Source organism: Zeus faber, assembly GCF_960531495.2.
Source record: "Zeus faber genome assembly, chromosome: 1".
Classification (NCBI taxonomy): Eukaryota; Metazoa; Chordata; class Actinopteri; order Zeiformes; family Zeidae; genus Zeus; species Zeus faber.
The window spans coordinates 29110053-29251906 of NC_137193.1; the positions used below are offsets into that span (position 1 = coordinate 29110053).

At 46.2% G+C, this 141854-nt stretch overlaps 8 protein-coding genes across 12 annotated transcripts in view; 4 read left to right on the forward strand and 4 right to left on the reverse strand.

The window, feature by feature from the left end:
- Positions 1-19851, forward strand: part of trit1 (tRNA isopentenyltransferase 1) — a gene marked incomplete at its 5' end in the record, with an annotated part of 38174 nt that extends 18323 nt beyond the window's left edge. The window contains 10 exons of one of the 3 annotated variants that reach the window (XM_080004642.1): positions 53-192; positions 1830-1929; positions 2471-2628; positions 5597-5739; positions 5873-5984; positions 12518-12630; positions 12773-12856; positions 18025-18128; positions 18882-18999; positions 19264-19851. In XM_080004642.1, coding sequence (XP_079860768.1) covers positions 53-192; positions 1830-1929; positions 2471-2628; positions 5597-5739; positions 5873-5984; positions 12518-12630; positions 12773-12856; positions 18025-18128; positions 18882-18999; positions 19264-19445 — 1254 coding nt within the window. In that variant the 3' untranslated portion in view covers positions 19446-19851. The remainder of the gene's footprint in view (positions 1-52; positions 193-1829; positions 1930-2470; positions 2629-5596; positions 5740-5872; positions 5985-12517; positions 12631-12772; positions 12857-18024; positions 18129-18881; positions 19000-19263) is intronic. The other 2 variants (XM_080004644.1, XM_080004643.1) reach the window with 2 other exon arrangements.
- A 9515-nt stretch (positions 19852-29366) lies between these two features.
- Positions 29367-41198, reverse strand: fam49al (family with sequence similarity 49 member A, like; the record flags this gene model as incomplete). Of its 3 annotated transcripts, none has more annotated exons than XM_080001643.1 (11): positions 41089-41198; positions 37456-37535; positions 35138-35259; positions 33756-33861; positions 31814-31950; positions 31507-31584; positions 31065-31181; positions 30586-30665; positions 30097-30223; positions 29693-29763; positions 29367-29430 (listed from the first exon to the last, which is right to left on the reverse strand). In XM_080001643.1, exons 2-11 carry the CDS (start codon positions 37526-37528, stop codon positions 29367-29369), a joined length of 975 nt encoding a protein of 324 aa, XP_079857769.1. In that variant the 5' UTR covers positions 37529-37535; positions 41089-41198. The 3 variants fall into 3 exon arrangements, with proteins under 3 accessions (XP_079857769.1, XP_079857770.1, XP_079857771.1); XM_080001644.1 differs by lacking the exon at positions 41089-41198 and adding an exon at positions 38440-38462; XM_080001645.1 differs by lacking the exons at positions 37456-37535; positions 41089-41198 and adding an exon at positions 38440-38515.
- Positions 41199-63908: 22710 nt separating this feature from the next.
- Positions 63909-68681, reverse strand: txnl4a (thioredoxin-like 4A). Its single transcript, XM_080017364.1, has 4 exons — positions 68558-68681; positions 67780-67957; positions 64897-65000; positions 63909-64272 (listed from the first exon to the last, which is right to left on the reverse strand). Exons 2-4 carry the CDS (start codon positions 67930-67932, stop codon positions 64101-64103), a joined length of 429 nt encoding a protein of 142 aa, XP_079873490.1. The 5' UTR covers positions 67933-67957; positions 68558-68681; the 3' UTR covers positions 63909-64100.
- Positions 68682-70948: 2267 nt separating this feature from the next.
- On the reverse strand, positions 70949-76405 carry LOC307243472 (E3 ubiquitin-protein ligase znrf2-like). Its single transcript, XM_080018297.1, has 4 exons — positions 75808-76405; positions 72786-72881; positions 72187-72292; positions 70949-72070 (listed from the first exon to the last, which is right to left on the reverse strand). The coding sequence occupies exons 1-4, from the start codon at positions 76121-76123 to the stop codon at positions 72013-72015; spliced, it is 576 nt and encodes a 191-aa protein (XP_079874423.1). The 5' UTR covers positions 76124-76405; the 3' UTR covers positions 70949-72012.
- Positions 76406-80984: 4579 nt separating this feature from the next.
- Positions 80985-84188, reverse strand: mturn (maturin, neural progenitor differentiation regulator homolog (Xenopus)). Its single transcript, XM_080013493.1, has 4 exons — positions 84136-84188; positions 83547-83885; positions 81329-81451; positions 80985-81235 (listed from the first exon to the last, which is right to left on the reverse strand). Exons 2-4 carry the CDS (start codon positions 83715-83717, stop codon positions 81128-81130), a joined length of 402 nt encoding a protein of 133 aa, XP_079869619.1. The 5' UTR covers positions 83718-83885; positions 84136-84188; the 3' UTR covers positions 80985-81127.
- Positions 84189-87219: 3031 nt separating this feature from the next.
- On the forward strand, positions 87220-99921 carry LOC307237499 (SH3 domain-binding protein 5-like). The gene is made up of 9 exons (XM_080010221.1): positions 87220-87437; positions 88360-88422; positions 90010-90138; positions 93473-93637; positions 93863-93993; positions 94381-94423; positions 95250-95469; positions 95630-95998; positions 96740-99921. Exons 1-9 carry the CDS (start codon positions 87357-87359, stop codon positions 96910-96912), a joined length of 1374 nt encoding a protein of 457 aa, XP_079866347.1. The 5' UTR covers positions 87220-87356; the 3' UTR covers positions 96913-99921.
- Positions 99922-102960: 3039 nt separating this feature from the next.
- Positions 102961-113330, forward strand: LOC307233877 (digestive cysteine proteinase 1). Its single transcript, XM_080005335.1, has 11 exons — positions 102961-103204; positions 103567-103626; positions 103706-103798; positions 103964-104136; positions 104656-104914; positions 107921-108116; positions 108379-108572; positions 108668-108759; positions 110936-111097; positions 111981-112170; positions 112277-113330. Exons 1-11 carry the CDS (start codon positions 103159-103161, stop codon positions 112462-112464), a joined length of 1653 nt encoding a protein of 550 aa, XP_079861461.1. The 5' UTR covers positions 102961-103158; the 3' UTR covers positions 112465-113330.
- Positions 113331-137329: 23999 nt separating this feature from the next.
- On the forward strand, positions 137330-141027 carry fndc5b (fibronectin type III domain containing 5b; the record flags this gene model as incomplete). The annotated part of the gene is made up of 3 exons (XM_080023799.1): positions 137330-137513; positions 139467-139556; positions 140842-141027. 3 exons carry the CDS (start codon positions 137330-137332, stop codon positions 140979-140981), a joined length of 414 nt encoding a protein of 137 aa, XP_079879925.1. The 3' UTR covers positions 140982-141027.
- Between the last annotated feature and the right edge of the window lie 827 nt (positions 141028-141854).

Consider the following 141854-nt stretch of genomic DNA (forward strand, 5'->3'; position numbering starts at 1 on the left):
TCGCTACGGTTGCCCGGGTCTTTTATCATTTCTTTCCCTCCCCCACTCACAGGTCTACCACGGCTTAGACATCATCACTAACAAGGTGACGGCCGAGGAGCGCACCCAGTGCAGACATCACATGATCAGCTTCGTGGACCCGCTGGTCAGCAGCTACACGGTGGTGGACTTCAGGAACAAAGCCCTTTCCCTCATATCCTTGTCCTACGGCAGAAGTGGACGCACAGGAACTGAACGAGACACCTCGGCCCTGGCAACGGCTATCTCGCTGTAACACCTTTTCCACAAGATAATAACATGCTAACGAGCAAAGGAATGAGCTGTTTGATTTTGACCTTTAGAGTGTCCTGGTTCTGCCGGCATGTTGGCCGCTGCAGATGTTTCACTGAAATGAGGAGAGATCACCAGAGAGGATGGATAGAGAGACTGTCTGCAGTGCGCCTATGTGCACGCGCATGCACGCGGCAATCGCAGCTTCCCACAGACCCAGGCCGATACATGTGGAAAGGGGAGGCGATAACCAGAGATGGTAAAAATAGATCCGACATGAAGACACGCGCACACGCACGCACGCGCGCGCGCGCACACACACACACACACACACACACACACACACACACACACACACACACACACACACACACCAGTTGGCAGTGCAGTGAAGGGCTGCGGTAGCGCTAAGAATAGGCTAAGCGCACCGCAAGGCTGCTGGAAGGAGAGAAAAGAGAGATTAGGAGAGGGAGAGAAGTGGCGTCTAGGGCTTGTGTTTGTGTGTGTGTGTGTGCGCGTGCGCGCTTGTGTGTGTGCGTGTGTGGACGGGGTGGGGTAGGGATGGGCGGGGTGGGGGTGGCGGGCAGTGTGAGAATTCGCGACAAGGCTGAGAGGTTTTAAGAGGCAGCCGGCAGACATAACGCACATCATCAGCTATCAGTCTCTCTCTCCTCCTCCCCATTCCTCTGTCTCTTTCTGTCTCTTTTCTCTCCTCTTGTGCTCTCTTTCTCTCCATTTCTCTGACTCTCGTTCTCTCCGCTTTCGCGCCCTGGCTGACTATGGTGTGTGGGTGTGGGGGTGGGGGTGTGTGTGTTGTCTGGTCGGTTATTTAATTATTCAGGGTGGACTGGTAGCAGAAAACTGGTGGTGGGGGGGGTGAGAGCGGGAAGTAGGGAGCGAAAGATGAGGAAAAGGTCAGGGGGGGGGGGGGGGGAGTGAGACTGGGAGATGGAAAAGGAGGAATGGGACGGATGGATAAAAACTAGGCGTGGCCGGGACTTGGTCGCCTGTCTGTGCTACCGGAACAAAGGCGTTGTGGTATTGTTGAGGCACTGTTTAGCAGTGTGAAATGAATTAGTCATCAAAATGTAGATGTTGCTACAAAGATTCTCAAGGTTTTGGCTCTGGCATTTTTGGCAAAATATTTTTGGCCTGACTTGAAATGATCATACATTCAATCTATAATTACACATTAAGAATGCCCATATAAGAATACATAGGCATATACTGTATATTGTGAAATAACCTGAAATGATAGATATTATTCAAATTCTGCCGTATCATCCAGCCATAGGTGTGGCACATACAAGCTTTCCATTGCCGCACTCGGGGACACTGAGCGTCTAGAAGCAGGGGAGGAAGGGAGGGTCCGCACAAGAGAAACTGCTGAGCGCTTACCTCGCATGGGCTTGTTTTGTGTGAATTATTACAGAGGAGTGTATCATTTCACTGACTCGAGCACCCAGGCAGATCATGCTCAAGCTCGATCGCACTTCTTTGATAATGTCTTGATAACGTGTGTTTTCTCTCGAAGAATTTTCTTCCCTAACCAACGCCAACATAGAGGACATGCACAGCAGGGACAAGCTGCCCATCATAGTGGGGGGGACCAACTACTACATTGAGTCACTGCTGTGGAAAGTCCTTTTGGATGCTGGGGTGCGTATACCTCCTCATTTTTACTTTTATACAGATATACAGACGGAGGGAGTCGTATCACTGGGATTGGTACAGCTTTCGGCCGCAGCCACTTTGTTGTGTTGCTTAGTCGAAGGGATTCTGATTGTGTTCGCTACCATTAAAGCTACAGCCAGTTATGTTTCATTTGTTTGTTGCACCAATTGGCCATGATCTAGCAGCGGGATTCACAAAACAAACGTTTTAGTTGGCTCAAGCGCGGAGGAACATTTCATCTACTATCTTTTAACTGGTGATCGCCTTGCAATATCATTCAAAAGTTGAAACCTTTTCATTGCCACTGTGAAACGACCTCGGTCAGCCTGCATAGCGCACTCTCAGTGCAGACACCCAGCGATAAGTTGTTAACTTTAATAATGCAACGTTGATGTTGCTTCCTCGGCTGATTTGGAGGTTAGTGATTCTATTCACCAATATGCCTAATACAGTTCAAAAACGAAAGCACTAATGTGTTATCTTCCAAATAATTGGTTCTGATCAACGGCCCATATTCGCTTTGAAGCAGGAAAGCGAGTCGGCGAAGGGAGGAGATGACGGAGCTTCTGCGAGGAAGGTGGAGCTAGAGAGACTGGGCGGGGCCGAGCTGCATAAGCGGCTGGCAGAGGTTGACCCCAAGATGGCCGCCATGCTGCACCCTAATGATGTGCGCAAGATTGCCAGGTGAGAAAGGGGGTCTGTTTGGGGCCATTTTGGATGTTTTTTCACAAAAACAACCAGTTTTTCCTAAATTTAGTCCCATAGCAATGGAAAGCAACAGGGAGACGTGCATCCCGAAAGTGGGGACGCACAGGTTTTCTTGGAACAGTATGGAGTAAGGACTTGGACAGTGCCTTAACTCAGTTGTGTTTAAAAATGTGGTTTCATACATGTAGGAAAATAAGTAGAACTAAAATAAAAAGACAGGCACGGGAGTTGTCTGGAGGAGAAACAAAAAAACTGCTCTAATTCTCTGAGTTAGGTTTACGTTTTTCATTTTCCCATAAAAGTGAGAAACTCAAGAAATAAAAGAAATCTCAATCTTTCTCGATGAGATTATATTATATATTGTTGTTATATTATCGCAAAATTTGCATATTGAGCAACAGGTACGTGCAGGGGAGCAGGGGGGACCACCGGCCCCATGGACCCCATGGTGCCCCTCTTATCAGGTGCGCTTTTGTTTTTTGTTCATCTTTTTCCTCTTAATTAATGGGTATCAAGGTAGCGGACTAGCGGGTAGCGGATATATTGATGAGGAATTCCTCATGAACCTCGAACCTCGGTGCACCTGCGATGTGCGCACAGCGGAGTGCGGATCACGGGCGTCTCCTCCCAGTGATCTGCACTCCGCTGTGCTGCTCCCTTGCCCAGGGCGGCAAAACGCTTAGAACCGGAGCTGGGGGTCCATGCGCCTTTTTCTTTGAGCACCTGCCCCTTACAAAGCTTCTGTACGCATTTGTAGAGGGGAAGTGAGATCCAATCACCAGTGGTTACTGGACAGCTCTGAGCGGAGAGGGGGAGAGCCTCTGCCTCCGCCCCCTCTCTCTCTCTCTCTCTCTCTCTCTCTCTCTCTCTCTCTCTCTCTCTCTCTCTCTCTCTCTCTCTCTCTCTCTCTCTCTCTCTCTCTCTCTCTCTCTCTCTCTCTCTCTCTCTCTCTCTCTCTCTCTCTCCCCCTCTCTCCGCTCCAGTTTCAGAACACTGTAAACACACTCACTTACACAGTTTCAATTCCCAGAATTTTCCTGTCGGATAAAAAAAAAACAAAAAAAAAACAAAAAAAAAAAAAGTCTGTCATCAATGTCAATCGTGATCAATGGAGTCGATTGAGGATTTAATCGTAAATCGGCCCAAGCCTAACTGAAACTAAAGAGAACCGTGTTGTGTTTAAAAAAAATTGTTTCACACGAGTTTGGAAACACAAAAATAAATAGATCTGAAATAAAAAGACAGGAAAATGGCCACGGGATTGCAGGCACGGCGCAGCGCTGTCTGGAGGACAAAAGAAAATCTCCACTCGATTTCTCTGAGTTAGGTTTACGTTTTGCCTCAAATGCAAAGTATTTCTAAACAGCACTCCTGCTGTTTACTTTCAAAACCGGTCGTGGAGGCTCTGCACTTGCCATCTCTAATGAGCTAACGCCATAACAAATGAATGCAGACAGTGAAGACGGAGTGAGTGGGAGGAGGCAGGGCTATGTTGACGCTGCATGCCGTGTGTGTGTGTGTGTGTGTGTGTGTGTGTGTGTGTGTGTGTGTGTGTGTGTGTGTGTGTGTGTGTGTGTGTGTGTGTGTGTGTGTGTGTGTGTGTGTGTGTGTGTGATGCTGTCAGAGAGAAGAGAGCGAGGAAGCGTTGCTGCTACTAGTATATCAATAGTGCGGAAAATGAGCATTGGAACTGTTTCAAATATTCAGAATCTATTTGTATAGAAAAATTGATATTTTGCCAACACCAGTCTGCAGACATTTCTTTTTATCGGCCTCGTGAACGCACGCATCGGCCGATGGCGATTATCTCAAAATGCGCAAATATCGGCCCAATTATTCAGCTGACCGATCAATTGGTCAACCACTACCAGAGACCTAGAGCTGCTGTCGATTTGCTTGTTGATCCAGACCTGTTTTAAATACAAAGGACTAACTAATATGAAGTAATATTATACAGTACAAACATTTCCCACTGACCAATTTCAACAATCCCAGTTGAAGCTCACATTTCAATTATATTAAAAGTTATTTATGACGGACTATTATAAAAACATGTTTTATACATTTTCACTGGATAACTGCAAGACCTTGTTTAACTTAGTGTCTGCAGAGATCGTAGGACATATTGTGAGACTGTCTAAACAAGAACAACATTTTTAAACAAGTAATAAGCAGAGTTCACGAGGATCATAATTCAGACATAAAACTTATTATTAAACTGTGTTAAAAAACATCTCAAATGCTGTTTCCAATATTCCTCCTCTCTCTACGGCAACATCAACGCGTCCGGGACACTTCACCACGTAGCCGTTGTAGCAGGTAAAAAACCAGGCCCCACCCCGCGCCCGTACGCTGCGCCAGCGCGCCTGGTGTGTTTGGGGTGCTCCTCTGCTCAGGCCACAGACGCAGATGAAGTGTTGAAGTCAGTGCACTCTGCTCCCCTTGTGGAGCGGGTTAGGTTACCCTGCCCTGCAGTCAACAGGAAGCGCCGGCAATCTCCCTCTCGCCGCTGAGCCCTGTGTGCAGCCACGCATGGCTGAGAGGTCCAGCCTGGATGCACCGTCTCATTGTTTTGTTTTTTCCATTGTGACTCAAATGCAGAAAATCTTGCTTCTGAGGCTTTAGTAGAAACACATACAACAAAGTATAATTCGATACTAGACTTCGTCTTTTCAACTTCCTCCATGGTTTATTTCTAGGCATATCCTGTTCCTGTTGAACAGTTTCTTGTTTTTTTTTTTTGTTTTTGTTTTTTTTGTTTTTTGGTTTTTTTTTTTAGTTTTTTTTTTTACCTTACCTCACAGATGTCATCTTCCTATTATGATTTTCCATTTCTTGCTTAATCTACATTTGATGTTAAAAATCCACTTCCCTCATCCAGCTATGAAATGTGAACTCTGGCTGTGGGACCCTTGACAGCGTATGGTGTGACTGGTGTCCACAGGAGCCTTCAGGTGCACGAGGAGACGGGCGTGCCCCACAGCCGCTGGCTGGAGGAGCAGAGGGGGCAGGAGGGGGCCAACGAACTGGGCGGGCCCCTGAGGTACCCAGACCCCTGTGTCTTCTGGCTGCATGCCGACATGGACGGTACGGGGACAAGTGTTGTCTTGGTTTGATACTTATACGATTTACTCGAGTCGTATAAGTATTATGGGAGAGTCTCCTAGTTTTCTGTCTTTGTTTTCATAAGGTCCTCTTCCTTGACCTTCTCTATTCCCAGTTCTCGACAAGCGTCTGGACGCCCGTGTGGACCAGATGCTGTCAACGGGGCTCATCCAGGAGCTCAGGGACTTCCACAAGCGCTACAACCAGCAGAGGGTTCAGGAGAACAGGTACCGTGCGACTTCTTGCCGCTCAGAAAGTACCGTGGTTAGGGTTGGACGGGAATGGCCGAGGGCCCAAGAATATCCAGATTCAGATCTGATCTTTATTTGTTGGGTGGATGGGCAAGCTAAAAGCTGCCGTGCGTGCTCCGCTAATGGCTGAAGAGGTGGATGGACAATGGATAGTGCTGTGTCGGCCTCTGTTTGAAGAGAGAGCGAGTGTGTGTGTGTGTGTGTGTGTGTGTGTGTGTGTGTGTGTGTGTGTGTGTGTGTGTGTGTGTGTGTGTGTGTGTGTGTGTGTGTGTGTGTGTGTCTTTCTTGGCATGCATATGTGAAATTGATTGATGGGGTGTGGCTGCAGGAAATTGATGCACTGGTGGCCCATTGCCCAAGATGCCCATTGCCTCCCTCCTGCCTTTCTCCCCCCCCCCCTTCCTTTCCTTTCATCACTTCATTCCACCTCACCAGCTTCTCCTCCAACCGCTGTCCCTCAGTCTTATCACCCAAGCTCTTTAACCCCCCCCCCTCCGTGCCCCACCCCCTTTCAGTCCCTGGCTGCTGTGGCGAGACCACAAGGTCAACGAGTCGCTCTCCCTCCCCTTATTCACTTTTGCTCACTGTTACTGTTCCTCCATCGACTCACTGCATTTCCTGTGCTGTGTTCTCCGATTTCTCCCTCTCTCCTTCCTCTGTATCTCTCCCTCCACACCCCCTGTGTCTGTCTGTGTCAGCATGCGCTGTTTATTTCAGTGTACCCTGGCATGTCTCTCTCTCTCTCTCTCTCTCTCTCTCTCTCTCTCTCTCTCTCTCTCTCTCTCTCTCATTATTAATGTATCTGTTTATTTCCTTCATTCATTTATTGTTATTATTATTATTAAAGTCCCTGTTAAATGAATTCAGTGATTTGTTTCTGAATACAATGTACATGTTGGAAAGTAATTGCTCAAAACATGTGATATGGGCATGGCCGGGCCGACTCGGCTCTTCTTTGGGGCGCGGAGAGGGAGCAATTGGGGCGCATTTTGCTCACCTGTCTCTCTCTCCGACGGTACCGACGATGACACCTGCCAGCGATGGGGTGCCAGCGATCGGCGTGGCAAAACATTGTGTTTTATTTTAGACGGTTATTTTATTTTACGTCTGCCTATGGAACGAAACTCTGTGTAATGGCGACACTTTGTCTGCGACTCTCTCCCCGATCACCCCCTCTTGATGCCTAAAGCGCTAAAAATATTTTTTACGAGTCGTGACCGGTTCCTCTTGCGTCCTGTCCCCGCACTGTTTTTAGTTGTTTTATTTAGAAGGATGAGGCATGACGATCAGGGAGCATTGAGAGCCGTGTTCGATTCACACACATAAAGACATATTTATGATTCCCCTTATTTATCATCTGATTGAAATGTTATCCCTGTGCATTTTGTAAGCTTCTATCTATTTCATTAAATTATGTCTTTTGGCATTACAAGAACAGGTTATTGTAATGCAAAAAAAAAAATCTCAGTCGATTGACGGGTTTCCGACTGATTCGACTCATCGAATTTCGGGGGCAGCCCTAGTCGGGGGTTAGTGAGGTCTTCCGGCTTTCCGAGTCAAAAATCGGGAACTGGGAAATTACAACTTCCCAGTCAAAATGGAATGTAGCATTGCATCCTGGAGTTTGGGATAAAATGCTGTTTTGGGAATAAACACCTGGAGTAAAAGGCATCTTCAGGGATTTTGTGAACTCATGCCACAAACGGCCGTAACAAAAAAGAACCGCCATTGGTTTGACCGCACAGGGTTTGGTCTCGTTAGCGTTCGTTGCATGCTACCGCACTGCAGAGCCCTAACCTGGCCTTTTCGAAGGGAGCGAGCAGGGAGCACCAGAGAGCGGGGAGTCCTACAGCCAGGCGGCGCGCGTCTAGGGACACAAGACTGTGTTCAGCAGAACGTTTAAACATACTTCAGCCTAAACCGCCCTCAGCGGAGCGTCTCAGAACAGAGGGTACTGCCCCACGATCTTGAAAAGCAAATTTTATATAATTGCCAATTTCTTTTTATCAGTCAAATTTGGCTGGGTGGTTAATAACATTTTTCTGTGGTGTGACAAACTCCATATTTATTGTTGCTTTACAGGGAGTTCAATAACTATGTTAATGGGCTGCCCCCTAATAATAATAATACTAAATATAGCTGCAGGCAGCAATACACGGGATCCAGTTTATTCGTGTTAGGCCTGTTACATTTCTTGGTTTTTGTGTAATGCAGCAAAATCCACTGAACTTATGAACATAATGTAATTACGTCCATGTAATTCCAGGAATCAAACTTTCATGGCATTAGGTATGAAGCATTTCCAGTTCAACCAGATAACAGGACATAAATTATGGCATAGACACAATGTTTTAGAAGACAAGTACTCAACCAACGTCAAAGAACACACTACATAACGCCACTTTGGACACCTGTCTATGAAGTCACACTAAATTCAAAGGACAAAACAAAAAAAAAAAAGGTAGAAGTGAAGAAATTATACAAGAAAAGCTGAAGACATGATGAGAACATATAAAAGCTATTTTGTTAAAAATAAAAAAAGATAAAGGCCAATAAGCAGCACATACCAGAAAGTGGACACTAAAAGCACAAGTTGTATTAAGCGACTTTTTCAGTTTCCAGGGCCCTCCAGCATAGAGACAGCGATGATTGGTTGTAGACACCAATTTATTGTGGAGAAGAGGCCAGGTGGAATTAGCCAGGAGCAGATCAAACATGTCATGACAGGGCTCCTCTCCTGAGTGTGTGTGAGGATGGGGGTTTTTAACCTGACGCTTGTTAGACCAACCAATGAGCAACAGGTATGCAGCAACTCTGACCCAATCACCTAGATCCAGGTCAGGTGTGGTTGCTCAAACCACAACAACCCCACAGTTATGCAAAAAGGTAAAACCGCATACATTATTTGGAATGTTGTGTTAAACATAATTTGTCTCGTTGCCAGTTTTGTTATTGCCATATAATCTCTTCCTGGAACATTATCATTTATTCTCCCACACTTTTTTGCATCCTGATGAAGATTATTTCCTTTGATCAAAACGTCATCTAGGTCATTTTGTGTCCATGTGCAAACGTTCTGAATCTTGTTTTTAAGAACTGCTGTTAAACTTATAGCTGCACACTGTTTATTTGTGGAGTCTCCAAATTGTAAACCATTCTGGTGAAATGAGCCTCTGAAAAAAACGATACATATGGGGAATCAACACTTACATTGAAAGTTTTTCCATTCGCGTTTTTCTCCACAGTATTTTTCTTAAGTACTTTTTTTTTTTTTTTTATATATATATTTTGACTGGCCTTGACAACTGGATATTTGCACCGTGGCTTCTTTATTGTCTTAGATTTTTGGCTATTTTTCGGCATCAAAACAACATTTGTAATTACTTAACAACAATAAATCATTTGATTTAAGAAAAATATAAATACATGTAAGTTGTAATAACTACTACTGTATTATTTCTGTTAATGTTAAATTGGAAAATTCTGTTTAATACGTTACTTGTCTATATTGTAATGCCGACAACATTCATGGAACTTCAACATTAATTTGGCATCAGAATTATTATGGAAGAATTTGTCAATACCACAAACACTTTTTGCCTTTTCATGAAAGTGTTTTGATTTTACGTGTCGGAGAGTGTTTATACATGAGGTTTATAAAAACAAGTATTTTATTTTTTACATTAAACTAAACTTTGTCATTGTTATAACTTAACTTGTTGTATTGAAGTGCATCCGGAGTCTCAGTGACTGTAGGTGACGTGTCTTGTATACGTCATAATTGACGTATACGACAAATACGTAGATTTACCATAACAGTTGAATTTGCATAATTTATTTGTTGACTTTTTTGCATTGGATAATGTTTCAGTGAATTACGTTTCCATGAAATGCCAAAAACATTGTGTTATATCTGTGAGTCACTACTATTGATCGGCTTAAATTTTTTCGATGTCTGGCTGGATCTTGAACGCATCACTCTGTTGCACATTCCAGTGTATTGTCCTTGATGTGGTGACAAGTTTTTGTGGAATACTTTTTATTGTATTTTTCATTAATCCGTCAAAGAATGGGGACCACTGAGTTAAAATATCAATCAAATAGATCTACTGACATCTACCAGTTAAGAAGCTATATAAATACAGACATAAATCAATAGGCTGTAACGTTGAACCACCACAGTGTGACAAGAGTCTACGCTGCACAATGGACACTGTCCGACTGGACATTCTCATTCATAAAATGGACACAATTCGGACCCGTTGCTCTGGAGCTCTGTGGAGACAAACAGGTAATATGTTTTGGACTGTTTTGGACTCCGACAGTTTGTATGTTACGACTGGCCCGAATGCCACAAAATAAGGAAGGACATGGCACCGGGTTATATGCGAACAGAATGTGTTTATATTTACAAAAAGGGGAAAAGACATAAAATATCAAATGAAGCGCCCCAACGTCAAGTAAGTAAGACAATACACAAACACACGTGCGCAGTTCGCGACCACTAAATAGCAATGGAGTCTTTACCACGTAGCTCACACGGTGTAAATGGACTTTCGTAGCCACAACCTGCACATATATAGCAAATTGGATGATGATGTCACAACGCGTCTTTCTCTACAAACTCATCTTGCTTCACCACCCAACCGGACGTTTTCGAACGTTCGGCTACTTCCAGGCAAATTTTGTTTGTTTTTTCATTAATTCCTGCTCCATATGTGGATCAATTTGGATGAAACTTTAACTACGAGATGTTTGCGACGTCCTGGTTCTAACGAGACCTCAACGGTGTCCGTAGTTGCAGCGGTTGTTTTGTTCCGGACACTTTTAGTCCGAAAAAGTGCCAAGGAGAATAAAAACTATAGTAATCCGACAACAGGAGACTGTCCTTACGGAATGGACCCCTAAATATTGCTGCAGGCAGCAATACACTGGGTCCAGTTTAGTCGTGTAAGGTACGTATTATAGTTTTCCAGGTTCTCTGACACACAAGCACGAGTTACAATTTTCAGAGTTTACATTGAATGCCGCATCGGCTCTACGCAGCTCAACTCTCTGAATGCGAATGACCACCCAGAGACGTAAACCAGCCTTGTATAACATCGGTTCATGAAGTGGAAGTGGAAGTTCCCACAACACGGTTCCATTCAAAAGGGGAACGGGCAAAAGTAGCGATGGGTGTGGTTACGATTTTAATGTTACTACCACTCTTACTGATACTGCTTATCGATCCGATACTTGATACCCTTATCGGTCTTATCTCTCTTTTTTTTTTTTTTTTTTTTAGCAGAAAAAGTAAAACTAGCTAAGAGCATTATTAACACTGGTTTATTCTCTGCACATTACGCATAGAGAGGGGGCGATCAGGGCACAATCTGCTGGGTTCCTCATGCGTGTGTGAGAGCCAGGCAGAGGGGGGAGGCCTTGCCCCCCTTGCGCATATCTCCCGTGATGGAGTGAGGAGAGAGAGATGTCTCTACTCTTTTCTGATAATAGAAAAAGTGCTTCTTCGACAAATGAAAATAATAATAAAATACATATTTTGTTGATAGGAAGTTTGTTACCCCTGCTGGAAAGCAGGGGTACTTGCACCTGTAGTTGTGTTATTTAGTCCCTTGTTTTATAATATTTAGAGTTAAATCATGTTTGTTTCTGTTATTTCTTTCACACCTCTTGTGTCTCTGGTTTGGCCATGTCCCTATATATGTTCCCTCCTGTTTTATTTGGTCAGGTCTGTTTGATTATATTTTTAAGTCAATTTCAATTTCAGGTGCCCCAGAGGGCAAATATTTCAATCGACAGCTCGGGCATCTAAGTGGCACGAAAATCTGCGTTGTGTTTCGGTCCTATAGATACCGATCATATAACCCTAGTTACGACAAAATAAGGCTTATGTGCGAACAGAATGTGTTTAATTACAAAAAGGGCAAAAGAGATTCATTATCAAATGAAAATAAGGGTGTTGTGGCAGGTTGTCTTGACCCAGCGTAGATACTCCTGGAGCAACCACTACAGACCGCTGGAGTCTACGCCGCGCACATTGCACAATGTGAATGCCCCCCCAGAGCCACAAATTGCACTTGAAACAAATTGAATGATGATGTCACAAAGTGCCCCGCTCCACAAACTCATCTCACTCCCACCACCTGACCGGAAGTTGTAGAACTTTGGCGTATCCGCAATGTGGGAACGTTCTGCTACTTCCGGTAAAATTGAATCAGTTTTTCACTAATTCCTGCTCCAAATGTAGATCTACATGGATCAATCTTGAACCACGAGACGTCTGAGACATCCCGGTTCTAACGAGACCTCAACCAATGTCCATGGGTTCAGCGACGTCCATGGGCCAGACACTTTTAGCCAGAAAAATGCTATATCATATAAGGAGGAGAGATTGAAATGAGTGGCCGTTGGGTGTGTGGAAACGTCAAGCCAGAGACAGACAGAAAGACTATTATTATTATATTTCCGTCATTTTATTCCCCTGCCCTCCCCTCCCCTCCTGCCAGCCAGAACTACCAGCATGGGATTTTCCAGTCCATCGGCTTTAAGGAGTTCCACCAGTACCTGACCATGCCGGAGGGCAGCACCCAGCAGGAGAAAGACGCCCTCAGAGACAAAGGTCAGACATTTTTTTTTAAACTGTAATCCAAATAATTGATCAGTGGACCGGTTCATTCATCACCCACAGAAAATGTAACGAGTGTTGTGCTTTGGTCTATTTATTGAGCCGTCACTACCTCCTTTTCTCTCATTGTACTCAGGTGTAGAGGCTTTGAAGATTGCCACAAAGCGCTACGCCCGCAAACAGAATAAATGGGTCCGCAACCGGTTCCTCAAACGTGAGTGTGTGTGTGTGTGTGTGTGTGTGTGTGTGTGTGTGTGTGTGTGTGTGTGTGTGTGTGTGTGTGTGTGTGTGTGTGTGTGTGTGTGTGTGTGTGTGTGTGTGTGTGTGTGTGTGTGTGGCTGAAGTTTGGAGATACCCTCCTCAACACTTTACCGCTTAACTAATCAGTGCTTACTTTAACAAGATGAGGCTTTCACACTCTATTAAACACCCAGTGAACCGCCTCCGCCGCTGTACGGTGTTGTCGCTCCAGCTAGATGGGATAGCGTGTGTGTGTGTGTGTGTTGTGCGTTCATTAGTTTATTCGACCGCAGGAATTGAGAGTCGCTTAGCATCCCTCTGTAGATTTGTCTTGCTCGGTGTTTCCATTGAAGGCCATTTTTGAGCTGTTAAATGCTTCTTTTTCTATGGCAGGCCCTGCTGCAATCCATTGATTCCACACTCACCGCCATAGATATTTAATGGGAAAACAGATTTTTAGCGCCAATGGTTGGAACTGAGTCTACTGTTGACAAATGGATATTTGGCAGTGGTACTTGGCAGAAAGGGACTTTATATTACCCAATGCTGGTATCTTACTTAACCTCTACCTCAAAACTGCAGTTTAAGTGGTCCCTACATTACCATTTGCTCTCCATTATTTATGCCTACTTGTAGCCTACTTGTTGGTGAGGATCTGCTCCATTTATAAATAGTTGCCATGGCCCCGAAAAGCAACACAAACATATTGATATAGGGATGAGACCGATCAAACAAGGAGAGTAAAAGAAAAAAAATATGTATGTAAGTATGTATTCATTACCTTAGAAATTAAATTACTTTTTTAAAAGTCTGTTGTCTAAGGCAAAATGTATAAGCAACAGTCAACAAACTATTGGTGCAAATACTCTAGTTTTCATGTTATATCATCATTTGGAATCTCAGGAACCAAATTTTGAATTCAGAATTTAAACCAATACCAGATTTATGCTTAGTGTGTAAAATTCCCTCTGGTTATCATGGTAATTAGATCTGCCATTACAACCCAGCTCCACTTCCTGCCACAGAGTGTGCACCCCCACTCTGCCTGTCCCAAACAATACCCCATCCTGCCTCTCCAAATCAGCAGTGTGCCCTGGAGTAACCCAGCAGCCTCCTAATCCTGTTAGTCCTAAATGGCTTATTCCACTCCAGGCTGTAAACCTCAATACCTGTCTGTCTGTCCGTCTCCCTGCCCTCCTATGGGTGCCACGCACCATATGCCCCCCCCCCCCCCCACCTCACAATATGCACACTTTTGGTAATGCACGCTTTCTCGCACATTCTTACACAGTGTTGAGTCTATGGATGCCCACGACCTCTTATACCCAGAGTTGGCTCGTTTGTAGTGGTTTCACAAAGGCACGTGAAGGTCTGAATGTGGGAGTTTTGGGGCATTTTTTTCTGTTTTGTCTGCATTCCCTAAGACAGTATGTCACATAGGCCTGAGATTAAAGTGATGTTGCCAACATCAGGCTTGCTGAAGAGTCTGAACGCTAAGCTCCCACGCTCCCAAGTCTATTAGCACATGCTCGATAGCCAAAACCCCTGGTCTCTCACAACTCACAATTGTGTTAAGCGATGACTAGCGATGGTAATTCTCTAGTTGAGATCTGGCTATCTTACTCATCCCAGAAAATCCCAGAAATGTCCCTTAATTAGGTTTTGGAGCATAGAATAGTGAATATTGTGTTAAGTCGAGAACATATTGTACAAAGTCACCGGGTGCCTTGCATTGACATTTCACTGCATATATGTGTGGAAGTATGTATATGTATGTGACGAATAAACCTCTTGAATCTGAACCATGAATCTTGAATTGGGGTGCCAACCCGCCCCAATGAACCGCTGTTTCCATACTGAGAGTAAAATATGGCTTTTGTTAACCACTAATATGAGAGCCATATTCACGCTTGCAAATATAGATGTCGATATGTTGTGCTGACCCATGGACACCTCGGCCCCATAAGGTTCTTCTTAGGTAGGGTTACCTTGGTTATATCAGAGGATTTACCCTCCACCACTGAGGCTAAATCCTCACCTATCCCCACTCCCCATCCCACGGCTTCACCACCCTGCCATCTCCCTCCTCGTTGCCTCAAGTGCTGACCTCCTTTCTTTCACTTCTGAGCTCCAGCTCACTACGCATACTTACATAGGCTCGCACACACACACACGCAAGAACGTAAATGCCACAAGGCCTCAGCTGAGCAGGCAAATCTGTTGAGGCATCTCAGAGCTGCGAGGAATTCTGACCTCAACCAGCCAGGCTGGTTGAGGGGCGTCGCCGGGAAGGCCAGACACCCGATGCAACTAACTAGGCTGACTGACAAGGACACAGCGCAGCTCTGTCAGCTATACTGATGGAGTCGGGGTCTGAGAGACCAACATTAAAACTGTGTGTGCGAGTGTGTGTGTGTGTTGGGGGGGGCAGGCGCAAATTGATTTTCCTAGTGAGCGCCCAGTTTGGAAAGAGCCAGACGGAGGAAAACACGACTGTACGCCACCAACTGCATCACTCCTGTTGCATTGAATACAAATTTAAATCAACTGGCAATCCTCCAACTTCCTCCTCCAACTGGATGTGTTCGTTTATGTTTGTCCTTGATACATTTTCTCTATATATGACTGGTGGTTTATTCATTCTCCAATTTATGTGGGAATAAACAAAGCGGGGGTCTGATGAATTAGCTTTGTGCTTTATTGACAGCGAAGTTTTATTTATAGCAAAACCCTGGTCCCTCTGGAGCGTCTGTTTTTCCTGAAATACATACAGGCACACACATTCTTGTACTGGTATCAAAGCGAGGTCCGAGTAAATTCACCGGGTAAGCGAGGACCCGAGCAAACAAAGACAAGTTGACTGAGGGAAACGGAGTGACGAGAAAGGGAGGGCGAGGGGAAGGTTGTGTCGAGTGAATGGTGGTATCAGGCCAGCGCCAGGGTGAACGCACGGTGCTGCCAGCGCTGCTTTAACGTTTACACACATTGTTGCACGGACATCAAAGCGAGGTCCGAGTAAACACACCTGGTAAGTGAGGACCCTGGTGCACTTCTACGCCAAAGAAATAGTCAATTCCAGTCCTCACAAGTATAGTCAAACAAACAAACACACACGCACGCGCGCGCACACCGTTTGCCACGACAGGTGGGCCGCTGTGTCAACACACCCTTCTCGCTGACAGCAGCAGCTGTGGGGCAGGAATGGCTCCTTCTTTTCAGCAAAGTGATCTCCCCTCTGCGACCCAGGCAGTAGTGACCGGTGTGTGTGTGTGTGTGTGTGTGTGTGTGTGTGTGTGTGTGTGTGTGTGTGTGTGGATCTGCTGAGGCCGTGCGCCCTGTTCTTTGTCTCTCACCCGCTCTCCTTATCGTCCTCTATTCACCGTGGAGTAGATTAGCCAGAGTAAGATTTCACCAGACCCTTAACATGAAGGCAAGTGTGTGTGTGGTGGGGCTGGGTGGGGGGGGTCTTCCAGCTAGCAGATGCTGGAAGACACCTCTCCACCCCTCTGTTTACCTTCACTCCACACTCTGCTTTGCCACAGTGGGAGGTATACGGCAAGGCAAACGCTAGCAACAAAGTAAGAGGGCGGGTGAAGGAGGTGAAGAAGCGAGGTACAGAAACTGACAGACCGAAAGAGAGAGAGGGAGAGATAAGAGCGAGCCAGTGGACAGCAGCTGTTGCGCTGGAGTGTTTACCAGTGAGGTAAAGGTATGCCAGGTGGCGCTTGCTGCCTCCGCCACCTGCTGGCTATTGTACCGTGAACACAAAAAGTACCCCCCCCCCCCCCCACGTGCGTACACACGCACAGGCACACACACGCACACCAACTGCCTCGATGAAGCCTGAAGCTTAAATGAACGGTTACCGCCGTTTGTAAAAACAACAAAAGCATAACAAACACACACACAGTCAAACTGAGCTACTCTAACGCTAACACGTAGGGGGCTTGGCCGCTGCGGATAAAGAGCTTTTGAGGAGGTCGCAGCAGTCAGCAGCCCGCCACTTAAAACAGGCTTTTGTGTTTGTGTTAGCTGCCGCCGCCGCCGCCGCCACCGCCGCCGACGGGACACGACCGAGTCGAGCATGTGGATCTTTCAAGGCCTGATAGTGAAAAATAGAAATCGCACAATGTAAAATTGGACCTGACAGGGACTGCGCCCGGAGGCCGGAGCCCACATATAACTCTGTGTAGCTCTGGGACGGTGTGTCCGTCGAAACACACAACGCATCACTCGGTACCCTGACAGAAAACCACGCCCGTTTCTTTGACAAAGGCAGCAGGACCACAAAGTTGTTTTATTTGTAACGGGCCGCAGACACTTCAGCTTAGCCCTCTAAGTGTGTGTGTGTGTGGGTGTGCATGTATGTGTGTGTGTGTGTGTGTGTGTGTGTGTGTGTGTGTGCACAATGATTAGGATATAATTGAGTTGGCCAACAGTGCTTTTAGGGGTTAAGCTTTTAGGTGACTGATCTAGGTAGAGGAACATGTTTATTATGGTAATTATGAACAAAAAATATCTGTGTGCATATATACACACACCATATGTCAGAGAGGGGGAGGGGGAGGGGGAGTCTGCCAATAGCTCCACTCCCTGGCACAAAAACCCCACCCAACCCCTCCGTTCTCCAACTCCGTGCTGTATTGACACTCAGACCTGTGTGTACATCTCTAGCAGAAACTGCTGCAGTGGCATGTGGCCTTGGACCATTCAGAGCTGTTCACAAAAGCAGAAAGCCCATTTCAGTGTGCGTGTGTGGGGGGGGTGTGCTTGTGTAACACAAGGCAATATAAAACATTCTAATCTATTCCTATTGAATCTAGTTCTATTCACATCTATCTGTCTTTCATCTACTTATAATGACAGAAATATCATTTAGAAATAATTTTGTTATATATGGCATAGTCATAATTCCTATTTATAATTTATACCTATTCATCATTATATAATATATAATTATATATAATAATTTATCCTGTGTAGTACGTTGTATTGCATTTTGTATATTCAGAATTTTTTTATATATCTGACTATTTCTGTTTTGAACTTTTTTGGCTATTTGTATATAATTGAGAATATTTGGTTTATTTTTTGTATTTTTTACTTCACTTTTTATTCTATTGTGCGTGCGTGTGCGGGCATGGCCAGGGGACGGCGTGCCCGCGGTGTACGGTCTGGATGTGACGGACGTGATGCAGTGGGAGCCCAGGGTCCTGGAGCCGGCACTAGGGGTCCTCAGCAGCCTCAGCAAGGTGGGACCCTCTTCATCCCTCACTCCTTCCTTGCTTCCTTCCCCCTGTTCTCACCTTTATTACTTCCTTCCTTCCTCTGTCCTTAGCATCCTTCTTTCCCTCCTTCCTCTGATCCGGCTTCCTTCCCCTGTCTTAGTTTCCTTCCGTCTTCTGATCTAACTTCCTGTCTTCCCTCCTTCCCCTGTCCTTCTTTCCACCCTTTGTCCGTTTGTTTGTTTGTTTGTTTGTTCCCTCCTTCCTCTGTCCTGGTTTCCTTTCTTCCTCTGATTTACCTTCCTTCCCTCCTTCCTCTGTCCTGAGCCTCCTTCCTTTCTCTGATCTGCCTTCCTTCCCTCCTTCCTCTTTCCTTTCTTCCTTCCCTCTTTATGTCATTCCTTCCTCCCCATGACACACCCCTTGACACGGAGAAGGGGTGTGTCATGATGCCAGTGTGATTCGGGACAAAACCGTAGAAGACAGAGCAACTTCAACAGTCAACGACATAAAACTGTCAAACTAAGACGTCTCATCACCCAGCGAGACTCTGTACCCATCGTTCCTACAAAAGAGCCGTTCAAAAGAATCGAATCGTTTCATAAACCGCCCGACACTGGGAGTGTTAGGGGGCTTTGGAGACCCCACGGAGCGATCCTCACAGCTCTAACGTGGGATGACAAGAGACCACCAGAAAAATGAAAGCATCTTTTTTTTTTTTTGTAAGGGTTTGTTTCAAACCTAACTTCCTGTAAATTGTCTGCCTCTCTCCACCGTCAGGGGGAGCAGCCGGCCTCAGAGCCAATCAGAGCGAAGGGAGCGGAGCACGGGAACAAGCGTAGCCGCCATGCTTGCGAGCTTTGCGACAAGGTGATCATCGGCGACCTGGAGTGGACAGGTGAGGGCCCCTTCAGCAAAATGGAATTTTAACGTTCAATGCGCCAAATGACGTTTGTTACCTGCTAAAAGGAAAAGAAAATGTACGCCCAGGAGCTGTGAATGAAGTCAGTTTGTTCTGCCTGGGGGCAGGACTTGAGTTAAGAACCACATCCTTGCTCCACCAAATTACTGTATGTAGTGTCAATAATGGTGACCTCCATAATGGTGATCTCTCCATCCTCCCAAAAAAATCCCTTTCCACCTTGTCTTTCCACCTCTGTAGCCCATTTGAAGTCCAAGAAGCACCACTTTCATGTGAGGAAGAAGAGGAAGCTCGATTCAGACCCAGACCCGTCCCAGGGTCTCCCGGGTACGTCACCGCCTGTCCCCGACTCGGAACATGCCGGCGAGGTCCCAGGCTCCGGGGAGGCCTCCACCTCCGGCGGGTCTCCTCTCCTGACCTAAATGGCTCCAGACACCACAGGCGCACCTCCGGCACCGACAGACCTTTGGACCTCACACAAGGAGGTTGGAAGTTAACGAGTAACTTTATTAAGGTCCACGGGCATCCAGACTCGGGTGAATAACCTCTCATGTAAACAGGAAGCGCTTCTTTTTTTATTTACCGGCAAACCCGCCACAACGCCCTCGACGATCCACATTCCGTGTCTGGGGGGGAAAAAACCTACTTGTTACTCTTAAGAACCTTTGAGGATACCGCCACCGGTGTCCACAAAGTCACAAACCCTCCCACTCTGGAGTGTCAAACGCTTCGTTTGTTGTTCCAAAGCTTTTTAAAGGGGATTTTTCTCCAAAGGATGTTTTTTTTTGTTGTTTTTTTTCATATTTTTTTATCTATTGTTTAATTTATTCTGTGCAGCAATAATTAAAAAGTAGAAGAAAAATCGTACCACATCCCTTGTTCCTATTAATTCTGTCCCGGTTGTTATTTGTGCAAAGCTTCCCCTCATATCTTTTATTGTTCTGTTTACTCTCTCTCTCTCTCTTTCTCTCTCTCTCTCTCGCTCTCTCTCTCTCTCTCTCTCTCTCTCTCCTTTGTCTGGGTTCTTCCTTGTAGGCCCATCGGACACCATGCTAAATGTGCTCCTTTGGTGTGAGATTAAATCACTAAATTCACTGTCTCTGACCTCATCCGCACAGCTAAATATACAGTATATCCCAACTATAGAATAGGTGTCTGTGTCTGTGTCTGTGTCTGTGTCTGTGTGTGTGTCTGTGTGTGTGTGTGTGTGTGTGTGTGTCCGTCCGTCCCACATTTCCTCGCAGCGATCTGGGTCAGGCCCCCAGCTCTACTGCAGGTGCCGTACAGTACGGGAGAGGTGCTGGAGAACAAAGGTCAACTCCGTCAAACTGTTGTTTCTTTTTGTTCAAGATTTGTTTTGCTGTTTATTTTTTCTCTCTAATGGACCTTGAACCTCATTCCAAAGGGTCCCGGAGGTCCCCGGCTCTCCCTCCCGGGTCACCCCAGGTAACCTCGGCTGGTGAGCCGCTGTCTGAGGCAACCTAAGTCTCGGTTGCTCGTTATGTGCTAATTCCAGTACGCTTATCCAAAATGCCTGGGCTCGTCAGCCCTGGCACGGCCCGGCACCAGCCTGCTGAATCACAGCGTATACGAACGGGTAAAACCTTTCGCAACTCAATGACATAAGACTCGGGCTCCCTCTAAATACACACACAGACACATAAATATACACACACACACACACACACACACACACACGCGGGGAGGTGGAGAAGTGGGTCAGCTTACACGGTCACAAGGCTAATTAGTGATTTAAGCGGCACGATGCAGTGGATCATCATTTGCAGGCACACACACACACACACACACACACACACACACACAGACTTGCATACATTCACAAACTGACAGAGTGAACTCATTAGCCTCGAAAAAGGACTGCGGTTAGGACCAACAAATCAGACCAGCTCCCTTTGAAACGGGAGGCCCACAGCATTGACTTTACAAAGGCGCGCCACATTCTCTCACACACACACACACACACACACACACACACACACACACACACACACACACACATAAACACACACACCAGTGAACTCAAAGCCCACTTTTATATCTGCTGCATGCTCCAGCGTTCATAAGTGCATGAATTGATGACTACAGCGATTTGGAAGATCATAGAGGTGTGTATGTGTGTGTGTGTGGGTGTGTGGGTGTGTGGGTGGGTGGGTGGGTGGAACTATACTTGTGAGGACCACTCTCCGAAATTTACTATTTTTTGGTCTAGAAGTGCACCGGAAACATGGGTCCTCACTAACCAGGTGTATTTACTCAGAACTCACATTGATACGTGTGTGTGTGTGTGTCTCTAAATTGAACTGTGCCATACTAACATCTAATTGCATACCTGAATCTTATATCTGCATGTGTGAGCAAACAATGCAACACTTTCCTCAGTTTCACCTCTCTCTCTCTCTCTCTCTCTCTCTCTCTCTCTCTCTCTCCTTCCTCTGTCCTGCTTCCTCTCTATCACTCTCACTCTAAATCATATACTGTCCTATAGCGGCTGCAGCTCTGGCAGTAGCGAGCACACACTGTCCTATACGTGAGGCCCGGCAGGGTGAACACCAGGCTGCGTTACATAACACATTCTGTAGCATATGTCATGGATTTTCTTGTTTTTCCCCTGCTTCGCTGTATGATAAAAGCAATTTTGGGTGAAATATCCGATTGATAGACTTTTTATGACAGGATGTATTGAGCTTTTTTTTTTTTTTTTTTTTTTTGCCTGTTTTATTTCAGTGAGGCTCACAAAAATAGTTGTGTGTGTGCCGTAGTAGTGTGTTATCTAGTGACTGCGCGACTAGTGTTGAAGGTAATTAAAAATCCACTTAATCCTAATCTCCAATCCCATTTGACGAAACACTCCCTGCCATCTGGCCCTGGCTAGAGCACACACACATGCAAACAAACAAATACACATATTTATAATACAGCAGATAGACCGCACAAATAATAAAGCGCACACACACACAAGCACCAACGAAAAATAACAGACATTATTTTCCAAGGGACCAAGGTCTTTTATTTAAAACTGAAAATGTTAGCAAACAGAAAGCGTATTCCATTTGTCTGCATGAATTTGTTTTTAAATACCAAAGAATACACAACCACAAGGTCCACATTATTCGGAGCAGTAGATATTGACCATGAAGGATTAAGTGTGTCTTAAATAAGCGGAAAATTCTTAGTTTGCATAATGTGTGTGTGTGTGTGTGTGTGTGTGTGTGTGTGTGTGTGTGTGTGTGGTCACTCCTAGCGTCTCAAGTTATGAATGTTTACCTGCCAACCTTGTACGTTCACTTCGCCTCCGAGTGTGTTTTGATGGTTATGACATTGTGCTTGTATCAAAATGCTTCAGAGATTAACTTCCAGCGCACGCACACACACGCCCGAGGCATGTACGTTAGATATGATGCTTTATATTTACATACGTTTCTTATAGGTTTTCTTATAGAAGTTCAGCTTTGCCCGGTAAAGACCATCATTTATTGATGCCCGCCTTCATCTGTGTATTTACAGGCAGGGGCCTGGGTGAGAGGGTTTATCTCTCCACCAAGGGTGTTCTCTCTCTCTCTCTCTCTCTCCCTGATACAGACCCCATCCCTCACTTTTTCACGCTGTGTGTGTGTGTGTGTGTGTGTGTGTGTGTGTGTGTGTGTGTGTTCACCTTCTGAGAGCTGGGAAGATGTGGGAAAAGTTGATTTGATGTGAAAAGCCTTTAGGGTGCTGCGTACACAGGGGTCCCTGTATATAGACCTCTCTCTCTCTCTCTCTCTCTCTCCCCTACTGCATACTTCCTGCCTTGTTATGTAATGCGGGGGCCGCTCTGTGTGCTCTCGCTCTCCATCACCCTCTCTCTCTCTCTCTCTCTCTCTCTCTCTCTCTCTCTCTCTTTCCCCTCCCCAATTCAGAGCATGACATATCTTCCTGTTTTTCCAGCAACCCAGTGAACCCGTTCTCCCAGGACACCGCTTCAGAGGGCACAATCACACACACACCACTTATTGTAAAACTAAGACTATTGTGCTGTGTACATTTGACAGGGGCAAAATATTTGTATTGTTCACACTCTACATATTGTGTCTGGCTCCAGTCTCCGGTCACTATTCACACACATTGGTTTTTCCTGTTTGTGTTCGCAGTTGGATAACAGTCGAGATAGCGCCACTCCTCTTTTTTTTTTTTTTTGCTCACATTTCCTATTTCCTCTCTCCCCTTCCCTTTCGTTCTCCTACAATACTGCCTCCTCTCTTCAACTCTAGCTCTCTGCTCACGCGTCTGTCTCCACATTTGCGCCCACCTCGTCCTCAGAGTGGTGGAAACACTCATCTGCCTGGTGTGTGTCCTCACTTTCTCTGCCCCTTGTGTGTGTGTGTGTGTGTGTGTGTGTGTGTGTGTGTGTGTGTGTGTGTGTGTGTGTGTGTGTGTGTGTGTGTGTGTGTGTGTGTGTGTGTGTGTGTGTGTCCCCACTTTTCTTCAGTAAACGGGTGTGCCATCAATAAAAGAGAAGGAAGCAGCTAACTTACGCTGGTGTGTGTGTGTGTGTGTGTGTGTGTGTGTGTGTGTGTGTGTGTGTGTGTGTGTGTGTGTGTGTGTGTGTGTGTGTGTGTGTGTGTGTGTGTGTGTGTGTGTGTGTGTGTGTGTGTGTGTGTGTGTGTGTGTCTTTGCGCTGAGGCCGGCTTTTTTCCCGCCAGTGCAGTCCTTTTCATGGGAGGAGCTTTGCCAGGGTGTAGCGGCAACAAAGGGCCAGAGCTTCCCGCCCAATATGCACATTAGTTTGTGGTGGGCGGGTCACAGAGCCTCCCCTTCTGCAGCGATTAACTATTTCAGCGCCGCTGCTGAACCTGTGTGTGTGTGTGTGTGTGTGTGTGTGTGTGTGTGTGTGTGTGTGTGTGTGTGTGTGTGTGTGTGTGTGTGTGTGTGTGTGTGTGTGTGTGTGTGTGTGTGTGTGTGTGTGTGTGTGTGTGTGTGTGTGTGTGCGCGCGCGCGCAGGCACATGTTTCTCTCATGTTTTCGGTTTGTTATGCAAGGCGCCGTAACTCTAGATGTAGAGCTGAAAGAACATGTAGGCCCAAAGCAGCTGTTATTATAAACCCCCAAACCCTGCACGTGTGTACACACACTTACCCATACACCCCCCACCCCCCCCCCCCCCCCCCCCACACACACACACACACACACACACACACACACACATACATCCTCTCAACCCATTTCAAACAAAGAGCCCCGTTATATAGAAAGTCATTATGCTCCGTTAAAGTGGAGGAGATGTGACCTCGGCACACACCTCGTCCATTGTGAAATAGGGGGGTTGTACGTTTTGTAAGGTGTCTGAATGTGACATGTTTTTTCTGTAATGAACTGCAAATGGCTAATCAATATGTCTCGATGCATTCGAAGCCGGCCCAATGTATTAACTCTGGGAATGAGAGGTGTCAGCTCCACAGATGAAGCTGTAAGATATACAGTAAGTACCGTAATATATGAGTCATAGACATTGTTACACACAGGTAATGGACTCTATTGATTCTCGTCATGCTATAGGCCTTTAGTTTCTGCCGAAAGTAGTAGTTAAACACCCGGCAGATAATTTGAACGCTTTCAATCATTTATCATACAGTGTGCACGGCAATTCTCTTTTTAAAATTCGCCTCTCGACGGCAACGCAGCAGCTCTTTCAATTTCCCAGGTGGAGTTTATTAGCCACAACAGGACTAGACGTTGAGTCATCGAGACGATGAACCTCGGTCCAACAAGGAGACCCGGAAACCTTGTTTAGGTCCTTTGGAAAGCGATACAATTTGGGATTTTTCTTCGAGGTGTGGCCAATTCATGGAACGGATTTCAAATGGATATTGAAAACAGGAGACACACGGGCCTCCGGGACCCCAATCTGAGAAGGTTTTTATTATTAGAAATGATTTTGTCCACACTTCCACACCTGTCTATACAACAGTTAGGGAGACGAGAGTGAAACTAGGATCAAAACTCATTATTCTACCTGCTCTCATGGTAGAACTTTAACCATTCACAATATTGCTGGGCATCCCCTGGAACCTCTCGAAGGACCCCTGGCGGTCCCCGGACGCTGTGTCGAGGATGGCCACCGCTTTCACTACGTTTAACCCTTGCCGCATACAACCCCCTTATCTTTGAAGATAAAAAAAAGAAAAACAGATTAAAAAAAAAAAAAAACCCTCACTTTCCCCTCTCTAAGGGGTTTCCACAGAAGCGTGAACGTTCCATCCTAGGGAAGTGTCAACCCTGGACAGGCAAATGGAGCCGGAGTCATAGATTTGTTTTTTTTAAAAGGTGTCCGGACGGATTTGCATTGTGACCGGCCGTTATAAAGTCTGCTGATACGGCGGTTGGTTTGAGTAGGAGCGGCCTTTATCTCTGTGTGTGTGTGTGTGTGTGTGCGTGTGCGCGCGCGCCAACCCGCTGACTCACTTCTTGCGAAAGGCGGGAGAATGTTTGGCAGAAGGAGGGGGAAACCACTTGTGAATGAGTGCCACACAGCTCGTTCCTGATAAGGTGTTCCCACCGTTGGGGGGCGGTTAACGGTTAATCCCACTAGTTCCGCTCGGCTGGGCCCTGTGGTGGGGGCGGGGACGGGCTAAACCAACAAAGCCTTCGGGGGGGTAATTTGCTAAACATTCCGTTGGTACTTTGGGATAATCCGAGCTACCTTGACGGTTGTAGGTCATTCCCAATGCAAACTGACCCGTTGCAGATATTCCAACCTCCTCCTTCCTCCCGGTGGCCTTGTTTTACCCTCTCTAGACTTTCTGGTTTGGTCCAATGCGGCCCTGACTCCCGTCGCGGACCGTTGGGGGAGGCGGGAACGGGGAACTTATTTCTGAGAACCAGTTTGCTGTTACAGTTGGAATGAAAACTCCACCCAGACCACTAGCCCGTGCACGGTTCCGCCTCCCTTGCCCACAAACACTTTCTTCCCCTCTCTCTAAGCTCCTACTTCCCTCTTTCTGTGACGTATTTTGCCCCCTATCTGAGGGGTTTGCCCATCCTTGTCACAGTTATTGCCCCCTCTCGTGCGCTACGGATCAATCTGTGGTACACGATGAGGCTGGGCCAGGTTACCCTTATAAGATGGTGCATGCGAGCCCCCCTGCACTGCTCTCTTTTCCAAATATAACTTCTCATGCCCTCTCCTGTGTCCCCCTGCCCTACTTTACAGCACCCCACCCCACACACACTCCCGTACTGTACAAGATTTAGCCAGATTTACCTTGCATTGTATGGGCATCACCGCGTGGCTTCACCGCTTAATCTGCCGGAGACGCCTTCAAGGTCGTGCGATTTGTTTGACCGTGGTCTCCAAGGAGCGGTTGGCTTTTTAAACATTTGGTGCAGCATATCTCCAACATCCACGCTTCAATTGTTCCTTCGTTGCGGCATCCTTTTTTTTTTAAATAGCGCACATCAGGAGAGTAATCAATGGCTTAATAAGGCCACATACGTTTTGTTTAAGTGTCAAATATCACCAAGAGGAACTGTGACCTGAATATACTCGGGGAAAAAAATGTTTTTATTTATAGGTGTTGTCAATGAGAGGATGCCAAATTGTTTTTAATGCAGTCTGTTACCGCCCCCTTGTGGCGAGTAGGAGTATTGTGACAGCCCACCTACAAACCTGTGATGGACAGAGGGCAGAGAGTTCACAGCCGCTGGAATGCACACTCCCAATATAGAGTCCACTGGGACCGACATACACATGGTGATGGACAGAACAGCGTGAAAGACCTTAACCATCGCCTCGATGTCTTGATAGGATGGATACTGAGAGACTTAAAAAGACATAGATATGATACCGTTAGAATATTTATATCCTTGGAGAAATGGGTGATTGTAAAGGGTCGGCACTGCTAAGCCTTGACCCTTAAATTGGATAAGCAGTGAATGTGACAAGGGAAGGAGAAGCAAAGAACCCCTGGCAAGGACGGGGTGGTTATATTTCATGTTCATTCCACTTAAAAGTCAGTTGACACTCACATTGACCATAGTTTTGGGTGTAACCTGAAAAGATAAATGGCTGCCTAGCCCATTCACGAGAGACAATGAACAGCATTGGTTGAATGTAATAAATGACAAGTTTATTGTTGCACAAAATGTACAAAATAACAAGCAAATGGACAGCCCCCCACCCCCCCACCCCAAACCCCCCCGTCACCCCACCCTCTGTGCCATTGATCAATATTAAGTTGGAGTTCTGAAACCTATGACTACGGCAAGTCCGATGGTCCAAGCCAAACGCATGGGAATTCTGAGAGACAACACGTACCCAATTTCGGCATCACTGAACAATTAAAAATGAATAAAAACACCTTATTTACACATTTTCGTCAGAACTTTTACAACATGCCATCTATATATTTATACAGAATATGCTTGTGGACATACCCTTGTATAGAAAATATATCTCAAGATCAAATCAAGTCAGACTAAGGGGCTATAGACATCCAAAGTACAGCACTTTTTCAAAATCTCCTTTATGAATCTTTTATTTATTTATTTAATCTGCAATTTTTAATAGCCATTTCTTCGTCACTTAACTCCAGAGCAGTCTCGTACGGAAAGAAATAATCCTAGTTTACGCCGGTGATAGTTCTCTTGCCTGTCGCGTTCCTCCTCGGGGACCGCGACGTCGAGATGGATAAAACAAACAACAAAAAAAACCCAAAAAACAACAACAACCCAAAACGCTTCAATCGCTCATGGCAACACTGACCTTGTCCCTGTGCTCCCCGTGCACTGTAGATGACCAGTGTTGGACGCCTCCTGTTCTCGTAGCCTTCTGAAAAGTGTCGCGGCCCCATCTTAACTTCCTACTGAGCGGCCATGCTACGGGATCACCCGATCGACCGCCGGTCCCCTCCCCTCCCTTCTCTCCCCACCCGGGCGATCATGTCATAGGCGTGTGAACCAGTGGGCATTGGCACGGACTAAAGACGTTTTGTGTGCCGTGGATTTCCAAGGTTGCCTTTTTTCGGTGTTTCTTCCGTGGAGCCTTGCAGTGCATGTGACGGCTACTCATCCCCCGCTAATGAGTTACGATGAAATCGCAGGATGGACGGACGTTAACAGACCCCAAGACACCGTGAAGGACTGAAGGCCCGGACCGTCGACGTTCGCGTGGGCACGGATGGGCCAAATGCTGCTGCAGGTGCTGAGGCCCTGCGTCGGTCAAAATCAAACTTTGACGATTTTGTACGAGAGCTGTTGTTATCATTACGACGGGAAAAGCACGCTAGCACCGTGAAGGGATGAGAGAGAGGCCACGTTGTTCAAGTAAAAGCCAAACTACTTTGGGGGGAAAAAACAGCCGAGGGGGCACTCCCAATGGGCACTTGTTATGTGCCAAGGGACCAGAGAGAGAGAGAGAGAGTGACGATGAGGAGGAAGGGGCATTGGTAGGCGGAAAAAAACCCCAGATGCATCCTAAAAAGTATACGTGTCCTCACCCCCCCCCCACCCCCCTTCGCCGCCCCTTACGGACCGGTGGAAGCAAATCTCCGGAAGGGCATCCATCACATTGCTTCCACTCCCACCCGCCAGACGAGATCAGTGCGGCCGAGGGATGGAGAGAGAGCAAGACTGAGGGATGGGGGGGGGGGTCTGTTCCAACACTGAAGTCTCCACCACCCTCAACCAACCAACCACTCCCCCGAGGGATACAGCTTGGAATCTCTTTTGATTATTTCCTTGTTTCTTGCCCGCGCCAACCTCACAATTTTTCCAAAGTGGAGCGTCGGCGTCTTTCCTTTTTTTTTCTTTTCTTCTTCTTCTTCTTCTTCTTCTTCTTCTGTTGTTTTAAACTGTGTGCAAAAATACTCAACAGACCGCCGTTGGAATATGACCCCCTTTATTTTATTTTTTCCAACCTTTTTTAAAAAATATTTAAAGTGTACATTTTGTCTTTGATTCTGACCTTAGATTTTTGCAGTATAGCTTCCTCTTATTCCACCTTAAGTCCTACCTATTTTTCATCTGGTCTTAATTTTTAGCTTTATTTTGTCGCAATATATATTTATAATTTTATTTTCTGGCTTTTTTTACTTTTTACTTTACAAAATGAGAGAGACAGAATGATGGACAGCTGACAATAAATATATATAATTATTTTCCTCTTCTCCGTTATCAGGTCTGCTTTTTGTTTTCCCTCCACCTGGGTATTTGCTTTTTTTTTTCTCCACGTTTTTATCTTTTTTTGTTCACTGTAAACAAACAGGGTGTCAGCCTCTGGTACTTGTTCCCCTTTGCCCCCCACCAGCCCCACCCCACCCCACCCCACCCCTCCTCTCCCTCCCCGCCTCTCATTGGAGGAGGGCCCTGATTTGTTTGGAGGTGCTGTCGTCGTTTAGATGTCGTGTCGTGTACCTGGAGCGGAAGAGGAATGAAGATAGGCGGTGAGGGCAAAAAAAAAAAAAACCTTTCCAAATTCCACAAAAAAAATAAAATGATGCAAGTAAGCTTTTGTGTTTGAAGATCAAAATTGCGAGGCTGCGCTAATTCCCCCAACTGATCGCTTCCGGTTAGAAGACCCAGTAAAGCACCAGCAGAACAGAAAAAAAGACGGGAAACACTGATCGCAAACTCTTCACAACACACACGCACACACCGCCCGCCCGCCCGCACCCACCTCAGGGCGTTGAGGAGTCCCTCCACGCTGTTGGACGGTTGCTCTTTCAGCACCTTGATGCAGCCCTTCATCTGCCGTCGCACAAAGACAACACATAGCGTCAAGGAAAGGTCGACAACCTCAGATCTCCGTCAACCCCCTCCCCACCACCGACCCCACCGATGACCCACCACTGACGCAACGAAACCCAACCGCCGGCCCAAACACATTTACGGAACCCCAACCCAGAAACACACATTGTGGTAGACTACACCGTCACACACGACTCCACTCGAGGACCATCCTATTCGGCCGTGGACAAAGTCATTGCCCCCGATTGACAGGAATTTCCCTTTCACGCTTGATTTGCGCGGTGCTTAGATTGGATGTCTTTCTCCTGTGTACTTTGTGTCCGTGGCGCTTACGTCGATTTTGGAGGTCTTGGCGAAGGCTCCCACGGGGTGAACGTGGTCGTAGAGGATGATGACGCCCACCATCACCCTCATGCAGAACAGCATGGTGTCTGTGTTGGTGAATCGACAGCGGTACTCTCTGGGGGCGGACAGAGGGGGCGAGGGACAAAAGAAGATTATGGAAATGAAAAAGCACGGCAGAGTGATATTGTCAAGCGGCAGGCCAACAGCCCTTGTAATGATTTTCGTAATTCACGTGGCAACGGGGCACAAGAAAGATTTGTGAAAAGCTTAAAGCCCGGCATGAAGGTCAGAGGCTCGGGCGCTTTTTTTTTTTTTTTTTTTTTGTTCAATCCATGATCCCCGGTGGTGTCCCGAAAAAAAAAATCCCCTTTTGTCTTTACTTCTCGTTGGCTTGTTAATTGGACTTCTTCGTTCAAGGCTTCTGACCTTGAAACAAGGCCAGAAGAGAGGAAGTGTAAAAGTGAAGTCAAGACTCACGGAGTCTCCAGCATCACGCGGCAGACGCAGGCCATGGTGCTCAGGCAGTCCGTAGTGTCCTCTATGGGCAAGGTCTTATTCTGGAACAAGAGATACAGAAGCAGGCACGATCAATACGGAGATGGCCTGTACGTGTGCATGTGTGCGTGTGTGTGTGTGTGTGTGTGTGTGTGACCTAATCCAAATGCACTGATTGAATAATCAGCATTTTGTACCACATGGTGGAGACAGAGTACAGCACAGGTATGAGCACAGTGCGATAGTGATACAGCATTATGACACTGTTCAAGAAAACCATCCAGGGACAGTCAAAGGTTTTAATCATCTTTCACAAATTATTTCCATTCTTATGTATTAACATTGTTTGAGAAAACCTACGTCAAGATCTTGGGGAATGAAAGGGGCAGATTCATGGGATGGGGCCAGTGACCCCGAAGGGAGCAGATGTTTTTTTTTTTTTAAGAGGACCGTGAACACACCTCTGAAACAAACTTGGTGGTGGCGTTACTCAGGGTCTTCAGCATGGGCGTGGCTTCGGCGTAGAACAGGGACATCCGATTGGCCATCTCGTTGTTCACCTCGTTCTCAGCTTCCAGCTGTCCAACGTAACACAGTTCAGCTTGATGTCACATAACGGGGCAACATGGACATCGTATCTAAACATGACACAAATCATTAAAGACTTTCGCTGTACTCCAATCACACTCTTTCTTGCATCGGGTCGGTATGAGGGAAGCGGATCTTATCTCTGTGACTCAGTAAATTAAATATTAACTGTCTCCAAACTCCCTGCGGGAGGGTGAGGAGGGAGAACAGGCCGTGATTATATGATTTGTTTCTTGAAGCCTTGGGTTGGTTGGCTGAACAGGACTAGAGTCCTTTAACATGAGCCCTTCAACCTGAACTTCAACCTGGCCTTACCTGCTGGTTGTTGAGCCTGTTCCTACTTATAGTCCTCCTGTAGTAGCTGAAATCGTTCTGAATCGCTGGATTTGTCATCTAAATGGATACAGAAATGAGGAGAGAGATGATTAAACCCCTTTGCATTGTTCATTTAAGGACAACGTTTCAATAGACAATGCGAAAGGCATATTTGTCCTACAATAACGACTCCGTTACTCGAAGGAGGGACCTCAATGTTTCTCCAAATGATTATCGTTAGTAGGCTAGTGTAGCTTTAAGGACGACCAAAACTTGAAAAACCAACCAAACTGCACATCTTCCTCACCTTCAGCTCATCAAAGCTGAGCGTGAAGTGAAGGATCTCTGCAAACTGTTTGGCCAGGGCCTGCTCTCTCTCCAGGTGCTGCATGGGTGCGTACGGCGGACTCGTGAGCGCCTCCAGCAGGCTGCGCAGGGCATTCTCTGTATATATTTATATACACAAACACCGACACAGGTTGACAGTTGATCAAATAAATGTTTCTTGTTCTGTTTCTGCTTCGTTTTCAAATCAGTCACTTAAACTGCACCGCAACCAAGGCCCGCAATCTGGTGGTGTTGCCCTTCCAGTGGACATGTTCATTGGTCGACACACAATACATACATGGTTTGTATTTCCAGAAAGTTGTGTACAATGGGTACCAGCTCTTAGCATGAACCAGTTTGCAGTTACATGTATATAGGTTCTCGCAGTTAATCTACTCATTAGCCTTTAAACTGATTGCTGCAGACAGCCTGATGTGTGCAGCGCATCAGGCTCTTCCAGCCGTTACATAAACGCACATTCCTCATTCTCTGGACCGTTACACTTTATACTGAACATTTGCACATTCCTTCACAACTGTACAGCTTAATTAAACCCCCCCCCCCCCCAAAAAAACAGCCTTATTTTACATATGCTTATATATTTCACTGATATTTTACTTATTGTTTTACGTTTATGTTTCATGTATGCACCGTACACCAAGACAAATTCCGTGTTTGTGTAAACTTGCTTGGCAATAAAGACTTTTCTGATTCTGATTCTGATGCTTCCTTGTCAGTGACCATAGACGCAATCGTCTCATTGTCAGTTCTGCAGCTAAACGGAGGTCTGCTCGCGGCCGTGCTGCAGACAGCAAAGTAGACCACAAGCCCGGACCATGCAGGCCTTACGTGGTAGTAATGCCTCAGCATCAGATTCCCTCGAGGCCCCATCCCTTCCTCTCCATTAAAAATGCATGGGGGCCCTTCTATAAATACAGCGCTGATGCGTTTCATCTAAAGGGCCCAGGCAGGAGCCCGGCTCTCCACACCCCTCCCCTCTCGTCCTGCTGTCACCGCTCAGCTAAACACACAGCCATGGCTCCCAGAAGAGCGGGTGTTCCTTATAGAAGAGCAGCCATTCCTGCTGGGGACTGACGCACTGGATGGTAAAGGCTCGCAAACAAGTGGAGCAACATCAGATGTGGACGCCAAGCGCGCCAGTCATTCTAAGGGTTGTGCTCCAGTGGTGAGAACAGCAGCGGAACCTCAGCTCACACGAAGACGGGAGGAAATGTCCTCGTATTTTTTAGGCTCTTCCAGCCATGGCATAAATGAGCCCTGACCGTGTCCTGATCCTTTTCTTCTCACTCTCTGGTGAGATAAAAGTCTCACTGATCTCACTGTCTCACTTAATGAGAGGCTTGAGTATCTGTCAGAAGTACGTTTAAAGGGCAAACGTGAATCACAGTGTTGGTCCAGGAGACATCAACATTAATTATTAGCAAGGGCCCTTATTAGACTATGTTGCGTTGAGAGGACGAGCTCAAGCCATCTGCGAAATCAATGTCCTATCAGGTGGCAGCGCAGAGGCGGTGGCCACAGAACTGGGATTGCTTTGCCCATTAGCTCTCCCTCACTCGCCACTCCACGACCATGTTTCACTGTTTCCATAGCAACGGCTGCCTGCTTGCTAGGTCAGGCTGCTGCAGGGGAGTCGGGAGAGGACGAGAAATATATGTGTGTGTGTGTGTGTGAGAGAGATAGTGACAGAGGCATAATACGTGCAAGCAGTAGATGATGATGGTGGTGATGGTCACGACTGACTCAGGCTGTACAAGGTCGCCATGGCGGCCATTGTCAAGTCAGTCTCCTCTCTTGTTTGATTTTCTTCTTCCATCTCCGCTCTTCTTCTTGCCGCCTTCCTTTCCTCTTTATCTATCATTCCTAACCTGACGGAATGGACGTGTGTCTCGCTCACTCACCCAGCCGGAGGGAGAACTCGTAGAAGCGCTTGAGCTTGGCCACTAGGGGGCAGACTGCGTTCCAGGCCTTCTCCTGAAGAGCCAGGTCGCCTGGGTTCTGGATGGCCTACAGAGACAGAGAAAACAGATGCATAGATGTTAGTCTCCCATTCCTTTCTATTCTCATTTCCACTACATCAGAACCTTTCAGTCCAGCGCAAACACCTATTTCAGTTGTCGAACATTCACTATTTTCAGTCATACAATCAGTTCATACAATGGTGGGAATGTAGACCTTTAGGGTGTTTAATGCCATGGACACACGACACGACTTTCAAAGTCCTCAGATCGCACTGTTCACACTACACAACTTTCTGTCTTGCGATGGGGAATCCTGCAGTCTTGTGGTTTCACACTGTCATGACTGACATTACAGGATCTTTCAGCGGTGAGGAATCCCAGACGAGTCTTGTCGGGTTTCCAAATCGTGTTTTGTCATCAAAACGCACCCGAGAAGCGACGCCTGAATCGACGCGATACCATGCGCGAATAAAAGCGTCATTTAAATAAGAAATATGTTAAAAACCTAGAGAAGAAAAGTAAAATGGGCATGCGGTGCCTTTCTGGTTGCTGCTCCATGCGCTGCCTCGCACTGCCGTCCCCTTCTCGAACCCCGCTCGAAAACCTGTCGGTGAGTGGAAAGTCAGGCCAGGATCAGGTAGTCTGAACTCGGCATTCGGGGTTCAGGGCCAGGTTTGCATTTAAAGACCCAGAATTCTTTTCTCTGTTTAGAGAGGAAAGTTTTTAATGTCTCTCGTTGACAACTGAAGCAAAGCCAACAGCAGAGCAATGGCCATTGATCCTTGAGACTGCGGCGGTAATTAAAGTGCCAGTTCTGGGTAAACTGCAGGTGTAGAAGTAAACATAGAAGCGAGGGGTTTTATGTCCGGCATGCGTCTCCCCGCCTGTTCAGGTAAACAGGAACCGGGAACAGGAACACATCTCCGGCACGACACCGGCCAACAGAAGTGAATGTGTGATCAACAAACTGGAAGTGGTGTTTGAAACCCCCGACAGTTTACTACAGGGGCTGTTCGTGCCAAGGTGTGAAACGAAAAGGAATTTGCATTACATACTGCACTGGATTCACAAGGGTTCATAACACCTTGCACGGCTTTTCAGTTCCTCAACAGTAAAGTGTTTAACAAGGTTGTGTTTTGATGGGAACCAACATTTGAATACGGCCGGGGTTGGAAAAACAGCCAACCTATACTTTAAGTGCCACTCATCCGAAGAGATGAATTGAGGGCGTCCCATTCGAAGTGCTCCCCGCACACCATTTAAACGCACGACGTCGCTGCCCGCGCGGTTCATTGTGGGCAGGCTGTTTAAATGGCGCTCACTTCTCGTATCTCCTGGCCCGCGCCGTTATAGGACTGCAACTCGGCAAGTATCCCATGAGCCTCCTCCAACACGGCGCTGACCTGGTTCCACACGGCCGTCTCCGCCTCCGTGGGCTGGGCATCTGGGAGGGGAGGAGAAGGAGGCAATAGAAAGGCAAAAGAGCGAGGAAACAGAGAGGGAGAGAGAGAAGGGGGATGTTCAGAGGGAGGGGGAAAAGCAGAGAGGAGACCGCAGGGGGTAAAATTAAGAGTGAAGTAAAAGCAAAGGGGATGTAGAGGTGTGTTTTGGGACAGCGGGGAGGGATCAGAGAGCAAGAGAGAGAGAGAGATTAGCAACAAAGCTACCGCAAGGTCTTCAAGTACAAGTACAGTATGCTAAGTGCTAAAAATCCTAAAAGCCCAGATGAAGACCTCTGACATGGGGCCGATCAAACCTCCGTAGAGGACGACTGCGTCAACAAAGATGTTGCCGCGACCCAATATTGCAATGCATTTAGCGGAATTGAATTTCGGATTACGCGGCCGCACACGTCGGAGGTCCGGATCGGGCCTGCGAGCTGTAGATCAGATTCAAGGATTAGTCAGGTCAAAAGAGATTGTAGAGACGCACGAGCCACGCTCTGTCGCCCTGATGTTTGGTCACCGGGCGGTGTTGCCCCCAGATAAGAGCAGAAGAAGCGTCTAGAGGAGGATACGTTTCCTCCTGGGAGGTGTGGGCCTTAAGATTGGGTTTTCCTGATAAATAATTTGCTTGGAATAGTGTCTGGCTCATGATTTGGGGACACGGGGGGGAGGGTTGGACATCAATTGGCGTTTCGACGGACCTACCCATTCCGAACATTAACTTCGTTCCCCATGAGCTGGTTCTCACAGGGCTTCGTTTTGAGAACGGCCAAACGAAGGGACAGTTCTACTCTGTTAGTCAACTCACTGTGAAGCGTGCACGCATGTCGACGCCTTTTGCACTTGCGGAGAGGAGATGTGAGTCATCCTTCTTTATCTATGTCTATATCGTCCTCCCCCTCTTTCTTTGTTTATTTGTGTCCTTTCATGTGGCGGCAATTCTCCCACATGGCATCGCTGCCTCCTGGTGAATTAACTATCGCAAAGTCCCCCCCCCCCCCTCTTTGTACATGCATTCGACCGTGATGAATGGACTCGGCATCACCACTATTATTAGAAGGACAAGCGTTCGCAGATGTTCTTAGAATGCTCGTGCGTCCGGGGCCTAGTGGGGAACCCGCTAAACCGCATCTTGCGCTGATGAAAGCAAAAATGCTTTGGATGTTCAGGTGGACCTTTCCTTTAGATCATCAAAACCCCCGACGCGATTTTGGGGCCCGGGTTCTGACATTCCGTGCGACAGAGGTGACTATTGCGTCACGGGTGAAGCGGGAGAGCTTGCAGATGGCGCGGGAGCCACCGCTCCCGGGGAGGTTGTGCGACCGAACGGAAGGCCCGGTTCACCCCAGTGACCCGAGCCCTCCCACTTCACCCTCTCACAAACAGCCAGTCAGACGGCGGGAAAAGTAGATAAGCTGTTGAGGGAGGGGTTAGGGTTACGGGAGAGGAAGGGTGTGTTTGGAGTAGAGTTAGGGTTAAAAATTCACTGATAGGGCAGATGGATCCGAGTGGACAACCTCTGACTTTCAAAAGGTCGCACGCACACACACACACACACACACACACACACACACACACACACACACACACACACACACACACACACACACACACACACACACACACACTCATACACACGTACACTGCTTGTTCAGGCTTTGAAGCTGGAACAACAGAAAAGTTAAAAGGGTTAAAAGGAGTTGAAAGGGTGACAGGAGGCGTCTTCTATTTGTATTTTTGTGAGAACATCCGCACCGTCACCCTAAAGCAACTACAACAGAATAAAGCCCCACGAAGGCCTGGCATTCGTTCTTACTTCTATGGGGGAGGGTTTTTTTGGTTTGTTTTTTTTTCCCGTGTGGAGAAATAAAATTCAATGCAAATATTGTTCTTATCTCATGACTGTTTGGAGTCTGAGAAAGGAGGTGATGCACATGAGCGAAGAGAGAAAAAGACACAAAATAAAGGATTCAAATGACTTTCAAATGCCAGTCCCCTCAGGCGGGAAATCAAAACGGGAGATAAAGGAGGAGGGCAGGGAAGGGGGTTTTGGGGGGGGGGGGGACGGGCAAAGGAAGAAAAGGATGACACGGTGGTAAAGTAAAATGGAGGCCGTGGAGGGATGGAGGAACGAAAAGGCAAACGCAGAGAAAGGGAGAACTCAAAAACGAAAAATAAGAAGCGGATGGTCTCACGTTCAAAGTCAAGGAAAACAATTGGGCCATGCTCAAGTTCGGCGCAAGCCAGCACTTTCAGGAGGTTTCCCATGTGCCCCCTGGAACAGAGAGAGGGGAGAAATCTGTGGGTGATGAGGGGGCTGGGTGTCGAGGGGCCTGTGGGTGTTTGTGTGTCTCTTTCTGTATGTGTGTGTGTGTGTGTGTGTGTGCGTGCGTGCGTGCGTGCGTGCGTGTGCGTGTGTGTGTGTGTGTGTGTGTGTGTGCATGTGCCTTTGAGCCATACGTATCTATGCGTGGTAGTGTGTGTGTGCGTGGATGCGGGTACTGAAGGTGTTGGACTGGGGATTCGGATGAGAGGGCGTGTGGGGAGGGGCCGGGGTGGGTGTTGGGATGAAATGGCGTGGTCGAAGTATGTTCTGGGTGAAGTTGGCATGGCAACGTGGGCGCAGACATTCTCTAATCCCACCCTTGTCATGGGGCTTCATTTTAATGATGAGACATCCACGGGAGCCTTGATGACGACAAATAATGAAACGGAGGTGGTTTGAGGGCGGGCGGCCATCTTGCAGTGTCAGGGGCTAAATGTCACAAAGGCTGCGTCGGCAGCCCTACAGGTGTGTAGAGTGGGAATAGAGAATGTCTGAAAAGTGGCAAACCAGGCCCACAGCAACACTCCCTCCTCACGCCTTCACCCACTCGACAACCCGCATCCAAACACACCTCCCTCCCTCACAACCCGCCACTCCTTCAGCCTCCCCACATTCCCATCCCTGCCTCCCACACACACACACACACACACACACACGTACAAACATAGAGGTATGTGCACGCACGCACATATTCCTAAAAAGAACGTTGGCACACACACACACACACACACACACACACACACACACACACACATACACACACACACACACACACACACACACACACACACAGACACCTACACACACCTAGACACACATGCACGCACAGGCACACACCCCGGCGCTCACTTACTTTCAAAGTCCAGGAAAAAATGCGGACAGTTCTCTAAGTCCTTGCCAAGGACCTTAATGAGGTTCCCCATGGCTGGCAACCTGGATTGGAGGAAACAACAAAGCGCATACAGTACACAGAACCAGGCGAAATTAAACTAAAAAACAAACAAACATGGAGGACGCAGCGGCCGAGCGGCTTTCTTAACCATCTGCCCCTGTCTCAATTATCTCCGTCTACTCTTCCACCTCCGCCTTGCCTGCCGTCCGAGGGCACAGCATTCCGCTCAAAAATGAATGACACCGACTCTAGTTTAGATTAATTTAGGATTAGATTAGGGTGGGGGGGTTGGGGGGCGGCTGTAAATCCAGTAGTGAATCACTTAGCCGGCTCGGCGGGAGTCGCCGCGGAGCAGAGTGGCGGATTTGATCCATTTACATCTCTATCGTAACCCAATAAAGTAGGGGTTCACTGGTAATGTTCTTCGTCGAAACACAGTCTTCATGGGAGCGACAGACGCAGGGCTTTATGAACCTCATCTCCGAGGCCTTGTGCGACCGCGCAGCGCTAGAGCAGCAAGCAAAAGCTTTATTAGATCACGGCCTTAAGAGACCGTTATTGGGTAGACACGGGGACTGAACGCCTGCTTTGGTGTGTCTCTCACTATATACGAGTACCGCATTGTCCAGGCCGGAGAGGAAGAAATGGCTCACAATATTGTTGACCTAATTCCAGTCGGGAGGGCCAGAACTGGGATTTGTGGCTTTAGGCAGAGGGGGAAAAAAACGGAGAACAGGCATATGCAGATGAAATTAAAAGGTTCCCGCAAAGCACTCTGTGCAGCATTAAGGCTCCAGTATACCGCGCTTCATCCGCGATCCAAAAAACCATCGACAGCGCGGCTTCAGGGGTACGAAGCGTTTGGATCGAAGGCCGGCGTGCTCGGTGCGACCGGCCCCGCGCCAGAAGGAGGAGCAGGAGAGTAAGGTTCCAGTCGAGGTGGGAGGAGACAGGAGAAAAATGGACGCCGTCTCAGCGGGACTCAAGGTGTTTTCGCAAGCTCTCGAGAGAAATGGAGCATAGAAGAAGAATTGAGCAGCGCAGGTCACGGCTATTTATTAGCTGACAGAAAGCGGACGCACCGGAAGTACGCGATGAATGTAAACGGTAAAGGTGCGATTGTTGACCGACCGTAGCCGATGGTGCATTGGGGGCGGTGTGGAAGAATTTTGACTAGTTCTGACAGAGGGCCAGCCCCAGATACAGCAATCGAAGGCTATTCTCTGCCATTTTTAGGTTGCAATGCCACCATATTGCCTCTGCGAGACCTCCCAATTTTGTCCTCGCATATACAGGCGCCTACAATAAGCCATACTGGGGGGAGACAGGTACGGTGGGAGACTGGTCCCGTAGACAGGTACGGTATAGGACCGCCGAACGCCACCCCTTTCCAGCGCCAAAAGAGCTCAAATTTCTCTCAAAGTTCTCTCCTTTCCTAATCTCCTCCAGTTCACGGACACGGCGAGCGAGGCGGGACGACTTCAAGAGCAGGCAGAGTAGGAAGCGGGTACCAGGTTTCACAGCCCCCCCCCCCCCCCCCCCGCCTTATCCTTTACATTTATGTGCTACGCTCGCTACCTTCCACCCCCCTCCGCCCCCCGGTGAGTGATTAATGGCCCGCATTTGCATGTTTATGAGATGCCATCGTCCTGCAAAAAAAAATAAAAATGCTGTTACTCAGCAAGAATGCGTGTTGCAATGCAGCACCCAGTTCCCCATAGAGCGACAGAGGGAGAGAGAGCTGGGATTTCTTCTAACCAGCTTGTTTAAATTTCATAATAGTGCGTTGTTCCGCAGACGCCATCTAGTCCATAACAAAAAAAAAAGCCTTTTCTGTTTTTACTTTATTTTGTCGTGAGTAGAATGGAAGAAAGGGAGAAAGAGAAAGCTGCATGCTGAGTCACCGCTGTGACATAAGAGCCCCGAAACGGTCTTTAAAAAACGCACCCCGCACACCTCTCTCTCGCTCTCTCGCTCTCTCCCTCTCTCTCTCTCTCTCTCTCTCTCTCTCTCTCTCTCTCTCTCTCTCTCTCTCTCTCTCTCTCGAGACATCCAGACTGCCCGGTCAGCGGGCGATTCAGGGGCTGAAATGATCCCATGAATATATGAATAGCAGATCCGCGCCTTTCGGCGTGACAAGGTGATCGCAAAGGCAACACATTGGAGATCTGCAGGGCCAAGCATTCCACCAGCGTGTAGCCGACATATGAGTAACTCGTACACACACACACACACACACACACATACATACACACACACACACACACACACACACACACACACACACACACACACACACACACACAGGCTTCACACACACGCAGGTCTGAAGTACCATGTGGTCCAACTCTAGAGCAGCGCTCAGCTGACGGTTGCCAGGATACTGTCGGCCCGGCAATAGCATCCGCTCCCTCTCAGAGCGAAGAGAGGGTGGAGAGAAAAATAAATTCCAGCCACCATTTAATATGTTCCAACACAAACGCACACACACTGACCGTCGAGAACGCTTCTGACGCTCAAACCGTGCAGGGACCTGGAGACGGAGGCAGAGTTCTCCGGTTCCCCTTTTCCTCTCCAAAATGAAAAAAGGCACCTCTCTAATCTCCTTACCCTGCTTTGGGTCCCTTCGCTTATCTTTCGTCCTTGCTCTTCCTCTTTTCGCGCCCCTTCCTCTTCCTCTCCTTCCTACTTTTTCGCCTCGACGACGTGCAGCGACTTCAATCCCAGCGTGGCTTGACTTTCGGCGCCAACAAACATGGAGTCCCCAGGCTCGACCGACACTGGTCGTCACTTTCTCCCTGGGCTGTTTTTCAGCTCAGTTTCTCTCTCTCTCTCTCTCTCTCTGTCTCTCTCTCTCTCTCTCTGTCTCGCTCTCGCTCTCTTTCTGTCTGTCTCGCTCTATCGCCGTCCTCTCCGCTTCGCGATTCACACTTCTCTTTTTCAGACGGCTATTAAAAGATACTCAGCTCAGGGTTTTTTTTTTTTTTTTCCTTTTTGTTTGTTCTTCTATTCAGTCGGCGCTTCTGCCGCGTTTCTCTTTTTACGTTTCTCTGTGGTTTTGTTTCGTAGCCGGGCCACAGCGCTCAGTCGGGAAGCTTATACCTGCTATTAGCGTGGATTACACACGCACGAGCTACCGCCTGTCTCCTATTTTTCCCCATCTATTTCTCCGTGCTACATGCTTGCTCACAGACCCGAGGCAGGACCCGTTCTACTCTCGCCCTCCTGCCGTCTCAGTCGAGCCACGACGCAGTCTCCGACGCGAGGCTTAGTTCCTCAGACGGGAAACCCAAAAAAAAAAGCGAAGCGTCCCCATCGGCCGTCATCTCGTTCTCACTTCTCTCTTTCGCCGCCCTCCTCCCGGGGCCTCGTCTTGCCCCGGCTCATCTCGCATCACGCCGCCCTTGACTTTTCACTGGTGGCGGGAGTTTCGGGTTGCGTTAGAGAGGAAGTGCATTCGCATCTTTGAGATGATCCACTATGATGTTGCGTAAACACAGGTTACGTTTTACTTTAGCAACGGACACGGTATTTGCATCAGTGCCCCTTGAGAGCGGGAACAGGGGGGAAAAAAGTGCTCAAAGTGCTTCTCTTATGCAACTGGGAGCAAACGGCGCTCCTCAAACTTGAGCCGGTCCTTCAGCCTCCATCAACTGGACCAGGTGGAAAATCCGGGTTCAGGAGGTGAGATCCCACTCCGGGATTTTGAGCCAACCGTGTGGATTTGGCCAATTAGACTCAACACAGAGGTCCAACCAGTGGCTCAGCACAGGGCTGGAGCAAAAACACGGCCAGACTTTTACTGTCTGGACCTCCAGTAGAAAGACCTCCGGTGCTCCATCGTTCTTTCTCCTTTTTGTGGGAGATTACCGCATGTTTCACCTTGTTGTCTCATCTGTCGCCAATAAAACTGCCCCTACTTCTTCTCTCTGTCTCACTCACCCCCCCCCCCCCCCCTCCTCCCTCTTTTCTCTCTCTCTCTCTCGCTCTGTCCCTCTCTCCGTCGACTGGAAACCCAGTGGCCTGTGAATCAAACCCATTCAGCAGATGCGCCGTATGGCCGGGGATGCTGGGTTTGCACTCTCGACTCCCTCTCCTCTTCCTCTCTCTCCCCCCATCTCTCCCTCCCTCTCTCCCTCCCTCCCTCCATTCCTCTCTCTTGTTTTACCAATCAGTTTCCAACTCCTCGTACACCCCGCGTTCTTTCGCTCGAGCCTGCCGCTCGCTCTTGCTGTGACACGCCTCATACGGCGCATACTGCGTTCCTCCGCGCTCTCCCTCTTTGCAGATGTCGTGGTGTTTATTTCCAGTTACTTCCTTTATTAGCGCTCTCGGCCCCAGCGGTTTCGTCGTTCCTACCTTTGTTTACGTACTATCCCGCCGGAACACTTCACTGCATCAACCAGGGGATCTGACACCTCCACACGCTGGTTACAGCATCAGCACTCGGCCACCTGGAGGAAGGGAGAGAGAGAGAGAGAGAAAGAGAGAGAGAGAGAGAGAGAGAGAGAGAGAGAGAGAGAGAGAGAGAGAGAGAGAGAGAGAGAGAGAGAGAGAGAGAGAGATTAAGGTGAGCGTGGTGGGGCGGGAACACGTCAACCTGTCCCTGGAGTGGCACTGTGCGCCAGCGAGCGTGGGGAGAAAGGAACGTAACCAAGGACGGGAAAGGCGGAACTACAAGCGCGTGAGATCCCTGAACTAAAAAAAGGAAAACAAAGTCCCACGCGCGGGAACTATGGCGCTCCAGGGAGTAGGCGTTTCATAAATGTACATTGTTGTATGAGTCGTCTTCTCATTTTGATTTGATTTGTGTGCACAGGATACATTTTTTCCCCGTTTTTGATTGATTTTGTGCTCTTTGTTTTGCTCCTTTACACATCCGCCTTTGTTCCCTCCTTGGCGTACACTGTACATACTGTATATATAAAAAGCCGACCAATTTGAGAGATTTCCCAAAGTAACACCCGTCCAGTCGTCTTGTTTGATATTTGGTGAACAGGATTCCACTTCCCTGTCATCCTGTGCCAACCAATTGACGCAGCTCTGCAACCTCCAAACCAAGATACGTTTATCTTGGTTTATCTGCAGTTGCAAAATGTGGAAACCAATGAATCAAAAAGAGGAAATTGCTATTTTGCGCACACAAAAAAATTAACAAATCGAGCCAGTGAAATAGTGTTATGAGAGGTCATTGTAGTCAATCATGGATTCCAGATGAACACAATGCAGCTCCTTGGATCCATCAGAACTAGCACTTCCCTTATTATAACGATTTCTTTTCACATTGGTACGATAACAAAATGAGCCTGCTTGCTTGGCTGTCTCCGGCAGAACCCCCTGCAGTGTTACCGACCAACTGGTGCAAAGATTAACACTACTCCTCCTGGCCTTGCATCATTGTTTCCCATCGAGGGAGATTGCGTGGCAGCCGAGCGACCGGGAGGGGGCGGGCCCGGGTCAGCGTCGAAATCCAGTTGCCAGGGAAACCAAGCATCTCATTCTCACGGTAAAATACGTGGACGCTCCGCCGCCGAGAGTTGGACCGATTCACAGATAAATGGACAGAAAGGAGGAGGCAGGCGACGTACAGGCACAGGTCAAAGTACAAAGTGATGGATGGGTGGATGGGTGGATGGATGGGCTGAGAGACAGGGGCACAACGCAATTCCATTAATCTCCTTAATGCACAGCTATACCAGAGAGAGATATCCACGATCCCCAATAACTCTCCCATTAGCCCTGGGGAAGGGGGTGTAAACCACGCCGGTCGCTCCTTGGAGTTACACGCTGGCTCGCTTCACCAGCAAGTCTTTTTTTTTTTTACTGGGATTCTCCCGTACGTGATCATACCGACGTTCATTGATCGCCCCTCGGCGGGAGTCAAAGGTCGAGAAAGAGCGAGGTCAGCGGAGGTCAAGGCATGGACCAGGATATGGAAGGCCGCCACCTGAGGACCCTGTCTGGACAGGCCCTGCCTCCTGCTCAAAAAAAACACAATTTGACCAGGGGGAGCGGAAGGGGGAAGACAGTCACACACAGAGGGAGGGGGAAGTGAGTGAGGGAGAGAACGAGAGAGAGAGATCCAGGAGCCATTGTTTGAGACATCTATCTGTTTGGTTGAGTGGCACTCAGCTCATGTTACTTCCGCACTCTGAACAAGTCAGGGCCAAAATGGTGATTACTCATCTACTTGTTCTCTCTCTCTCTCTCTCTCTCTCTCTCTCTCTCTCTCTCTCTCTCTCTCCTTTCCTCCTCTCTATACAGCTATTGCTCAGGCCATCACCACCTCTCTCCTATCCACCCCGTCCGACCCCAAGAGAGGTCCGCCTTCCATTATTACACTCTTGTGGTGCTTCGTGGTGGCTCAATGGCTACTAGCAGTGTTGCCTCACAGCAAGGAGGTCCTGGGTTCACACCCGACCGGGGCCTTTCTGTGTGGCTCTTGCATGTTCTCCCCGTGTTCCGTCGGGTTTCCTCCGGGTTCTTCATTTCCCCCCAAACCTCATGCAACTTGCATATCCGGTTAAGACACTCAGGCCTGTTCCCTTGACCAAAGCACCGGCTGGAGTCGGTTCCCGGTTGGCATGCAATGGCTGCCCACTGATGTGAGGATGGATAAAATGTAGAGCCCAATTGTTTTTGCAAAGGGATTGACAAACCCTAACCCTAATCCTAACCCGTCCTCGCGCCGTGTTCTGGTCCGACCTCATCGTCTCCCTGCGCCTCATCGATTTCACACCGTACCTCTCTCCCTCGTTGTTCTCTGTTTACTTTCCCGAAGGTTGGGGTCGTGTGTCATGCTCGTGCTTTTTGCATCGCCAGCTTGCACGTTCCTAGCTATTAGGGAAAAAGATAAAGGGGGGGGGGGGGGGGATGGATGAGGGACAGAGAAGGGGATGACTCACGGGAGAAGAGAGGAGAGGACGGAGGAGAGGAGATGTGCGCTGACAACGGGGGCCAGGCGCCGGGTCTAAATGCGAGGTGGCAGTGTCATAGCCAGCCAATGCTTCCGCGCAAGATGGACCGCTACGGCTGAAGCGCACGCACGCGCACGCCCGCGCACGCGCACACACACACACACACACACACACACACACACACACACACACCCCTCCTCACTCATTTGCGTGCAGGAATGTCCATGAGATGCAGTCCTGATAGCAGGTTTATTTGTTTGTTTGTTTGTTTGTTTTTTGACCACGGGATGTGGCTGTTATTCCCCTTCTTGGTGTGAGGACGGGAGGGCAGGTAGAAGGATGAGGGGGAGGGGAGGGAGGGAGGGGTTGGAGATGTGGCGGAGCGCAAGAGAGGAAATAGGGATGCTTTCTCTCGCTTCACCCCCGCCCGCTCAGCTCTCTCTCCTCTCTCTCTCTCTCTCTCTCACACACACACGCACGCACACACACACACACACACACACACACACACACACACACACACGCACGCACACACACACACACACACACAGACTGAGTCTGTTTCCCGAGCGGAGCTGCACGGCGCCTCATGAAAAGGCGATTGCAAATGAGCATTGTGATTCTGCAGCCGTGTGCTCGACAAAGAGGGGGGTAAGAAAGGGGTCGAACGAACGCACGGACCAGCCGAGAGAGAGAGAGAGAGAAAGAGAGAGAGAGAGAAGAGAGAGAGAGAGAGAGAGAGAGAGAGAGAGAGAGAGAGAGAGAGAGAGAGAGAGAGAGAGAGAGAGAGAGAGAGAGAGAGAGAGAGAGAGAGGCAGAAGGAGACGGGGGGGGGGGATTTCAGACTCATTTGAATCCATTTGGGGCTGTGCCAAATGACATTTCGGGATGATAAGGGGGGGGGGGGTGTTATTAATTGCGTCCGCGGTGCGAGGGATTTCACGGCGTAAACGCTCAGAAGCAGATGAAAGACGAGCGCTCATGTTCCTTCATTTGCGCTGTTTTGGTTTTTTTCGTTGTTTTTTTTTTCCCAGAGGTGTGCAACGTCAAGAACAAGGATCTTTTAATCAACGTGTGTTCAATCGGCGGGGATGCGTGTGACTGTGTATGTGTTTAACGTGCCGTAGCGTGAGGGTGGTGGTTGTGTACTAGTTCGGTCTTTGGCTTCGGCTTTTTTTTTCCAGCTTTCTGTCGCGTCTGAATAATACGGCGCCTTTAATTGAGCGCAGGCATTAATATTAAAATAAGGGCTTTAACTGGGGGGCTTTTAAAACCTCGAAATGAGAGAGTTATTAAAAGGCCGGTGGTGTAGAGGGTGGAGGTGGTGGGGGTTGTAGGACTGGATTATTTTTTTTTTCCCCTGGAGTCGCTATTTCCCTTCTGGGCTATGGCTGTCAGGAGAACGTACGTGTGATGGAAGTTCCGAGGGAGAACTGTGTGAAAGTTTCATTTTTGTGGGTATCATTTCCGCCGCGTCCTTCCTTGACTCCCCCCTATCAGTAAACAAAGAGGCAAGACGCGTCCGTACAGAAAGGCTTCCTTTGTGTGCGATGACTGGTTACATACTGGTGTATGTGGGTCAGGGCTGTGTTTTTTTAATGGTGTGTGTGTGTGTGTGTGTGTGTGTGTGTGTGTGTGTGTGTGTGTGTGTGTGTGTGTGTGTGTGTGTGTGTGTGTGTGTGTGTGCGTGCGTGCGTGCGTCCCCTTGAGAAAACATCCCCTGATGGTCGTGTGGCCGCAACATTCAGTGAACCTCTATCCTCCCCCCTCCCTCTCTCTCTCTCTCTCTCTCTCGTTGTGGTTTTTCTTTTTTCTTTTTTTTCGTGGCTGGTATTGACTGTGGAGAGCAAGCGCCTATATTCTATCTATTCTACCGATCTATATTCTATCTATTCTACTGATCTATATTCTATCTAGAGTCTATATTCGGCCCGGGTGAGTGGAGGTTGTCGGTCCACCATGGCCGTCCAAAGGGGGTCCTCGTGTCCTTGATGAGCGGGGCGCTGGAGTGGCGCCGCTCGGAGACACGGTGGAGTTGGCCGCGTTTAAAGATTTTGGCTCGAGGCAGCCTGAAGGGAACGAAAAAACATTGGAAGTCCAATCACCCGGCTTTGGGGGTGGTCCCACAGTGCATATGTGTTTTTTATTTTCTTTTTCTTTTTGTTGGGGTATTTATTTCTAGTGTGTATTTCACTACAGGTTTTGGGATGCCAACGACCGCTGATGCTACTCCTTTGTACAGACATCTATGAAAACACACTCCACATGGATGCGTGGAGATCCACAGGGTTGGGCATAAGTGTGTGTGTGTGTGTGTGTGTGTGTGTGTGTGTGTGTGTGTGTGTGTGTGTGTGTGTGTGTGTGTGTGTGTGTGTGTGTGTGTGTGTGTGTGTGTGTGTGTATGTGTGTGTACATGCGTGTGCGTTCTTGAACAAATATATTTGCGTGTGCCTATGTATGTTCTAGCGGCCAGATTGATTGATCAAACACTGTACACCGGCGTAACTGCCAGCCTCATAGTGCACACGCACACACACGCACAAACACACACACACACACCCACACACACACACACACACACACACAGACGGCAGTCGTGCATGCCGGGACGTTGCAGTGAAGTCCAGCGAGGTCCCTTGGCCCCATCCCGCCCCATCCTGCAGGCTAAACTTACCTCCAGGTCCAGTAAAAACAAACACCCGCCGTGGGCAAGTGTGGAGCAGATCATCTGACTCATTACGATAACCAGAGCGAACCAGATACTCCCGCTAAGTACATCGTTTGCCCCCATGTTTCTTCCCTCTCTAATTGGAGTTACTCTCGTCCCCCTTTCCCCATCTCGCTCTGATCCTTTCCGATCACCTAAATTGGCCGGAACTGCTCTCAGGATTCCAAATTGGCGGTATTGATTTTGAATAAGGCTGTTTCAGCCGTGGGTCAACATCAGGGGTTGGTTGATTCGATTGACAGGGTTGCAGGGGGTATATCTCCAACAGGGAACACCCCCCCCCCCCCCCCCCCCCCAGAAATCGGATGAGCTATAATAATCCAAATATAACTCAAATATGAAGGCCTTGAGTCAAATAGAAAGCGGGAAAGAGAGAGAGAGAGAGAGCGTGAGAGCGCTGGCGGGACGTCCCAATGTCCTGTCTGGACGGAGCATCCCAGCCCTCCTGTGCCGAGACGATAACATCGCTTAATTGGACCGTCGGAAGCCTCCACCGCTGCCACCAAGCATCGGAGGTGAAGCGACGGGACCTTGTCCCTGAGAATTAAGTCCGTCCGAAAATTTCCTGTCCGACCCTCCACCGCTTCGGCGAAATCACGCCGGTCGTCTCGGCTAAGCAATTAATTGCGCTGGACGGATCTTCGTGTTCTAGATGAGACAAATGATATGATTGTAATTTTGTGGGCGGGGACAAAACGTAACGTGCAAAATGGATTCCATGTGTTCATAATACTGCTTTTTATTTTCTGTGGGTACAACAGAACATCCTAATTCCACTGACCGCCCCCCTACTTATTAGCTATTAACGCCTCCGCTCCCCCCAGTGACCCTTTAATGGGATCATCTCTGTTTTCAATGGGTAAATCCTAGATTTCCAACGCTATCGGATTATAAACGTTAGGATTAGTAGGTGGAGAAGGATCACATTCACGTTCCGATTTTTTTTTCCACTTTCTCCTCCCAGTCCAGAGCACACACCTTTAAATTTCCATTGAAACAATAAGAAACCATACAACCATCCAACCATAGGCATAAAACAGGATATCGTTATAATGTCGATATCATGATCTGGGACTAGTTATTGTCTGTTTGGCTATCGTAGTATTGCAATAGTGAAATGTCATCTTTAAGACTGCATTACAATAAAGGGAAGCAATTTTTGTAAACTTTCTTTTTTTTGTTTCTGAATTTCTGAATCAATGTCTGTTTCCCCAATATGTGGTGACATTATTAATATCGAGATCAAAAAATATTATATTTGATTTTGTCAGTATCGCCCAGCCCTGGACTAGACCTGTTGGGATAACCTATGGATTAAATTGACCAAAGAATGTGGGGAAAAAAAAGCCTCTTATTTCACCTTAGAACCCTTTGGGCCTCATTCCCAAAAAGAGCGTATACGAAACACGTGGTTCACAGTAAAACATGCAGAGTCCTTCGATTTGGGTGCGTGCCCCAGGTGACAGACGATGAACGACCATTGTTCCCGAACCGCGTGCGCGTGCCACTTCACGTCGGCGTGCAGCGGCGGACGAGCTGTCAACGCCATTACAAGTCACGCCGACTTAAGGGGTCGTCTGCAAATACACCACGGTGAAAAGAAGATCACTCACACTCTCCACACAGCCCCCGAAGACGGACTCTCTCCCCATGGCGTGTTTTGCAAAGTGCTCCAATAAAAGCAAGTATGCCATTGCTCTGGGGCTCGATGGTGCACTTCTTTATACAGTATATCATCATGACTCACTTTGTTAATTTGGTTATGATTGGCAGCGGTACAAACGCACCAAAGCATTTTGTTGTTAATGTGAGGTTTAGCATTACTGTAGTTCACTTTGCATATAGAATGAGGTATTCTAGTTAGAAACCGGGTCAACGTCTTCCCGCATGTTGCCAAACACAAAAAAGTAACACTCATAAAATATTTCCTATCCTACGTTTTCTTTTTAAGTCAATAAGTCACCCCCCTCAATCAAGTGCCGAAAAACAAGATTTCCCATCGGGGGAAGCACTTCTTCTTCTCCGCCTTTCAACCCCCCCCCCCCCCGACTACTCGATGGATGGGGGAGTAACGTGGGGTGATGTGGAGAACGTAGACGTTGCATTAAGGCCGACGTTAAAAGCCCCCCGCGAACCCCTCCCCCCGGCCCCCCCGTACCCGAAAACCCCCCTTGGCGACCCCCCTCTCCGCCTTCCGCCTCGTCAAATCTGAGAACCCTCACAAGGTGCTGCACCCTCAGCATGGATAGTGGCGTAGTAAAACAGGACGTTGCGGGACACGGTGTACTTTAACAAGGAGACGCTGATAGATCGGTTTCTATGGCGATACGGCTTTTCTATTGTGATATACGGCCGCTGTGGTGACCCCTCTGCCGGGAAAGAAGGGATAGGAATACATGGATCGGAGGAAGGACTGCCGAGCAATTTGAGAGTTTGAATAAACTAATTGGGAGGGCGGAATAAATAGAGGGAGAGAGAGAGAAATGGTTTGTGTGTGTCAGTGCAAGCTGCTCTGCAAACAGCCCACGAGAGAGAGAGAGAGAGAGAGAGAGAGAGAGAGAGAGAGAGAGAGAGAGAGAGACATGCAGGCGGCATGTTTCTATGGGTGCTCGGGAAAGATTTGGGGTGAAGGAGCCTTGCATCATCGCAGCCGGCCAATCAGGAGGCTCGGTTAAAATGTTCAAAGGGAGTGTCCTAGCAACAGCAGAGTAAATACCGGAGCAACCATAGTTCCTGTCTTGTACGTGAAAACACACACACACACATACACACACGCGCGCGCGCGCGCTCTTATTGGCGAGCGCATCTCGGACTCACGTGCGACAGACACACGCACACACACGCACACACATGCACGTCAGTGCTTTCAGCGCACGTTGCTACTTGTACGTGTCAAATGAATTGAAACCTTCAGAAACACGTCTACTGTACAGCATATTGTGCAAGGAAGACAATGAGACCCAATCTTTCACAATCTGGATATAAACAAACACGAGAGTAAAATAGATAAGGTTGGATTGGATTGCAATATGTTACATTAGATTAAAGTAGATGGTATTGGATTAGATAGGGTTCGATTATATTGGATTAAACCTGCTCGGTACAGCACCAAAGAGAAATTGAGCTCGTATGGAGAAGTATAAACAAGGCAGACCACTGGACAGGCCAGATAAGACAATAGACATATCGATAAACATGGCTCTTGGTGAGCATCGGTCATCGAGGAACATTTCCAACAGGAACGATATGTGACTCAACGGACGACATGACGACAGATCTCCAAGGAGAATGGATCTACATGTGTATCATATGTAACATGTTTCATATGTACCTAATGGAGGGCAGTAAATTAGGAAGACTTAATTGATTATGAGGCCATTGGAGACATGACACCATGACACGGCACCACGGCTGCATGTGAGACGGTGTAGATTCAACCATCATAGTGTGTGTGTGTGTGTGTGTGTGTGTGTGTGTGTGTGGCGTCACTGCGCGTCGCGAAGTCACCGTGACAGTTAATCATCAGTCTGATCTACTCGGGTGGATTACAGCCAGAGAGAGTCAGTCGGGAGACTGCGGGCACATCCTCCCTTCCCGTTCCGCACCTCCACTCTACCCCTTTTCGCCTGCTCGCCCCCCTTGTTAATGACACACTTCTACATCTCTCTTCCTCCCTCGTTCCATCCCCTCCTCATCCTCCCGCACACAAAGGGGAGCGGTGGACCTGCAGAGTCACATGGCGGCGTGATGGTCTCGCCCTCTGCTGCTGCTGCTGCTGATGCTGCACCCTGAGCGCCAGACAACACACACACACACGCACGCACGCACACACACACCTTCCACTCCTCTCTCCTGCTCCCCTCTGAAAGATGGGTTCAGTCTTCATGGATTTATTCATTCATTCATCCATCCATCCCTCACTCCATTCAGTTTTCTCTCTCTCGCTCTCTCTCTCCCTCCTTCTGTCCCTCCCTCTGTTTTTGCTGCTCTAGCTGCATGGACCTACCCTCACCCCCATTCCCGCACAACCCGCTGTTTCCCCACCTTTACAGATCAGCGGTGCAATCTCGGAGCTATTGTATTTTCGTGGGCTTGCAGGCACACACACACACGCACACACGCACACACGCACACACGCACACACACACACACACGCACGCACGCGCGCACCATTGCGCTCTCTCTCTCTCTCTCTCTCTCTCTCTCGCCAACACACATACCACGGAAACACCTCTGACCTCACATCCACCTCCTGTGCCGTAAAGATGCTGCCAGTCATGGATATGGACGCTAAACCCGAAGGTAGACTTAGATATGGTTGAATCTAATGACGGACATTGGAGGTAAAAAGACCATCCGTCTTTCACGGGCGATCCGCACAGTGTGTCCAGGCAAACAAACACTGTTCTCTCCACCGGGGCTGCTGGGAAGATCGGCTTCCATTAAGGGGCAAACTGCTCCTGTGTGGCTCATGATGCCTCATGGCTGTATGTGTGACCGTGGCTCCGGGGCTCGTGCACCGCAGCGAAAGAGGACGAGTCCTGAGTTGACCAACCCCCACGGGAGTTAGTAGCGCTCTGGCTACACCACCACACACACACACGCAAAAACAAACACGCACACTCACACCGCCTTAGATTGGGAATCGGAACTGACTCCATCCTCAGCCACCAGCCCCGTCTCTCAGCGTCGCCTGGCCGCTGGTATCCCTCTCACCCCGCTGAGCCACCAAACACCCCCCCCCCCCCCCTCCCTGCTCTATCTAGAATGTAACCCACATTCATCCATCCCTCCAACCCCCCCCTCCATCCTCCAGCCTGGCCCCGGTCCCAGTCCGAGCCCCCTCTGACACCCTGCTGCAGGGTGGGTCTGCACCCAGCCGAGGGACAGAGCTATCCACCGCCAATTCTCTCTTCCAAGGTGGGGAAAGGAGCTGGAGAGGGATGTAGGCTAGGAGGGGAGGATGAATGAACGAATAGACGTCTCTGCTTACCGGCTGCTGATCTCCGCCGATTCCGCTCCCTGCCTTCCTTCTACCGCTTCTCGCTGCCTTCCTTCCTGCCTTTCCTTCCTTTTGGTTTGAAGCCGAGAGGATGGGTGGAAAAGGGAACAAAGGGAAGCACAATGAGGGGATGAAAGGAGGAGAGAGGGATCTAGAAGATGCAGAACTGGGTTGTGGTGCTGGTGGGTGGTAGTCGGTGGTGGTTTTGTCCACGGCCAGAGATGGAGACGCTCTTTCCGTCGCTGCCTTTCAGGAGCTGCTTTATCCCTGTGAGCCAGAGGGCTGTGGATTCACCTAAACACTGAGCGCACGCGCTGCCTCACGCCACACAGCCAGCCCCCCCTCCCTCCCTCCCCCCCTCCCTCTCTCTCTCTCTCTCTCCCTCACTCTCTCTCTGCCTCTCTTTCTCAGCACAGCAGCTGTTTCTCTATGAGAAATAGAACACCATGTCCCCCGTTCTCTCTCACCCCCTCCCCTCCCCTCCTCCCGCATCTCATCTCTCTTCTACTCACAAAGACCCCCGACACACACAGACACACACAGACACACACACACACACACACACACGCAGCATGTCCTTACACCCCCTCCCCCCAGGACTGACATCTCCTACTAGCCTGCTGGCTAAAAGAGGAGGGGGTGTTCTGTGGCCGGTGTGTGTGTGTGTGTGTGTGTGTGTGTGTGTGTGTGTGTGTGTGTGTGTGTGTGTGTGTGTGTGCGTGTGTGTGCGTGTGTGCGTGTGTCTTCTGCAAGTGCACTGTGCACGGAGTCCTATTGTGTTTGACATTGTTTCGGCGAGAGAGTGACTTTTTCTGTCCACACAGTGTGAGGTGAATCATGGGCGAGCAGGGGGTGTGCGGCTTGATTTTCTGGAAGCTGCGTGGGTGAGTGCGAGCGCTGCAAAGGGGGGAAATGGAGAGGAAATTCAGTTCTTATTTTTCCGCGGTGGCAGGCTGTGTGACAGTGTGACGTGACGCTGTTGTTTCTTCTTCTTCATCATTGGACAAAATAGACATGCGGCGATGAGTTGAAACGCACACATGCACACGCGCACGCACACACACACGCATGCGCGCGCGCGACGTCTTTGTTTTCGCTGCCAACTGTTTGAACGGCCGCTGCGTGATATTTTACAGTGTGTGTTGTACAGTAGATTAATGTTTAACCCTTCCCGCTGCGGTCGGACTAACCCTTCGGGGGAGAGAGAGACTCCCAGCAGGAGGTGGAGGCCTTTACAGGGTCATAGCCTTGACGACGCGGGCAGGGGTGAAATGAGCCGTGGCCTAATTCCCACTGTGTGTGTGTGTGTGTGTGTGTGTGTGTGTGTGTGTGTGTGTGTGTGTGTGTGTGTGTGTGTGTGTGTGTGTGTTTGTTTATGGAGAGCAGAATGTCTATTGTCTGAGGCACTTTCACCCAAGCCATCGCTTGACAGACTGTCTGTGAATTTGGGGATTTTATATGACTACACAGTATGCGACACTTTTATTGGTTGGAACGTTAGTGACGCAGGTGCTCTGCTCCGGTCACCCGAGAGACGGATTTGTCTGATATACCTTCTCCCTTTGCGACCCCCTATCAATAATTAATATTTAAACAGCCTGTTGTGGTAATTTGTGTACAAGTGGTTGCTTGTTATAATGGTACGGCTGCAGAGAACCGGCGATGCTAACCGACCAACAAGTGAAGCTTAAAACGCAATAGGCCCTCTCTTTTTTCTTTCTTTCTTTCTTTCTTTCTTTCTTTCTTTCTTTCCATTACATCAATGAATCAAGAATCTCTAACTAACTGACACTAACAGTTATGTCAACCACTTTTGATACCTATTTGACGATAGCCAACTTTTGCGTCATACATTCAACGATCTTTTGGAGTCTGGATTCAGACTACACTTCCCAGAATGCACCGGCCATCACACGCAGGAGAAGCGCGTGTTCAGAAACATGGAAGTGATTCAGCCGGGATTGACGCGCTCCCGTTGCCTGGCAACAGGGTGCCTCAAAGTGGTGGGAGGGGGGTAAGAAAGCAGTCGAGAGCCAAAGGCACGACAAATAACACCCAGATAACACAGGAAGGTATCCTGTCTGGCGGCCAGTTATATTTACTTCGGTTATTTTAAATGGCGGGGAGAGCCGTTGCTTTTCAGACATGCCGGGTTATTCCCACTTGTTTCCAGATCTGAAGCCTGACAACAACAAGACACTGGGAGAGGACGGGGGAGTTTGTGACTCACTGAAACTCAACGTTTCGCCCACGGCGTGGGGCACTTGCAGCAGGGCACTTATTAATGGCAGTAAATGGTACACCCCGAGACGGCGTGATGTGGTGTGTGTGGCACAACCCAGGAACAATCTGCAATTTCTCTCTACGTCACATTTACTCGCGTCTAATGTCGCCACAGTGATTCCGTTTCTCCCACTCATCTCCTGGTTCAGATGGGACACCTATATTTTTAGATCTTCCTGGAGATTACTGATACGTCCATCTGGAAGCTGAACTATCTTGTGCGTGTCGCAGGCCACTCTCGAAGGACTGGGAAAAAGTGATTGGGAAAAACAAAACGAGGTGACCTAAAAAAATAACAAGATTGAGTTTGCAGCCAAAGTTTGCAGTTGATCACATGAGTGTGGAGTGCGCTCCCTCAGGACACGTCGAGAAAGTCGAAGACCCAAGAACCAAGTTTTTTCGAGGAAACCGCTTTGGTGGAGGTGGGGGGCTGGGGCCACATGACTGTTTGACCCCTGGGGCGCAGTGGTTTGTCTTAGCGAAAAGCAGTCAATGTCGCTATTCTGCTCCCTCCTCTCGCACGATGCCACTATTTAGACAAGAGTTCATTTATTAAACTGGTTCGACGGGGGCCTCGGAAAATGTTTCCCAACAAAGAAACGCCCCCGATTTCACAGCTATCCCTTTTGATATGACCCCAGTATACCGCCGAGCAGATGTTCCCTTTGGAACCAAAGAGGGGTGGGGAGCGAGAGCGAAATGTGGGATTTTGACCCGTAAAGACCGACTGGGAGACTAATGGACTTGAGAAAAAACACCCACATCAAGCCTCCGCGCACGAAACCACTCACACTGGTGTCAGTACGCCACACACTGTACCGTGTGCGTGTGTGTTCCTCTCGTGTGTTTGTGTCGTATCAAAGAGAAGGGTCATGTGATCGGCTCTCGGTTTGAGCGTCATCGCTTTGCAAGACTGTTGCCTGGCAGTGGCTGTTGCTGTATCCAGGGATACGGGGAGGGAGACAGGGAGGATGAATAAGGACAATTTGCATACGATTCTGAGGAAAGTTATCCACTTCCTCTGCCCGTGCATTCCTTCGGCACCAAAATAGTAGGTTGTTACAATGTTGGTCAGATTTCCAAAAAATCTCGGACGCGTTTCGGCAGCCTCAGTGTTTTCTATCAATAACACAGATAAGGCGATGACAGGCTACCCTTTCGAAAAACCAGCGGGATGCAGTTTGTGAAAATGCTAGCAAAGGTATGGTTGTGGAGGGTAGGTTTGCTGAAATATTTCTACCTGAGCATTATTGCAATACTGATGGGATGCATCTACGCTTTCTCTAGGCCGATTGTCCCGTCCAGCTCTCTGCTGCAGGAGCCGCTGAGAGCGCCTGTGGCGACTGCCTGTCCCCAGATCAGTTCAGTCTCCATCAAGATGCAGCAAGGTATTTTATGGGGACGTCAACTGTGTTATAGGCGGGCGGTAAGTGTTACAAAAGTGGGAAGTGGTCAGACTGATATTTGCATGATCTCCTTTTCTCGTCAGTCTTCTGAAGCTCACAGCACTCATGTTCCAGTGACTCGCCTAGCCCCCCCCCCCCCCCCCCCTCCCCACGGTGTCAACACCTCTCCTGGAGCACAACATTTTAGACTTCTATATCGATGGCTGCGTGGGCAGCCGATGAGCTGGCGTCACAATGACACTATTTTCAGCCCCCTGAAGGAACACACAGAGCAATGGAGATAAACACACACACACACACACACACACACACACACAGACACAAACACACACACACACACACACACACACACACAAACACACACACCATTGCAGAATGTCCTTCTGTGTGTGTGTATACTAGTGTTGCACTGTCCTCCGTAACACACTGTAGCATCCCTATGTGTAGACCTTGTGAGACACATGCTCACCCGCCTCACCTCAGTATCCCCCTCTCTCTCTCTCTCTCTCTCTCTCTCTCTCCCTCTCTCTCTCTCTCTCTCTCTCTCATGCTTTCTTGCCCTCCCTCTCTCCTCCCCCTGTGCCAATTTATGTAATCTTATTCATGGCCATTGACAGAGGTGCCTACCCCCCTCTCCCTCCTACCTCCATTCGGGCCACACCTCCACCCAGGCCCTGCTCTCGGTCGGTGGTGGCCCCCCGCACACCCCTGCAGAGCTTGCACTGTTAGTACGGTCGGGCCGAGCTTGCGCTCCCTCTCTCCTTATAAGGGCAAAACACATTGGCAGAGGCAGGGAGAGGAGACTGTACCAGTGCAGTCAGGCAGGTAGGGAGAGGGAGAGAGGGAGAGGGAAAGAGGAAGAGAGGGAAAGAGGAAGAGAGGGAGAGAGAGAGAGAGAGAGAGAAAGAGAGAAAGAGAGAGAGAAATTGGAGAGATTGATGGAGAGGCGGGGGGGGGGCGATTAGGAAATGGAGAATGAGGAGCAGGGGAGGAGGGGAGGGAGCGACCGGTGAAGATGGGAGTGGTGTGATAAGAAAGCATTAAAGATGGGGTTGTGGTGATGTGAAGGGGAAACAGACATTTGCAGGTTGACTAGGGAGGAAGGAAGAGAGGAAAGAAGGAATGAAGGAAGGAAGGAAGGAAGGGGAATACACAAGGATGGAGGGTGGGACAGAGAGAGGGAGAGGGAAGGAGAGGATTGTGTGGTTCTGAAAGGACAGCACCCTTCTTGTGCAATATGGCAGCACTGAGGGAGAGAGAGAGGGAGAGAGAGAGGGAGAAAGAAGGCAGGTAGATTTCAAATGTCCGTGTTTCTGTGAAGCACAATCTTCAAACCCTGTCCTACAGTCTATTACATGTGGCAAAAGCAGCATCAAGGCATCAATTTTTCCAGGCATGACATACACCCACGCAGTCTCACACCGGGAGTGTGCCACGGTGCCAAGTCTGTTATCCCTGAGCCTTTGTGTGTGTGTGTGTGTGTGTGTGTGCGCGTGTGTGTGTGTGTTTGTGCGTGTGTGTGTGTGTGTGTGTGTGTGTGTGTGTGTGTGCCTAAAATGGGTGAGAGCGAAAGAGAGACGGATTAAAAGGGTAAACAAATATGTCGTTGAAAAGTAGAAGTAGAAACATAATTACTGTGATTCCATTGTAAATTTCCTCCATGCTTTCTCTCTTCCACTATCATGCGCAAGTGTGTGTGTGTGTGTCTGTGTGTGTGTCTGTGTGTGTGTGTGTGTGTGTGTGTGTGTGTGTATGTGTGTGTGTCCACTGGTTCCGTTAGCTCAGCTGGCTGCAGCTCTTTTCGGAGTCCCACCCCCCCTGTGCAGCAGGCAGGTTGAGTCTGGTTGCAGAGCAAAGGGCATTGAAGGTGCTAATTGGCTTCTGATCTTAGTGAATGGGGGATGACACTTGCTATGAATGGAGGTAAACAGTGGGCGCCGCGGCTTGTCCTTTCTTGTCCCCATTATGTGTGTGTTGGTTAAATTTAGTGTGTGTGTGCCTGAGGACGCACAAACACACACTCCCCCTCCTGTTTGCACCCGTTATCTATCTTGCAGAGATAAGTCTTTAGTCCTTTAGAGTGCCCCGCGTTGTTGTTTACAAATGAGGAAGAGGCGGGTGGATCCAGTTGGGAATGGTGTGCGAGATGGCGGTGCCGAAGTGGGTGGGTGGGTGGTTAGGATGTGGGTGGTGCCAATCCACTTAGTCACATGTCCCTGGGAGAAGCAGAAGGCAGATGTCGAGATGGTGAGGGAGAAGAAATTAAACAAACACAACACAGCCAAACTTTAGAGACATCAAATGCCAGCGTCTCGGAAGAGGAGCAGGCAGGGGAGGGAGGATGTGTGTGAGTGTGCTTTGGGCTGCAAGAACATTCCGAGCCCAAAGCACCGCAGCAACAGAAGAAGCGGGAAACATCTCTTTTTAGTCTTTACCAACTTGTACTCCCCTCCCCACACCATGGACCCTCAGCCCCCAAGCCCACGCAGTGCCGATCTTCCAGAAGACTCTGAAACTCTGCAACTGGATTGTGATATAAGCTTTTTCAATCCATAAACCCATAACCCCCACACCCTCCATCCCCTCTCTCCATCTCCACCTATCTCTGTCTGTCTCTCCAGCGTTTCCCCTCCATATCTGTCTCTGTGTACGGTTGGTGATCTCTTTATATCTCTCCATCATGTTTCCTGTCATCCCCCATTCTCTTTGAATGAATTAGGAGAAGTGGAAAAAAGACTTTTAGAGAGTTGAGCCTCGCCAGTCCTCTTTCTCTCTCTCTCTCTGTTTTTCCCGCCTCTTTGGGTCGCTTTTTCTCGTGTGGTTTATAGTGTTTCGATTTTTTTACTTTGCATTTAAATTTTTTTATTTTTTATGAGGGGTCCATTCCGTAAGGATTTTTATTCTGCTTGGCATTTTTCAGGATAAAAGTTTCCGGAACAGAACAACCGCTGCACCGACAGACACGGTTGAGGTCTTGTTGGAACCGGGACGTCGTAGAGATCTCGTGGTTGAAGTTTCATTTAAATCGATTATGCCGAGCAGGAATTGCTGAAAAACGGACTACATTTGACCGGAAGTAGCCGAACATTCATGCGTCACCAATAAGCCAACGTTCTAAAAATCCCGGTTGGGTTGTGAAGCAAAAGGAGTTTGTGGAGTAAGACGCTTTGTAACGTCATCTTCCAATTTGCAATATATGTGCAGGTTTTCGGTACGAATGTCCATTTGCAACGTGCAAGGTGCGTAGTGCGGACCCCATCACTCTGTAGTGGTTACAAATGGCACGTGTGCGTGTGTGTGCATCACCTGCTTGATGTCGGGGCGTTTCGTTGCCGTTTTTGTAAATATAAAGGCATCCTGTTTGCATCTAACCCGGTGCCGTGTCCCTCCTTCATTTGCGGCATTCGAGCCAGTCACGACATACAAACTGTCCGAAATAGCCCAAAACATATTCCCTGTTTTGTTTCCACACACATGGAGTTTGCGCGCAGCTCCAGAGCAATGGGTCCGAATCGTGTCGTTTCGTTTATTTTCATCCAAAAAGTTTATTAGATATCTCTGTTGGGAACTTCCACAGAGGCCCTGTGAGGCAGGACTCTGTGGGCTACAGGTAGCAAACAGCCACCTTCTAATTTTTAGGATGAAGTCATAACACGCAACAAGTGTCTCAGCTTGTGGTAGTAATTCTGCCTGTCACCCGGACCCTGAAAATTTGTGTCACCGCGTCATTATGTGAGTCGATGCTGCGTTCAATGGAAGCTCGGAAAATATAACTCATTTTAGACGTAATGCTGACGTAAAGAGGAGCAACAGCACCGACTGATGCTACGTTCCGTGGAACTGGAAAATTTGTAATTGGTGTCGATAATGGACCCCTTGTATTGCTGCCTGCAGCTCTATTTAGTGTTATAATTGCTATATCATTATTACATTTATTACATATGTATTTATTTCTCTCTTAATTCATTGCTTTTTTCGATGAATTGTCTGCCATTTTTTTGTGCTTGTGCCACTGGAATAAGTAGATGCCGCATGCATTAAATAAATAAATAAAATCTCTCCCTCTCCATCTCTCGCTGTGTGGACCAGTTATGTAAAGGTCCTATGATATAACCCCTGAGGAGGAAGGAGGGAGTTTGCGAGACAAGTAAGTTGAAGTTACAGGACATGCGAATTGAAATCTGACATTTTTTTCAACTTTCAATTTACCCTAGTATGGGGTCATAGCGTGACAATTCACAATAACTCGAACGTAATCTCTATTTCTAATAATTTTGTTTGGATACATGATATAGCCGCTAATGGGTCAAAGGTCGCTACATACATTCACAATGCCCAGTTATGTATCATTTTCTTTACGAGTGTAATTTATAATTCATTTTGATATTCATTTGGTATTTGTAGCTAGAGACATTTTAATGTATTTTTACCCCTCCTCCCACTACATGGGATCAAAGGAAACCTTGCATTGGTAGCCTTGCTGAGTGTGCCCACGTACTAATCATGTATCATGTGTCTGGTGTGTGTTTAACATGAGGCAAATCCCATTTGATCCCAATTTATTGTGTATCATGGTGATGAGGAAGAGTCCGGATTAACTTTAAGACTCTTTTTTTTCATAAACCAGTGGCCTAAGAGAGAGAATGAAATACAAGAAATACACTTTGTTCAGATACAGTGTGCGTATGTGTGTTAAGTGTAGCAATGCCAACAGCGGGATGAGTGTGTGTGTGTGTGTGGGGTGTGTGTGTGTGTGTGTGTGTCAGGTGGGGTGGGGTGTCCCAGGCTTTGGCTAGGGCAACTGTATGGGAGGGTAGAGGGGGTGGGGGTGCCGCCAGTGTGTTGTGTCCCCCCGTGGCACCAAGATGATCCTGACAGTCTGCCTTACGTCTCTTTGTGGCGATGTATTTAAGCGCTATCAGTGCAAAACAGATCCTGGATTACCGCGCCATTGTGCATGTGCGGCACACACTATATCCACTGTATCCGCTCTCGCGTTCTCAAGGGTCCATATGGGGCACAGTGTCTAGACTGGAGTTCTAACCTCCTCTAGTCGTCTCAGACCCACCCCCTCTTTCCCCTCTTCTTCCTCCTCCTTGGCCCTAGGGCTGAGCTGATTAACAGTAATAGGAAACAACAATGCATGATAATGTGCATTAGACTGGACCAATGGCAGCGGCCTTTGGCCCCCGATGGCACAAGAATGGCGGGCACTGGGGGGCCCCCGTGGGGGGACGGGCAAAAGACAAAGACAAAAGGCATGGCAGGCTGCGGAGTGATTTAATGTAAGTGGAAGGGACATGGCATGCTTTGAGGGGGTTGCACATACTGTATGCACACACACACACCCCGGGGTAGGGTGACATTAGGATTTAAATGCAACCGTAGCTGCACAATGTGAATTTTTTTTGAAAGATCTTGTAGATATCTAAAAATATCTCGTAACTTCAGAGTGGTGTAAAAAAACAAAGACATCATGGACAATGAGATCTGCCCTCTGGACCTGGCCAGTGCAGTCGGTGTGTGTTCGGTTTACTGCACCCTCTGCCCCCTTCGCTTTCGGTGGCCAGCTGTTTTGCCCATCCACTCATCCCTACATCCCTCCCCTTTGCCACCGCCCAGGGAGCATTTACAGAAATAAGCCTACATGTACAGAAAGAGTATTTTTAAAACCAGACAGATCCCAAGGTGTAAGGCAGCAGCAGTTGCCACTGTTCCGCAATCCCACACGCGACTCCACCCGGTCTCTATTAAGGTCAAGAGGTCCCTCCCCCTTTCTCACACCTACACACTCAGACGTAGACGGGCGACGCTAAATTGTGCAAAATATCATACATACATACATTGTCCTGATACATCACTCGTGATGCAGTGCATGTGCTTATGGGGAGCTGTGATAAATAACACTGGAAGCTGTGTAGAGTGGCGCAGCTCTTGAAGCGAACTAACTTGATGTCACGAGGACACTAAATACAAGTCCTGTTATCATCTCTTTTTTCAACTTAATCCATTCCCCTACTTTACCAAGTTCCTCTCTTCTTTGAGTCAAATTCTGAATTGATGCTGAACGAGCTACGAGGAGGGCAGTGGGGAGTGGGGACTTCAGTGGTCTGAAGCGTTTTCAGTAGTCGGAAGTCAAGGAAGACAGTGGATTATGGCTCAGTTACCTACTGCAACAGCATGACTGCATTTGGGTTTACCCAAAAAAGCTTACTTCAATAAATGTCTTGTTACTGTGTGTGTGTGTCTTGACTTGCACAACTTTTGTTCCTCATAGCACTGGGGAAATGGCAAGCTGCAGGTGAGAGTACCAACTCTGTAATATCTGGCTCCATCTAGGGGCTGACAGGAGGTGAATGCAGTGGCCGTCTCCTGGCAGCGGAGCGATTGCAACAACACTGTGCAGGCAACGGAAAGCACATTTTAATGCTAAACGACTTGTGACCAATATCAAACTGGGCAAGCGTACATATTAAGCTTAAATCTTAAAAGGCTGTTAAAAGTTCAAGTTTTGGATCCTATCTTCACACACAACATAGAAAGTTGTCCATCTGGTGGCTTGGGTTTACAATTAAAATGTCAATCTCGAGATTGACATTGAAGACAAGGCGAATTTTTTTTTTTTTATTATCCGCCAGGAAAAACCCGAGCATTGCAACAGAGCGGTTGACTAACCACTTACTCGCTTCTCACTCAAGCTTGTGATTATAACATAATGTATAATCTACTCTCAGAGAAAGATTTAGATGTATTCCTTACTTGTTTGGAAAATAAAAAGTTTTTTTTTTAAATTTCTCCCCCAGACAGCGGTGCACCGTGCATGCGCCAGTTCCTGACACCCGTGCCTGTGTTTTTATTGTAGGTCTATTTATTTGTTTGTTTATTATGTGTGAAACTATGGGACTTAATTTAGTAAAAACTGGATGTTTTTGTGTAAAAACTTAACTTGTAAATAATAAATCCTGCACTTCTGTAACAGGGAGACTGCATTTTGCCAATTGGAATGTTGCACGATCGCCCAAGCCTATTATCTAAGAAAGGCTGGTGGAGGCCTTAACAACAAATATGTAAAGTATATTACATAAAAAGAAACATTTTTATTGAAATATTATACCATGATAATGTTTATTCACAGAATAAGAATATTGGCCCATTTGGACCAGTGGTGAACTGGTTTAAAAACAAAAAATAAAATGAAAATAAAAAACAACTGCCCACTCTCCCCAAACATGTTGCAAAACATCAAGAAAACAAATTCCACAAAAATATAAAGCAACGATACAGAATCAATATCTGTATTTTGTAGAATAATCCTTGGGCGATACGACCAGACCTCTTCCTTTCCTCGCCCCTCGGTACACGGTTTCGACAATGTCTATCATCTCCTGCTTGTCCTCCATGGTCCAGTTGATCTTGTTATTGTTACCGGTGCCCAGATCAATCATGATGTGCTTGTTCCTGAGCAAGAAAAGCAAACAAAAGTGTTTATCTTGGATCGAAAGGAGGTATTTCTCGAGCATCTCAGAGCCTCAAACCCCCCATAAATTCTCAGGGTGGTGGATATCTGTTCCTACTTTTAGGCAAGGGAGGAAAAGTGTTTTATCAACCTTCTTAATCTGGAAAATGCTTCTCTTCACTAGGATTCAGGAGCGTTCTAAAGCTGTCCTGACCCGTTAGCAGTTTCCACAGACGGCGTTCAGGAACAGACAAGCACGTACATTCCAGAGGAGAGACGTGTCAAGCAATCAACTTGTTAAAAGAGATTGTTTGGATAGGTGTGGGACATTTTGTGGCTCATCTTGTAGGGAAGAGATTACACCATCTACGAGAAGATCCCGTGCACTTTCTGCAGAACAGGGAAGATGCAACAGCCATGATTTAGTTCCATCACAGCCAACAATTTGCAGAATCATCAATCAAACTTTTACTGCCCTTACAGCACCGATGATAATATCCAGATTCATTCATTTCCTCAGAGTTCAGGGGAATATGCTTGAGGGGCTTTTGTGAAACGACATCTGCTACTACTTTAAATCTCTTCTAATTTAAAACGGTCCCGTTAAAGGCGTTGACAGCACCTACCTGAAAAAGAACATGACGGTGCAGGGGTCGTACAACTCGTACATCTTGTTGAAGTCGGGCACTTCCGTGATATCCACCAGGTAGATGACTGCAAAGTTCTTTACCTGTCGGGATGATTATTTGATCATTATAGTGCAGTGGTCCACTGAAACACAGAGTGTTTGATATTCTCATGATTTATACCGATCAGCCACAACATTAAAACCACAGATGAAGTGAAGCAAGCGTAAGAATCTGAGCGACTTTGACAAGGACCAAATTGTGATGGCTAGACCACTGGGTCAGAGCATCTTCAAAACGACAGGTCTTGTGGGGGTTTTCCCATATGCAGTGGTCAGTACCTACCAAATGGTGTCCAAGGAAGGACAACCGTTGAACCGCCCATGGGCTCACTGATGCTCTTGGGGAGCAAAGTCTAGCCCGTCTGGTCCGATCCCACAGAAGAGCTACTGTAGCACAAATTACTGACCACCCTGTCCACCGCTGAAAGAACCTACAATGGGCATGTGAGCGTCAGAACTGGACCATGGAGCAATGGAAGAAGGTGGCCTGGTCTGATGAATCACGTTTTCTTCTACATCATGTGGATGGCCGGGGTTAGGGTCCGATCCGATCGAGCATCTGTGGGATGTTCTGGAACAACAAGCCCGATCCCTGGGGGCCCCACCTCGCAACTTATGCCATGGACACACTACAGGACCTCAAAGTCCTCAGATCATACTGTTCACACGACAACTTTCTGTCTTGTGATGGGGAATCTTGCAGTCTTGTGGTTTCACACTGCATGACTGATCAGCGACAGGGTGTCACACATTACAAGATCTTTCACCGGGAGGAATTCCTGACGTGTCTGTCAGGTTTCCAAACTGCGATTCGTCCAGAAAACACACACGAGAATTGACACCGGAAATTACATGATACCATGCGCGGGAAAGCTCGGCGATCTCCAAAAGCCTGTAGGCGAGTGGGAAATCAGGCCAGAATCGCGTAGTCTGAACTCGGCATTACAGGACTTAAAGGATCCGCTGCTAACATCTTGGTGCCAGATACCGCTGGACACCTCAGGGGTCTTGTGGAGCCCATGCCTCGACGGGCCAGAATTGTTTTGGCGGCACAAGGGGGACCTACACAATATTAGTGATTATTAGTGGTGGTTTCAATGTTGTGGCTGATAGGTGTACAAGCACATTTAACATTAAAATAAGTGGAATTTTTATTCTGGGGTTTTAAATTGCCAAACACTTCTGGATTATAAATCAACGGTGCTGTCCCATCAGTTAAATGTACTGTGGCCCATAACGGATCATTTGTTAGCATAGTCATAGTGAAGAATGATCTAATGTCAATATTTATACAAATACCTCTAGTTTATAGAGAGGTAGAACTACCGCTGTTGCGATCACAAGATATTTGTTGATGACTGTCACAAATAATTTCAATTAACAATTCAATTGTAAAACTTGCAGTTTTACATTTCCACCAAATGCAGAGGGGCCATTTATAGGGATTTAAGATTGGATCAAAACATTTTGGTAGAAAGTAAACTTTCCTCAAATCCTCAACAGACCCAAAACTCACCTGATTCACGTTATATTTATGATATACATGATTGTGGAATCTAAAGATACTGAGAACCAGTATCACAACACCATTTATATCAATCTGAATATCAACATGTAAGGGGATTGTTTCAACAACTTCATATTAGTCTAATAATATGCATTTTCCGAGATTGTACAATTTTGAAAGTTAATTCTGATGAATACAATCATGTCTCCCTTAGGTTTTACAAACCCATACATATGGTCAATATACCTGTATAGTGATGTCATTTATACCATTAAAGTACCTGAAGCAAATAAAATTGTGTTCTGAGTTTGTCACACCACAGAACAATTTGTTGTTAACCACCCAGCCAAATCTGAATGATTGAAAAACACGCCAAGTATATAAAATTAGGTTTCAAAATCGGTACTCTCTGCTCTTGAGATGCTGGGGGTGTGTCCGCTGAGGATGGTTAAACCACAAGCAGTCGCGTTGACCGTGTAATAATATATAAACTTTTACATTGGAGTACCTTCCATGTTTAAATGTTCTGCTGAACCCAGTGCCGTGTCGAGTTGATCACCTCAAAATGCCGCTGTCTGGTGGCACTAGGGTCTCCCCGCTCTCAGTTGCCCCCTGCTGGCTCTTCCCAAGGCCAGGTCGGGGCTCTATGGCATGCTAGCATGCAGCTGATGCTAACGTAAACAAACAATCGCAGTGGCGCAGTCAACAGGACATTATTTTTTATTTTTTTGTTCTGAGCGCATAGACGCTGATTTATGTCCTTGCCGGTGGGTGCCGGGTGGGGGCACGGCAGAGAATCTCGGCGCACAAGACTTGGCATGAGTTCACAACGGCAAGACATCTTTTACTCCAAGCGTTTATTCCCAAAACAGCCATTTTAAACCAATACATGGCTGTAAGCTTAGCCCTTTTTCAATACTGATGCGTTTCCGACTTGGTATTTATATAGTGTTGGGGACGGGCAAAGTATGATCTCATAGCCCCGCCCCAAAAATTTGGACCACAAAAATGGTGGGAAACAGTTTAAGGGTCCAACTCCACAATTCAGTACTACACCGTTCAGTCTTTTAACATGTTTCCAGCAATTACTTTCTAACATGCGTAATGTGTTTGGAAACAAATCACCTAATTCACTTTACAGGGACTTCAAATACCTACCTTAAAGGTAAATGGAAAGGACACACTCTTGATGAAGCTAGTCAGAGATACCACAAACGGTCTTAAATAGTATATTGGGTTTTTGAACTCCTAGTCCAGATCATGCTGGCATTATAATAACGCCATGATAGTATACCTATTCTTAGCGAAACAAACCTTTTCGGCGATGCTGTACAGAACTTCATCCATTTTCATGCACGTCGGGTCCCAGTCGTGGCCGAAGCGGATCACCAGGACCCGGTCCTCTTCGGACAGGATGGCCTGGTCAACCTGCCAGCCATTGTGGAGATGGGGGAGCATGTACGACATCTTGAACTTGCACGGTCAAGGGTTCCTAAAAGAAAACACAGCGACGACAAGCGTTATATCAATACTGTACCTGGTAAGTCTTGGAAGGAGGTCAACTTCACTTCGAAGTACGCCGCTAACTCGAAGACTAACAATGGAAGCACATTCATAAATTCTTCAATACAGTATAATTGTTTATATTTAATGTATAATTATTGTTACAACCATTGTTTTCCACCCTGATACACAGTATAGGTACAGATTTTAAAAGTGTATGCAATGTGCGAACTTTCAGTTTTCCTTTTATTTGACACAGTTTGAATTGCTTATACAGTGGTTTATTGTTCATTTTTGGGTTAATTGTATTGACACACTTTTCTATGTTTCAGTTAATATTAGGTTTATTGTACATTGCCATTGTTTTGGTAAACGTGACGCTTTACTGTATGTTACCATATTTTCCTCCGGGGACGAATTAAGTCTATAAATTGATTTGAGCCACAGTTCGAACACGACGAACGAGAAGCTAGTTGGCGAGCTAAGCTATCAGTAGCTATTACGCTATGCTAACGCCGACTCGCTTGCTCGGCTTTGGTGCTCATGAGATTTCATGAGGAAAGAATACGACCGACATGGCGAGACTTACCCCCCAACGAAACAGGCGTCAAGTAAATCCTGGTTTCTAATCGACTGGAAGCAAACAATTGAGGGGTAAGACACGCTCGACGCCGAAGCATCGGTTTACACACTGGAGTCGGGGCCTGCGTCACGCTTACCACGTGGTTGATGACGCGGGACGCGACGCGAGGCACCGCTGACCAACCCGGAAGTGGTAGCTTTGAAATCGAGGGCGGTAACGAGAAAACACGACAGACAACTATCAGCCAAAGAGACAGACAGATCCATGTCTGTCTGCCCTCTGACCTGCCTCAACAAGATACAAATGTCTGTGTCTGTATTTTTTCTCTTGTTTTCTCGTTTGCTTTGGTATGATGTATATGGTGGCTCATGTGAAAGCACTTGGAATTGAAAGCTCTTTGTGTATGAAATGTGTTAGAAATACAAATAAACTTACAAATACACACACACACACATACATATATATATACATACACACACACACACACACACACACACTACTCACAAAAAGTTAGGGATATTTGGCTTTCGGGTGAAATTTATGGAATGTCTTTATAACTTGTCGTGTGCCCTTGAGCATCAATGACAGCTTGACAACGACGTCTCATGCTGTTCACAAGTTGACTTATTGTCTGCTGAGGCCTGGCCCCCCACTCTTCTTGAAGGGCGGCCCTCAGGTCACTGAGGTTCTGGGGCACAGAGTTAGGAGCCTCTACACAGCGACTCAGCTGATCCCATAGGTTTTCTATGGGATTCAGGTCTGGAGAAAGTGCAGGCCACTCCATTTGAGGTACCCCAGTCTCCAGCAGCCGTTCCCTAATGATGCGACCTCGATGAGCTGGAGCATTGTCGTCCATGAAGATGAAATGAGGCCTGTGTTGTTCATGCAGGGGCACAATGACTGGATTAATGATGTTATTCAGGTAGTATGGGCTTGTCACTGTACCATTCACAAAGTGTAGGGCAGTTCTGTATTGACTAGACACACCTGCCCACACTGTAACACCACCACCACCAAAGGCTCGTCTGGTGACAACAGTGGCTGATGCATAGCGCTCTCCTTGACGTCTCCAACATCGTTGGCGGCCATCATTTCTGCTCAACGTGAATCGACTTTCATCAGAGAACAGCACTGAGGCCACTGGTCCCTTGTCCAGCGGAAATGCTCCCTGGCCCGTGCAAGACGATGATGCCTGTGCCTGGTGGTGTGGTCAGGTACCCTTGCAGGTCGTCTAGCACGCAGACCACGCTGATGTAAACGGTTTGGAAAAGTCTGACGTGACACTTGGGTGCCTCTCACCTCCCTTAAATGTGCCTGGAGTTGAGTGGCATCATCATCCTGTTCCACAGGGCACTGTTCACAATGAAGCGCTCATTAGTGTGGGATGTGGCCAAAGGACGTCCACTTCTATGCCTTTCTGTGACTCTTCCAGTGTCTCTGTTGCAAGCTGCTGATGACACTCTGTGACACTCTAAGCTCAGTGGCCACTTCCTTCTGAGAACATCCTATTTGAAGCCTCACAATGGCAGGTACTGTTGATCAATTGTTAGGTGTCGTCATGATCTCAAAATGTGAACAGCATGATGAAGAGGACTGTTTAAATACCAATTCTAATCGAACCAGGAAATGTATTGGTCGATTCATGGATCAAACACCTGTTGTGAATTTTGCCGTTGAGCTCAAGTTGTGTAAAAAGTACTGAAACATTGAACAGTTGGACATGTGCATTCAGAAGTTTAGAGAAGGTCAAATTAAGTTCACCTGTAAAGGTTATAGTGCATTTTAGGTTCATCCTGAAATTTCACCCGAAAGCCGAATATCCCTAACTTTTTGTGAGTAGTGTATATACTGTATGTCGCCGTGTGCTCCAGTTTCAATGCCGTTATCAAACTTTGGCTTCTTTCGGCCCAAACAGGAAGTGCTGTTAACTTCTTGGAGGAAACGGTTCCTGAGAGCCAGATAGAAAAGAGGCCAGATAGATTACCATGGCAACCAATACGTTCCCCCTCTATCGCAGACGGTATTCCCCAAAGCTCGGCAGGATTAAGCAGCGACACCCCATGAGAGCGCCGCTTGCTGTTGGAGCTCAGGCAGCTCCACGGCTCATTGAGTCTAACGAACGCTGCTTTCAACTCGGAAATCTGTTCACTCCCGAGTTATTAGTCCTTTCCCACTTGAGAGCCAAATGTGTTTGAAACGTTGACGTCAGCCGCAAAATGTGTTTTTTGGCAAACACGTAAGTTCTACAAGCATCTGCACAGCAGCTTGAACTACAGAATAGTTCAAATCAGAGCTAGACAAATAAAAACCCATGAACCGGAGTTTAGTGTTTGCAGTGCAATCAGATGCGAAAATACACACAAACCATTAATAAAAAAGATATTTATTGATAGTGAATATTGTGAAACCCAACGTTAACGTAATTATTTTATATTCAGAACGTATTTACTTAGTTTTAAGCCCATTTCCAATAACTCCAGCTTGCCAAACTCTGCGACAGTGGCTTCCGGTCGAAGTGTCTGGATCCGGAATTTGTGGCGAGGGTTGATAATGTTCAACACATTCCGCTTTCGCACTCTCCATAGAAATTAATGAGACCTCCGGTGAGATGTCGTAGCTTCCTGGATTCTGTGTAAAGCCGGCTCCAGACTCCAAAATGTACTTGGCGGCCTGAGTGTGCTTGGTTGCAATTACCGAATCGCAACTCCAGGCTCCTGAGTCATTTAAAAGACTTGCTCATTCCGAACAAAACAGTTACAATTCACTAATCTGTTGACCAAAAGTGGATTCTGTGCAAATTAATACATACAGTATAGTGAATACAATAAACTACATGTGGGTTTCAAGAAGAAAAACAATCCAGAAGTAATAGCAGCATATTATGGCACTCTTAGAGCATCCGAATCATCAGTTTCATTGTCTCAGCCTAAAGTCAAATTTCACAAGGTACAGGGTTCACATTTCCGTGGTTCTGACAGAATAAGATGATTGAAATGGGCTGGAAGAGCTTTCGTTGTCGTGATTCCGGGCGATTCGGTCAGTGACACACAGTTATTTAATCAAGTTTGTTTTAAGTCGTATTTGCAGGACATTTGGGTTCTGTTTGAAGAAGAGAGACATCACTGTCCCTTTGCAGCTGTGTCCCACCTCTGCCTCCTGTGGGGACTCCGGGCCGCGTGAACATTCGTTATGATCTTGTTTATATAATATTCATTCAAGGCAAACTGTTCCAAAAACAAAGACGGGTCCTCTGAACGATCCCACGGCTAAAGCAACAACCGCTCGGACCGTTGCTGTTTCACGAGGCCGATATGAATGATCGTGCAGACTGTTTATGTCCCAGGGTCCCTGCGGGTCTCTGGCAGGGGGGGGTTTGGCACTGGTTTAGCGACGGGGTGGGTCCCGGTGTGCGGCGGACGGAACCGACGCCCCCCGCCGCGGGTCCCACACGGCACCCAGCGCTAGTCCGACGGGTGCTCGGGACACGAGCGATTCACCACAAACCACTCATCTATACACCTGGAAGAGATGCGGCAGCGTAGCGGCTATGTTAGTCTGATTGGCACAGAGCAGAGATGAAGACCAACACATAGCAGAACTTTGAGCGTGTGGGCAGTCGTCAGAGTGTGCGTTACCCTTTATGGTAGATGCACAGGCAGGGCAGCCTTGCAATGGTATCTCCCTGCTCCATGTCCTCTAAACAAATGGCACATTCCCCTGAGTCCTTGGACAGAATGTCCTCTGAGGAGAAAGTGCAAAAGAGACAAAACAATAAGGGAAGAGCTCCAGGAATTCAGTTCAGTAAAAAACCACATACACCTCACGTGGACAGTTGAAGCAGTGTTTGAAGCTCCAAAAGCTTCCTTTACTCATTTTGAGCCGTAAGGTGCTTGAGATATGGTTCCATCCCGTGTGTGTTTAAAGTAGAATGATATATAAATAACTTTATTTTCGTTTTAAAGCGTTATGGAAGGTCTACACTGTCAGAAGCCAATAGCGTGCAGCCTTCAGTGTGTCTTTAGATTTACATCCATATAAGACCTTTTGTCAATACTTGGGGCACTTCAGTAAGTGGGAGTGTTTGTCGTCGCACATGCAAACAACACAGTTTATAGTCGCGCAAAAGACTATTTTTAAGTGCAATACTGGACATATTACATGCTTCTATAGACTGTTTTAATTGAGTGTAAATTATCACCCTCTCCCTCTCCTTTTACCGCCATCCTTCTCTTACTGTTGTAGGCCAGGTGGGTTTTGCTGAAGCACGCCAGCAGGTGCTTCTCCGTCTCTTCTGACACCACGTACTTGGAGCACACGGGACAATGGAACCCTGGGACAAAAAGGGATGCGGCAGGAGGTTAGACGTGTAGCTTCACTCCTAACAGGCTTTGTTCAGGGGTGCGGTGAGACGAGCGACAACCCGGTTCGAGGGGCTGGCAGAGTCAGGGGGAAAGTGCAAAGTGCAAAAAAGTACGTGTTTAAAGAATATTCTTTGTCTCTGAATGAAAACGTGGATGAATAAGCTCATGGAGGGTTCAGCTGATTCACATGCAAAAACGGGAGGTTTTACATGATTCACCCTCAAACAAAACCAAGTTAATTGTATCCGGTAAATATGTACTTGATGATACATGACTTGAAGTGCTGCATTTCAAAACAGAGTGGCCTGCCAGACAGTATGATTCAGATGATGAAGGAGGGTGATTAGGTCGTCTACGTCTATGTCTACTTCTACGTCTACGTCTCTAAAGGTGGCTGTGCCCTAATGGCTATGCTGACTAAAATAATACAAACAAAAGGCTGGAATTCACCGAATACAATCTGCAAGCTAGTCTTTTTAACACATATATATACTGTATATATAAAAACCCCAGAATCAATTCATTTTGTTGTTTTGTTCATGGTAGAAATTAATTTTAATGAATAAACACACCCAGATGTGGAAGACTGTTGTTTACTTGTTTCACATTACTAAAATAACTATGTAGTTCTACTATATTTTTGTGTCTATAGCTATATCTTAATTATTAAATAAGATTACATTAAACCATCTTTTTTTTTTACAGGCTCGTAATTGCACTGCTGCCTCACAGCAAGAAGGTCCTGGGTTCGATTCCTGCATAGGGCGCTGCAGCGGGTTATCGCCTGATTAGGGGTCTTTCTGTGTGGAGTTTACATGTTCTTCCCGGGCTCACATGGGGTTTCCTCCATGTAACATCAGTAAAGACCCCCACCAAAAACATGCAGACCATCGTTGTCTGACCTGCTTGGCCAGGATGTTTTAAAAGCAGAGAACTCATTTCACCGGCCACCATTTGAAGCGTGTGTGTGTGTGTGTGTGTGTGTGGGTTGGTCGCCTTCACCCCATGAGGGCATGTGTGTGCTGTGCGATAAATAATCTTCTTCCCTCTTCTTCTAACTTATTAATGATATAGTGAGTGGCACACTGTAATAATTTAGTTAGTACATAGTAATGATTCATATTTATTCATACATTCATTTTAACTATTTCTGCTTTGAATTGGGGGTATTGGTTTGTATTTGTTTTTGTATATGTAACACATTTTATTTTATTTCATTTTTTACTTCACCTTTTCTTCTATTTTATTATATTAAGATTTTTTTTTTAAATGCTAATGCAGCAAACCTGACCAGGACAATTCCTAGTGTATGTAAATGTACCTGTGGAATAAACCATTTCTGATTCTAATCGTGTATTAAAACAGAAAAGCCCGGCTCCCTGCAGAAGCTTAGCAGCGTTCCCTGCCACCTCCCACTGTGGAGGGCCGAATGTCAACAGACGTGTGTTTGCAGCATTGATTTACAGTGTAATGTATTATGTTGTATTTCTCACACAGCCCTCAGATCCACAGCAGCTCTGTGGAAAACAGCCATCTAATGACAGATAATGTAGCGGGAAGTGGAGCTCTCTATCGTCATGCTGAAAAGTATTTAATGTGTGTGATTGTGTGTATGTGTATGTGTGTGTATGAATAAATTAGGGGCCTTCAATGATTAATTACAATGATTAATTACACTGCTGCACACACATAAACAACCCCACATATTTTATTAACAGAGCAAAGTTTATTAGGACAGAAGCCAGTTTGTTTCCAGTCAAGATGACCTGATCTTGTGTTTGGTAATATGAGACTGCTGGGCTGAAGGAAAAAAAAAAAGTTTGTGTCCGTCTGAACCTCTTTCACACGCACAAAGCACAATCACAAGATACAAGGTGAACACTGTAACGGGCCAAATCGACAGACAGATATGAAGATCAGCCCCTTGGATCTGCAGACTCATGTCCACAAGCCTCTATAACAGTCAACTTTTACCAGTGATGATGTTGTCATAAATAATTAGATTACCTTGCTGGGAAAACCATGCATGTGCCGCAATTCAGCTCTCAGGGAGATTACTGATATCAACCACATCATCATAGATAAGGGCGCGAGGGCCTTGCTGTTTACAAGAGACCACCAGAGATGACCTCCGTGTTAATCTCAAAGACCTGAAATGAGGTTCAGATCAAATATACCCGGTTTGTGTTTCGTCCTGTGCATAAGGATTGGTGAGACACAAATGTTGGGGAAATCAGTGTTCCGCTCAATACTTCCATAATGACAAAAATGCCTCCCTGAATGCCTCCCCGTGTGGCCCATTCTTTCCAAGTTGAGAAACTTTTAGCCAGAGAACTGTTGAGCAATGGACCCAGGGATTCACGTGTGTGTATGTGTGTGTGTGTGTGTGTGTGTGTGTGTGTGTATGTGTGTGTTTGTTTGTGTGTGTGTGTCAAGACAATGTGTAACAAGCAGGAAGCTGTTATCTTCTGACCCATATTATGTTCTTCCTTCTCGCACACGTTGATAAACACACTTCACAGAGAAGAAACATGGAAGTTCTTTGTGAGAGAATGGGCCACATACAAGCAGCAAAGTGGTGGGGGTATAATTTGAAAACACTTAGAAACAGCACATGTGCATAAGGCATCGGTTATGCATGTCAAGGACCCTCAATTTCATACGCATTGATCCCATGTCATACCAATACCTTTATCTACCTACCTATCCACTTTTAAGAGAGATAACCGTGATAAAAATGGGGGGGGGGGATTAAATAATAGTTTCGTATAACCGTCAGTAATTTTTCTGGGACCCCCTGGAATCTCTTGAGGCGATCACTGGGGCGTTCCCTGACCGCCCGTTGAGAACCACCGGCCTATCGCATTGCGTGTCAAGGTTCCACTTTGGCCTTACCTCCCAGCATGTGGGTGGACAGGTGGGCCGGCAGGGACCCGATGAGCAGCCTGGTCCCCAGCGGACTCCCACCGTCCGACCCGCCCGGACTCGCGTCGTGTCCGCGTGGTCCCGACACGCCGCCGCTCGGCATGGTGACGCCGGTGATCGCCCCGCCACCACCGGTAAAGCGAATCCGGGGGCCGCCCGATCCGTTCGTGTACCGAAAGCCGGCGATCCGATCGCTGGCTCCGTCGGAGTTCACAGACGGCAGGTCCGAGCTGGAGTACGCCCGGGTTCTGCCGTCGAACACCGGACTGCTTTGTTTGGCTCCCATAACTATAACTGATCACCTAAAAAAAAAAAATAATAATAACAATCGGTCTATGCGGGCCCGGAACAGTTGTCATGTGCGGTAACACAAAACAACAGCCGATAAACAAAAGGCTCCATGCCGCAACCCCTCCAAACGTTCGGCGCCTTCGATTGTGCGCAAAGTGCACGTTCGGCAGAAGTGCGTGTCCCTTGCTTCCCAAACGAGCGTTTTTCTTCGCCGGCACAAGACGCCCTCGTCCGCGTCGCAGGCTCAGGGCGCAGGGCTCGACTTGACGTTCATCACGTCCGCCTCGCAGAAGTTTGTTGTTGTTGTGGCGGCGGCGGCGGTGCCTCCGGACGGGGAGGGCAGCGGCGACGCCAGACACGCGAGTCGACGCGACCCCGGGAGTCGAGCTCCCGTGGAGGAGTCGTTCGTTTGGCCACGCAGGCGTCACTGGAACTCCAACCCAAACAGGATCCTTGAGGTTTCCGCTCTGAAAATATTTACTGAGGAGCGAGGACTAAATCAACGCGGGGGGGGGGGGATGAATAAAAATGCGTGGGCATTGCGTGAGTCTGGCTGATTTTCATTCCACCAAAATGAATTCTTATATATACTTTTTTTTTTTTTTACAAAATTAATTTCCCCCGAGTCACTCGTCACGAACCGAATCTCAGAAAAAGAGTCGAACCTTTCATCCCTGGACGGAATCGCCCTCCCACCAGAGCGACCGCCTCAGGTGGCTGCATGGCGTCACACCCAGCATGTGCTCCGTGCAAATTCTTTCAACTTGAGACTAATCAGGTCCTCCATCGTACGCGGTGACCGTCATCTTAAATGGATGACATTATAGCCCGAATTGAGGCGGTGAGGGCGAGTGGTGAGGGCCCGAATTCAGATGCCAGCTGTTGGGTGTAGAGCATGGAGGAGGAGGCCACATCAAGTGTAGCCAAGTGTAATGACCTTATACAAATAGACACATTTAAATAAACATGCCAGGACAAATGTGATGTTTTTCCGCACGTGTAAAATGGAAACGGGCATTTGTTTTCTGTACATCATTGATTGCGCCCGTCACCGCAACGATTACAACGTGCAACAGAAATGATTAACTTATTGCCTTTGTTGACTTGTCTACAGGGAAAACAGCAAACCAAAAAGCTCATGAAACGAAGGGAAGAGAATGAGATTTTCACCCCCCCAAAAAAACATGCTGCCAAGCATGGCTGGGCATTAGTAATTATGATTACTAATGCCCAGTAATGTGATGATGGTGATGATCTTGTAGCATTGGTAAAATATATGGTAATTCATATAAATATAGTATTTTGCTATTCTGCTCTTTTCCATTATTCATATATTTTATTTTATTCCACCAACCATGACATGACAAACCATGTTTCTTCTTCTTCTTATTCTTCTTCAATAACTGTCGCCATATGCTCTGCTGTGGAAGCGGGCTGGCAAAATATGTCAAAACTTCAAGTTGAAGTTGAAACTGACTGCCCCAGGAGGGACAGGCGTGGGCGAAAGACAAATACTGAGCAAATCCTGGGTAAATGGCAACACCGTGTTGCCCCTGTGTGTTTGTGTACATACATGTGTGCATGTGCCATGTTCTGTGTAAACCGACCGGCAGGACCCCCAGACGCTCAGCCCCATAGTGGGAGAGTTATGACATCACAGAGACATCCCATGACGATGTTGGACGGTTATTATAATGGTAGAAGAGGCCACAAGAAAGGGGGATCCATTGGACTACTGCGTCGCCCCACAAGGCACTCTGTCCGCACGCTTTCCGAGTACTTTCTCTAATTACAAAGCTGTAAATAAATACAATTGCATTATCACGGTTGCACAACCACGTACTCCAAACCCGGCTGTGACATACTGTCCCTTTGTCTTTGCCCTGTTTCACATTTATTCCCCAAACGATGATGAAATGTTTCGGTATCATTTCCTCATTGCACAATCAAACTTCCCACTCAGATTAAAAACTTGTGCCGTAAATGTGAATTGTGAAGGGAAAATGGAGAAACCTCAGTGGCCTCTGTACATGTTTGGCAAAAAATATTACATTCAAATGAATTGGGGATATATTGTTGTTCGTTTACCCTTGTGATCACAACAGAACATGATTTTTATTTTTTTATGAAGACTCAACGTGTATTCAATTGTGTCTTACTCTAGCTATGAAGGAAAGAATCTGTCTGTCTGTCTGTCTCTCTGTCTGTCGGTCATCTGTCTCTCCTTCGATTATCTCGACAGCCCTTCATCAGATCTACGTCACCCTTGGCGGGTGTGTTGCACGCTCCCCGCCGGGCTCCCAGCCACGCCAGCGCCGCCCCAAGCCGGCCTCCCAACCGGAGGAGGACCTCCGCTCCCCGGCACCGAAGGACCGGGCCTGATCGGGCGCTGCGAGCGGCACCGAAGGACCGGGCCTGATCGGGCGCTGCCGGTGCCGGTGCCGGTGCCGGTGCAGGTGCCGGGCGCGGTGACTCCCTGCCGCGTTCTACTTTTTTTTTTCTGTTCACCGAATCACACCGACACCACGACACGCCCCTTTCCGGAGCGGTTCGTGACGTCGCACGTAACACGCCAGAAGAAAACGGAGGCCCGCCCCTCTACCGGCAGCGCCAATCGCCTCTGTTTATCGGGTCAACGGCGTGGGGGGGAAAAAACCCCCAAAACAAACCCCGCATATACGCGCTCATTTCGGTGTAAAAGCGGTAATGAAGGAAGCTCTGTCCGGAAGCGGGGCGGGGCTTCAGGGCCCCGTGGCTGGGTCACGTCCACAGCGCAGTGCGTTCCAACAGGCGCGTTTTGAACGCGAGCGAGAGGAAAGTTCTCCTGAGAAATAGTCAATCATCTCTTGTATTCCCAGGGCCTCAAAATCGAAGTTTAATCCAAGTTTATGATTTTTTTTTTGTGCCAGTAAGAAGATAAAAAAAAAAAAGCTCAAAAATGTGTCTTTTGGAAAGATTGATGTCCTTATATCATTGATAATATTTAGAAGAATTTTCGATGCATTTTTTATTTATAATATTTTTTGTATTGTGGCTTATCCAAAGTGAACCACATTCATTTAATCACTTGTATGAATGTAAATCGACACACACACACACACACACACGCACGCACACACACGGGCGCGCTTGCGCATAGATTATACATTACCTACATGAAACCAAAAAAAGTGATTTTACCGGCTATATTCATGCAATTTGTATTCCACTAACAAAAAGTCTATAAAACAAATTCAGAATCGAATGGGTGACGTCACAGACGCTACGTCCATGATTTAGATTAGAGAACATGCAATGCACTCTGATATGTTATTCACAATGATTAAAGAAACACCAACAAACGAACAAAACCACTTGTGCAGCGCTCCGTTCACACAGTTTATTGGATAACTGTTCCATACATTAGGGGACAAACGTAACACAACATGAGAAACATTCAAATCGGCAATAGAAGGAAATGTTTCCGAGGCAAAGTAATCAAATAAGCAAAAGATTAACTCATCAAAAAATAGAACTGCATGTGCTGCTGCTGCCGGATCGAGTGGTGGAAGGCGAGAAGCGGTGCAAGGGTCGTGACACGGGTATACCCAATAAGATTATAAATACACATTTGGGCTTAATAAACAACAAAGATTTGCTCCTGGCCACCTTATTACCTCGGGGTTTGGAAGTGCGCACATAAAAATCGCAAAAACTCTCAAGTGAATCCTTTTAAATAATCAATGAATAAAAAAACGAAACAAACAACACAATTAAAAACAGCGGAAGATAAGATGCTTTGGCCAACTAGTTTGTATATTTATCCAGTTGGATGGTGCAAAGAAGTGTCGCTTACAAACAACCTGCCAAGATTAAGCTGTAATTTATTTGGGGGGTAAGTAGGGGTATGGGGGGATAAATTCACGGGACCGTGGCGACAAAAGGTGACGTAGCACGGGGTGAGTGAGATGGCGGGGCACTCTGTGTCTCGGTGGTCCTATAAGAAATCTGAAAGCCAATCGGAGAAAAAAAAACATTGTTTTTGTGTACCGGTTTTGCTTTTGGTTGCGTCCGAATGGGGGGGGGGGTGTGTAAAAAACAAAGGTTTATTTATCTCTTACTGTAGTCATTGTGTCAGCAGGAGTGAATGCTCAGTACAGTACGACAAAAGCGGTGAAAGCGGGATGATATATCGGCCTCTGGCTGCTAGGAGTGCTACCACCTCAATAAAAACAAACAAAATAAAAACAAAAAATAGAGATAAATCGTTGATTGTTGATTTATCCCCCCCCCGCCCCCCTTGTGCAGAGTTTGTTTTCTTTCCTCACTTTTCCCCCATAAGAGCACTCTGAATGAGACCGTACATGCAGTTTTCACATTCAGTTTTCTGCTCCATCCGTCCCCTCGTGCTCGTCAACACTCAGGCAGAAAACGCAAAAAACAACAACAACAACAAAAAAAACCTAGATTATCTGACACATTCATCTCAGAAGCCACACGGGATGTGAGTAACGTCGTACTATTTAGACTGGTTTTTTTTTCTGCATAACAAAGCTGGCGGAGGGCTGCTGATAATATTGCTGTACTGTAGAATTTGAACTAACCGGATGGTGAATGATTATGTGGGATTTGTATTATACATGGAGGCTGTTCAGGTGGCCCGATTGGGCACTGTGAACTGTGTGTGTGTGTGTGTGTGTGTGTGTGTGTGTGTGTGTGTGTGTGTGTTGAGTCGCATTTGATTAGGTTCAGGGCCATCGAGACATTAGAGAACATGGTGGTGCTTTTTCATCGGGTTAAACCCTTTGCATGTCTGCCTGTGTGTGTGTTTTTGATATCGTTGGTCAGTCTGTGTATATGTGTTTGGCTAAGGGATACCATAGTAGTGTGCAAAACTACTTGTTTAGTGTTTCGGGCCTATAGGTCACTGCAAAGGAGGGTCAAGAGCAGGACGAGGAGCAGGAGGAGGAGGAGGAAGCCTGGGCAGTGACCCCCGCACCACAGAGCTCCTCTCGGGCCATTACTGCTGACTGACTCCCATCTGCTGGTGGTCTGCCCCCGGCTCGCCCTCCACATCTGCGTGGTAATGCTCAAAACTGTCGTCGTCTATGTCCGGGAGACCCAGGAGCTATCGAGAGGGGGGGGTATATACAGTAGCAGGATGAGGGAAAGCGAAGAGGGCGTATCATGAGCGATATGGCGATGGTACAGTGCCGCTTACAGGTCTGAAGGATGTGAAGACTTTCTCCAACACCTCCTGGAGGGTCTTCTTCCCGCAAGAGGAGATGTAGTCCTGAGCCAGCTGCAGGAAGGGAAGGCAGTCCTCACTCTCACTCCACACATGCTACACACAGGAGACACACGCGCGTGCACACACACACACACACACACACACACACACACACACACACACACACACACACACACACACACACACACACACACACACACACACACACACACACACACACACACACACGTGCATAGATTATAGAACCATATTTTCTACTTTAAACCACGACTTTCAACTCTAGCTACAAGGTATTCCAACAACTCACGCTTTCAACTCACACTTTGACTCGCAAGGATCACACCAGTGGGTTGTTGACAGTGAAATAATTGAGAAAACATGTGTTAAGCCTCCTTTACACTGAACACGACAAACGACAAGAACAAACCAGAAGTCCACTCATTCCCAAGTACAGTGGGATTCCGCATGCAAAAAGCTGTGATGCGCTGCCGTGCAGAAGTTCCGCGCCCGATCGGGGTTTTCGGGACACGTTCAAAATGTTGTCAGTCAAAGATTTTATTTTGACTGGGCTTAAATTGAACTAAATAAGCCACATATATAAAATAATTACGTTATTAACGTTAACCTTTTGTAGCAGTATGCAGACACTATATGAAGTGAGTTTTAAACACACTCATTCATGGGGAAATGGTCAATTTCCAGCTGAGCAAACTACTCCCGGTTTTTCTGGAAAAACGAGCTCTCCCATTTTCCCTGACATAATTTTGTGACGCGAAACCCAGACGCAGTTCATCCGACGGCCACTAGAGGCAGGGTCCGCCTGCTGGATACAATTAAGCATTCGGGGTGAAGGACGCTTTAGCCCGGAGTAATGCATGACGTAGAAGACAGAGCCAATCCTTCGGGGCCATGTGGTACGTATGAGACATCTTTGAAAGTGAAGATAACAACATCAAACCTCCATTGTGCAAAATGTATGTCTGAGCAGAGCTAATGCGAAAACAACTCTGGTGACTGAGAACAGCCCCGTGCTGAGTGGGTGTCTAAACATCACCGTTGAAATCATTAACGTATATTAAAGTAATCAATAAGAACCTGCCCGGCTTGTTGCAAACAAGGAGAGAGAGAGAGAGAGAGAGCGAGAGAGACAGTCCCCTGCTGATAGCAGTAGCGATCCCCCATGCGGTGCTGGAACTCTATAGTCATGGAGAGTAAGAGAGTTATTGTACCTGGTTGTTTTGAGGCGCGGTTATAGGAATGGGGACGGTGGGCAATGCTCCATCGAATGCTCCATCAAATACTCCTAATAACCCCCCCCCTCCCGCCGACATGCTTCGCGTCCCCGTTTCTCCAAACCAAACAAACAAAAGCAGTGTGTTTTTATTGCAGATTTATTTATTTTCCTCCGTTACCTAATTGAATGGGGGGAGAAGCCCAGTGCATAACTCTTTGTCAGTCACTCTCTTATATTATTATATTATGTATAAGTCTCTTCAAAATATTTTATACTCTTATACTCTCATACCCATTTCGGTGCTGTTTTAAATATAAATAATCCCAACTAATCTTGTTTTGAAAGGTTTCTCTAGATGAGTCTATAAACCATCTATACCTCTATCTTTGCGTGTGTGTGTGTGTGTGTGTGTGTGTGTGTGTGTGTGCCTGGTGTCTGTTCATTTCCCACCCATGCATCCTCACACACCCAGAATTGGTTCTGGTTCTTGGACACGTTTGAGGCCTGTTTTAGCACCGGCCTCGGCCTGTTCTGCTGTGTTTGGCACGGCGCACACGGGCGACGATGCCTCTGACATAATCTGTTATTGACAGAGGGTTTGCTCAGCCTCCCTGGCTCCGGCGCGCCACGAGCCCGCGGGTCGGAGATCCATGGTCGGGCCTGTTGTGGACACATTGCATTCTGCAGCAGCGAGCTACACGGCACATTAGCAGCTACACCTCTGCTGATGGGAGGGGGATTTCGCTTGGGTTCATGCAACACGCACACGCACACACACACACACACACACGCACACACACACACAACTCGGGCGCACCAAACCGCGATGACGTCACCACCACCTCCTATTCTCCACTCTGGCGGAGCGCAACCCCCCCCCCCGTCCCACTTGAACCACCCATCAGCTGTAAACCCGGGGCCACCCCCCCCACCCCCGAAAATGCACCCACTTACGAAATTGTCGGTTCCGCCGGTCAGGTTGTCCGGGCACAGTACGTAGAAGGAGATCCCGGGCTCCGCGTAGAAGTCCAGCCGCCGCTCGTCGTCCTCCTCGGCGAATATCAGGTCGAACGGATTACCGGAGCACCACTTCTCCGCCGCCTCGACCAGCTGCTTGAACTCCATCCTCCGCTCGCCCTATGCGGCTGCCTGCCTGCCTCCCTGTCCGTCCGTCCGTCCGCCTGCCTGCCTGCCTGCCTGCCTGCCTGCCGGTCCGTCTGTCTGTCGGCGGGGTCCGTGTCTCCGGTGGGGTGTCTCTCTCTCTCTCTCTCTCCGGTGATGCTCAAGACCCCCCTAAAAAAAAAACAACCCCCCCCCAAAAAAACAGCTGACACCACGTACAGCGCTGCCCTTACCACATCACCACCACCATCATCATCATCACCATCATCATCATCATCATCATCATCATCATCAGCATCCTCCGCTACACGGGCCCCCAAAAAACGAGGATCGGACTATTGACGCATCGCCTTTCGGTTGCGCGTCTCAAATCCCCATCCCTTCGTTTTTATTTATTATTATTATTCTATTTTTTTGTTACCCGATCGCACACGCACGGCCGCGGGAACGCTTCACGTCCCGCTCCGCAACGCGATGACGAAAACTGAAGTTATAGGTGGCAGCCGCAGCCCGCGAGCTGCCTCCACCCACGACCACAACTTCCACCACGTTCCCATCGATCCGGGTTTTTTTTTTTTTTTTGTCAAAGTGTGATCACTTTGTTATTATGACGGGGTAAATGAGCGTTTTGACGGGTTTTTTTTTTGTTGTTGTTGTTGTTGTTTTGTTTTGTTTTGTTTAGAATCTTAACAAAATCGAAACAGAAGCTACCCAGTGCTCTGCGGGGTGGCACTATTTCAATTTGAAGAAAGAAAGAAAACAGAAAAGCCCGTAAAGGTGTGTACCATGGAGTGACACCCCACTCAGACCATTACGTAACCTGTAGGGAACGGGGGGCTCGGACAAATAAACCCGTTTTTGGGTTTTTTGGGGTTTTTTGGGTTGTTTTTTTTTAACCTGCACCGCCGCAAACCCCCCACCGGGTGGCGCTGTTTCCTTCGCTACAACCTGGCTGCAGGTAAACCGTGTCCCACACTCGTGCTGCGCTCCCTCGGAAATCGCTCGTTCCGAGTTTGGCAGCTCCCAACCTCCGCCATAAATGTTCACACAACAACAACAACAACAACAACAACAAAGAAAAAAAGTCGTTTGGATCGAAGTTTAAACGGACGTTTCCTTTGCACTTTTCCCCGAGTACGAGGTTGGATCCATCCCGAGTTTCAACCTCGAAGGACGTGCAGCACAGCAGCACTAAACCCTCGTTCGTCCGCCGCACCGGCTGAGGCGATAAAAGCGTGTATTTACTGAACATCCATTTTGAAAAATGGGAAAATGAAATGGCAGTACACACTGTACACGAACATAAATCATCCACACAGGCCCTCCTTCCACTCCCTCGCCACCAGAGGGCGGGCGTGCCCAGCGCCTTGTCCCCGGGACCGAAGGCGCAGCCTGACACTGCGTCTATACCAAGTATTACGGTAAAATGTTTCCCCCCCCCCCCCAGAGTGAATCTGGAATCAATGTTGGGAATTTGTTTCCTAAAAATGAGGAAGGTCGGACACGAAATGTAAATCTGATAATTGAAGGGGAAAAAAAAATGTAGGGACAGCGCACCACCTCATACCCCCACCGCCAACACGAAAACCCTTCAAGTCGTGGTATAGAACGAATACAAAACCATAACGTGTATGGAAATAAAGCCAAATTCAGACTTAAATAAAAAGCAAACTCCACTTTTCCATAGACTGATTCCCCTGAGACCAACGCCCCCTGACGACACTGAAATTAGTTAGTGTCCCTTTTTTTGTAGAACCTTAATTCTGCACAACCGATTACCGACAACGCAGTGAACCTTTTTTAAGGGGAAAACGTCTATGTATTAATTCGACTTTGTACTTAGTTGTGCTTGAACTATGGAATTCCAGTTTCCTTTTTTGTTCTTCTCGGAACGTGGCCCGATTTTCCGTACAACGTATGTTAATGTTCATTGTATGGCATGTTTCAAAGGGCTTTCACTTTGAAGTTCCACGGCAGAATGGTTTGACGGGGAGGACCAATACATTACACTAGCAGCACAAAATCCAACACCGACAAGCTTGGTCTGGAATTGTGGGAACTTGTTTTGTGCGAGGTTTCGGCCCGCGCACTCATCTCGCCAAAGAGATTTGCTTACGGGAATAACAGAGTGGGACAGAGAAATACAGCCGTCATGGAAACACATAAACATATTCGGGGATTTCCCCACGGAGCCCCGCCCCACGGGGGCCCCCCTATAAAGTTGAGCTTTTTCTGCTTTGGCTGCCAGACATAAGCCACATATGTACACGGGCACACACAAGCAAGTACGCACACACACACAGACACACACACAGACACACACACACACACACACACAAAAACAGCACACTTTAGAATTTCACCAGGAATAACAATGCATCGGACTCATAAATTTGACGAATATAATGAGCTGCCAGCATAATTGCCAAGCATCTATTTCTACTACAAATGTAACTTCCGTTGGACTAGTATTCCACCTCATAGCAGCCACCTTAAAGTTGCAGAAGATACAGAAATGGTCTTTCAAAATAAAAGCCCTTTAACACATCTTCTAGAATGGTTGCAACCATACATCCTTTCTTGAAAAGAGACCAAGTTCAGACTACAATCAAAGGGAAAATCCACGGTTGCACGTAAGAAATAATCCTAAAAGCCGTCTTCCAGCCCAGGACACCCTCCAACGAGCTTCAGAATTTCAAAACCAAAGCCTTATGCGTCGACGCGTTTGAAGCGTTGAACGCAATGAAGCCAAGTTCGAAGGTACAAAAGAAGGAAAGTCCACTTCCCACCAAACGAATGTAACCTCAGACGGTGAGCAAGCCCTCCTGGGGCCACAGCCCGTACGGGTTTCAGAACATTTGGAAGCCCACAGACACAGTACAGAATGAGGGAAAGTGTAGAATTTGTCCTGAAAACAAATTTGAGCCAAAACTAAGCAGCGCAAGTTTGAAGGCGTAAAAAAACAAACAACAAACAGGGTTTCCTTCTCTGCATTCCTGTCGGGAGTCAGGTATATTCATGAGTTGGTGTTTGCTTTGAACGTGCATGTGAATTGAAATTCCATATGAAATGTGCAGAGCGACGCTGGTCGGTAAGTTCACGAACGTGGCCTTGTTTTCCCACACGCGACACGGGTTATACCCATTCCGTACCGTACTATCGAGGGCTTTCATGTTTAAATCTCCCATTGGAGGGCTCTGAGAGTTTATGAGCAGCCGTTTGAATGACTGTGCCTTCCATCCTCCATGGTTTGCTTTCTAAACTCTCCTTCACACGCGTCCCACATGCAGCCCACAGCTGAGCCCCCCCCCCCCCCAACATCCGTGACTGTAATGTCGGTTATAGTCGCGCACGACAAAATAACGTGCGGACTCGTTCGACAGACCGCCTCCTCCGAGCTGGACCGCCGGACCGCAGTCCCCTCCAGTCCTCCGCTGCCATACCCAGAGCCCTGGTCATCTGCCGCCCATTATCTGTGTGTGTGTGTGTGTGGGTGTGTGTGTGTGTGTGGGGGGGGGGGGGGGATGAGATCCTGTTTCATCCGGCGGTCGTCTTCAACACCACGACACGGGACGTGGGAAATAAGTGAAGGGAACATGTTGCGTTTCCAGGGCTGAGGGGAGGCGGATCGCTGTCTGAGAAATGGATCGCCCAGAAAACGCAAGTAACTGCGGAGAAGCCACCGGGTGTCCCGAAGAGGAGGAAGTCGATCCCAGAATCCAGGTCAGACTCGACTTTTCTGTTGTCCAACCGGTGAAAGTTGAAGGGGCGGGAAAGTGGAATCTCGATTGAATGCACAGCGTGCAAAAGGTCACCAAGAAGTAGCGTTTTGATTATTACAGCGGTATGCTCTTTATTCCCTCGTGGTTTTTATTTTCTGGGTTCTCATTTTCCGTCTATCTATCTATCTATCTATCTATCTATCTATCTATCTATCTATCTATCTATCTGTCTGTCTGTCTGTCTGTCTGTCTGTCTGTCTGTCTGTCTGTCTGTCTGTCTGTCTGTCTGTCTATCTATCTATCTATCTATCTGTCTATCTGTCTGTCTGTCTGTCTGTCTGTCTGTCTGTCTATCTATCTATCTATCTATCTATCTATCTGTCTATCTGTCTATCTGTCTGTCTGTCTGTCTGTCTGTCTGTCTATCTATATCGATCTATCTATCTATCTATCTATCTATCTATCTATCATAGAGTTATTATCTATCTATCTATCTATCGGTCTGTCTGTCTGTCTATCTATCTATCTATCTATCGGTCTGTCTGTCTGTCTATCTATCTATCTATCTATCTATCTATCTATCTATCTATCTATCTATCTATCTATCTATCTATCTATCTATCTATCTATCTATCTATCTATCTATCTATCTATCTAAAATGTAAGGGTCTCGCCTTTTATATGATTTTAACACACACACTGAGTTGGTAAACAGGGTTCAGGCGTGGTGCTCCGGCTCCATGTGTAATCCAGCCCGCAGAAATTTTGGAAACTCAACCACAGTTTATTTACTGCTTAGCACCCCTTCACACACACACACACACACACACACACGCACGCACGCACGCACGCACACACACGCGCACACACACACACATGCTTTGCCTTTCGTGGATCCTTCATGCCATGCTTTCTGTAAACAGGGAGAGCTGGAGAAGCTGAATCAGTCTACGGATGACATCAACAGATGGGAGGGTGAACTGGAGGTAGGCACCACCACGACGCGAAAAGATACCACGCTGTGCATCTGCCCAGGAAGGGAACCGTCACCTCTTTTGGGAGTTTTGTTGGAATATTGCGAAAACAACAAAAAAGCATTGCAAGGGGATAATAACAACTTGGTACGGATTCAGCACCTAGATGATGTAAAAATCTGCAAAATGGGGGAATCCAGCTCCCGCAAAAGCTTTTCATGAAAACGAAGCCAATCTCTGGCATGGAGGTTAGAGAGAAAAATGGCTCCTGGAACTGCTGCGAGACGAGCGGGAAGGGACTTACAGTATATTTTATGGGTCTCAATCGTATCTACGGGAGGCTTGGGGGTGGGGGCTGCTGGTCACCCTTGAGGAAAGCATTCCAGAGTTTTTTGGTTTTCCTCAAAGTAGGGCCTCTTCTGTCTTCCATTACAAAAACACTCTGGAAGCAGCGGTGTAGCGAGGAGAGCGAGAGAGAGAGGAGTGCACTCATGGTCAGATATCTAAGACGAGACTGGCCCTGCACGTTGGTGGATGGAAGAATGCAGTGAGCGCTGTTGGCAGGGCGATGTGGAGAATTCCCTACAGACCCCTTTTTGTCTCCCACGCCGTGGCCTCTGGAATTGATTAGGACCCATGTATTTTACAGTGGTGGTTCTCAACATATGATGCGTGGACTACCAGGGGTCCTTCAAGGGTCCTTCATGGACCTACAGCAACATGATTAATAGTTCAAACTCAGTTATTTCATTTACAAGATGTCAGTACCATTAGAGAATGTTCAGTAATGACTATTTTGATCCTAGTTTAAGTAAAATATAGACGTATGGAAAAAAAAAGTCAATAGAAGATTATAAAATTTCACACAATAATACAATATAAAGGGATTTATTACCTGCAATCTGTTTCGCACATCCATGCCTCTGCAGAAACAGGAAGTGTGGCAGCGGGGCTGTTTCCTTTTTGTTTTTGTTTTTGCCCTTTCTCCTGTCGGCCCTGTTGGGACACTGGGTTACGCCCTGGTCCACAAATTGAGCTTTCGACTGTAAAAATCCCAAAATAAGCCGTCTTGGTCTCCCAATTACCTCCTTGAAAAACCGCAAGTGGAAAATAAATGCTTGGAATCCAAACCGGCTTTGTGGAATTTGATGATTTTCCGGCTGGGTGTATATGTACAAGCGTGTGGTGTGTGTGTGTGTGTGTGTGTGTGTGTGTGTGTGTGTGTGTGTGTGTGTGTGTGTGTGTGTGTGTGCCCCTTTGTACTTAGTTCTAGTGTGTGTGTGCGCGTGTTTTTGGTCAAATGGGTCATTGTCATATTAAATTAGCTGAATCAGCCCTTTTGAAGAGAGCACAAGGTCCAGACTTAGCATGGTCTAATATTGTGTGTGTGTGTGTGTGTGTGTGTGTGTGTGTGTGTGTGTGTGTGTGTGTGTAGCGGGGGGTCGGGGGACGGCCAGGGACAGAGCATACATACATAACAGCAACACAGATGAAATAAATGCCTCCGAAACTAATTTCAAGCTATTTTAATCCAATATATTAACTGCGTATTGATCTATATATTTTCCGTCTCTGTGTGCGTGTGTGTGTCCGGTGCAGGACTGCCGCCAGAGGTTCCGCACCGTGCTGAAGGAGGCGACACTGAAGCTAGACGAGCAGGTGAAGAAAATTGGACGGGCTGTGGACGACTCCAAGCCGTACTGGGAGTCCCGCAAGGTGGTCAGACAGGTACGTTGTGCACGCATACACACGAACGCATGCACACGCTTTTGCACACGCGCGCACACACGCACACACACACACACACACACACAGATACAGGTAAAGGTGATTTAAAATGAAAACTGCATTAAAGCCTTATTAATGACCACAAAGAATTATAAGGGCGTTATGAGTTTATGAGGACAGTGAATGTGCCCTGACGATACCAAGGCCCTATTAATGCTGTTGGGTGTTCAGATGTGACGTCCTTTTAAATCATATACCACACACACACACACAAACATTCTTGTACTGGTATCAAAATGAGGTCAGAGTAAATACACCTAGTTCGTGCATGAGGACCCATGTTCCTGGTGCCCTACTACACCAAAAAAAAGTCAATTAGGAGACTGTTCCTCACAAGTACACGCACACACTCAAATGAGGTAAACAAGTTTGATTGAGTGAGTGAGACATTACTGAGCAAAGCCCTTGAGGACAGTCTTTGAGGGGGATTAGCGTTGAGGCGTTTAAAGAGCCCGGCTTATAGCCGCTGCAGAAGAACCTCGGTCCCGATCCGTTCAGGATAATTAACCGAGCCACACATTCGCACATGGCCGCACGTGCACGCAGGCGTACATGTAAGACAGGAAGTAGGTGGAGTTGCATTCTTTTGTCCTGTGGCAGCGCCCTTGCTTTGGCTCGTTCGGATTGGACGATGGGTAGATACTTTCAGCCCCCCCCCGTTTGCCCGCGTCCTTATCAACCTAAAAGGAAGCAGCGTTTGAGTCATGTGCCAGAAGTCTGTTTGTCAGTTCTGAGCTGTCGCGCTGGAAATAGGAGTTGTGTGTGTTTGTGTGTGTGACAGACTACCTACTAGTGCCGAGGGATCCGCTTATGACTTGCGCATGTGAGCGTCAAGGATTATTGGAAGGTTTTGAATTATGATGGTCCACATGCCCACGTGAAAGGATCAACACCCTTTTCCAGTCTATCTGTGACACGTGTGTAGGTGTGTGTGTGTGTGTGTGTGTGGGTGTGTGGGTGTTGGCGCTTTTTGTTATTGTGTTTGGGGGTGGGGGTTTAAATAAAACACAGCCCTGTTTAAGGCCTAGGGGTGAACTGACATTTTTTTATTATTTATAAATGAATATTTAAATATTTAAGATGTGACCCCGTTTGATAGACGTGGAATCAGCCGCTTGTCCCTTATCCTCAATACCCGTCTTCCCCCAACACGTGCAAGCCCGGACTCGCACGCACACACACACACACACATAGAATCACATACAGTACTTTGTCAACATCCTAAGCCACTCTAAGCCCCAAACCCCCATCAACCCTCCTCCCCCCGTTTTGCCCCCTGACATTCCGATGCACTGCAGGAGGGGGTCAAGAATTTGTCTGTACTGTCCTATCTTTACCTCTTGTGGTCCTCCATTGCTATACACACAGATAGATATACGTAGATATAGCGACACACATGCATCCAAACACATCAATGCATCAATAAAAGCAAAAATATACACTCTTTCACTGGGACTGTATCAAAGAGGAGCGACGGGCATCATGAGGTGACGGTCATTATGCTGTTGTCCGCCTGTGGGGGGCTGCGGCCTTCATAGCTGGCCACAACGCCTATAAAGACATTAAAATCGGTGACAATGGCTCTCATTTGCATGTTATCGCAGGCTTGGTCACACCGACTCAAAAAAGCCTTTGTGTGGAAAGGAATAGGGGGTGAATTGCGTCACTGCCGCCTAACAATATGTGTCACACACTAGCGGTGCTGAGGGTTAGTCATAATACATTTCAGTGGTACTGTAACTCGGTTGGGCCATGCCTTCTTTCCCCATCTTAACCTACGTCAAAGCATCTTTCGAGAGTCTTTCTTTCAAAATAAAGCTTGGCGCTGGGGAAGGATGTGAAGTGCACTTCCAGGATGTCCTGTGAAGCTCGAGCAATTCACCCCGCGTCCAGCTCGACGAGCAGCCTCGCACAGTGAATACGCCAAACCCTCGCACGTCGGGATCCAGGCCCCCCTTTTTAAATCTATCGGGTCGTTGTTTAAAAATTCTCTGCGTCAGTTAAACATTTCTAACTCTCTCTCTCTCTCTCTCTCCGGATTCTCACTCCACCCCCACCCCTAGTTCTCTGAGTCTGGGAAGTAGGTCAGTGTGTGTGTGTGTGTGTGTGTGTGTGTGTGTGTGTGTGTGTGTGTGTGTGTGTGTGTGTGTGTGTGTGAGATATGGATTTATCATTTGCCAGAAAGTCAAACTAACATTTAACGCAGAGGGAGAGTGAGCGACTTATCTTCTCCCCTTCTCACACCCCTCCACCCCTTTGCTTTTCCCAAGACCCAATCCTTCACCTACAGATCTTGGATAAGGCTATGTAACTACCCCAACCCCACCCCCTACACAAAAACACCAACACCATCCCTGTCCCCCACCACCAACAGCCCTTCAGTGGGAAGTGTATCCTCTGGCTCTTTGCTTGATGACAAGCGTCCCAGAGCAGCGTCTGCTTTGTGTCCCCTTTGAGACCTGGGGGGCCCTTGAAACTGCTGATGTCATCGATGGGGGGGGTCCTTATCGTAACACGACTGAGTGTGTGTGTGGGGGGTTACTCAAACTGGGGAGCAAGTGAGAGTTGTCTTTACTTGTTGGACTCCCCATGGCAATAAAGGAAAATATTAGCAAATGGAAAGTTGACAAACGGATTAACCAATAACCGCCATTTGCATTTTGGTCTTGGCGTTTTCAGAGAGGGTATAAGGGTACGAGCGTATGCAAACAATTTGCACAATATAATGTAAAAATGTGAAAATAGTCTGGGGTAATAAAAAATGTGTGTGCTGAGAAAGGCTGGCTAACACTCTAAAACTCGACACCGGTCTGGTGCTTTGACTGTTGTCGGAACTGGAAGCAATAAAACGCCATCCCGCCCATTTCCTCACTTAGAAGTTAAAGTCCCGGTTTGTGTGTCAAAACTCAGCTCTACACATGGGTGTGAGTCAGTGTGTCCGTGTCTTGGATGGGCGCAAATAGTCCCTTTTCACCCTTTATTTCTCTGCCCTTTAGCCTATAGGGACTCATTCAATGAGCGCTTGTCCAAATAAAGAATTGGGATTTACAGTGGGTGTGTCAGAACATGTGTGGGTGCTTATATGAGGGTCTGTGTGTGTGTGTGTGTGTGTGTGTGTGTGTGTGTGCCTGTACACTTGCGTTGTCTCAGTTGGCCTTTGCAGTTATCAAAATGAATCACCCATTGGATCTCTAGGAGAAACTAAGCCAAGCAACACACACACATTAACAGAACCATGCACTAAACCTCGCTCGGCTCTCTTGATGCTCTTCAGGCCCAGGTGGAGGCCCAGAACGCCACGCAGGAGTTCCAGCGGGCGGTGGAGATCCTCCGGGCGGCCAAGGAGACCATCGCCCTGGCCGAGGAGCGGCTGCTGGAGGAGGACAGCCGCCAGTTTGACTCGGCGTGGCAGGAAATGCTCAACCACGCCACACAGAGGGTAAAGACATGATACATACAGTGTAGGTACACCATCTGGGAGGTTCTGCAGAAAGGAATCGTGCTTGGACTTCCAATGTCACGGAGCGTTTCGGGGGTTTTATGGCATGGGAAAAGGGAGAAGAACATGTACCAAACCAGTTTTCCAGAGCCAGAAGCTGGCAGGGGAACGGAATTTAAGCTAGTATGGATGTGAAAAGGGCTATTTCCTGTCTGAATGTTGCAGGTGATGGAGGCGGAGCAGGCGAGGATGTGCAGCGAGGCGGAACACAAGAAAACGGCGGCAAATTATAACTCCTGCATCGGTCACATGAAGCAGCTGGAGAAGAAGCTGAAACGCTCCATCAACAAATCCAGGTGAGAGCGTTTGTTCCTACAGGACCTACAGCGGAGGAAGCATTATGTAGCTAATGCTGGGAGGCGTGGGCCTCTGATTTTGTGTGTGTGTGTGTGTGTGTGTGTGATTGACTCAGATAGAGAGAGAGTGAAAGACCGAGTGGGAAAGAAAGATGACATCCACGTCATCCGATCCAGTCCAGATGTTTTCACATGTGGGTGTGTTCCCTTTGTCAGAGCCCAGGAATGCGGGCGCTTGTGGAGCGCCGTTGTTTTTCCAGGGGTTCTCCGTTGCCATGGCAGCTGGCACTGCGCCCTGAGTCAACGTTTCACTCTTTAGCGCCCGCCCACCTGCCCTCCCTTCCTCCCTCGCTCATGGCTTTCCTTTTGTTTTTTCTCCCCCTGCAGACCATATTTCGAACTGAAGGCAAAGTATTACCTACACCTCGAGGTTTGTAAATTTCAGCTACTACTTTCTTAGACATTAGAAGTCTTCTTAGACAGTTTCACAAAATGGCAATGATTCATTTCTTAGCATGCCCTTCATGACACCGTTTGTGAAGCCCCGTCCTCTGCTCACTCGCTGTTCGCTGTTTATAGATATCACATGTGTAACGTGTCCACATTGCAATAAATTTGACGTCCTTGGGGCCCCAGAAATATACCCAAGTGTGAAGTAGAAGGTTGTTGAGATAATCGAAGGACATTCAGACAGACAGACAGACAGACAGATAGATAGACAAGAGGTTCACCCCTTTACAGCTAGGAGATATTATATAGTTAGAAGTTAGATAGTTAGATAGGACCATTCCAGTGTCCGATTGACTTTTAACCCATTATAGAACTGGTCAGTTACGTCAAAGTCACTTTGTTTTACCATAATCTGTATTTGCTATTCAAATTGGAAAAATATAAATTGTTAAATTGTTATTGTTAAATATAAATGATATAAATAAGGGATGGGGAAAAATAATGTGTACTGTAGTCATTTTAAGTTAGATTTCTCATTATAGTGTTCAAATTTTCCAAAACCTGAAAATAGAGGCAATATAAATAAAATATAAGCTCTCATCAGGAAAACAGAGGTGTAAATTTGAAATGTGTGTGCTGACTAGTAAACAGACCAAAACTCAATTTGACTTTGGAATTTAAGCTCAGCCCAGTCCGAATTCAACTTTCTACTCCGAAGGTGCATTTACCGTGTTGTTACTTATGTTGTCTTTTTCTGCTATGTATGGAATCCAATTGTATAAGACAGCTTTCATAATCTCTCGTAGCAACTGAAGCGCCACGTGGATGAGCGCCAGTCCAAACTGGTCCTGGCCAAGGCCGAGTACCGCGCTGCGCTGCGCAACCTGGAGACCATCTCCGAAGAGATCCACGCCCAGCGACGCAGCCTCTCCATGGGCGCCAGGGAGCAGGGCGTGGGCGCCGAGGGCAGCGGCGGCGAAAGCGAGGACATCGGCAACTTCAAGATGGATTCCGACGGCCTGTCGAGTGAGTAGCGATTCAAGTTCGGAGGTTAACGAACGTCCGTATGTCCAAACGAGTTTCTTCATGTTTTGCCTGGTAACTGTGTCTGCATGTTTAATGTGTTCCTTGTCCTGTGTGTGTGTGTGTGTTTATGTGTGTGTGTGTGTGTGTGTGTGTGTTTCAGTGGTGTCCGTGTCTATTTACGAGGAGGGCAGCCAAAGCACCACCTCCGAGGAGGAGACCGAAACCCACTCCACCTCCGCGCCCCTCGACATCCCCCTCTCCTCGTCCTCCGCCCACTCGGCCCGTCCCTGCACCTCCGGGGCCCTGCCCTCCACATTCCCCAGCTACGCCTCCACCTCCTTCCTCGCCGCCTCCTCCCCCCCTCGTCCACCGTCCCCCTGCCCCGGTCATCCGGAGCTGCCGAGTCCCAGCGAGTCTCCCTCCGGCCCGGAGTCAGAGTGCGACTCCGGCCACGCCTCCCCCCTTTTGGGCCCTCGCAGCCAATGCAGCGGAGCCTCCTCCCCCGACTGCGACTGCGACCAGGAGAGAGGTTTGTGTGTGTGTGTGTTGTTTGTGGAAGTTGGTTAGTGTGTGTCCTTGCGTTAGATTTGTGTGAGAGTCAATTTGCTGAGACTTGTGATCCCCCTCATTTGCTACAATAACAAAAATTACTTTAAACTTTTTTTTTTTTTTTTTTTTTTACCCCGGACTCGATTCTGATTGGTCAATAGTTAAAAGCGCTTAAAATAGAAATGCTAGTTATAAAATAATTGCAAAACAATATTCCATCCCAATTTATTATTTATTTCATAAGTAGCCGTGGCACAAGCGGAACAATGTGCAGCCAGCCGATCGTTATTGCAGAATAACACCCCCAGTCAGGGGTTATTTTGCGATAATTACCGGCTGGCTGCACGTTAAAAAATCCAGATTTACTAATATTATGCCTTAAAAGTCATTACATTGGCTTCAATTTGTATTTATGAGGTCTTCTTTAAAATAATTACATTTTGTCAATATTGTCCTAAAAACGTCTTAAAAACTAATCAGTGTAACTCTGTGATCCTTGCAGACACCTTGGATTAGATTAATTTTATTTGTAACAGTAGCCAAAAGGTCCTAAAGAGTTAGGGTTAGGCCCTATTATAAAATGGTGATAACAACATAGATTCACCAATGTAACATGCTTTGTCCCTGTGTGTGTGTGTGTGTGTGTGTGTGTGTGTGTGTGTGTGTGTGTGTGTGTGTGTGTGTGTGTGTGTGTGTGTGTGTGTGTGTTTGTGTGCTGCAGGCGAGAGAGCGGAGGGAGCCGAGGCGACGCTAGAGCCCGGCCTCAACAAACTGACACTGACTCTCGTGTGCACCCCGGACACTGAGGACGAACAGGACTCTTATAACGCGATAAACCCCGACACCCGACCCCCCACCCCGGTCCCGACCATCCCCCTCCTCGACAGCGTCTGAAATGGACCTCCACTCGTCACTTTTTCCTTCTTCTTCTTCATCATCCTCCTTCTGGACCTCCTTTTCGGACTCCCTTTGAGAGCCACGGATGGAATCTGGATGAAGTGCCAACGGGTTCGGTTCAAAACAAACCGGAAACACGCCCCCACCTCTGGAACGAAAAAACAGCCTTTTATCATTAGTTCATTATCAGTGTTGAAACCAATTTTTTTTAACGTGTTGCGTTTTATGCTGCGTGTTCGGTAAAAAACGTCCGCTGCTTTCTCAGCCAGATCGAGATTCTGAATCTCATTGAGACTTACCTGGTAAAATAAAGGTAAAATATAATAACAATAATAATAATAATAATAATAATAATAATAATCATAATCATAATCATAATCATAATAATGTTTATTTGTATAGCACCTTTCATACACGACATGCAACTAAAAGTGCTTTACATTAAAAGGCTGTCAAATAGCAACAATAAAAGTAAAGCAAACAAGCAAAATGCATTCACAAAGTAGCATAATAAAGTAATTATAAAAATGAAAAGCAGGATAAGAATAAGTTAATTAAAGAAAGTATAATAAATTGCATTAAAATACGCAAAATGCATTTAATTAAAAAAAAAATTAAATATACAAATTTTCAGATTTGGGTCATCAATTTAGACCATGAAAAAATAAATAAATAAATAAATAAATGGTCTTGGTCAACTGTCGTCGATCTCTCCACAGCACAGCAACTCAGACACAAAAATGGGTAAATGTGGGGGAAGGGAGCCAGTGCCAAGCTGATTAATGGAGAATGGAGTCTTATTTATCTTCCCAACCCCTCCTGTTGTTCCCAAAACGTCAAACACACAACGGCAGACGAATGGGGTCCAAATCCAACGTTATGTGACACATGAGCCGGTGGGTGGAAATCATCCTGGATTTGGGGGGGAGAGAGCGGACGGGACCGTGCGAGCGCTCGAAGAAAGAGCGCAAATGCTCATTGGTCGTTGGTCGGTGTAAGAAGGCTGACCAAAAAAAGCGACGAGCGTTTTCGTGAAAACTCACATGTGATACAAAAGTTCTATATTTATACTCCCGTATTTAGTGTACATGGACAGTATTTTTGTTGTTGTGGTTGTTGTTTAACACAATGTCTACGCTTATCCGAGCAATAAAGTTGTGTTTGTTTGATATTGATCTGTTCAAATCTATATTGTACCTCTTACTTGACAGACAGACAGACAGACAGACAGACAGAGACAGATAGATAGACCGATAGATACAAAGCAATCCAATTGATGAGGTAGATACATGATGAGACAAGATCTTTCACAACACTTAAACAACACAACCGAGGGTTTTGGAAGTGACGCTCCTCTGTGTTGGACGTTCTTGTTTATTTATTTTGTTTACATTCAGGATTGCACTCACTTCGCCCCAATGTTACAGCTGCAGCTCCTATTGTGAAACCACTACATGATGATTTTCCCAGGGGCTGCTGACTTTTGTTTCTCCCTCTTCCTCTCAGCTGTTACTCTGCCCTGGAAATAGGTTACACACACTTTTTAGTTTCTTATTGCTGCCTGTCAGCTGTTGCACGATTATCCCGTGACTTGAGTTTGTGCCTGAAAGTCCCACTTGACAGTTATTTCACTGTAGCTCCTTTATCTATGTCCCTCTGTCTGCAGCGGCTACTCTGGTAGTCTAAACATCAAGATAAGAGAGTTAGAAAACAGTATGCGCCATCTACAAGTCGATCTAGTCTCTCCGTGAAGCATTTATGAGTCATTTCAAATGTGCCTGCATTGTTGGCGCATTTTCACAAAGGTGCACGTTGCATGCGTCTGCTGAGAGGCTGTCCTCTGGTGTTGGTTCTGGTGAAAAGCATCTTCCTTTCCTATGATATTATTAAGGATACAGCTGCTGGAATCCTATTGTTTTTCTCTCCGATTTTATTCTTCTTCTTTGTCTTTTTGGCGCTAAAAGTATCTGAAACACTGCAACCTCAGTACGCAGAGACATGAGGTGTCGTTAGAACCGGGAGGTTTCAGACGTTTTGTTGTCCGAGTTTGGTCAATATCCATGTACATTTGGAGCAGAAATTAGATGTTGTCATTTTACAGGAAGTAGAAGAACGTTGCCGTGACTGGATTAGTTTGAGGAGCGGAACGCTGTGCGACGTCATCATCCGAAGTTCAAGCTGTGTCTCTCGGAAGTCATTCTCATCCAGCTTGCTACGCGTCGACCAGTGATACTCAAGCCACGGCTTGTGACGGCTCTTTTATGATTGGTTGCGGGTTTTTTTAGGTGTTATTTATAATAAAGTAAAATATTCTAAAAGTGTATTTCAATACATTTTGACTGCAGACATTGTCTGCAGTATTCAGAACTGAATTTGGCATTAGACACATCAACCTTGTAGCTTGATTGTCATTCTCCCTTGTAAGTCGCTTTGGATAAAAGCGTCTGCTAAATGACTAAATGTAAATGTAAATGTAACCAATGGCGGCTTCAAGAGGGAGCGCACCTACAGAGATCTGTTTCCGGGTAGTGATCAATGATCTGTTAACTGAGTGATCAATGGCTGATGACCTGGTTTCCACTGGCAATTTTATTATTAATTATTTGTAATGAATTATGTTATTACCGTATATAAGTATTAACCTGGAGCCGCAACTATCAGCGGATCAACACTAGCCACGCGAGACCACCCTCTCTAAATCATCAATTGACATGCCACTTTAATGCACATATCTGTATATACATAAGCATATTCCCGCTATCTATTCCATTTTATTTCATTTTATTTTTATTGTATTTTATTTTATTCTATATATTTTTATTTTATTCTATAAGTATTCAACTTACTGTATTACGTTTTAGGAGTCAGTTAGTCGGTTTATTAGAAATACATTTTTTTCCTAGGACATATTGTGTGTTATCACCGGGTGCGTCGCATTACATTTCACTGCATATATGTATGAAAGTATGTACATGTATGTGACAAATAAAAATCTTGAATCTTGAATCTTGAATCTTGAATCATCCACCGGCTTCCACGCTACAAGCCGATGCTGCGTTTCATGGAATCTCTGAAAACTGGAACTCTGCTGTGTTTCACAAAACCCCGAAAGCTATAATCGCTCATAGCAGGCGTTTTCACACCACAGGAAGCTCCAGGAACAATCATAATTGTTAAAACACAGTTCTTGAGGGACATCAGTGACGTAAGTGCATGGTGATTGGTCCACACGTAAGTCCAGGGCAGGGGTGGGCAAACTTTTTGGCTCGAGGGCCGCATTTAGTTTTTAAAACTGACCGGCGGGCCAGACCATTAGTGGATGAGGTGAAAAATGAGCAAACATAAAGTGTAAAATATATGTGAAATCTTTCCTCTTATGCCATTTTTTAATGAATGAATTCATTTTTAAATAAAAAATACAACAACTCACCATCGCTGGATTTAATGAGAACAGTGTTGGTGTGTTTTGTTTATGTTCACACCTAACCTCTGTTCAAACACATAGGTAGAGCCGAATAACACCAGCATCTTCCGTGCCAACTGTCGGATGTTTGAAAACTTTGTCTCATTCAGTGAAGCATAAAACATATCCAGGTTGACGGAGTTGAACCTCTCCTTTAGGGCAGAGTCAGACTGGAGATCAATCAGCTCCAACTGTAATTCCTGCGAGTGCTGCCTCATAATCCAATGACGGGCGACATGACACCAGCCGAGGTGACTTCTCAAACTTTTCAAAATCAGAGAATCGACGGCAGAATTCTCCGTGCAGGTCGTCCAGCGATTTACTGTATTTGCTCACATGTTGGGGGGCTTCTTTCAGCGGCGCTAGCGTGGCGAAATGCGCAAATTTGTTTGTCATATGTTTAGAGAACAACGTCAATTTTACCTCGATGGCTTTCACGTTTGAATACATGTGGTATACAAACGGATCTTTCCCTTGTAGCTTCACGTTCAGCTCATTCATGTGTGCCAGTATGTTCACAGCCACACCAAATCACAAAGCCAGTGTGCTTCTTTCAGCTCGAGAAAATCATCCGTATTGCTTGTATACAGCAACGGTTTCTTGGCAAATTAGACACACAGCCTTTGATCGTAATTCAGTTAAAAACATATTTTGCAATCCAACCTACGGGTGATGCATAGCGTGATTATCAGGTAAAATTAAGAAGAGTGACTTGACATCAGAGAAGGCCCACCAATGCGCCATCTGGTGGTACCATTAAATATTACAGGAAAATAACAGTAAAATGAATACTACAAATTTAAATATATTATAGGATTGTTGTTAATGTAAATGCCTCGTGGGCCGGATTGAACAACGCTGCAGGCCGGATATGGCCCACGGGCCGTGGTTTGCCCGCCCCTGGTCCAGGGAGATCGGTTGAAAACCAAAAAAGCAAAAAAAGGTCACAATTACCAGACTCGAGTAACTGCCTTGATGACTTGCAACTCGACCGAAAATAAATGACTTGAGACTCGACCTGTACTTGGTAGTTAAAAACTTGTGACTTGACTTTACTCGAGACCTAATGACATGAATGACTTGTTTGTGTTCACTTTAACCGAAGGAAACCTTGAACTAAAACGCGATCGGCAAACAAGAAAGCACTTTGGCTGGGCACGGCAGTCCCCCTCGCCTTATGTCAAGCGGACGGCCAAATGTCGTAGAAATCCATGAACGTTGCCATCCTGCAATTTGAGATTTTCCTTATCAAACACAAGTTGGTGTACATAAAGGGGCGGTGGTTTTTTTTTCCCTTCTGTGTTAAGCTCTGTGTGCTGCGATTGGTCCGCGAAGCGCCACGCTCCTCCACGTTTGTTTACATTCCTTCCCACGTGCAGATAGCGTAAAGCACGGTGACTCCAAATGATGTCACATATTGCCGTAAAGCAGTTCTACCGCTGATTTGCGACATAGTGATAGAAACGGTATAAAGGTCCAACCGATATCAGTCATTATTTAACTTTCTTGACCGCATCAGAGTCGGCAGTGAGGCAGCCGATGCGTCACGAATTTTTTAACAAGTATAATGAACAAAAACACATTGATTATTTATCCTGTACTTGTGTCACTCACCAAAATAAGCGCAGAAGCCCTACTAGGCATTATAAATCCATCCAGTTTGTTTAAACATGCGTTAAGACCCAGCGCTCTGAACAGTTCATTGGAAACTGTGAAAACAAATTTGTTTTCGAAAGTGATGATGCATTCACTGTTACTCGGGAAAAAAATACAAATTTAATATCATCGTTTAAATTCTTTTATCAATCAAAAAGTTCTTTGTGTGTTTATTTTTATTTATTTGTTTGGTTATAAGTTATATGCTCTCAAATATAGAAAGTTTTTCCAAATTGTTTAAAACTTAAAAAAAACCCGTTGTTTTAACTTTTAATTGCACTTATCGGCAAAATTTCGGTAATCTGTGGGCTTGGACTCTCCGATTACCGATTTCGGTAATCTGTCGGCATCGGACCCAAAAATCGGGCATCGGTTGGCTCCAAAAAATATATCTATATAGACGATACAATTTTTCGGACATACAATTTATCGGGACGCTTTCCGGAGTTCATGTGTGAAAGCAGCTCTAGACACAGCTTGAGCCGGGGCTGCTTTTAACGGAAACTCGTAAAAAAAAACCCAAAAAACTATAACTTGCGCAAAAGCTCAGAAACTACAATCGTTCACAGAGGTCCTTAGAACACCGCTCTTTCGGGGATGTTGAAACGGAACGCCCGAAGAGCGACATGCAGCGACGATAAGTGCACGTCGATCGGCCCGGTGCTGCTTTTCACAGAGCCCCGAAAACTGTAATACGTACCGAGAACGACTCGGCTGGACGCCGTGCACTGCCGCCTGCCTGAAAAATACATTTAAATTTACTGCCGCATTTTTGAGGCGGTGTATGTGACGGGGTGAGCTACAAAAAAGAAAAAACCAAAAAACAACAACAACAACAACAACAACAAAAACAATTAATTGAACGAAAACAACGTGGCTTGGTCTTATGACCCCGACCACGTGACTCCGATCACCTGACCCACGGCTGCCCGCTCGGCTGCGGCTGCAGCTCCGTTTGGGCCGAGTTGGTTGGGGGCGCCGCGACGCTTGGGTGGCGCTCGGCAGTGTCGCTATTCCTTTAGCCAGCGGAGTCGGTCAGTCGCACGGCGGTGGGTGCCCGTTCTCGACTGGTTTGCGCTGTGGTGTTTTCTTGTGTCGAGGATTTTGAGCAGGCTCCTTGCGCCATGTTGTTTGGGTGCGTTGCGGTGCTGCTGCTCACAGCTGGACTAGGTAAGAGGCGATTCAAGTCGTCATGATATTTAGGTTGTTAGCTGTTGTTGTCAGGTGGCTTTGTTTGCCTATAAATATCCAACTTAAATTTTTTATGTTTTATATTAAATATATTTCTACTTACAAATTTCTACTTATAAATTGCTACGCAAAATTCCCTTTAAAACCATTTCTTTGCGCAATAAAACCATTATTTTTGCAAAACGGTTTTATCTGAAATGCAAGAACAAGGAAGTGAGACAAACAGATTTAGGGAGATTCCTGTGTCGACGCCTAAAAAAATGGACGTTTAAAGACGTTTCGACTGCAGGATGAAGAGTTTTTACACAGCCGTTGCAGTCAGTGCTCCATTTCTTCCCCAGACTCAGAAGCAAAAGCGGTCCCCTCCCTTCCTGATTTTGGGGAGACGTATCGCGTCAAAGGTACGTGGTTGAATGATCATGTTTGGACTAGCTTGTCCCCATTCGTTTTGAGGTGTTTTGAAATGACTGCGATCTCCAGGAGTGATCTCCCTGCCCTACGCCGAGATAAAGGAGCCGTTCGAGGCTTGGTTTGACCTTGCCAGGAAATCGAGCCGGATCGACTATTACCATGGTGAGAAGTTCCCTGACTCGCAGGTTTTTATTCCTCCCTCATTTTGCTGAACTGAAAGCAAAAACCTGATGTGTCAGACTCAAATGGTGCAAGATAGCCACTTGGAAGTGAAACCGGATGCATCAAGTAGGTTGAAATAGTCTAACGGGGACTCCTCTTACAAAGGCCAGGTCTCCACGTACCAGTTGGGGACTGAGCAGCCATGGGGGTCCTCCTACAAAATCACCCCCGAGACCACCGAGCGGGAGCTGAACGTGATGAAGTGCTTCCAGGTCAACGGAACCAAGGACGAGCCGGTCACCACACAGGGGTCCCTGCCCGACGTCGAGGGGTTCCAGGTGCGTTCAGGTGACCTGTAGAGCAGTTGCAGCTATTTCGCCAAAATCGCAGTTATTTGAGCTGATTGTCTCGGTTCTCTGATCGTATCTTTCCATCCAAATTCCATGGGTAGTTTGAGTCTATGTAAAAAGAAGTCGCAATGAATAGAACCTTTCCATCAGTTGGGTTGAGGCAAATGAACTGGCTCCACACATTTTTATATTCCAATTTCCATGACTTCTCTTCCCAAAGAGGATGATTAAAGGATAATTAAATTGCAATTATTTATATGCCGACTAATTTCCAACTAGAGTTGCCAGCTCTGCAGTTTTCCCAATGAATACTTTTTGGATTGGACTTGGGGATGGCTGGTTTTGTCATGGAGACCTGGCATTGGCGTCATTTGTAGCTTCAGAAAAAGCCGACATCGTTCATGCATCATTTTGCTAGGATGGTATATAAATCCTAATATTTCTGCAGGATTCACAGGGTTTTTTTTTTTGTTTTTTTTTCCCATTCTTTTCGAATGTCCACCTTAGTTTCTGAGAATGGAATTCCACGGGGACTCCTTGTGCGAGGTCTGGCAGAACGTCACCACCGTGGGCTACAAGAAGAACACGTACACCCTGTGGGTGACCCACGCAGAGGACGGATATGGCAATAAAGAGGTTGCTACCCCCCTCCATTACGAGATGATGGGCTACAACACACTACTGGGATCCCACTACGACAAATATCTGGTGGACTACATTGAGTTCGGCGTACAAGTGGACCCCAAAGTCTTCTCGCTGCCTGAAGGTTGGTGCTGTTGTACACACATACACACTTCACCAAATTGAATGGAGTTCATCTACTGCATTAGATATCTGCATGGAAGCGCATAGGTTTTAGTTACAGAACTTTGTTCAATCGCCAGCTACTTTTAATGAGCCAGTCAATCAAATGGGCGTCATAAACAAAGTGTACAATAGTTTACATAGTCAACATTTCTAAACTGATCTGTTTAATATATTGAACTGTGTGAATTTGTGTCGTTGGAGGAAGTTTTAAAGTTGTAAAATGCTAACTGGAGATGCCGCAATTAATACATAATCGTCTGATCGCAATTATTTGAGATCATTAAATTGTAAAATCACACTAGTGTTTTGATCTAAATTCAAGGGGTATTTATCACGATAAACAATATTATCGTCGATGTTGTGGGGGGCGGGGGAGCGGCAGTGATGGGGAAAGTGTTACCATTACGCATGGTTGCCAACATAGTTTTTTGCGTCCATTCAATTACAATATATACATCTACAATGAAAACACACTACAGTGGTACTTTGACTTACGAGATTAATTCGTTCCGTGACAGAGCTCGTAATTCAATCTGCTCCTATAGCAAATCAATGTTCCCCATTGAAATTAATTGAAATGCCATTAATCCGTTCCAGCCCCCAAAAAACCACCCCAATTTATTTTTGTTACGTGTTTTTAAATAAGAAAAATGTATTTATAAATAACAAATATTGTATAAAAACATAATAAAACACTATAAAAGAGAACGTAAAGAAATAAACTGGTTTTACAAAGTGTATTTACCTTGGAGATCAGACGACTTGGACTAACTGAAGATGCTGGCGGAGGAGGTCGGAGGAGTTCGTTTCGTGCTTTTTCGGTCGCTTTGGTTTGTTGCTACACATTATTGCTGAACTTAATTGCTCCAATTTATTTTTTATTTTTTTCAATTCACTTTGGCTTAACTTAAAAAAAATTGACAATTCCATCACACGCACACCTCGCTCATGTTTTTCTATGATTTCATCATCCGCTTCTTCTTCTCAGCACTTACTTTCTTCGGACCCATGGTTAGAATTATTATTATTTTTTTTTTTGGCAAAATAACTGCACAAAAGGCACAAATCGCGAGCACAAAACACAAAAGAGATGCTTCCACGCTCAGGTAACCACGTGAAGTGAAGGAGTGAGACGCGGGATGCCGGCCGCATTCGCTCGCCACGCCCACCAGCGGCGGTGCACCTGGAGCTCGCTCCTCGTAACTCACATTTTTGCTGTGTTAGTGCGCTCGTAAATCAAGGTACCACTGTATTTGTTTTCTTTGGAGAGACCGTGAACCTTTAATGCCGGATCGTGGAGAACGGATGCGTGTGGGTGTTCACGTAACATGCGTGCAGAAATTATCTCCCGTTCACCACTCGAACAGTGACTAGCTGGCACCAAGCCAGCGCGAGTGAGGAAATATAAACCTATAATTTAAAAAATGAATAATAATTTGACTTATTTTGGGATTATCAGCGTGAGAAATGTGTGGCGTGTGAACTAGATGATATGTGTGAGTAGGGCTGCCACCTGAAAGTTGACGAGTCGTATCATCAGTCGGGGACCCGTCAATCGACTGAGATTCTTCAAGTTGAACAGTTGTTTCTTTTTATTTTTTCAGTCCGGATACAACAGTTCAGTCAGTGCCAGGATACAACAGATAGAAGCTTACAAAATGCACAAGGATAACATTTCAATGAGAAATTCTAAGTAATAAATATGTTTTTATGTGTGTGAATCGAACACGGCTCTCTGTGCGCCCGGATCGCCGTGCCCTGTTCCCCCAAATAAAACAACTAAAAACAGTGTGGGGACGGGTCACGACTCGTAGACTCGCTAAGATTATTTTTCTGCGCATAACGCATGGAGAGGGGGTGATCGGGGAGAGAGTCACGGAGAAAGTGACCCTATTACGCACAGTTTTGCTCCATACCGTTCCATACGCACTTGTTTTGTGTCATAAGCACACGTAAAATAACCTACATCTAAAATAAAAACGCACTGTTTTGGCGTGCCGATCAGAGGCAACCATCACTGCCGTGCACATCGTATATACTGTCGGAGCTGCAACTTAAATCGCCGCCGCGTCCAAATGCTCCATCTGCCTCCTCGCTGTTGCGCAGCTGCGTGCATGTGTGCACATACTGGACATCCTCTCTGTGTGCACAAGTGAATGGACTGGGGGAGGGGGCGGTATTTTGCTACCGTGAAAATATCGCTTATGCTGGCAGATATCGCGATATTCCATATTATCGAATATCGGCCCAAGCCTAGTAAGGTGTGAATTAAGCGTGTTTCAGTTTCAGTTGAGTTGAAGCAAATTAACGGTCTACATGCTGTTTTATATTCCAATGTTCAAGGCAAGGCAAGTTTATTTGTACAGCACACGTCATACACCAGGGCAACTCAAAGTGCCTTACATAAGGCACGGAATGCATTATAAAAGCAAAGCAGAATTAAATCATCGAAATAAAAAGTTAAATACGGATAAAAATTACATAGAATCACAGAGATAACAGGGTTAAGTGCACTTTGTACACATTTATTACAAAAGTGTACAATGAAGTATTTGGGCAGTGTCATTTTAAACAAATAGCCAGTTCAGGAGGAATGATAACAGCGAGGAAAACCTCTTTCACTGTTCATATGAACACCTGACTTGTTTTAAGACAGACTTGAAAAATTGTGAAGCTATCCTTTAACAGACCGGTGTAGCTGCTGCAGCGGTAGTGAGCCAATGACACGTGGCATTGAATCGAAGAACGCTTGCGGTGATTGGCTATAATCAAAACCATACAAATAGTCACTTTTTTCTAGATCTGGGTAGACAAACGATTGAATGCAGCTATCGTTTGACTGGAGAAGATCGATACTTCTTGCTATTGGCATATTTTGGTTGATACCTTAAAGGTATTGAGTACAAATACCCAGCCCTAGTAGAGATACACTGATCTAAACCTATCTAAATTACGTCTTTCCCAGGGATGAGCTGTGGGGACTTCCCTGGTCCCGGCGTGGAACACCACATGTTGGCAAACCCCATGAAGGACCTGATCCACCCGTCAACCTCGGGCCACACGCAGCGCATCTTCGGCCACTTCAAGGACAAGTTCCAGCGGCAGTATGGCGACGAGCAGGAGCAGCAGAAGAGGGAGCACGCCTTCATCCACAACCTGCGGTGAGAGGAATGTGCCAGATTTGGAGCAGCTATTCCTGTCACAATGCTGCTTTTGTGATCCACATTTATGCTATAGTGAGGGAAAAGTGGCTTTCAAGGAAAGTGAGTCCTGGTTTAATGTTCTGAACGGCTATGCTTCCTCCATCTTGATGCTCTACTGGAGACTAAGTAGATCCATGTAGTTTGAGGTTAGGGTTGAGGGTTAGGTGTTGCCGTTGGGGTTTCTGGCAATCTGGTCGTCCATGACACCTTTCTCTTCCAGGTATGTCCACTCGAAGAACAGAGCAGGCCTGTCCTTCTCCCTGGCGCTGAACTCACTGTCGGACCGCACCACGGCTGAGCTGGCCGCCATGAGGGGCCGCAGGCGAGGCAAGACCCCAAACCAGGGACTCCCCTTCCCGTCCAAGCTCCTTGAAGGGGTGAAAGTGCCAGAGTCCATGGACTGGCGGCTTTACGGTACATGGATTGTGGCGTTCATTATAAATTTCTTGCACCGTACTCTCCCCGAAGAACGTAGTATTTTATTTTATTTTATTTATATTGTTTGGCAGGTGCTGTGACCCCCGTGAAGGACCAGGCTATCTGCGGGTCCTGTTGGAGCTTTTCCACTACCGGAGCAGTAGAGGGTGCGCTCTTCCTGAAGGTGAGAAACAAAGATGCTGCAGAATGCCAGCTTAAACTACGCCAAAAAAAAAGTGTGTGTGTGTGTGTGTGTGTGTGTGTGTGTGTGTGTGTGTGTGTGTGTGTGTGTGTGTGTGTGTGTGTGTGTGTGTGTGTGTGTGTGTGTGTGTGTGTGTGTGTGTGTGTGTGTGTAATTTAATCAAGAAAAACAATAAATCACTACAAAACAATAGCGTACATTTATTCGGTATTTAAAGTAAATCCCTCGTATTGGACCAGATGTTACGACCTGTGGTTCTGTAAGCCCTCCCTCTCACTCAACATCCACTGATATGCACGTGCATGGTACTTTATTCTTCGCTGAAGGGTAAGACTGTACTGCTGAGGTAAAATGGCAAGTGGGGAACTAATAATCAAGTACAAAAATGTGACCGTAATGTTAGCAGATAAAACGTGACATGCACTGATCAGCATCTGACGGGAATCGTCCAGTTTTCACCTTGATCAGGCATGTCCGGTGACCGGCCGGTCAGTGTCAGATATATCAGATTCTGTGCCGAGCAAATTTCCAGCCTGATACAGTGCTCATGTACTGAACTGGTAAAAATGCTCTGATACTCAAACCCGATAGCAACGTAAAGTAGTTGCATAGCTGACGCTGTTAAAAGAGCGACATTAAAAAAAAATGTGGCTCTTTGGATGTACTTCCAGGTAAACAAAAAGAAGATTAGATCAATTATTTATCTGTCACTACAGCAGAGCATCTGCTCCGGTTGTTCATAGTGCATGAGCTCTGCTCCTGATGAAAAGTTTGACTATTTTTTGGGACTCGGTTCTTGGCGAATCACTCAGTAAAACGAGTCATTCCATTTGATTCAGTTGGTTTAATGCACGGTGAGCGAAGGAGGACTTCCAGTGAACGAGAGTGAGAAGAGTCGGCCACTTATTATTATTTGAAAAAAAAAATTTGCAATGATTGCAATTTCTTTTGGAACGGCAAGTACCATATAAATATAATAGAAAGGTATATTTGCGCTTTAAAGTGAAAGAGACTTTTATTTGAAGTTTGAACTGGACATTTCCGTGTTAGTTATACTGTATGCTGGGTTCTACCAAAACTCAGCGAGAGTTACATGTTGAATTATACTGAAACTTGGTGACAGTCCCACATTCTATATTATGGGAACTCAGTGACTGTTCCATATGTTGTGTTTTATTTTATTGGAACTCAGGGACAGTTTCATATTCTATTATCCTTCCATAGTGAATAAGGAACAATAATAAACACTAGAAATCAGCAATGTCACTATTGTGGTAACTGAAAATTGCAACGGTAGTCCGTATGTGCAGGTGTCCTATCACGTGAGTGTGGTCAGATCACAAAATATATTTGTCACTGATGTATCGCAGATATAACAGAATGGGCAGGTCAGAATCAGAAATCTGAATCGACCAAGGAAATTACAATAAGTGCATCTCTAGTTGGTAAACATGTTTGGTAACTTTATAAGATGATGCATTTCAAGGGGATTATCCTAATGAGATAAATTTGTTTATACAGTTAGTCATAGTATCTTGTGTATAATGTGATTATTCTCGTCTCGCGGCTACGGTGTGAATAACTGATGGAGTCATTTAGCTGCAGTAACTCAAACACCATGGAAACTCCCTGTCTATTGTTGTACTCAAAATATTTTCCTTAGTTTGGCAGGTCTGTAAACATTACAGTATTTTTCCCATATCCATGCCTGGAAGGATCTTGTAATACAATTTCAGACACCCCTTAAGTTGACCATACCATTACGCCGAGCATCGTGCTCCACGGTGGACCCAGGCAAGCTGGAGCAGCTCCAGCGGGAGCAGCTCCACAGCAGAGGGCGCAATCCGCAGCTCATGTCATTGCGATCTTTTCTCCAATCAAAGCAAAGAAAAACAGTGTTTTTATTGTAGATTTTATTGTAGATGTTATTGTCGATTTTATTTTAGACACCTCAGACACGTCGACTTGCAAAAAACTGTCATTAACATTCCTACCTAATACTTACCTCTGCCATGCACCAAATATACAGTATAGTACTTACCTGCAATACGTTATTGATAAGATAGATGGTTTGTCCCTAAATCAGTCCTATATTTTGTTCATAAATGTCTTAAAAAGAATGAAATGTAACTCTATTTACGTTTTAATGTTCCTCCAGACGGGCTCGCTGCAGGTGCTCTCGCAGCAGATGCTGATCGACTGCTCCTGGGGCTTTGGGAACAATGGCTGTGACGGTGGAGAGGAGTGGCGGGCGTACGAGTGGATCATGAGGCACGGCGGCATCGCCACCATGGAGACCTACGGAGCCTACAAGGGGATGGTGAGGCTGGACCATACATACATCCCACACTGTTTATTTTGCCTATTTTTTTTATTTGAATTTTTTTTCAAGTATTCGTTTCTTATTGTGGAGAAATGCGAATTATGGGTGGACAAATTTGAGATGTCTTTTACATTCTGGATTAGACTATAAATCAGTGTTTTTATTTCTGATCTTCAACTGGTATCACGTTATGAAACGAAAGCATTATCATATTGTGATACACAAATGAAGTTAATGATATAGATATGTTTTATAACAATGAACATTCTCATAATGAGAAGTATTCTTTCCATATAAAAAAAACCCAAAACCACACAGAAACCCAAATATGTTGCGATATGCTACTAACGTTACTTTGGTTGAGTTTTGATGGTGTGAAAACATAATTAAGTTAACATATTTTCATAGTAAAGAGAATTAATATCAATTACTTTTCTGTTAATCTCTTGAGGCCCCACAATATGTCTTATGACTATTTGTATATACTTAGCATCATAATTCAGATATACAGCATTTTATTAAGCTGGTTCTTATTCAAAGTGATTTTTTTATTTGCCAAAATCAGGCCTTTTTGTCAGACCAACAGACATGCAATTATTTAAAGTAAAAGCATCCTCAAGCCTTAAATGACCACATTGAAAGTTTGCTATATTATAGGAAAAGCACATTGAACTTTCTGCCCTTCCTTCCTTGTCATGGTAAAGGAGAGTGCAGAATGAGTGAAGCGGTAGGACTTAAAGGCTTCAAGCAACAATGTTCATGCTCTAATACACTCCATCTTAAAAACTGAAAACATTTGCCAAACACAAGATTCGCCATCTTGGCTCTGTTGGCGGTTTACTTCCAAGGGTGGAACAGATCTAACTGTCGTCTACCCCAGAACGGACTGTGCCACCTGAACGAGTCCCAGCTGACCGCACGGATCCAGAGCTACACCAACGTGACGTCCGGCGACGCCGAGGCCCTCAAGCTGGCCCTGTTCAAAAACGGCCCTGTGGCCATCAGCATCGACGCCTCCCACCGCTCCTTCGTCTTCTACAGCCACGGCGTTTACTATGAACCCGCCTGCGGTCAGTTCAGCCGCCATCTAAAAAATATAACCTCTCCATATTACTGACTACAGCGGACATGTTCTGCCTCCACCCATTGACACATTACGGCCCTTGTGTCTTCCAGGAAGCACCATTGAAGACCTGGACCACGCAGTGCTGGCGGTGGGCTACGGCACGCTGAACGATGAGCCCTACTGGCTGGTGAAGAACTCCTGGTCCACCTACTGGGGCAACGACGGCTACATCCTCATGTCCATGAAGGACAATAACTGCGGCGTCACCACCGATGCTACATACGTCTCGTTGGCCTAGTTTACCACCTGCAGATCTTGGTGGTAGTAGCAAATATTCAAACGAGATCAAATGCGAGATCACACACACACACACTAAGTGTGTGTGTGTGTGCATGCAGACCTGCCAACCTGCATGCATTTTGTGTTCCAACTCTTAGTCAACATGGCATTTCGTACGCAGGTATAAAATGCCAGCTGAAACTACGCAATTAAAAAATAATAAAAAATAAATATAATTAAATGATGTCAATCAATACAAAACGATAGCGTACATTTGTTGGGTATTTAAACTACATCCCTCCGATTGGACCCGATGCTACGACCTGTGGTTCTGTGACCCCTCCCTCTCACTCAACATCCACTGATATGCAGCACTGAGCACAGTGGTATATTATACACCGAGGTGTAACGCTTTATTGTGAGGTCAAATGGGAAGTGTAATGAGATTGTAATGTTAACATCTATAATGTGAGATACACCAGTGACCGGTCACTTCACTTAAAGTGAAAGAGCGTTTAATGTGGAGTTTGAACTGGACATGTCCATGTGAGTTGTGTCCTACAAAAATCAGTGAGAGTTAGAGGTTGAATTATGCTGAAGCTTGGTGACGGTCCCATATTCTATTTTATTGGAACTCAGTGACAGTTTCATGCTCTATTATTGTTCCATAGTGAATAATGAACAATAATAAACAGTGTCAAAATAAGCAATCAAATTAATTGGTATACTGTATATAGTTGGCTGTAGCAGCTCGCGTACAATGTGATTGTCCTCGTTATGAGATGGCTACGGTGTGAATAACTGATGGAGTCATTTAGCTGCAGTAACTCAAACACCACGAAGACTCCCTTTCTCAATGCTGTGGTACTCAAGATATTTTCCCGTGGGGGGGGGGGGGGGGGGCGGGGTTACGCTCTTTGGTTCTTGTTTGATCTGATTGATTGATGAGGTAATACTGAGGATCTGCTGCTTGAAATGGTTGATGATTGATTAAGTCCAGTGAAAGTCATGTTTTTCGACGTGCGCACAGTGCCTTCAGTTGATTTCATGAACACATAATCGTCACGTGACGGCCTCATGTGCACTGCTTTGTAATCATTGCAATAAAGCTTGAAATGTTTAATTTACTCATTGGTTTTCTTTATCACTGTGTATTACAATAAATTACATAGTATATACTGGAATTGGTCCTAAATGGCAGGACTTGATCCTCCCATTGCAAGAGAAAGTGTTCAAAAAAAAATCTGATAGTTGCTCTTTAAACAACTGTAACATGGAGGATATTATGAAATATCAAAATTGATATTGTAAAAAAGTACCCATAATTGCTGTGATGAAATATATATCACATATATCAAATTTATGTATATATATATATATATAAGTTGTTGTGAACTTAACTGTTGTAGGACAGGAATGTTTTGGTGCTTGGTGATCTTTTTAAAGTTTAAAGCCACCCAGAGACAGCGGCTTATCTCTTTTTGCCAACGATTACTGAGCTTGGTCGATCTCCTCAAATCGTTTGATTGAACGAACAGGGCTTGGATGGAAACATCTGGACTTCAGCATGCGACAGAAGTGCTGGAAGGCATCGTGAAGCATTGTGCCACCGGGTTGCTTTAGAGTGGACCTATCATGCTCCTTTTCACCAAGTAAATGTTTGGTCTTTCAGTTCCGCAAGACATGGTTTTAAAGTCGTTTGCTGAAAATACCACTCACATTATGCATTGGAGTCATTCTAACATGTCTCCAATCCACCCTGTCTGAATACGGCCCTCCCAAGGCCCCTAGTTCTGTAAGCCAACAGGGTTTGAGCCCATGTTCCGGGTTGCGTGAGCCAATGGGGTTTGAGCTTCACTCCGGATCCCGTTGCATTTCTCTGTAAACCTTCACTTATTTCACCTCATCAGTCAAATCAGTCAAATCAGAAGCGAGAAATAAGCAATCCAGTTGCTGAATCGTCACTCATATTAGGTCTTCAAGGCCTCATTAAAAAGTTTGTTCCAACTTTCAGAGCAGCTTGGAGTGCCGTGGGATAGGGCGGGACTTGGGTCTTTTTTTGTGTCACTTAATTATGGAAATGTCGGAAAATAAAATTAAATCAAACAAATATATATAATAAAATAAATCTACAGCTTTGTTTGGAGATACACGGAGTGGATCGCGCAGCAGCCTACAGTACAGTCAACCTACCATACACACAGACACACACGCACGCACGCATGCACGGACCACAGCATGCATGCACGCACACACACACACACACACACACACACACAAAGCACACTACAGAATACATTTTTTCGTCTGCAGTTTTGTCACTGACAGTTGATATTAATTCCTCTCCGCTTTTTAAAGATTTGTGCTGGTCTCTGCAGCCAAAAACAGAGAACTACCCTTCCCATGCTTGAATTTCTCAGATTGAGGCGGGTTCTAATTTGAATGACTCCCTCTGTGATGTATATTAGGGCAACAAAGCTGAACGGCTTGTTTTAGAACATGTTTTCTGAGACAGACAGCTCACGAAACACGGCCTGGGTTGTCTTATTTCACAGTTTGTGTGTTAGTAGGCCCATCAGAGACCCAAGTGTATGTGGACAAGCACTGAAAATGTGAGTTTGCATAATCGGTCCCCTTTAAGGGTTAGCTCTTGTCTCCGGTTGCTTTTAAACGTGCTCTCTGGGAGCTGGCTTTCAAAAGCTCACTCTGCATTGAAGTCCTCAAGCCCTTCAACAGCGACTTATCGCTTTGAGCCACGGAGTGCCGTTGTGTCCTCCAGTCATCTGTTTTACGGAACAATGGCGGGGACTTGGATGGCAAAAGCTATACTTGAACCCATGACAGCAGCGCCAATCAGCAGCTGAACCCATCACACTACAGAGTGCTATAAGGATCCAGCTTCTCTGAGATTCCTGCCCCTAAAATGCTTAGTAATTTCAAGATCAAGATTATTAGAGTACGAGATTATTTGTCACATTCCTGTACATATACATACATATATATGCAGTGAAATGTCATCACACCTGGTGATTACGCACATGTCAGGGTGTTGGTACATTTACTTAATTAAAAGGTCTATGTTCTTCTCGCACCACGGACAGACAGACAGACCGACTGACACACAGATTTTTATTTTGTGAATGAGTGAAGGATTTTTTACATTTTTTACATTTTCATACGATGACGTCGACAGGATAGAATGTGTACGATCTGGCTGTGACATCATAGCACTGTGACAACATGTCTGTCGAGGCCTGTCGATATATACTGGTCCTGTTCATCTTGCGGCGTCTGATTGTCTTGTATCTTCCGACCAGCTTCCCAGTGTCCCTGCCTGTCTGCTGCTGAGCGGGTTCCTGCTTTCTGGATTCTGGATCCCTTTGCCCGCCCCTTTCGGATTGTTTGCTGTACGGACTGTTTTCCCTGGTTTGACCTCTTCGCCATCTTTTTCCCTGCGTTCTGCTGGAGAGCCATTAAAGAGCTGTTACGTCCAGTTGATTGTGTCTATGGTCATGCTGTTGAGTTGGGTTCAGTCTCAGCCGTTACAGTTTTCTATTAAAGTAAATCCATTTGTATTTACATGTATTTGTGATAACAGGATCAATACAATTTTGAACACTTTTTGTCCAATATAGAGATGCCATTAGCGGCTCTTGGTTAGGGTGCCACACCGGTTCCTGACTGCCAGCGAGCGACAAAAGAAGGATTAAAGATAATTAGTTTCAATGAACCCGTCTTGACCTGCCTCAAGCGACAGTGAGACGTTGCTGAGCAATCTGGGAAACCGCTCGCAGTGTTTCTATTTGAGCGGCGGCACCTCGCCCCCAAACACTTGCATATTGGTCCAGGCGCACGCTCCTTTTCCGCTCTCATCACAGGCAATTCTGATTGGCCGTCACGGCGAAGCCAACGCTATACAACAGGACAGTTTTGTGAGCAATTTTGCCTCCAATTCACTCCCTTAAATAGTATTTAATATATTAATAATCTTCCTGCTTGCAGAAGTAACACACGTGTTAGATTTGTTCATTTGTTTGGTTGGTAGGCTCAAACCATCTCCAGTTGAAGCATCATTTTTAGATGTGAATTAATATAGGCTTGAAACTGAGATCACTCCGCAATTAAACAAAAGCATCCAGAAACTATGCATGCATTACGTAATCTTCACACAAAAAGCCATGAATGCTCCTTTTATAATCGTAAAAAAAAAATAAAAATAAAAGATAAAAAAAAAAACCCTTAGAGCTCCACTCATTGCAAAACCGCAGAAAACACCAGTGAAAAAGCTGGGAGCTTGGATATGAGGGTTGTAGTCAACGTTTTTTTGGGGCAGGGCTTTATTGTGGCGACACAGACTGTCAAAACAAATTGGGGGTGCAGTTGATTGAAAGGAATCGTTTAATGAATAGTTTATTCATCGTAGGGCATTTGTACGAACATGCTGAACAGAACAGCTCCTGTCGACTACAGTTCTCTACAGACCCATCTCTGGCACGCCACACATCGCAAAATAGTCTGTGCTGGCCCTTCTTGCCTCGGTATTCATGTTCAAATTTAAGGATGTGGGGATGTATGGTGATGAGGACAGGATACAGCCCTGCGGTGAACCCTGTTAAACCTGACCTGTCAAATGTGTCAAAACAAATCACAATATGCCGTAAAATCCTTTTGGATTTACACTCCTACATTAATCACGAACACTTAAAGCAGCCTAAATTCTATTGATTAAAAAAAACAAAACATTGATGTTAGCATCAATCACCAGTCCCTAAACACGGGGGACATGGGTTGGTGTCCATCGAGAGCAATGGGATTTCTCTTGTTCTGGGGAGACAGTTAGTTGACCAGGCTAAAAGAGTCTTCTCCAATTGAAGGGTTTTAGTGATCTTTGGCGCGGCGCCTCCTGTGGAACTGTCCATGGTTCAAAAGCGAAAGGCCCTCGAGCCAGTTTTTAGTTTGTCCATTCTGGGCTACTGTAGAAGGAGCACGGCGGTGCAACATGGCGGCCTCCATGAAGTGCACTTGCTCCCTATGTAGATAAAAAGGACTCATTCTACGCTAACGCCAACTTAACAATTCTTATTTTCATTGGATTATACACTACTTTAAACATACTCATGAATATTATATTCCATTTCTGCCAAGTCTGTTCTATAGATTTTGCACACTGCACCTTTAACTCATTATTTCCAACAGTGGGCCCTCATGGCCTCAGGCCCATATAACGATTTGTGACCTGATTTAAGAAAGTAATGTATAAAAATAGAATGCATGCCGGTTTTGATATTCAATGCATTCCTCAAAATTGTGTTTGGGATGATTATCACTAAATAATTTAAGTGGTTGTTGGTATGACTGCATAAAGGTCCATGAAAAGGATCCAAATCAGGTGGTATTTTAACTTTGGAGTGAGTTTGCACCAGGGCTAACCCTTTTACAACCCTCACCTAATTTCCAAAATAAATATTCAAGAGAAACACCAAGACCAGAGTCATTATGGATTTTTTTCCAAATCACCCCAAACTTTGTTACTGTACTTAAGCACATTGCAATTATCTGTATTTATTTAAGTATTTAAATTTAATGTATTTAATGTGGTATGTTTTTGAATGAACTCATTGAACAGAGCATTGGCATTGAGGAACCACTAGAGAGTGCTCTATGTTAACCTTGGACAGTTGACAAACCAGACCCTCAAACTGCTCAAACTGGGATAAAGTTTTGTCAATTGAATACTCCCCGAATAATAGTTGCTGCTGTATAAATATGAGTAGCTCAGAATCACAGAAAAAAAGCGATGCATTGTAGAAATCTCTTTCCAAGAGAACATACTTGAAAATCAATCTTCAAGTCGGTTCTTTGAATTGTTTTCGATTAACTGCTGCCGAAGGGACAGGGGTCAATAGTGTGGTGGCGCTGAGGTGGAAGGTCAAATGCCCCATTTCAACTGTGAAGTTGCGTAGGGAAATGAAGTCCTGCTTGTTTCACAAGCCCATCTTGCCGTAGTAAACAGAGCATGACTTCACTTTGCATAGTAGCTTTGGAATACATTTGCATTAACTATCGGCTGCGACCCTGAAAATAGCTTCCTGCTTTGGGTTTCCTTGTGCCCATTTTTCGTTCACATTGAGCGAAAGGTCATACGCTCAATTTCACTCCATTGACACCTGTGGCTCTACATCCTGTATTTTGTATAATGAATTGTTATTGCCGATAGCTTTGCATTGGCTTTGCGTACGTAGCTCTGCCTTGCATGACTTTAATAGGAGGAGGAGGAGGCGTGCCAGACTGTTTCAAAAAGAATAACTCACAACTTCTTAGTCTGAGACTCTCAAAATGTGTCGGGTGAGATACGGAGGAAAGTGGAATCTTGATAAGGGACAAAGTTGGCTATTGCTACAACAAAGGTTGACCAAAGATGTTCATGAGAGTAAAATGTAGACCATTGTGCAATATTGCATTATGCATGCGCATATTTTGATGTGAATGATAACTATGTATTCATGTGTGTATTTATATATGTGTCAATGTATGAATGTAATACAGCCCTATGAAGTTTTGGATTATGTGTTCATTTAATCATTTCTTTCAATTCAATGCAGCTCACATCCCAAAAACCTGGTCAGATGTCAGTGTTGCTTTGAGGCAGCTGGAAGTTGTTGTTGAGGAAGTTGTTTCTCAATGTTTCCATTTTACAGGATGAGGGGGAAGACACTGTACCAGGTGACGGGAGATTTCCATTCCATTTCCCATTTCCATCCATGTCTCCCAGTTTCCATCAGGGACAGTGGATTGTCTTCTTGTCAGGGTGGTCCTGTATTAACTTTGTGCCTCAATCCCACCGTCACCACAACACTACCACTACCTGGGAGGAGATGACCTGGGACGAAGCTCAGAGTCTCTCAGAGCTCTATCTATCTATCTATCTATCTATCTATCTATCTATCTATCTATCTATCTCTCTATCTATCTATCTATCTATCTAGGAAATTACTGTTGAACATAAAATGAAATAAGGAGAGTCTAATATTATTTGCTTAATTTTTTATTTTAGTCTGAAATTGGCCAAAAAGTACATACAACCAAAGTTATGGTTTTATCTGGATTTGCAGAGTTCTGGTGTTGCTCTTTACTCAAGCTGCAGCCCCATGCTTCTTGGTTTGGATTCGTCACTCTTTAAGTCTTAGTCTTGATTCTTTGAGCTCAAATTGAATGTGGTCTCGTGGTGGATGGTGTTGAATTCATCAAAGGGTCATTGTTTTACAAGAGCTGTAAACCAATGACCATATACATGGGTGGATAATCTGACGCCATTAAATAAACAAGGTAGGTATTTGCTATGGCTTTCTCTCTGTGTATAACCATGGTTATGTCTATGTATCCATCAAAAAATGTAAAAATGAATTTTCTGACCGACAGGGGGATACCGCTGAACTTGTCTCCAATGCAACTAACTTCAGTGGTAAAAAATGGTAAGAGTCGTCCATGGATTGATAATGATTCTTGTAATAATTTCTTGTCAAGTTTCATATAAGTTTCATTATACTTTTATTGTTTCCTCTTCTTTTACTCTATTAGTTTATGTATTATTATGTATTATTACATGACATTTCCCTACACTTAAACTAAACAAACTTTAATGGAAAGGCAGAAAGTGTTTGCAGTATTGACAAATTCTTCCATAATAATTCTAATGACAAATTAATGTTAAAGTTTATATAAATCTTGTCTGCGTTACAATATAGTCAAGAAATCTATTAAACAGAATTTTCCAATTGTAGATTATTAACAGAAAAAATACAATAATACGACAAAAAAAAATTGTTATGTTGTATTGTTATGAAAAGTAATTCCAAAAGTTATTTTTGTTATTGTTGCGGATGCTGAAAAATAGCCAAAAATTAAAGACAATAACGAAACCATTGTCCAAAAATCCAGAAGTCAAGGTCAGTCACAATATTGTGGCGAGCTTGCGCTGCCGTGAAACAAATGAATTCAGTCAAGACAGAGCGTTCCTTTTAGAAGCCACCGCCTGCATCCCATACGTTGTACTTATATTTATTTACACAGACCATAAAGATGCAGAGAACCCCTGAGGCCAGCGCCGGCTATGTCAGTCATAGTCACGGTCCTGTCCTAGTCAACAACAACAGTCAACGCAGTCTGGGTCACTCCCCAACACAAACAACACACCCCAACACCAACATCCCCAACAATTGAAAGCACATAATCAAACATGATGGAGACACATCACATCTCCAGACCCATAATCCTTTGCATCAACATAACCAAAAGGCCTGGGCCCACCCCATGTGGTCGCTACAATATGAAAAAAAGAAGAACTGAAGAAAAATGAAACACTAATGGAAAAACTTTCAATGTAAGTGTTGATTCCCCATGAGTATCAGTGTTTCCAGAGGCTCATTTCACCAGGATGATTTACAATTTGGAGACTCCAGAAAGAAACAGTGTGCAGCTATAAGTTTAACAGCAGTTCTTAAAAACAAGATTCAGAACGTTTGCACATGTACACAAAATGACCTGGATGATGTTTTGATCAAAGGAAATAAGAAAAGCAAGGAATAAGCACGGAAACTGATCGGGCTGAATGAGCATTACTCACAGAGTACTTTTGTAGCTTACTACAACAACATTGAATCTGTCTTTCGTAATTTCTGTGATAGCAGTAATTCATTCCGGCAAACTCAACCGATATTTGAAATCGTCGGACTCCAGAGGGATGTTATTGACACAACGACAAGACCGAGTAAGTGAAAATCGCGAAACGCTCCGTTGCGAAATCATACGCAAAAGACATAAATTCCACCCCAAAGACACCGTAACTAAAATGTTGGTCAATGAAAAAAACTCAGTCATTTACTGTCACTACTGATTGTACTGAAAAAAGCTGTTTAAAATGTAGCATTTCGCATTCAATACCAATGAACCAATGAAATTTGAAGTTGTTGCATGTGTTAAATGTCCATCAAATTTGGTCAAAATTTGATCAAAATTTCTGTAAACTCAGCTATTTAAAACTGTTATTTACAACACTTTTATGGCACATTACAACTTAAATTCAATGGTTGACATCTGGTTGAAATGGACGTGCTTCGTACATGTTGACATGAAAGTTGGATTTGTGGAATTACATGGACGTAACTACATTATGTTTATAAGTTCAGTAGATTTCGCCGCATTACAAAACAAACAAATAATGTGGCACATACTCAAAACGAATAAACTGGACCCCTAGCATTGCTGCCTGCAGCTTTATTTACTATTATTCAAGGTCCAGCCTGTAAACGGGGTAAACACCTCTTGGCGTTTAGCCCAAACCATTTCACGCCGAAATATGTCCAACCTGGCTAAAACTATCTGGAAGACATACTTTGCCAGAACCTACGAACATGGTTAAGTTAGTAGTTTAAACCAGTTTGTCGCTAGGATCTTGTGGTTTAAATTTCATCCAAATCGACCCACATACGGAGCAGGTATTAGTGAAAAACCGAACAACTTTGATCCCAAATATTCAGCTGTCTTAGGTAACTGACAGGTCACTATTCGTAAACAAAATAAACGACATGAGATTTACATTGAGATGATTTGTGACGTCATCATATTATTTACTATAAATGTACAGATTCCAATGGAGTATTTCCAGTTGGACCATGTCCAATGTGCGGCGTGGCTCAACGTTACCAAACTATCAATTTACGTGTGTATATATATATAAAGTATATAGCTTCTTACCTGGTATTGAAGCCGTGCAATGGTAATTTCTCACAGAAATACCACAATGTTTTTCGTATTTCATGGAAACCTTACTTTCCACAACAGGTTCTTTCATAATAATTCTAATGACAAATGAATGTGAAAGTTCCATAAATGTCGTCTGCATTACAAAATAGACAAGTAATCTATTAAACAGGATTTTCCAATTGTACATTATTGACAGAAAAAAATAAATATAGTAATTACAGATAACATGTATTTATTATATTTATATTATAAAATGTATTTATTATTATTGTTATGAAAAGTAATTACAAAGTTTGTTTTTGTTATTGTTCCGGAAGTCGAAAAATTGCTAAAAAAAAAGAAAGGTCAGTCACAATATAAAAAAAAAAAAGTGCTATCGATGTCACTCCACGATGTTTGATGTTTGTAAGTTCAGTCAATTGTGATGCATTTCACCGAAATCAGAAAACTGTAACACGTACCCAAAACAAATAAAGTGGAGCCTGTGTGTTGCTGCCTGCAGCCATATTTATTATTATTATTATTATTATTATTATTATTGTTGTTGTTGTTGTTGTTATTATTATTATTATTATTATTATTATTATTATTATTATTGTTATTATTAAAATAATTATTATTATTATTATCATTTGTGTCCTATGTGCTACATATGTTTTTTTCCCTGAAAATAAAAAAAATAGGAATTTCTTTATGTGTTTTGTTTCAGACTTTTAATGTTTTATATCATAGTTATTCATAATTCCACCAATAATCTGTGATCTAGCGGGCTGTTATGTCTAGATTCTACAAACCAGTGTTCGTCACTGTCTGAAGAACTCACTGACTCTTTGAGGTTCTTGTTTCTTTGTTTGTTTTTTTGTGGAATGAAATGAAAGATTCAAACTCTCGCTCTCGTCGTCCTTCTCCTGGACTGGTATTCTACATTTCTCTACATGATAAATGCCAGTGAAGCACTTCAAGTCAATTTGCGGCTCTGCTTAATTGTGCCGGCGCGCTGCGGCGGCGGCGGCGGCTGCTGCAGCTCCCGGTGGATTTCCGCTGCAGAGTCCAAATGCGGAGGAACGAGAGAGCGCAAGAGGGGTGTTCGTATTTCAACCGGGCTATCAGCCCGCGCCGAGCCCATCCCTGACAACGGCTAAATGAGTTCCTCCGTCCCTCGCAGGCAAGATGGAGCACCGCTGATAAAGCGCGGCGCCTGCTCGGTGCAGGCAGCGCTCGGCCTCTCTCGTTTACAGCGCGGCTTAATCACGCGGTGTCTCCCCCAACTTGTATTAGCTACAACCCGGACGGGACGGGAGCCACGGCGCACTGTCCACACAGAGAGAAAGCGATGATACCCCGTTTGTGTGTGTGTGTGTGTGTGTGTGGGGGGGGGGGGTTACTGCACATTGTGCTTAGGTGGATTTTTTTTTTGACATTTTGTCTGTGTCTGAATCGTAATGCAAAATCTCTCATCCATGAATTTCTCCTTATTTTTACAACCTAGCCATTTGGCTGATGCTGATGTACAGAATGACTTTCTATCAGTACTATGTATTATCAGAATCAGAATCAGAATCAGAAATACTTGAATAATCCCAGGGGTAAATTACTACTTACTATGCAGTATATACTGTGTGCAGTGTGCCTCTGTCCCTGTGTACTTATATAACCCCTGTCGCATTTGTATATTTGTGAACATATGTGTGTGTGTGTTTAGGAAGCATTCCGTATTCTGTCAATATGTGCATGTAATGTGTGTGAATTGTAGGTGGTTTCAATTTCTTTACACCTTGTGTTGGATGCACAAGCTGATGTGTCTTGATCCATGACCGATAAGCTTTGCAATGGCGGCTGCATCGCCGTAAGACGGAAGTTGGCCTTGATCCCTATCACATTCCATGTATTAATTGTGCTCACTAATGTATGTTTAACGACCGTATGTTTAATTGTCTTTTGGGCCAGCCATCGAAACTTTGGTGAATGACTGTTGGGGCGGAGTTTGACGGAGTATTGGCTGGACGCGCCTGGTCATTAGCGGGGCCCCAAGCTAATGAGCTGCAAATCGGAAAAGGAACTTTGCCAAAGCGTTAGTGGCCCACTAACGCTTTGGCGCTTTGGCCCTTAGCGGCAGACAGAATGTAAAAACCATTGGGTGTGGAACGGAGCCTCGGGAGAGTAGGAACCCAGGGTCAGAGAGCCACTGGTGCACTCCATCTGGCACCCTGCCAGATTCATGGAGTCGGTGAACCTGGCCCCTTCCAACGACCTCAGCCCCCTTTCAAAATGTGGATCGGTAACCAGCACCATGGAAGCTCGTGGACAAAGACAGGAGTTCATACAGTGTAGTCTTCTCTCGAGGTTCTCAGAGGTGGCAAGTGCACTCCCTGAATTTAGAGCGGCTGCGGCAGTGGCCAACTCAAAACTTCAACTATGATTGGCTTTCTGCCAGGCGAGACACAGGACCTTTTTCCCGGTGGGTTCGTGCAATAATGTAAACTGGACTTTCATTGAAATGAGGGTGGGCAAGAAGCTCAGCTTGCGAACAAACCTACCAGTCACCAACGATGCTGAAGTGAATTTTTTTGCTGCTTTGTTCAACTATAGAAAAGGTGTGTGAGAATTAGGCCTTTGTCATTTTTATGAGGGTCTATGAATGCTAAACATCTATTAAAATGCTGAGTGTGCCCCTACCTGTGCCGGTCAGGCTATTCCCCAATTAGAGCTCGTTCCAGACGTCCTTGAACTGAGTCCATGTGCATGTACCCTGTATGAAGGGTTTAGCCAGCGCAAGCGGTGTACGCAGGAGGGTGGAGGGTTGTGGGGTAGGTTATGTTTTCCACCACCCTGTCTTGAGTGGGTGGACACAAAGTCCTTCTAATCATTATTTTCCTCACGGCTCTCATTTTGCACTGGAATTGTCTTGGAAACGAAGTGAAGGGAAGTGTATTTTTCTAAGCGAAGGACGATTTGTTCTTTTCTTAGATTGACTTGGTCTGGATGGAGGAATGAACTGGAGTCTACTTGGAGGATATTCGCTTTGGTTGACCCGGTACAGCTGCGACGCTACAGAGCCAAGCCAGCGCTCTCGCTTGCAGACGTGCTTTAACCACGGCCCCTCGTCTGCCACGTTGATCGTTTCTCCAGTCCCTCAAAGGAAACACGCGTCCGCCCCCACGGCGGCAGCGCAGGGAGCGGTCATCTTCATTGGTGGTGAGGTGTGACGCTGAAGGGGATTTGACAGATATGACCACACATGCGCTTCAACCCGGAGATACTACTGTGCTTGATGACAACCAGCCTTTATTTTCCACATGCTGCAAACTAATATAGTACTACAGTCACTGTAGACTCTAACTTCATCTCTTAAATATTTAAATGATGTGGTTTCATATCCAGAAGTTTGTTTTTAAGTTAGCGATGTTGTTGTGGAGATAGAGGCGGGAGAACATCTGTCTGGCCCTGTGGGGAGCGCAGCTTGGAGGACAATTTATATCTCAACAGGAAGAGGCTGAGTGTGTGTGTGTGTGTGTGTGTATGTTTGTGTGTGTGTGTGTGTGTGTGTGTGTGTGTGTGTGTGTGTGTGTGTGTGTGTCTGTGCGTGTGTCTGTGTGTGTGAGAGTAAGTGAATGAGGTTTCAGTGGTCGACTCCTCAAATTTCGAGGTTAATCAGGGTGGTATCTGGCGTTTCATGCCAAGCGCATGCGCCCCAGCTCTCCCGTCCATTGCACAGCAGTTGTGAATAAGTTATTGGGGCCGGCTGGGGTCCCATTGTGGCCGCCAAGCTCGTGCAACCAAGTTAAATATAGAACCCGCATGTGCAGGTAGAGCGTGTGTGTGTGTGTGTGTGTGTGTGTGTGTGTGTGTGTGTGTGGGTGGGGGGCAGAGGAGACATGGATCATGACGCAATACCTGACCTCTAACACCAGCGAGATCTATGGAAACGCCACGGGTGTAAAGCATTTTGGAGGGAGGAGGTGAGACTGAGCGAGGGGGCTGCCGTGGCAAACCGAAAGAGAGTGAAAAATTTGGAGATTTCTCTCGGTGTGATTTTCTCTCACTAGATAATGGAGGATATAATGTGTTCCCATTTGCCCCAATGAGAGCACACGCTGGCATTAGTGTGAGAGCCTGGAGCTAGGAGACACAGAGAGAGTGTATGTGCGTGTGTGTGTGTGTGTGTGCGTGTGTGTGTCTCTGTGTGTAGGGTGTTTCCACATGTGTGGATGGCCACGGTTCGAATGCAATGTTGCATTTTGACATGTGTGTGTGTGTTTGCAGGAGGGTGGGCGAGCACGTGGGGTGAACAGATGATAAAGGACTTGTTCCGCATGTTCCGCAAGTTGCATTGTGAGAAAAAAAATCATCATTGAATCAACTTTAAAAAATGCTTAATTTGTAATTGGTTTAATTTGTTAAACCTGTATAATTTTTTGGTGTTCTCAACTTGAAATCTGCATCTCAATTTTTCAATTTGAAGTAGGGAACACCTAAATAATATTGGTTTGACAAATGAGGGAAATGGATGAAATGAACAAAAAATTAAAATAAAATCGAAAATCATCAAAGGCCATATAATCCGGGATTCTGTTTTTTTTATTCATTTGCATCATCCAGCAATATTGCAGATGGGAGAGGAGATTTGATTAACTGCGGTGGAGTGACTCAGGGCTGCGTGTGTGCGCTCCAGGTGAATTCCGGCTTGATGTAAGAACGTGGGGCGAAAAATAATGATCGGATTAGTGCAAGGAGACCGAAGGCGGGGAAACCAGATTTTGGGGGGTAGCACACACACACACTGAAGCACAGACCAACACTGGAGTCAATTAAAATGTAATTTTAATCCATTCATGAATGGAAAATTGTATATACGGTCATGAATCAATGGAGGCTTAAGGGGAAGCACAAGCACACGCACACACACACACACACACACACACTCACCGTACACCCAAGTCAGCTTTCTCCTTGCCGTTGAGGTGAGAGAGGGGGTTTACACCCTCAGCACTGGGCACCTGTACATGTCCTTGTAGGAAGACGGCGGATGGTGCTAAGAAAAGCGTGCTGACGTCAAAGCAGCAGTTGTCTTAGCTCCCTCCCTCTCTCTCTCTCTCTCCCTCTCTCTCTCTCTTTCTCTCTCTCTCTCTCTCTCGCTCTCTCTCTTTCTCTCTCTCTCTCTCTCTCTCTCTCTCTCTCTCTATCCAGCTCCAAGTTTCCTCCTCCTGTCTATTCCTGTGCGGCTGATGCCATCGGGTCCTGCACCACTTAAGAAAATACACTCCTCCCCCAGTCGCACTCGTCTGACACTTTCTAAAAAGGATGGGGGTGTGGGGGGGTCAAAATCTTTCCGGGTACAATCGTTTTCCAATGCAGAGGGTCAAAATCGTAATTTTAACAAATATTGGAAGAAGTGCCGGTCGATGTCCTCCCAATGCTAGTCCAACCCCAATTAGGAAAAGGGAATTTCAAAGGGTCGCTCATAGTAATGATTGCTCAGTACTCGGCCCAACTTCAGCCTGTTATTGAGAGGACGCTGTCCGTGGTCCTGATCCATAACCTCTGTGGAGAGTCTTGGTGACATTGGGGCTCCACTACTTTAGGGCCGGGGCGGTAGCATCATACGACATTTGGGAAAAGTCTCGCTTACCGGTCCTCCGAGCGGATATCAAATTCCATTCTGCGGGCGATCTATTCATTTGAGAGCAGCTTATCGTTAGCTATTAACATTTTTTAATTCTTGACACAGCAAATGCAAGTCCAGGTTTAGTATTGTTCAGTGTTAAACAGTGCTGTTGGATTAAGAAAAAAAATGAAGCATTCTATTGTGTCCACTATTCAAGGAAAACGTGTCTGTAAGTTCCTGTTGTGAAGTTGTCTTCTGTCTAGCAGAAATTACTCTCTAAATGAACTTTCCATTTACACCACATTCCTTAAATGGAACACGGAAATCGAAGATAGGACCATCAGCATAGCGGCCATCGTTGGCGGCCTCAGCCTCAAGGCTCTCGCTCTCTGCCTTGAAGACTCTTATAGGTTGAACTCCCACTTGAAATGCCTCTGAGGTGAGTCTGTGTCATGAGGGGAGAGGGAGAGGGAGAGAAAGGGTGAGGAGGGGGATATGACATTGTCAGCTCTGGGGAAGTGTGTATACATGTACGTGTGTGTGTCTTTTACTGCACTTGTGAGGACCGGTCTCCAAATTGGTACCGGGTGTATTTACTCCAACCTCACTTAGAATGTGTGTGTGTGTGTGTGTGTGTGTGTGTGTGTGTGTGTGTGTGTGTGGGTGTGAGTGATATTGCAGAATGGCCACTTGCCTATACATCGGGTTGAATGGGTTCAGCTTGGCAATTGGGGAGGGACAGCGAACTCCTCCGACACGCTTCACACTCTTTAATACTATCACACTCGCACGCACGCACGCTTGCACGCACGCACACACACACGCCTACAATCTTTCTCTTTCTACTCTCGCTCTCTCTCTTTATCTACCCCTCTTCTGGTTATTCCTCATTTCTGTCCAATTTCTGCTAGAAATTGTTGCCTCTTCACCTCTTGATCCTCTTTTGTTCCTGTTCTGCATGACTCAACCACAAATTCGCTGCTGCTCGACACGCACGCACGCACGCACGCACACACATAACGTATAATCTAAATGGTCCAGGTGCATTGTTTTGGCTTAGCAAATGATGTAGCGAGCGGAGAATAACCTCGCTCAAAAGCTTTTCACCGGGGTTCCCAACTCCCCGGGCTATTGCGGACTGACTGCGACGGATTAAGGCCCCTTTCAATCTTCTTTGTACCTCCATCAAGTTTCTCTTTAAGAACCGGACTCTTGGAAGTGAGCTCTGGGCGCCGCATCCGCAGATTCCCTGTACATCTTGTGTCATTAAGTGCGAATTAGCATATAGACAATTGATTTATTTGGGGCGTGTAACTGCCTGGAGTGTTAATACCTCATGTGTGTGTGTTTGTACTGTATGTGTGTCAAGGCATTGATGTGTGGTCACGTACATGTCCTGTTCATGGCATAGTGAACAAACACAATACTAACTACAACAACTACTAAGTTCAACATCTCTGTGAACATTAAAATACAATCAATTATTACAAGAGGACTTTTGGCTTTCACAGACCTTCCAAGACCTTGTCAGACCAAAATAGGGCTGAAACTAGATTCAACAAGGGGACAGAGAGCTTTCTGGTAAGCAAAGGACTCAAGTTGGACTTGCCACACTTATGTCATATTTTGAATTAGCTATCAGAAATTTGTGCCCCCTCTGACAGTTAAGAATCACATGAACTTTCATTATGGTGAGAAGTGATGTAGCCAGGTATGAAAGTTCCTCTGCGTTGCTGGAGCTGCTTGAACCCAAGGTTGTTTGGAGGAGATTTTAGTCATTTGGGGCGACACTTAGCGATAAAACTGTCAGTATCCCAAAGAAGAGCTACGACTGTGGCTGGTCCAAGGTGAACGGGATGAGTCTCCCGTAACCTTCGACTACAGAACAGAGAGATGGTAAGAACGTGAGGCATCCTAACTTTGTTCTCCCTCTCTCTCTCCTTCTCCTATTCTCATTGTAATGAAAGAGACATTAAGTTCTCCCTGTCGGGAATACCAATTATTCATATTGATTGGTGTAATCTATGGCCGACAGTTGTCCCGGGCCCCCTGTGTGTGTGTGTGTGTGTGTGTGTGTGTGTGTGTGTGTGCGTGTGTGCGTGCGTGTGTGAAATGCCATTACGCGGCACTGCAGGCGCACACCAGCCCTCTTGCTCCCATTCACCGCCATGATATTTATAGTGCCGAGCCCGGGGGGAGTTTTTCAGGCTTTTAAAACCTGAAAACGTACAGCCTGTTAATGATACATGCGTGTGCAAACACCCATGGGACCAATCATGTGTAATAACACCTCAATGGTTTTATTGATTAAAGTTTTGGATTGATATTAGGACTTTGGACTTCATTTATTAACCTTCCAAATGTTACCCTAAAGGTAAACTGAAGGTAAGCTAGAAAGGCTTGAAAAGGTGTTTTCGTGCATGTCGTTTTTTTTTTTTTACTAGGGGGCACTGAATATGCTACAGATCTTGCCAAAGCAAGACAGGTAGATAGATAGACAGACAGACAGACAGACAGACAGACAGACAGACAGACCGATAGACAGATAGACCGATAGGTAGATAGATAGACAGATAGATAGATAGATAGATAGATAGACAGACAGACAGACAGACAGACAGACAGACGGACAGATAGATAGATGGACAGACAGACAGACAGACAGACAGACAGACAGACAGACAGATAGACTGATAGATCGATAGGTAGATAGATAGATAGATAGACCTATAGATAGATAGATAGATAGATAGATAGATAGATAGATAGATAGATAGACAGACAGACAGACAGACAGACAGACAGACAGATAGATAGACAGACAGACAGACAGACAGATAGATAGATAGATAGATAGATAGATAGATAGATAGATAGATAGATAGATAGATAGATAGATAGATAGATAGACAGATAGACAGATAGATAGACAGATAGATAGACAGATAGACAGATAGATAGACAGATAGATAGACAGACAGATAGACAGACAGATAGATGGATAGATAGATAGATAGACAGACAGATAGATAGACAGACAGATAGACAGACAGATAGATAGACAGACAGATAGATAGATAGATAGACAGACAGATAGATGGATAGATAGATAGATAGACAGACAGACAGATAGATAGGTAGATAGATTGATGCACTGTAAACATGTACGTATATGCATTTTACATATAACCCTCTACAAGTGGGTGTGGGTGTGTAAAGAACAGATATATCTTCTATTCACAGTTAATTGCCAAACGAGTGAATCCTCTCAGTTCGTGTCCTTCTGAATAGGCGTAGAGGTGTTGTTATATAACTAAACAGTCTAATCCAGTGGCATTGCCGGCAATACAGTGGTATATAATGAGGCAACTCCAGTATCTCGAGCCAATCCATTTATTCATTCATTCATTCATTCATTCATTGTCTGCATTCTCTTTACTAGCGGACCGCCCCTTGTTGTTATTGTTTGGGAAAAATTCCCAGAATTTTGAAACATAAAACTACCCGGGACACCAACTTGGCCATAACACACAAACACGGTGACGTCTTGTTTGAACCACGCTGTCACAAAACCCTTGTGGTTGAGGTTTCATCCAAATTGATCCCAAATATTCTGTTTGGTTTACTGACACGTCACACGTCTCATTCTAAAATGAACGAGATGAGATTCACAGTGAGACGCTTTATGATGTCATCATAGGGGGTGGTAGCTCAGGCGGTAGAGCTGGTGGTCTAGTGATCTAAAGGTTGCTGGTTCGATCCCAGGCTCCTCCTGCTAGCATGCTGTAGTGTCCTTGAGCAAGACACTTAACCCCTCATTGCTCCTGATGGCTGCGTCCGTCGGTGATTGAACAATTGTAAGTCGCTTTGGATAAAAGCGTCTGCTAAATGTAATGTAATGTAATGTAATGTAAAATCATATTATTTACTATAAATGTACAGATTCCAATGGAGAATGTCCAGTTGGACCTTGTCCAGTGTGCCGTCTTTAGAAGTTACCAAGCTATCGATTTACGTGTATATTTATAATGCTTGGTATATGGGTAGATGTGAGGAGATCTGTTTGTTGGATATGTTAAATCTGTGATTACTTTGCCAGATGAATAAAAAACAAGAGAAAATAATCCTTAAAAATGTGTCACTGGGTCCATTCGAAAACACTGAAATATGCGACTCAGTGATGCGTTCAAGATCCAGCATGGCGTCAGAAAAACATTAGCCGTGCAATGGTAATTACCCACATAAATACCACAACAATTTTCGTATTTCATGGAAACGTAACTTACCGAAAATGTAATCCGAGGAAAAAACTCAGCAAACAGATGACGTGGCCGACGCGGCATCAGACAGCCACCCGTCACTGAGGGTGCAGCCCTATTTTCACAGACAACGCGGCGAGTTATAACAATGAGAAGTTCGGGTTTACAGGCAAACACGGACGTTTGTTTTAAGGACAGGAGGGTTGCGCTGTGCAGACCGCATGGTGGTCTGCACAGCGCTCAGGAGACGACGGACTGGGGTCCTGCTGCATTCCAGGCAACTCGGAAAATCGTCTCAGAGAACCCAGGAGACTGTAAAAGGCAACCAACACGACTGAACTGGACCCCGTGTATTGCTGCCTGCAGCTACATTTGTACTTGTATTTGTATCTATATGTCTCAATAGATAAATAAGGAAATGCTCAATATTTTTTTTCTCATAAACAAATACACATATAAACAAACAAACAAACAAACAAACAAACAAACAAATACATAAATAAATAGATAAATAAATAAATAAATAAATAAACAACAACAAACAAATAAATAAATAAATTATGAATCCAATTACGATACACTTTCAAAATTATACACAATTATAATATATATATATATATATATATATATATATATATATATATATATGTTTTTTGCTGTAAATCTGTATATATATATATATATATATATATATATATAGATACAGATTTACAGCAAAAACCAACGTTTTGCTCTTGCAATGTAAGAACTCTTAACAATAAAGCTATTACGATATGAATTCGTGAGAGGGAGGGAGATGGGGAGAGAGAGAGAGAGAGAGAGAGAGTGTGTGTGTGTGTGTGTGTGTGTGTGTGTGAGAGAGAGAGAGAGAGAGAGAGAGAGAGAGAGAGAGAGGGAGGGAGAGAGAGAGGGAGCACGTTTGATTCTGCAGCACTTGATCCTCCACGGTGTAGTCAAAACGCTCCACCGCCAGACACAGACACTGGAGGTCTGCAGCAGCACCGGCGAGGCTCAGGAGAAGCTCCCCGGAAAAAGGAGATAACGACCCCTTAAAACACACACAACCTGGCGCAGATTTCTAATGAGGCGGCGAGGTGAGCCGTGTGCATGCTGAAGCAGCAGCCCCGGCACCCAGCGAGGTGTTCCTCCCGCTAGTGGATGGGATGTTCGGCTGGCCGGGCGGGATGTAAAGGATGGTCCAGACTATGGATGAGCCAAGCCTCTCTGCCGTGCTGTCGCTGCTGCTGCTGGGCTGCCTCTCCACGGCGTCTGTCCATGCCGGTTAGTGGACGCATGATTGATGGTGATGATGATGATGATGATGATGATGATGATGATGATGATGATGTTGATGATGATGAGTAGTCGTCACCGGTTAGAGGCCTACCTAATATCTGTCAATGCACGATGAATGGAATGGACACAATGGACACAACAGCAGGACATTAAAGTAGTAATCCGCAAGGTTTTTTGCTTAAAAAAACCCTGCATATTTGATACTTTATATAGCTGGCACTGGCATTGAAACAGTCTTTCAATGTGTTTGCGTTATGCATGTGGTCCTCTACATGCCGTTTTCCTCGTTAGTGGCGGACCCCTCCACCGATAAAGGAATGCAAAGATCGGACATGCTCAAGAAGTGACAGGCAGCCGTGGTGGATGTGGTCCATAATCGATCAGGATATGGATATTGATATGGATATGGTCGATATGGATGAACGTTCGCAAAAAGCAAACAGCAATATCCCCACCACCTCAAGGGACCAAGAACACAAATCAATCAATCGCTGAAGGCGTACTTTCGAGAAAACAATTACGAGGGAAGACGAGGTTTGGACAAAAACGTTCTAGTTCAGAATGGAACTCCGGGTCCTGTTGTGTAATCCACCCAGCGCAGTTGATGTTAGGGATTACCATTTTAAACACAGTGCTGTGTTATTCGTGATTGAGAAAATAGAGAATGTAAAATAAAACAGTACTTTCAGGTCCTTTGAAAAGGCCATCAGAGTGTTAGAATCGTGGATGTGTCTTTGTGGAAGGTGTTTTCTGGGTTGCGTGCGTGTTTGCGTAATATACCACACACACTCATTGCATGCATAATAAGCCCTATGCCTCATGCAGCCACATCTAAAAAAACGTATTTCCTTTTGCAACTTGTTAATCTATCAATGTCAACGTGGGTTGGGAGGTGAAATAAGACTGTGGTATTTATTTACTCAAGCCTCTTATGCCCGCGTAGTTAATTTACAAGCGGTCAGAGTAAATATGAACAGGCATTGTCTCCAAGCTCTTAACACATTTTAATCCACATCCACAGCTGCAGGATCAAAGATCTATGTTACATTGCAGGACCGCAATCTAAATCCTTATAAGCAATACAGCCCTGCGATTGTCCAAAACCCTAAGTACAGGATGCTACGGATCTCGTCCCTGCTTGTGTTATAGACACTTATTCTTTCCCGAGGTTGGAGGCAAAGGGAACGCTGCAACAGAATCATTATGGGACTCATGGCTTCAGGTGAGGCATGCAGTAGTAAACACATATAGGAAAGCACACTCACATGCATCTGCTGTACACACACACACACACACACACACACACACACACACACACACACTGTGTCGAACAAAAGCGCAAATAGCCGCGGGGAGTGGAAGGCAGAGTGTTCCTTCTTGTTGAAACTCCAATCTAACACCCACGTTTTCGCTCGGCTGTATTCTGAGTTAGCATTGCGAAAGAAGACGGAGCTAATTCTGGTCCCATCATGCCGTTATTTGATTGACTCTCTGAACGGCTCGACACCGGTGTAAAGTGATTTAGCGAGGTGCGAGGCGAGGTGCAAATCTCATTTAAACCCCTTTCCGAAATGTGACGGTGCTGCAAAATGCTTTTCTGTTCGCAATGTTTTAAGTGTCCTACAAAACGGGCCAAATGCACACGTATGCATTCAAAGCAGCAATGCAATACTTTGAAGATAAGAGCAGATAGCTTCTGGGGTCTGCCGCTCTCTCTCTGCATGTGTGTACGTGTGTGTTAGTGTGTGTGTGTGTGTGTGTGTGTGTGTGTGTGTGTGTGTGTGTGTGTGTGTGTGTGTGCATGTATAATGCAGTACAATTTAAACATTTAGATTGTTAGAGATTTCGCAAGTGAGGCTCGAGTGAGGCACTTATAAATGGAAAAATAATGAATTCAGAAACTGGTCCTGACAAGTATAGTAAAACAAACACATATACACACACATTTGTTAGTATGTGTGTGCGTGTGTGGTGTGTGTGCGTGTGTGCGTATGTGGTGTGTGTGCGTGTGTGGTGTGTGTGTGTGTACGTGCGTGGTGTGTGTGTGTGTGTACGTGCGTGGTGTGTGTGTGTGTGTGTGTGTGTGTGTGTGTGTGTGCCTGCGTGGTGTGTGTGGGGAGTCAAAAGGATGAAAAGTCCTAAAGATAAACATGGTCAAGGCTTATGGACACGCCTTGGTGTGTACGCAACACCTTAAAGAGTATGTGCTGAGGACTGAGGACACAGACACACACACACATACACACACACACATCCCACTATTACCAACTGTGTTTTCAAGCCCCCTGCTAAGGTAACACTGTTATTTGCTTCGCCTAAACGCCGTAGTTACGACACCACCCAGCAGACGCCTGGCATTTCTGCACCACCTTCGGAGCCCGAGCTCGTAAACCCGACACTTAGTGTTTAAAAAAAAGAAAGAAAAAGAAAGGAAAAACTCATGTGGGAAGGTGTGAGAGTGTGAGCAGGGTGCTGTGACTCACACTCTACGCCAGTGAGACTTGAGAGGGAAGAAGGGAGAAAGAGAGGGGGAGGGGGAACAGTGAGAATGAGTGCATGAGAGAGGGAGTGAAAGAGAGCGAGAGAGAGAGAGAGAGAGAGCGAGAGAGAGAGAGAGAGAGAACACGTGAGACCTGTGAATAGCTAATAACTTCGTGTTAACGAAAGGGAGAAAGAGGATTTTTTTACGGAGAACATCTCAGGAGACGGGAGGAAAAACGAGAGAGGGAGAACAGAGGGAGGCGGTAGAACGAAGGAGAACAGAGGGGGAACAAGAGAGAGGGAGAGAACAGAGTAAGAGAAAAGAGGAGACGCTGGGGAGCTTTGTTTGCATGTACAGTAGTAAGAGCCATGTTTATTACTTGGTGTTAACATATAATATACATGACCCCCGAACTGTGTGTGAGTGTGTGTGTGTGTGTGTGTGTGTGTGTGTGTGTGTGTGTGTGTGTGTGTGTGTGTGCATGTGTGCGTGTGTGTAAGTGTGTGTGTGTGCATGTGTGCGTGTGTGTATGTGTGTGTGTGTGTGTATGTGTGTGTGTGGGTGTGTGTGTGTGTGTGTGTGGCAGACACTCTGCTGTCAGCTCCACTGAATGTGACCATCAGGGAGCTGGAGGTCAACTCTGCCGTGGTCACATGGGAGACTCTGGAGGGAGATCCCGTCATTGGATTTGCCATCACCCAACAGGTAGGCGTGTGTGGAGTGTGTGTGTGTGTGTGTGTGTGTATGTGTGTGTGTGTGTGCGCGTGTGTGTGTGTGTGCGTGTGTGTGTGTGTGTGCGTGTGTGTGTGTGTGTGTGTGTGTGTGTGTGTGTGTATCGTCACAAATGGATTAGCGTGCCTTTCATCTCAATGTTCACATTACCATGTTACCCGACAGAAGAAGGGAAATGTGCTGAACTATGACAGGCAGGACTGGCAGCGGCTAAACAGCATATCTCCATTTTAATGAAGGTGTTATTTCTGACAGACAATTTACTTTTAAATGATCCTTATTTATTTTGCATTGTTGTGAGTTTGGGCGTCTGGGCTCCGCTGCTCATCACTCCGAAGCGAGGCGTACAGTAAACACAGACATACTTGGTGAGATAGAAATATAGGCGTGACGAGCTCCAATCCCCCCCCCACTGGATAGAAGAGTAGAGCTCAACAGGTGGATGCAGGGCAGGAGGGATTAATTTCTTAAATAGTCCGTCCAAATTAGAGTGTGGGGCGCCGCCAAGTTGTCTGACAGAACAAGCTCTGTAAGCCAGGCCTCATATATAGAGGATAATATGAATAAAAATAGTTGAGGTGAGCAGGTACGATACTTCCCAGTGGAGTCCCCCAAACTCTCCATCAGCTGTTTAAAACATCCCAGAGGAAACTGAATTATCGTCCTTGCTCTTCACCCCCCAGTATAATAAGATATATAACCCTCCCTCTGCGCCTGCTCTCTCCCCGTGCAGAAGAAGGACGTGCGGATGCTGAGATTCATCCAGGAGGTGAACACCACCACGCGCTCCTGCGCCCTGTGGGACCTGGACGAGGACACCGAGTACATAGTGCACGTGCAGAGCATCAGCATGGGGGGCAGCAGCCCGCCCAGCGAGCCCGTCCTCTTCCGGACGCCCAAAGAGTCGGAGAAAATGGCCTCCAAGAGCCCCGGTGAGTCAGCGGCCAAGTTCCCGTCTCAATGGTGTCAGGGGTATGAGCCGATTTGCGGTTATTTAAATTGTCATCTGGAAGCGTCTGGAAGGAGCGTTTACCTTTATCACCTTCTTCGACCCAGATCCTGTTTCCAGGCCAAGGCATCGGACAAGGCGTGAGAGAAGCGTCAAGGGTTAAATCTGTGGAACACGCTGACCGGGGTCGATAAGAGACATTGAGGGGGCAGGGGGGAGGGGGGAGGGCGGGTGAGCGTAAATGCTGTCAAGTGAGAGATCACTTGACCCTAAACAAGGCGGTTAATGGTCAGTTGATGTGTCTGTGTGGGTATAAATGTCGATATTTATATATATACAGCATATGGTGAACGGTTGGTGTGTGTGTATATGTGTGTGTGTGTGTGTGTTGGTGTTCCGGCGGCATTCATTAGCCGTGCTAATTTAATCTCCGAGCCATTACTGCGCCGCTCTCCTCCGAAGCAAGTATTAATCAGTTTGACACCGCCGGCATCCGCCCAAGATGGGGGCATCACAACAGCAACAACCGTCTCTATTTATCTGTATTTATTTGTCTGTCCGTCTGTCTTCCTGCACGTCTCTAGCTGTTCGTCCTCCACTGAAACTGTCATGAACGTCTTGGTCCGTCCTCACTTCTCTTTCCGTCTGTTTCTTTTAGTCCTTGAGAACATCGGCGTCTCCCGCCTTTATCCACGGTGTATTCCCATTCAGTTGTCCGTCCGTCGGCAGGTTTGAATCCAGACGTGAGGAAGAAGGGGCAGAGCATGGGTGGGTGAATCTTGGCACCTGTTACCCCCTCCAAAAAAAAAAACCCCACTTTTGCCATAACCTTCAAGTGTAAAAAAGACTCGTGTCTACTCTGTAAATGGTTGTGTTGGTTTTTGAAGTCCCTGTGCAAAGCCCCTGACCCTGCCCAGGCTCTAACAGCAGAGGAAAAGCCCTCTTTAATCCGCAGCGGGGGGGGATTATGGAGCTGGGGTTGGGGGGGTGGGTGGTGGCGCTGCACCCTTCCCGACACCGGCAAGAAGAGAGCAGAGGAGGTTGTGAACCTTTGGTCTCCTTGGCTGGCACCCGTGGGCCAGGCTGTCACCGAGGGAGGGGACAGGATGGATGGCTGTCTTCGAATCCCTCCCTCCCTCCCTCTCATTCTCTCGCCCCTTCCGATCCCCAGGGAGGGTGCAGTCCACTTTTAAGAGACAGTGGCCGGAGTCGAGAATGTACACCCCGTGAGGCTCCCCTCCCCCCGGGGGCGCCGTGCGACCTGTCTCCTTTTATCTGACGTTTTTTTTTTCCCCCACAGTGACTTGTGCGTTCCCGGCGGCGGACGGTGGCGCGCGCCTGTGTGCACACGTAACTAAATGTCAACACTGTGTCTTGGCATTGGCGCGGCGCCGTTGAAGGCACAGAGAGAGATCGTCATTTTCTGTGTCGGGGGCACTTGACGGGGCTCCAAACGAGAGCGCGGGGCATGTTCCACATTGTCAGTGAATTGGTGAGGAATCGTTTGTCTCTTTTTTCTTTTGAAGGACCGGATCGCGACGAGTCACTCAAGTCAAAAGAGTCGTTTGATTTTCCGAAGTTCGATTGAGTCATTTACAACCAAAATTATTCATTGAGGCGGAAGAATGCAAGCAGGGGATCACAAATGTCTTATTCTTCTCAAAAGGGCTGACAATCAACAATCCAAACAGCAATCGAGTGGTTCCTGAATCATTCAAATGATTTGTTTTCGCTACGAACGAATCGCAAGTTTCGCATCACTACGTTGGAACTCACTGTTTTGCTTTAACTTTTACATTTCCATTTCCTCCCTTGCTGCAGTGTAAGTAAACAATTTCTTGACAGACCGGATTAATTACGTTTGTTTGTGTGTGTGTGTGTGTGTGTGTGTGTGTGTGTGTGTGTGTGTGTGTGTGTGTGTTTTTTATCTCCCCAGATGAAGTCACAATGGAGGAGGTGGGTCAGGCTGCACAGCTGAGGGCCGGAGAGATCATTATCATCGTCGTGGTGCTTGTCATGTGGGCAGGTACATTGAAGTCCCGGCAATGTACGGCAACGATTGAACGACTGTCTTTGAAAACATCTGACGTTAATATGCTGTTGCGTGACAAATAGCCGCGGTGTGCGATTCCATCATTTTACGCCAAACCCCGCTTGGGACTGTGTAAATCGATGAACCCACCCATGTGTAACAGCTGGGAGGTGCTTGCATGTCGTTATGAACAGTAACCTGTCAGCACATAACACCATTCAGAACTTTGAACTAGAGATGGACGGGTTGGACCGTATCAATCATGGGCGGATAGCAAAGAAAAGTCTGTCTGCTTTTTGACACAGGGAAGCCTTTTCAACCACTGGTGAAAAATGGAATCCGTGTCAATCATGACGTCTCATCGCCCCAATCTAATAATCGACCCTAATGTTCAATATTTATGGCTCAATATTGGGGTACCCCCAATTATAGCTCGCAAGTTGATCCGAAAGGTTTAGATTCCCTCTATAATCCGCCGCCCCCTCGCTGATAACCCTTTTCCAAAAGACCGTAAAGCCGGGCCGGTTCTCGAAAAAAGCGGCTTAAGATTGAAGGTCATTGGTGTAAAAGAGATATTGAAGTTCTCACGAGTCCTACAGAGGCACACGGGTTATAAATAAATTCCTTTCGGCCACTTAAATAAAACCCAAATACAGGAGTGTCAACGTCAGCCCCACCTGCAACGTCAGCCTACTTTTACTTCACCAATTACCAGAGACCCCATCCCCATGAGAGAGAGGGGGGTGGGGCGAAAGTAATGAGAAACGAGGTGATGGTGTAAAAAACAGGAGACAGACTAATTGGAGAACAAAGCTCTGAGGAGGAGAAGAGGAAAAACAGATAGTGAAGGAAGAGAGAAGGGTTTTCTACACATTAATGGGTCTGCGGGGAGGTGATCTGAACCAGATCACACGCCTACACACACACACACGCACACACAGACACACACACACACACACACCCTACCGCACATCGGGCATCGTACTGATCTGTGGAGCCACCAGTGAAGAGTGACATAAAGAGAACGCCAGAATGCCCAGACACGACTACAAGCCACCACCACCTCCCCCACTCCCCCGTATCATGAATTATTCGGTCGGGCCACCTCTCCGCACTCTCTCGCTCTCCTCCGTCTATCTCACCTCGGATCTCGCACCAGTTTATCTGGTAGACCGAGATGCCGCCACGCTGTTATCTCCAAACATCAGCTGCATATCTCTCCTGCGCCGATATTTCACCTCGTCCCTCTCTCTCGCTCTCTCTCGCCATCCCTCCTCAGGTGTGATCGCCCTGTTCTGCCGCCAGTATGACATCATCAAAGACAACGAGCCGAACAACAACAAGGACAAAGCCAAGAACTCCTCCGAGTGCAGTACCCCAGAACACCCACGGGGGGGGCTGCTGCGCAGCAACGTCTGAGAGCGGCCCCGCGATGGTGTGCAATAACTGATTTCTTCAATGCTCAGGACAGGTAAGTGCTTGCAACCTGCCGCACTTCGTTTGGCCATGTTTAGGTCCGAAACCCCCTTGCGGTGTCAAATGTTATATCGTGAATTGCGTTGGCAAAATCACTCAACTTGTAAATGTCAATGGAAGCCTGTATGCCTATGCTGCAGAAATATCGCAATGACAGCCTTGGTTTAATCCAGAACGTACAAAAGGTGATGGATTTATAACCAAAATTATACTAAAGTTTAGCACTTAAGCACCACGCAAGAAATGGACACCATACGAGCAAACTGTAACTCAAACAGGAAAATGTAACACCTTTTTTGGCCACTAACTATTGACTTTTAACGCCTAAATAACCCTCAACAAGGGTTACAACTACCCTGTCCCTGTCCTTCCAGATCCTGAGACTCAACAGAAAGCCATTCTCCGAAACCATTGTTTTGAAGAGCAAACCATCCATCGCAGAAACTCAAGGCAGAGCACAACTGTCCCCCCCGTCCCCCCACTTTGTTGCAAAACAAAAAGCAGACAGGAGCATGGGGGGGGGGGAAAAGTCGCCAGATATACTCTCCCGTCGGGACCTGAACTGGATGGCTCTGGGCAAAACTGTGACCCAAAACAGGCACGAGAAGGGAAGCGTCCTCACCCACGCCAGACGTCAGAAGGCCGCCGGTCGACGTGGGAAGAAGGGGAAGACATTGCGGTCGCTCACGGGGTTCTGCCGCCTCTCGATCTGATCTCGCAGCCAACCGTGTTGTCGAGTCAGCACGACAAAGTGAACGGTCCACTTTTACCAGCACACGGCAGAGCCCGGACCGGTACCCTTATCCCCCTAGACCC

Coding starts and splice junctions, on each gene's coding strand:
- mturn (XM_080013493.1), bottom strand. CDS start 83,717: ATGGAGTTCAAGCAGCTGGTCGAGGCGGCGGAGAAGTGGTGCTCCGGT. Junction 81,452..83,546: donor CCGGCGGAACCGACAATTTC/GTAAGTGGGTGC, acceptor TCCTGTGTGTAG/CATGTGTGGAGTGAGAGTGA. Junction 81,236..81,328: donor TCTTCACATCCTTCAGACCT/GTAAGCGGCACT, acceptor CCCTCTCGATAG/CTCCTGGGTCTCCCGGACAT.
- LOC307243472 (XM_080018297.1), bottom strand. CDS start 76,123: ATGGGAGCCAAACAAAGCAGTCCGGTGTTCGACGGCAGAACCCGGGCG. Junction 72,882..75,807: donor GTCCACCCACATGCTGGGAG/GTAAGGCCAAAG, acceptor TTTTTGTCCCAG/GGTTCCATTGTCCCGTGTGC. Junction 72,071..72,186: donor CTGTGCATCTACCATAAAGG/GTAACGCACACT, acceptor CATCTCTTCCAG/GTGTATAGATGAGTGGTTTG.
- LOC307237499 (XM_080010221.1), top strand. CDS start 87,357: ATGGATCGCCCAGAAAACGCAAGTAACTGCGGAGAAGCCACCGGGTGT. Junction 88,423..90,009: donor GATGGGAGGGTGAACTGGAG/GTAGGCACCACC, acceptor TGTCCGGTGCAG/GACTGCCGCCAGAGGTTCCG. Junction 95,999..96,739: donor CGACTGCGACCAGGAGAGAG/GTTTGTGTGTGT, acceptor TGTGTGCTGCAG/GCGAGAGAGCGGAGGGAGCC.
- txnl4a (XM_080017364.1), bottom strand. CDS start 67,932: ATGTCGTACATGCTCCCCCATCTCCACAATGGCTGGCAGGTTGACCAG. Junction 65,001..67,779: donor TGTACAGCATCGCCGAAAAG/GTTTGTTTCGCT, acceptor TCATCCCGACAG/GTAAAGAACTTTGCAGTCAT. Junction 64,273..64,896: donor ACCGTCATGTTCTTTTTCAG/GTAGGTGCTGTC, acceptor TTTCTTGCTCAG/GAACAAGCACATCATGATTG.
- LOC307233877 (XM_080005335.1), top strand. CDS start 103,159: ATGTTGTTTGGGTGCGTTGCGGTGCTGCTGCTCACAGCTGGACTAG. Junction 104,915..107,920: donor AGTCTTCTCGCTGCCTGAAG/GTTGGTGCTGTT, acceptor CGTCTTTCCCAG/GGATGAGCTGTGGGGACTTC. Junction 111,098..111,980: donor ACGGAGCCTACAAGGGGATG/GTGAGGCTGGAC, acceptor CGTCTACCCCAG/AACGGACTGTGCCACCTGAA.